This window comes from Lepus europaeus, chromosome 2 (genome assembly GCF_033115175.1).
Source record: "Lepus europaeus isolate LE1 chromosome 2, mLepTim1.pri, whole genome shotgun sequence".
Taxonomy (NCBI): domain Eukaryota; kingdom Metazoa; phylum Chordata; class Mammalia; order Lagomorpha; family Leporidae; genus Lepus; species Lepus europaeus.
In genome coordinates, this window is record NC_084828.1 from 79,065 (window position 1) to 213,464 (window position 134,400).

General features: G+C 46.2%; 2 protein-coding genes and 1 pseudogene across 3 annotated transcripts; 1 reads left to right on the forward strand and 2 right to left on the reverse strand.

Moving 5' to 3' along the window:
* Positions 1-36,242: 36,242 nt before the first annotated feature.
* On the reverse strand, positions 36,243-48,741 carry LOC133769004 (zinc finger protein 39-like). 2 transcript variants are annotated; one of them, XR_009867091.1, is made up of 5 exons: positions 48,549-48,741; positions 45,538-45,593; positions 39,223-39,349; positions 38,885-39,056; positions 36,243-37,834 (listed from the first exon to the last, which is right to left on the reverse strand). XR_009867091.1 is itself a non-coding variant. In XM_062204066.1 (5 exons), the coding sequence occupies exons 2-5, from the start codon at positions 45,583-45,585 to the stop codon at positions 37,779-37,781; spliced, it is 321 nt and encodes a 106-aa protein (XP_062060050.1). In that variant the 5' UTR covers positions 45,586-45,593; positions 48,549-48,741; the 3' UTR covers positions 36,243-37,778. The 2 variants fall into 2 exon arrangements, 1 of the variants encoding a protein (XP_062060050.1); XM_062204066.1 differs by having other exon boundaries at positions 38,885-38,974.
* A 1,130-nt stretch (positions 48,742-49,871) lies between these two features.
* LOC133777319 (heterogeneous nuclear ribonucleoprotein H-like) lies at positions 49,872-55,506 on the reverse strand (annotated as a pseudogene).
* Positions 55,507-59,714: 4,208 nt separating this feature from the next.
* LOC133777327 (aryl hydrocarbon receptor-like) lies at positions 59,715-116,753 on the forward strand. The gene is made up of 13 exons (XM_062216860.1): positions 59,715-59,773; positions 63,042-63,233; positions 65,630-65,642; positions 67,284-67,296; positions 73,336-73,424; positions 80,428-80,517; positions 80,895-81,021; positions 87,319-87,461; positions 88,035-88,234; positions 90,184-90,293; positions 90,441-90,582; positions 109,563-109,627; positions 116,653-116,753. Exons 1-13 carry the CDS (start codon positions 59,715-59,717, stop codon positions 116,751-116,753), a joined length of 1,344 nt encoding a protein of 447 aa, XP_062072844.1.
* Positions 116,754-134,400: the final 17,647 nt, after the last annotated feature.

A 134,400-nucleotide genomic window follows, 5' to 3' on the forward strand; every position in this document is an offset into this window, starting at 1 on the left:
CAGGTGGAGGATTAGCCTATTGAGCCGCGGTGCCGGCTAGCCCAAATCTTAAGAGAAACAAACCGTCAACCCAGAATACTGTAGCCTGCAAAGCTCGCATTTATGAATGAAGGTGAAATAAAGCACTTCCATAACAAACAGAAATTGAAAGAATTTGTCACCACCCATCCAGCTCTACAATTTGCTTAAGGATGTGCTACACACAGAAACGCAGAAACATGGTCATGGTTATAAAAGATCCAAATTAATAAAATCAGAGTTGAAAAAGCAAATGTTACAATGGGTACCACAGAAATGAAAAGAATCATCAGGAATTACTACAAACAGCTGTTTGCCAACAAATTGGAAAATCTAGAAAATAGGGATAAATTCCTGGATACATACAATCTACCAAAATTGAGTCGTGAAGACATAGGAAACCTAAAGAGACCAATAATCAAAATGGAGATTGAATCAGTAGTAAAGACCGTCCAAAGAAGCCCAGGACCAGATGGCTTCATTGCTGAATTCTGCCAAACTTTTAAAGAAGAGCTAATTCCATTTCTTCTCAAGTTATTCAAAAACAATTGAAAGGGAAGGAATCTTCCCAAACTCCTTCTATGAAGCCAGCATCACCTTAGTTCCATAAACAAGAAAAAGATACGTATAGACCAAAATCACTGATGAATGTACATTTAAAATCCTCAACCAAAAAATAGCTAATTGAATCCAACAACACATCAGAAAGATCACTCACCTGAACCAAGTGGGACTTATCCCTGGTATGCAAAATGGTTCAGCATTGACAAATCAATGTGATATATCACATTTAAAAACTGAAGAATAAAAACCATATGATTATCTCAATAGAAGCAGAAAAAGCATTTGATCAGATACAACCTTCTTTCATGATGAAAACCCTAAGCAAATTGGATATGGAAGGAACATTCCTCAACACAATCAAGGCAATATATGAGAAACCGACTTCCAGCATCCTATTGAATGGGGAAGAGTTGGAAGCATTTCCACTAAGATCTAAAACCAGACAAGGATGCCCACTCTCACCACTGCTGTTCAATATAGTCCTGGAAGTTTTCGCCAGAGCCACTAGGCAAGAAAAAGAAATCTAATGGGTACATATTGGGAAGAAAGAAGTCAAACTATCTCTATTTGCAGATGACATGGTTCTGTATCTAGGGGATCCAAAAGACTCCCACTAACAGACTATTGGAACTACAAAAGACTTTGGTAAAGTGGCAGGATATAAAATTAGCACACAAAATCAATAGCCTTTGTTACACAGACAATGCCATGGTTGAGAAAGAACTTATAGCATCAGTACCACTCACAATAGCTACAAAAATTAAATAACTTGGAATAAATTTAACGAAGGAGGTCAAAGATCTCTATGATGAAAATTACAAAACATTAAAGAAAGAAATAGAAGAATGCACAAAAGAGTAAAAAAAAATCTCCCATGGTCATGGATTGGAAGAATTGATATCATCAGAATGTCCATACTACTGAAAGCAATTACAGATTCAATATGATCTCCATCAAAATACCAATGACATTCTTCTCAGATAAAGAAAAAAACAATGCTAAAATTCATATGTAAACAAAAGAGACCCTGAATAGCTAAACAATCTTATGCAACAGAAACAAAGCTGGAGGCATCACACTACTAGATTTCAAGGTATACTACAAAGCAACTATAATTAAAACAGCCTGGTACTGGCATAAAAATAGACATGTAGATCAATGGAACTGAATAGAAACTCCAGAAATCAAACCATACATCTACAACCAATTCATCTTTGACAAGGGAGCTAAAATCAATCCCTGGAGCAAAGACAGTCTCTTCAACAAATGGTGCAGGAAAAAGTGGGTCTCTAAGTGCAGAAGCATGAAACAAGACTCCTACCTTACACCTTACACAAGAATCAACTCAAAATGGATCAAGGATCTAAACGCATGACCTAATATCATCAAATTACTAGAGGAGAACACTCAGGGAACTCTGCAAGACACTGGCTAGGCAAAGTTCATGAAAAAGACCCCAGAAGCACAGGCAATCAAAGCCAAAAGAGACAAATGGGATTACATCAAGCTGAGAAACTTCTGCACTGCAAAGAAAACACTCAGCAAAGAGAAGAGGTAGCTGACAAAATGGGAGGAAATATTTGCAAACTATGCAACTGATAAAGGATTAATATCTAAAATCTATAAAAAGCTCAAGAAACTCAGCCACCAACAACAAAACAAACAATCCAGGTAAGAAATGGACTTAAACATTTTTCAAAAGAAGAAATCCAAATACACAGCAGACACATGAAAAAATGCTCAGGATTACTAGCCATCAGAGAAATGCAAATGAAAACCACAATGAGGTTTTACCTCACCCCAGTTAGAATGGCTCTCATACAGAAATCAACAACCAATAAATGCTGGTGAAGATGAAGGAAAAAGGTACCATAATCCACTGTTGATGGGAATGTAAACCTGTATGTCTGTATCTATCTTCCAAATGCATCTACCATCAGGAATTTGGTGAGTGCATTTTATCTCAATAAATCTATAAGGTTAGTGTTGACTTATGCATCTATAAACAATTTTTTGAGGGGGTCGGCTCTGTGGCATAGTATATTGAGTCTCTGTGGTGCTGGCATCCCATGTGGGTGGTGGTTTGATTCCCGGATGCTCCACTTTCAATCCAGCACTCTGCTAATGCACTTGGGAAAGCAGCAGAAGATAGCCCAAGTGCTTGGGTCCCTGCACTCATGTGGGAGAGCCGGGGAGGTTCCTGGCTCCTGGTTGCCATTTAGGGAGTGAATCGGTGAATAAAAGATCTCTCTCTAACTCTGCCTCTTAAATAGATAAATACATCTTAAAAGAAGAATGTTTTGAAAACTATGTAACTAGCATAGTATGCACACAGCATCTAACACATCTTTGTTTTCTGCAACACTGCATTTAAGTTTTTCTGTGAAGAATATATACATTTAGATATAAACTTTAATGTATACTATCATATTACCTGAGGATTGGACTTCATTTTATATACCAATTCCTTACTATGGCAGTCCTCTGAAAATTTCTGTTCCTCTTTCTCTTACCACAGTGGAGAGAATTTCTATATACATGCTCAGAGGATAGCTGTTTGAGTTCTAAAAACAAGTGCATGTTCAATTTTACTCCCTACTGTCAGCAATTATTTTACCAATGGGAAAAAAAACAGTTGATATCACCACATTCTCTTGTTAAGGTACAGAGTCAGAAATAGTCTTGAAGTCTGCTTAATAATTATTGCATTGTAGCACCATATAAAACTTTCTCATCTTACACAGGGAATAATATTTGTAGATCTCAGATTTGTACATGGTAAAGTGCATTATTCTTCACAGAAAACTGTATAAGCCATGATACTCATGCCATAAAGAACCCTGTATATCCTTGATTGATGCCCCTACTTTCTGGATGAACTCATTGAATCCCAAGAGAAATAATCAGTGATTCTTCCTTGATTTGTTCATCTGTACTCAAGCAGAGTTTGCACAGAAAACACCCACTCAGCTCTAGCGGAGGGGTCAGAGCCCTGAGGGGAGTCAACAGACCAAGGTCTGAGCCTCACCTCTTTCCCTGAATGTGTAGATCATGTAACCTCTCTGTGCTAGCTTTCCTTCTCTGGAAGTTGGGGGAGAAAAACAGCCATCTTTAAAGGTGTATAGTACCTACAAGTGGAACTTAATAAATATTTGGCCATAGTACTATAATCAGAATTTGAATCATGGGTTGGGTGTTGTTAAGATGTCACTTGGGACATTTGAATCCCATATTGGAGTGCTTAGGTTCGAGTCTCAGCTCCACTTCAATTCCAGAGTCACTGCCACCCAAACTGGAGATGTGGACTGAGTTCCCATCTCCTGGTTTTGGCTGGCCCAGCCCTGGTTGTTACAGGAATTTGGGGAAATAACCAGCAAATGGGAATTCTCACTCTCTCTTGCACATGCCCTCTCTCTCTTTTGAAAAGAAAATAATTTGAACTATTATTGGAATTTATTCCAGGTTTATTAATGAAACATAATTCTATAATGATTTTAATGCTCTTTTGATTATATGAAAGGATTTCAAAAAGTGCATGGAAAATATATTCTGGAAAAACTGCATAAGTTCAAATATTTAAATTTATTTGAAAGGCACACACACAGATCTTCCATCCCCTGGTTTCTTCCTCAGATGGCTGTGACAGCCAGGTCTGGGCCAAGTCAAAGCCAAGAGTGAGGAACTCCATCCAGGTCTTCCACATGAGCACTTGGGTCACCATCTGCTGCCTTCCAAGGCACATTAGCAGAAAGCTGGATAGGAAGTAGAGTAGCTGGCACTCCAACATGGGACACCAGCATTGAAGCAGTGGCATAACATATGGCATCACAACACCAACTCAGATTTCAAAATGTTTTGCACCAGAACAAACTTACCTTTCTAAAAAAAGATTTATTTATTTATTTATTTGAAATTCAGTTATACAGAGAGAGAAGGAGAGGCGGAGAGAGAGAGAAAGAGAGGTCTTCCATCCGATGGTTCACTCCCCAAGTGGCTGCAAAGGCCAAAGCTGCACTGATCTGAAGCCAGGAGCCTGGAGCTTCTTCCAGGTCTCCCACTTGGGTACAAGGGCACAATGACTTGTGCCATCTTCTACTGCTTTCCCAGGCCATAGCAGAGAGCTGGATCAGAAGTGGAGTAGCTGGAACTCGAACTGGCGCTCATACGGGATTCCAGCACTGCAGGCAGTGGCTTTACCCACTACGCCACAGTGCCAGCCCCCTCTGTGAGCTTTTTAAAGTACCCTCATACAGCAGAGAAAACCGGTCTCTCATTTCAGGGCAACAAAGCATAGTACAGCTTGAAATACTAAAATGTGTCTCAGTCCATATAATAAGACTTATCTGCCCCTTCTCTTTTGGCTTCATTTTATTCAGGTTAACAAAAACTTCTGTAACAGTTTTTAAATGACTGAATGGTGTGGAAAATAATAGGACCCATAGAAAGCTTGTGAAATACACAGAGAAGGGTTTTTGTCTTATCTTTTGTCCTAAGGACATCCTCAAAATATGAAAGCACAGACAGGAAAGTTCTGCAGTGTGCAAACCATATTGACTATACCCTATTTTCTTGCAAACTCAATATTTAAAAGAGATTTTCATTTTTGTTGGAAACTCCATGCCAGAGGTACCACAGGCAATCAGAAATAAATAAAATTTGGTAATTTCCCTCCAAGTACTCAGTACTTGTATAGGGAGAAAAATAACATTTTTGCAGGGATGTGTTGAAAACCATTTCTTCAGATCCAAGATATTTATTTATTTTTTAAAGATTTATTTTATTTATTTGAAAGTCAGAGTTACACAGAGAGAAGGAGAGGCAGAGAGAGAGAGAGAGAGAAAGAGAGGTCTTCCATCCGATGGTTCACTCCCCAAGTGGCTGCAAAGACCAGAGCTGCACTGATATGAAGCCAGGAGCCTGGAGCTTCTTCCAGGTCTCCCACTTGGGTACAAGGGCCCAATGACTTGTGCCATCTTCTACTGCTTTCCCAGGCCATAACAGAGAGCTGGATTGGAAGTGGAGCACCAGGACTAGAACTGGCACCCAAATGGGATTCCAGCACTGCAGGCAGTGGCTTTACCTGCTAAGCCACAGTGCCAGCCCCCAGATCCTAGATATTTAAACTGAATGTTATAAAGATTAGTGTTATCACTAATAACAATAGTGGCACAGCAGGTAAAGCCACCAGTTGGCATGCCTGCTTCCCATATCAGATTGCCAGTTTGAATCCCTGATCCTCTGCTTCCAATCCAGCTTCCTGCTAATATCATGCAAAGAATCAGGTGATGGTACAAGTACCTGGGACCCTGCCACCCATATGGGAAACCTAGATGAAATTCTGGAATCCTGGCTTGGATCTGGCCTAGCCTTAGATATTATAGGCATTTTTTTAAAAAAAGATTTATTTATTTATTTATTTATTTATTTGAAAGGCAGAGTTACACAGAGGCAGAGAGAGAGAGAGAGAGAGAGGTCTTCCATCTGCTGGTTCACTCCCCAAATGGCTGCAACAACCAGAACTGGGCCAATCCAAAGCCAGGAGCTTCTTCCACATCTCCCATGTGGGTACAGGGGCCCAAGGACTTGGGCCATCTTCTTCTGCTTTACCAGGCCATAGCAGAGAGCTGGATTGGAAGAGGAGCAGCCAGGACTCCATAGAGAATGCCAGCGCCGCAGGTGAAGGCTTTACCCACCACAGCATCAGCTCCATTGTGGGCATTTTGGAAGTGACTCAATAGACAGGAGCTGTGTGTTTTCCCTCTCTCTCTCTGCCTTTGAATATTAAAATATTATTTTAAACATTATTGAATTAATATATAAAATATATTAAAATCAGTAAATTAATAATGAAAATATGAGAACAAGATCTATTTTGCCATTACTGTATAAATCCATCATATTTTAAATCACATATCTAGTACTGATAATCTATTTGATCCTAACACAATGAATTTTTAAATTTTAATTAATTTACTTGAAAGGTATGGGGGGAGAGAAATTCCATCTGCTGTTTCTTTCCCTAAATGCCCACAGGGCCAGGTCAAATCTGGGAACTCAATCCTTGTCTCCCATGTGGGCAGCAGAAACCCAACTACTTGAGCCATCATCACCGCCTGGCAGAGTCTGCACTGACAAGAAGCTAGAGTCAGGAGCCAGAGCCTGGATTGAACTCAGGTGCTCTTAGGTAGGACACGGTGTCTTCACCATGGGCTAAGTGCCTGCTCCTTCAGTGGAGTTATATCAGCTAGGAATCAACTCAGGTGACAATGAAGCTCAGGAGTACTAGACACTTGCTCCACACAAATGGAACACAGACTTCAGAATTACAAGTTGGTCTCTGGGGCTCATAAACCAACACTCTATTTGCCAAAGTTTGGTAAGTCTGACAGAAATTCACAAGTCTTAATGGTGCATCTATTGTACATCTTTTAACAGTATCCAGATCCCTGAGTATGAATTGAATCTGAGACTCTGAAATTAATTCTTCTTTTGAGATGGAGAAGGGCTACATTTCAGGAGTGGAAGAGAAAATGTCCAACTAAAATGAGGCTTAGGAACAGGGGCACGAGAGAGATCTTCGCTGAATTGGCATGAGCTCAGTCTGTGATTTCTGCCATCCTTCCTGGGGTTTATGCCTTAAGGAGCTCCCACTGGTCTTTGCTGGGCTTCCAGGACCTCAAATGGGATGATCACAGTGAACAGAAAGTGTCTTCTGGGAATAACAGGGAAATTATATGGCTGTATGGTTTGGTGAAGGAGAAGGCTGGCCAAATTCCATGTGCCTGGGGTCAGAATGTCTGATTGAGATCTAGTTTCACCCCATTCTATCTCATCATGTGGTACAGTTACATAAGACTACCCTAATCCTTTCCTCATCTATAAAATTATAATAATTATTTCTTGGTAATGATTGTTTAGATGACGTTAAACTACACAGTGCACATAGCTCAGAGTCTGTCACCTGAGAAACTTTGATAAAGGTTTATGCCTCATGGTTATAGTTATGTTATCATCTTCCTCCTCATCACCTTTATGATTACCCTGTAGTGCTTAAAGACAGTTTACAGGGACCCATTTCCTGCTCAGATGAGACAGATGCCTATGGGTTAGAACCAGGGTAGAAGAAAAGTAGAGCTCTGAATGAGAGTTTTCAGAGCCCCACAAGAATCAAGAATGTAAAGTAGAGGGGCTGGTGCTGTGGCATATCAGGTAAAGCTGCTACCTGCAGTGCTGGCATCCCATATTGGTGCCAGTTTGAGTCCCGGCTGCTCCACTTCTCTTCTATGGCCTGGGAGAGCAGTAGAAGATGGCACAAGTCCTTGGACCCCTGCACACATATGGGATTACCTGGAAGAAGCTCCTGTCTCCTGGCTTCAGATTGGTGCAGCTCCAGCCATGGCAGCCACTCAGGGACCGAACCAGCAGATGGAAGATCTCTCTCTCTCTCTCTTTCTCCCCCCACCCCGCCTCTCTTTCTTGTTCTGTGTAACTCTTTCAAATAGATAAATAAATCTTAGAAAAAAGAATGTAAAGTAGAACAGTGGTCATTAGACTCTAGAAAGTAGGGAGAAGGACACAGGAAAGAAAGCTATTGGGGGGTTGACACTGTGGTGTAGCAGGTTAAAGCCCCAGCCTGCGGTGCCAACATCCCATGAGGGTGCCGGATCAGGTCCTGGCTGCTCCATTTCAGATCCAGCTCTCTGCTGTGGCCTGAGAGGGCAGTGGAGGATGGCCCAAGTCCTTGGGCTCCTGCACCCACGTGAAAGACCTGGAAGAAGCTGCTGGCTCCCAGCTTCAGATCGGCTCAGCTCTGGCCATTGCGGTCATTTGGGGAGTGAACCAGCGGATGGAAGACCTCTCTCTCTCTCTCTCTCTCTCTCTCTGCCTATACTCTCTCTGTGTAACTCTGACTTTCAAATAAATAAAATAATTCTTTAAAAAAAAAAAGAAAGAAAGCTGTTGGACCCCTAGTGCCATAATATGGATGGGTAAGAGGAGCAAACTCTGGATGGTACAGCAAAGCGTTGTAACTGTAATTTATGGAGGGGGAGGTTTCAAGGTTCTCAAAATGAGAAATAATCAATTTTTAAGGAAATGGAAATTCTAATTACCCTTATTTGATCATAACACAATGCATACATTACTATATTATCATAAAGTGACCCATAAATGTATGATTATTATGTGTCAGAATGTTTTACTTTATTTAAAGAAGCTTCATACGTCTCCAGGCTAAATCTCTGCATTTGAGGGCCCTCCACTTTGGCTATTCCAGCTGTCTTGCTCTGACTGTTCCAACAGGCCCTCCTACATCCAATGCCTTCCTGGCACTCACCAGTCTGTGCTGCCTCTATGTTGAGGAATGACCAAGAAGTGATGATCCATCACCCTCTCCTGCCAGGTGAGTGAAGAAGAGTCAGGCTCTGTCCTCAAGGCTGGCAGGTGGAGTGTAGATAATGACTCTGGGAAGAGGAGATGGAAACAGATCTCCTGGACTGGGATTGGCAGAGTGAAGGGCTGGAGGGCACAGGCTGATTATCTGCAGTCAAATGTGTTGGAGACTCAATGCACAGAGCTCATAATTAGTCAAATTGGCCTGTGTTATCCCAGTCTCAGAGGACTTGTTAATGGCACTGGAGCATAGGAGAAATCAATGGGTAGGGTCTGGAACCTTTCACTTCTCAGAAGGGAATTCTCCATTTCTCCTCTTATGACATTCAAGTTTCATAGTTCTTATAAAAATCAGGCTCATTTTTAAATTTAAAAAATCAATATATGATTTAATGCCATAAATACAATCCAGCAAGACATGAAGAAGCAGGTAGCATGACACCTCCAAGAGAACACAACAATCCTCCAGAAATAGATCCTGAACTGAGGAAAATCTAGGAAATGCAGATACAGATTTCAAAATAATGATTATAAGTAAACTCAATGAGATATGAGAATACAGATAGATTAAAGAAATGAGGGAATTAATGAGTGAAATGAATGAAAATATAACTAATGAGATAGAAATCACGGAGCCAAGATGGTGGAATAGTGAGGGCATGCACCAATAGTCCGGGAAAAGATAGTTTAATAAAAGTGGAGTTACTGTAGCCTCAGGAAAAGACTCAGAAAAAAAAACTGCAGAGGAAACTCTTCCAGATCTAGTGGATGTGACACAGAGGACCTATAGGGAGAGCAAGGTCGCCCACTGCGGAGCCGCAGGAGCAGAGCCGTGAGAGCGGGGAGCTGCGGGAGCCCAGCCGCAGAATCTGCACGCCAGCGCAGGAAGGGGAGGTGAGACAAAAACCTCTAGGTGACCCGAGACATTGGCAGGGAAAGGCAGAACAAGGCCTGAGGTCCCACTGGGGAAAGTGCACCAGGCTGACTGGAGGAGAGAAAAAAATGAATAAGTAAGGGGAACCGGCAGGGACACTAGCCTCTCTCTCCACTCACCTTACAAAGCCGAGCAAGACAAAGATCAGGCACCATTTTATGTATGTAAAACAAACTCGGTAACCTTGGCAACCTGGTGAGAGACTGCGGAGAAATTTGAGACCTCACTGAGGGCTGAATAAACTCTTAGTGTGGTCCCAGGGGTAAGCACACAAATACCCACAGAGGCCAGATTTCATACATATACATCAACTACCCTCAATTCCACTCATCTGTGTGAAATTACTTCCCAACTGAGTCAAAAAAAAAAAAGAGAGAGAGAGAGAGAGAGAGTGAGCGAGTGAGCCAGAGAACAATCTGGGTGAGTCACCTTTGGCACACCCTTAACCCTGAAGAACCAAACACTCTCTGGCCACACCCATCATAGCCTCTAAGGATCCATCAAAAGCAGACAGTCCACTTAATCTAGAGTCATAGTATAACGAGAAAAAACACCACAGTGAAGGAATCAAAGAATATCTCCAATATTCCAAACAAACGTAGAAACCAAGATAACATGAGCAAGGAAGACACTATGATGCCCTAAAATGAAAAAAACACCCCAATTCAAGATTATGAAGATGATGAGATAGAAGAAATGCAAGAAGCGGATCTCAAAAAATTGATAAGATCATTAAGAAGCTCTCAAAAACAAATTCTTGAACTACAGAAATCCTTAATGGACAAGATAGAAAATCTCACACGCAAAAATGAAATATTAAGGAGGAATCAAAATGAAATGAAACAACTAGTAGAACAAGAAACTGTGATAGTGAGGAGAAACCATAATGAAATGAAGAATTCAATAGATCAAACGACAAACACATTAGAGAGCCTTAAAAACAGAGTGGGCGAAGCAGAAGAGAGAATATCAGACTTAGAAGACAGGGAATAGGAAAGGAAACAGTCAAACCAAAGAAAAGAAGAGGAAATTAGAAATCTAAAAAATATTGTCAGGAATCTACAGGATACTATTAAAAAACCTAACATTCAGGTCTAGGAGTTCCTGAAGGCATGGAGAGGGAGAAAGGATTAGAAGGCCTCGTCAGTGAGATACTAGCAGAAAATTTCCCAGGTTTGGAGAAGGACAGAGACATCCTAGTACAGGAAGCTCATAGAACCCCTAATAAACATGACCAAAAGAGATCCTCACCATGACACATTGTAATTAAACTTACCACAGTGAAACATAAAAGATCTTAAAATGTGCAAGAGAGAAACGTCAGATCACTCTCAGAGGATCTCCAATTAGACTCACAGCTGACTTCTCATCAGAAACCCTACAAGCTAGGAGGGAATGGCGAGATATAGCCCAGGTACTAAGAGAGAAAAACTGCCAGCCCAGAATATTATATCCTGCAAAGCTCTCATTTGTGAATGAAGGTGAAATTCAGACTTTTCATAGCAAACAGAAACTGAAAGAATTTGTTGCCACTCGTCCAGCCCTGCAAAAGATGCTTAAAGATGTGTTACATGCAGAAACACAGAAACACGGTCATCAGTATGAAAGAAGGCAAAGGAAGGAAACCTCACAGCAAAAGATCACAGGAAACAAAGCATATATTAGAAAATATCTTTGGCAAATGGTAGGGCAAAGTTACTACTTATCAATAGTCACATTAAACGTTAAAGGCCTGAACTGTCCAGTTAAAAGAAACCGACTGGGTGATTGGGTTAAAGAACAAAACCCATCTATTTGCTGCTTACAAGAAACACATCTTTCTAACAAAGATGCATACAGACGGAAAGTTAAAGGCTGGAAAAAGATATACCATGCCAACAGAAATGAAAAAAGAGTGGGCATAGCCATCTTAATATTGGACAACATAAACTTTAACACAAAAACTATTAGGAGAGACAAAGAGGGACACTATATAATGATTAAGGGATCCATTCAACAGAAAGATATAACGATTATCAATGTATATGCACCTAATTACAGGGCACCAGCTTATTTAAAAGACTTGTTAAGGGACTTAAAGGGAGACTTAGACCCCAATACAATAGTACTGGGGGACTTCAATACTCCACTCTCAGAGATAGACAGATCAACAGGACAGAAGATCAACAAGGAGACAGTAGATTTAAATGACACTATAGCCCAAATGGACCTAACAAATATCTACAGAACTTTTCATCCTACACAGAAAGCATTTACATTCTTCTTAGCAGTACATGGAACCTTCTCTAGGATTGACCACATACCAGGCCATAAAGCAAGTCTCAGCAAATTCAAAAGAATTAGAATCATACCATGCAGCTTCTCAGACCATAAAGGAATGAAGTTGGAAATTAGCAACTCAGGAATCCCTAGAGCATATGCAAACACATGGAGACTGAACAACATGCTCCTGAATGAACAATGGGTCATAGAAGAAATTAAAAGAGAAATCAAAAATTTTCTGGAAGTAAATGAGGATAACAGCACATCATACCAAAACCTATGGGGTACAGCAAAAGCAGTGCTAAGAGGAAAGTTTATATCAATAGGTGCCTACATCAAGAAATTGGAAAGGCACCAAATAGATGAGCTTTCAGTTCATATCAAGGATCTAGAAAATCGGCAGCAAACCATACCCAAAGCTAGTAGGAGAAGAGAAATAATTAAAATCAGAGAAGATATCAACAGGATTGAATCCAAAAAAACATTACAAAAAACCAGCCAAACAAGGAGCTGGTTTTTTGAAAAAATAAACAAAATTGACACCCCATTATCCCAACTAACTAAAGGAAACGTAACAACAGACACCACAGAAATAAAAAGAATCATCAGAAATTACTACAAGGACTTGTATGCCAGCAAACAGGGAAATCTATGAGAAATGGATAGATTCCTGGACACATACAACCTACCTAAATTGAACCAGGAAGACATAGAAAACCTAAACATACCCATAACTGAGACAGAAATTGAAACAGTAATAAAGGCCCTCCCAACAAAGAAAAGCCCAGGACCAGATGGATTCACTGCTGAATTCTACCAGACATTTAAAGAAGAACTAACTCCAATTCTTCTCAAACTATTCAGAACAATCGGAAAAGAGGGAATCCTCCCAAATTCTTTCTATGAAGCCAGCATCACCTTTTTTCTAAGACGGAAAAAGATGCAGCATTGAAAGAGAATTACAGACCAATATCCCTGATGAACATAGATGCAAAAATCCTCAATAAAATTCTGGCAAATAGAGTGCAACAACACATCAGAAATATCATCCACCCAGACCAAGTGGGATTTATCCCCGGTATGCAGGGATGGTTCAATGTTCGCAAAACAATCAATGTGATACACCACATTAACAGACTGCAGAAGAAAAACCATATGATTATCTCAATAGATGCACAGAAAGCATTTGATAAAATACAACACCCTTTCATGATGAAAACCCTAAGTAAACTGGGTATAGAAGGAACATTCCTCAATACAATCAAAGCAATTTATGAAAAACCCATGGCTAATATCCTACTGAATGGGGAAAAGTTGGAAGCATTTCCACTGAAATCTGGTACTAGACAGGGATGCCCACTCTCACCACTGCTATTCAATATAGTTCTGGAAGTCTTAGCCAGAGCTATTAGGCAAGAAAAAGAAATTAAAGGGGTACAAATTGGGAAGGAAGAACTCAAACTATCCCTCTTTGCAGATGATATGATTCTTTATTTAGGGGACCCAAAGAACTCTACTAAGAGACTATTGGAACTCATAGAAGAGTTTGGCAAAGTAGCAGGATATAAAATCAATGCACAAAAATCAACAGCCTTTGTATACACAGGCAATGCCAGGGCTGAGGAAGAACTTCTAAGATCAATCCCATTCACAATAGCTACAAAAACAATCAAATACCTTGGAATAAACTTAACCAAGGACATTAAAGATCTCTACGATGAAAATTACAAAACCTTAAAGAAAGAAATAGCAGAGGATACCAAAAAATGGAAAAATCTTCTATGCTCATGGATTGGAAGAATCTATATCATCAAAATGTCCATTCTCCCAAAAGCAATTTACAGATTCAATGCAATACCAATCAAAATACCAAAGACATTCTTCTCAAATCTGGAAAAAATGATGCTGAAATTCATATGGAGACACAGAAGACCTCGAATAGCCAAAGCAATCTTGTACAACAAAAACAAAGCCGGAGGCATCACAATACCAGATTTCCGGACATACTACAGGGCAGTTGTAATCAAAACAGCACGGTACTGGTACAGAAACAGATGGATAGACCAATGGAACAGAATAGAAACACCAGAAAGCAATCCAAACATCTACAGCCAACTTATATTTATCAAGGATCCAAAACCAATCCCGGGAGTAAGGACAGTCTATTCAATAAATGGTGCTGGGAAAATTGGATTTCCACATGCAGAATCATGAAGCAAGACCCATACCTTTCACCTTACACAAAAATTCACTCAACATGGATTAAAGACTTAAATCTATGACCCAACACCATCAAATTATTAGAGAGCATTGGAGAAACCCTGCAAGATATAGGTACAGGCAAAGACTTCTTGGAAAATACCCCAGAAGCACAGGCAGTCAAAGCCAAAATTAACTATTGGGATTGCATCAAATTGAGAAGTTTCTGTACTGCAAAAGAAACAGTCAGGAAAGTGAATAGGAAACCGACAGAATGGGAAAAATATTTGCAAACTATGCAACAGATAAAGGGTTGATAACAAGAATCTACAAAGAAATCAAGAAACTCCACAACAACAAAACAAACAACCCACTAAAGAGATGGGCCAAGGACCTCAATAAACATTTTTCCAAAGAGGAAATCCAAATGGCCAACAGACACATGACAAGATGTTCAAGATCACTAGCAATCAGGGAAATGCAAATCAAAACCACAATGAGGTTTCACCTCACCCCGGTTAGAATGGATCACGTTTAGAAATCTACCAACAATAGATGCTGGAGAGGATGTGGGGAGAAAGGGACACTAACGCACTGTTGGTGGGAATGCAAACTGGTTAAGCCACTATGGAAGTCAGTCTGGAGATTCCTCAGAAAACTGAATATAACCCTACCATTCAACCCAGCCATCCCACTCCTTGGAATTTACCCAAAGGAAATTAAATTGGAAAACAAAAAAAGCCATCTGCACATTAATGTTTATTGCAGCTCAATTCACAATAGCTAAGACCTGGAACCAACCTAAATGCCCATCAACAGTAGACTGGATAAAGAAATTATGGGACATGTACTCTATAGAATACTATACAGCAGTCAAAAACAATGAAATCCAGTCATTTGCAACAAGATGGAGGAATCTGGAAAACATCATGCTGAGTGAATTAAGCCAGTCCCAAAGAGACAAATATTTGTTTTCCCTGATTAGTGACAACTAACTGAGCACCAAAGGGGAAACCTGAGAAACAGTGACTTGATCAGCTCTTGTGCTGACTGTTGTTGTACAATGTAATACTTTATCCTTTTTAGTATTTTTTTGTTCTAGTAGTAGTGGTTGAACTCTGAGTGGGAAAAGAGAGGGAGGAGATGTACAATTTGGGACATGCTCAATCAGACTTGCCCAAAATGGTAGAATTAGAAACGCGCCAGGGAATTCCAATACAATCCCATCAAGGTGGCATGTACCAATGCCATCTCACTAGTCCAAGTGATCAATTTCAGTTCACAATTGATCACACTGATAGGTCTAAGAGTCAAAGGGATCACACAAACAAGACTAGTGTCTGCTAATACTAACTGATAGAATCAAAAAGGGAGAGAACTATCCAACATGGGAAGTGGGAGACACAGCAGACTCATAGAATGGCAGATGTCCTAAATAGCACTCTGGCCTCAGAATCAGCCCTTAAGGCATTTGGATCTGGCTGAAGAGCCCATGAGAGTATTTTAGGCATGGAAAGCCAAGACACTCTGGAAAAAAAAAAAAGAAGATCTAAATGAAAGATCTCAACGAGTGAGACCAGTGGAAAGAATGGGGCCATCAAAGAAGGAGGTACCTTTCTCTGAAGGGAGGAGAGAACTTCCACTTTGACTATGACACTGTCAGAATAAGATCGAAGTCGGCGAACCCTAAAGGCTTCCATAGCCTCGGCAACTCATGACTAGAGCCTAGGGAGATTACTGACACCATAAACAAGAGTGTCAAATGGTTAAATCAACATCAGGAGTCACTGTGTACTTTCATCTCATGTGGGATCTGTCTTTAATGTGTTGTCCAATGTGAAGTAATGCTATAACTAGTACTGAAACAGTATTTTTATACTTTGTGTTTCTGTGTGGGTGCAAACTGATGAAATCTTTACTTAGTATATACTGAATTGATCTTCTGTATATAAAGATAATTGAAAATGAAAAAAAACAACTTGGTGTTAAATTGGAAATTGCATAGAAAATCAATTTTTAAAAAAATATCATGTAGGATCTCTGTCCTTAATGTGCTGTACATTGTGATTTAATACTATAACTAGTACTCCAACAATATTTTTCACTTTGTGTTGCTATGTGAGGGCAAACTGTTGAAATCTTTACTTAATATATACTAAACTCATCTTCTGTACATAAAGAGAATTGAAAATGAATCTTGATGTGAATGGAAGGGGAGAGGGAGCGGGAAAGGGGAGGGTTGTGGGTGGGAGGGAAGTTATGGGGGGGAACCATTGTAATCCATAAGCTGTACTTTGGAAATTTATATTCATTAAATAAAAGCTTAAAAAAAAGAAATCATTAAGAAGAACCAAATAGAAATTATGGAGATGGATTTTTCAATTAGTGAAATAAAAAATACAATTGAGAGCTTTAACAGCAGAATAGACCGAGTAGAAGAAAGAATTTCTGACCTTCGGGATAAGACTTGAAATAACCGAATTAGACAAAAATAAATAGAAAAGAATTTAAAAGAATGAAGAAGGTCTACATGAAATATGGGATATCATTAAATGACCCAACATTCATATTATAGGTAATCCTAAAGGAGAAGAAAAGAAAAACTCATTGAGAACCTACTAAATGAAATAATAGCTGAAAATTTTCCAAGTCTTGAGAGACATGGACATCCAATACAAGAAGCTCAAAGGACTCCAAATAGACACAACAAAAAAGATCTTCTACAAGGCATATTATAGTCAAATTGCTAAAAATAAGAACAAAGAGAGAATCCTAAAAACAGTGAGATAAAAGCATCAAGTTACATATAAAGGAAAACCAATTACATTATCAGACTTCTCAGTGGAAACACAATAAGCCAGAAGATAATAGGATGATACATTCAAGGTCTTAAAAAACAAACAAACAAACAAAAAAAAAAACCTTCCAACCAAGAATACTATATCCAGCAATGTCATCCTTTAAAGGTAAAGGAGAAATAAGGTTTTCTTCCAAATAAGCAAAAACAGAGAATTCACCACCACCAGACCAGCTTCACAAGATATTCTGAAGGGGGTCCTACAATAGGAGTAAACATCACCAAATTCACTAACCAACAGGAAGAATCAGTATCCAATGAACAGAATGGCAGGTGTTAGTTGTTCTCTATCAATACTAGCATTGAATGTAAATGGATTAATTTCTCCAGCCAAAAGACTTAGGCTGGCCAAATGGATAAAACCAAGACCCAACTACATATTGCCTACAAGAAACTCACTTCACAAAAAAAGAAAGTGAAGGGCTGGAAAAAGATACAACAGGCAAATGGGAATAAAAATGAGCAGAAATAAATATCCTAAAATCAGACAAAACAGACTTTAAATTAAAAACTATAAAAAGAGATAAAGACATATTTTGATAATAGGTTTGATTCAGCAAGAAGACATAACAATCATAAATATATATGTACCCAACACAAGACCGCCCAGATATATACAGCAAATACTATTAGACCAAAAGAGAGAGAGATCCCAATACAATAATAGTGGGTGACTTCAACACCCCATTCTCATCAATGGGCAGATCATCCTGATAGAAAATTGATAAAGATTGGTTGGAATTGAAACATACTATTGAGAAAATGGACCTAAAGCTTACAGGACATTTCACCCAACACATTCTTTTTCATTAGCACATGGAACATTTTATAGGATAGACCATATATTAGGTTACAAATAAAGTCTCAGTAAATATAAAAAGATTGAAATAATACCATGTATCTTCTCAGGCCATAAAGGAATAAAACTAGAAATCAACAATCAAAAACAGAGAACACCCCAAAATACTTAGAAATTAAACTACATGCTACTGAATGATCAATGAGTCAGTGAAGAAATTTAAAAGAAAATGAAAAACCCTCATGCAATAAATGAAAATGAAAACACAATATAAAGAATGTGAAGATGAAGAGACTAATGAAATGCCTGAAAAGGGATTCAAAAACACAATCATAAGATTACTCAAAAACAATAAGAAGCAAATTCATGAACTAAAGAAATCCAAACATGGGATTCCAAGATGGCTGAATAGGGAAAAGACATGCTGATTCTGACCAGGGGAAGATAAGGAGAAAAGCAGAGAAGTGCTCCCCCACGAGAGAGCTGAAGAGAAGTTCGCCGCGAAAACCCTACAGAAGGAAGAGGAATGCCATGAAGCAGTGTGAAAAGCAGATGCACAGCAGTGAGCAGGGAAACCACACACGAGTTCTGCAGCTGGGGGCTGGAGGAGACAGCAGGTTCTAAGAGTGGATGAGAGCAGACTGTGGCCGTCGTGACTTTGGTGATCCTGCCTAAGGATAACCTTGCAACACCCTGATGTTGAGTTCAGCCTGGAGCCCAAGCGGGGGGCAGGGTACCCATCTAATCCAGTGAAGGAAAAGCACGTTTCTTTCTCCACATTCCCCCATGAGGGCACCCTGCAACCAGAGGGAAGACACCATCTTGACACCAGTAGAGGATGCGGTGGCTCTCACACTGTGACCAGGGGATTTTACTAGAGGGAAAAATTCACATTTCCCACTGACTTTCAGTCTGACTGGGAGGGTTGACAAGGACTGGGCACCTACTTAGCAAAGTCATGTGTGCTTTGGGATTAGAAACAAAATATATCTTTAAAGGAGAAATAGTCAGGCTAACTAAATTCATGACATTAATCTGTGGGGGCTACAAAATCCTGTGGGAATCCTGTGACTGCATGAGGGGGCATGGAGTGTAGCTGGGTCTCTGGGCAACTGCTGTGTCTGGAATCAGAGGCTCAGACTTCACTGAGTGTCTGGGGTGGGTCACTGCAGAGAGCTCTTAAGAATCCACTTAATTTTGAGGTCAGTGACTCAAGAACAAGAGTCTACTCTGCTGAGGAGCCATCCCAGAGTATCTTCACATCCTGGTTCCTCAGGCTGTAAGTGAAGGCGTTCAGCATGGGGGTGACCACAGTGCACATCACAGAGGAAGTTGAAATGCTCGGGGAAGATTGGGTTGAGCAAAACTGAGGTAGATCTCAAGTCTTGTTCCATAGAACAAGGAGACAACACAGAGGTGAGACCCACATGTGGAAAATGCTTTAAGGTTGCTTGTAGAGGAGGATATATCCATTATGAGGGAGACAACCCAAGAGTAAAAGAAGAGAAGCCCAGTGGTTGGAAACAAGCACATCGAGGCAGTTGCCACAAACAGGAAGATGTTATTGATGAGAGTATCCAAGCCAGCCACCTTGAGAAGCTGAGCCCGTTCAAAGAGGGGGGGAATTTCAGTGCCAATAGGGAAAGTCAGTCACATCATGAATAAAATGTGTACCAGGGTAAGCCAGAAAGTGTTGAGCCAAGACATCAGAACAAGGAGGCCACAGTGGTGGGGGCCCATGATGACTGTGTAGTTCAGTGGGAGGCTAATGGCCACAAATTGGCCATAGGCCATTGTGGTAATGAGTACATGCTCTGTTCCAACAAAAATCTTATAAAAATACAGCTGAGTGAAGAGATGTGTTTGCTGTGAGCCTGGATGTTCACCACTCTTTTGGGGATTGTACTAGATGTAAAATAGATGTCAAGTTGCACAGGAAGAAGTGCATGTGAATGTGGGGGCAGGAGTCCAAGCTGATGACCAGGATAATGAAAACTATGACCAGGTACACGGACAGGAGCAGTCCAAGGAGGAGGGGCTGTAGTGCAGGATCATCTAAGAGGCACAAAAGGAACAGATACTCCTGTGTGGTTCTCTGCCCCCATGTGGCTGGTGTGTCTGCTGAGAAGGAGACAAAAGCAATGTTCAGTCAACAGTGCATTGGCATCTCAGCCAGGAATCACTACAACATAACCTTTGAATGGATGTCCTCACCTTCTACAGAGTACTTCCAGTGGTAGTGATTCACACAACCAAGTGTCAGCCCATTTCCACAATTATGCGGATTTTTTAACTCACCAGACATTTCATTCTCTTTAACTGTGGTGGAATGAGAAGGCCATGCTGAGATGGCGCTGGCAAACCAGCATCAGTTACTCAGGAAATGGCAGTAGAACCCACCAAGCAAAGGAGCCTGCCTAGCAACAGGCAGTTATTCGTTACAGCATAAACTACCCCTTGCCCAAATTGGCTGCCTCAGCTATATAAGCTGCTGCACCAACTGAAATAAACAAGTCTGTGAGCTGTTCACCTCTAGCCTGCTTTCACCCAACTCCCAGTGTCTGTGTCGTGACTCCACACCTCTTGCCCCTACCGTGCTTCTCCTCTTAGAACAAATCCACAGCAACATTTAACTATACCCAAAGGTTCTAATTCTCCTGCTTAAATAGTCCACATACATAAACCAATTTATTTTTTGAACCTCCCCAAAATATTGAAGACATTTTATATCTTTCCCTTGATAATTCCCATATTGCTTTCATTCCAAGTTCTATAGTATCAAATCAGACATGAATTTTCAAATTAAAAAAATTGTTACTTGTCACTTGAAGCTTATAGTGATGTAACAGTTAACTCTCAGTATCTTAATTTTTTACTTCCTACAAATGTAGCTACTCTGTTGCCTATATTCCCACTAAACTAGGATATTTCTGCCTTTTACTTGTTAAACTTCTTAGTCTGTGAAGTATTAAGTCTTTTTATTGTAATGTAAGTTTACATTGTTATCTCAAAAACTAAAAAAAGAAAGAAAGAAAAGAAGATGGATGGAGGACTGAGGCTTCCAAGGTGGCAGAGTAGGAAAGGAGCTATTGCTCTAGTCTAGGAGAAGATAGTTTTAAAAAGTGGAGAGAGTGCAGTCTCAGGGAAGAGTTAGGGAGAAAATGGCAGAGGAAACTCTATTCATATTAGAGGGACACAGTGGACCTACATGGAGGGTGCAGATGCCCACAATTCAGGACCCCAGCAGCCAAGAGCCTACACACCAGCACTGGAGAGTGAGATGAGACCAAATTGCAGCAGCCCAAGCCACTGGCGATAAAGCTATAAAGGAAGAGCCTAGAGGGAACCTAGGAGCCCCATGGGGATAGTGTACCTGCCAAAGTAGAGTTGAAAAGAAAAAGGAGTGGCACGTTTCTCGCTCCCTGGTCACTATGCAATAGCGTCCTATAACAAGCTGATAGAGTGGGTGTCATTTTGAACATACATAACAGCTGCACCAGCTCGTGTCCATGTACAGCAGCCAGTGGAGATGAGACTCCTGACTCTGGTGGAGAGAACTAACAGAGGACTGGGTGCTCATGACTATGGGAGGCTTGTGTGCTGGGACTGTGAAAAAAATGAGGATGTGTGGGAGGGCTCACAGTGTGGCTGGGACTTTAGGCAGTCACTGTGGAAGACTCCACACTCTCAGGGCTCTCTGGTTACCTGGTAAGGGGCACTGGTCTCCATTGAGGAGAGAAGCTCAGCTGAGTAGAATAAACCTCTCCTCTGATAAAAAAAAAAAAAGAGGAGATTTACTGTGCCAAACCTGGGTTTCACCTTAGACATTCCCTTCAACGTGGAGAACTGAACAGAGTTACTTTGCCACACCCCTCATATGCCTCTAGATACTCACTGAAAGCAGACACTCCACTAATCTACAGAGGAATAATACAAAAATAAAAGTTGCCACAGCGAAAAAAAACAAAGAAACCAATGAGTATCTCCACAAATGCTGAATAACAAATGCACCAATTCAAGAAACAAGAATAAGGAAGACAACATCATGCTCCCAAAAGAATACAACACTTCAATACTAGATTGTGAAGGTGATGAGATTGAAGAAATATCCAACTTAGAAGACAAAGCACAGGAAAATATACAAACCAAAAACAAGAACAGGAAATAAAAAATATTGTTGGGAATCTATCAAATGACCCAACATACAGGTTTTAGAAGTTCCTGAAGGTGTGGAAATAGAGAAAGGATTAGAAGTGCTTTTATTGAAATAATAACAGAAAACTTCCAGAATTTGGAGAAAGAAAGGGACATCCAAGTAGAGGAAGCACATAGAACTCCTAATAGACACGACCAAAAAAGATCTCCACCATGGCATTTTGTAATCAAACTCACTACAGTAAAACATACAAAAAAGATTATAAAATATGTACAAGAGAAACACCAGATTACTTTCAGAGGATCTCCAATTAGACTCACAGCAGACTTCTCATCAGAAACCCTATAAGCTAGCAGAGAATGGCATGATATCTTCCAAGTATTAAGAGAAAACTGTCAACCCAGAAGACTATACCCTGCAAAGCTCGCATTTATGAATAAAAGTGAAATGCAGAGCTTCCATAACAAACAGAAATTGAAAGAATTTGTCACCACCCATCCAGCCCTAGAAAAGATGCTTAAGGATGTGCTGCACACAGAAACACAGAAACATGGTCACCACTACCATAGAAGGTAAAGGGAAGAAAATCTCCCAGTAAAAGCTAATGGAAATTCAATGTAAAAAAATAGGAATATTTATGGAAAAATTGAAGGGCAAAGTCATTACTCATCAATAGTCACCTAAAATGTAAATGGCCTCAACTCTCCAGTCAAAAGACACAGACTGGCTGAATAGATTAAGAAACAAAACCCATTTATTTGCTTCCTACAAGAAACACATCTCACCAACAAATATGCCCACAGGCTGAAAGTGAAAGGATGGAAAAAGATATTTCATGCCAGCAGAAACCAAATCAGAGCTGGTGCAGCCATCCTAATACCAGGCAGAATAGACTTTAACACAAAACTGTTAAAAGAGACAAAGAAAGGCACTATGTATTGACTAAAAAATCAATTCAACAGGAAGATGTGAATATTATAAACGCATATGCACCTAATTATAGGACACCTGGCTATTTAAAAGAAATGTTAAGGAATTTAAAGGGAGACACAGACTCAAATACAATAGTAATGGAGGACTTCAATATCCCACTTTCAGCAATTGACAGATTAACCAGACAGAATGTTAACAAGGAAACGACAGAGTTAACCAACACTATAGACCAAATAAACCTAACAGGTATCTACATAACTTTTCATCCTACAGTTGCAGAATACACATTCTACTCTCCAGTGCATGAAATTTCTCTAGGATTGACCACATACTAGGCCATAAGCAAGTCTCAGCAAATTGAAAAAATCAAAATCATACCATGCATCTTCTTGAACAATGGAGTGAAGCTGGAAATCAGCAACCCAGGAATCTCTACAACATATGCAAACACATGAAGATTGAACAACATGCTCCTGAATGAACAGTGAATCATAGAAGAAATCAAAAGAGAAATAAAAAAAATTTCTAGAAACAAATGAAAATGACAATACAACAAATCAAAACTTATAGAATACAGCAAAAGCAGTGTTAAGAGGAAATTTTACAGCAATTGGTGCATACATCAAGGAATTGGAAAGGCACCAAATAAATGAGTTTAGCAGTGAATCTCAAGGATCTTAGAGAAACAACAGCAAGCCAAACACAAAACTGGTAGGAGAGAAGAGATAGTTTAGAGAAGAAATCAACAAAATTGAAACAAAAAAATACAAAAGATCAGTAAAATGAAGAGCTGGTTTTTTGAAAAAATAAACAAAATTGACACACCATTGACCAAACTAACCAAAAAAGAAGACCCAAATCAACAAAATTAGAGATGAAAAAGGAAATGTAACAATAGACACCACAGAAATAAAAAGAATCATCAGAAATTACTACAAAGAGCTGTATGCCAACAAACTGGGAAACCCAGAGGAAATGGATAGATTCTTGGACACATACAAACTACCCAAGTTGAGCCATGAAGACACAGAAAACCTAAACAGATCCATAACTAGGAAAGAAATTGAATCAGCAATAAAGACCCTCCCAATACAGAAAAGCCCAGGACCAGATGGCTTCATTGCTAAATTATACCAGACCCTTAAAGAGGAATCAACTCCAATTCTCCTCTGTTATTCAAAACAATTGAAAGGGAGGAGATCCTCCCAAATTCTTTCTATGAAGCCAGCATCACCTTAATTCCTAAACCTGAAAAGGACGCAACAGAGAAAAAGAACTACACACCAATTTCCCTGATGAACATAGCCGCAAAAATCCTCAACAAACTTCTAACCAATTGAATCCACCCAGACCAAGTGGAATTTATCCCTGGTACGCAGGGATGGCCCAACATTCGCAAATCAATGTGATACACCATATAGCAAACTGAAGAATAAAAAACATATGATTATCTCAATAGATGCAGAGAAAGCATTTGATAAAATACAATACTCTTTCATGATGAAATATCTAAGCAAATTGAGTTTAGAAGAAACATTCCTCAACACAATCAAATCAATTTATGACAAACCCATGGCCAGCATCCTATTGAATGGGGAAAAATTGGAAGCATTCTTATTGAGATCCGGTACCAGGATCCGGTACCAAGGATGCCCACTCTCACTATTGCTATTCAATATAGTCCTAGAAATTTTAGCCATAACGATCAAGCAAGCAAAATAAATCAAAGGATTACAAATTGGGAAGGAGTAAATCAAACAACCTCTATTTGCAGATGACATGATTCTATATAGGGGGTCCAAAAGACTCCACCAAGAAGACTACTGGAACTTATAGAAGACTTTGGTAAAGTAGCAGGATATAAAATCAATACACAAACATCAACAGCCTTTGTATACACAGACAGTGCCAAGGCTGAGATTGAACTTCTTTTTCTTTTTTTTTAAGATTTATTTTTATTTTTTACTTGAAAGAGTTATGCAGAGAGAGGAGAGGCGAGAGAGAGAGAGAGAGAGAGAGAAAGAGAGAGAGAGAAGTCTTCCATCCGCTGCTTCACTCCCCAGTTGGCTGTAACAGCCAGAACTGTGCTAATCTGAAGCCAGGAGCCTCTTTCAGGTCTCCCACATGGGTGCAGGGGCCCAAGGGCTTGGGCCATCTTCTACTGCTTTCCCAGGCCATAGCAGAGAGCTGGATCGGAAGTGGAGCAGCTGGGATTAGAACCGGCGTCCATATGGGATGCCAGTGCTTCAGGCCAGGGCGTTAACCCACTGCACCACAGCGCTGGCCCCAAGATTGAACTTCTAAGATCAATCCCATTCACAATAGCTAAAAAAAATCACATACTTTGGAATAAATTTAACCAAGGATGTCAAAGATCTCTATGATGAGAATTGCAAAACATTAAAGAAAGAGAAGACAATACAAAATTGGAAAAATCTTCCATGTTCATGGATTGGAAGAATCAATATCATTAAAATGTCCATTCTTCTGCAAGCAATTTACAGATTCAATGCAATACCAATCAAAATTCTAAACACATTTTTTTCAGATATAGAAAGAATGATGTTGAAATTCATATGGAAACACAGGAAACCTTGAATAGCTAAAGCAATCTTATACAACATAAACAAAGCCATAGGCATCACAATACCCTGGGTTTGATCTTCACTGCATGCTCATAGTTTGTTGCTGAGGCTTATTTTGCTGTTGTGGAATTTGGATGCAATATTCCATACTCCTCCCACAGGGAGTCTCCTGGAAGATAACTGACAGGTAGATTATGAGCCAAAAAGCACTGGGGAAATGAAGTTAGGCTTCCCTGCTCAGAAGCTGATACAATTCTGCAAGGCAGCAAGCCCAGAAGTTGATATAAAGCTGCTATTTAATGACTTGGCTGCCTGTAAGCAAATTTAAGATCTTCAGACCCTCTGTGTGTACTCACCCACACTGCTCCAAGTCAAGGCAGATTTCCTTATGTGCTTGCCTGCTTGAATCTGCAAGTTGGCTCCACATTTGTTCTTTGGTTGTCTGAATCCAGACCTGGTCTTCCTGGAGCTGAGCTCCTGTGTTATGCCAGTTCACTCTCCAAATGTCCACAACATCCAGGGCTGGGACATGCCAAAGCCAAGAGTGAAGAACTCAATTTAGGTTTCCCATGTGGGTAGCAGGGCCCCACAACTTGAGCCATCACCTGCTGTCTCCCAAGGTGTGCATTAGCAGGAAAGTGGAATCAGAAGCAAAGTAGGGACACAAACCCAGGCACCCCAAAGGGCATCTTAACTGCCAGGTCAAGTGCCAGCCCTCTCCTTCCTTCCATTTTATTGTAGAGTTATTAGCTTTTTCTATTCCTTTTTTATGGCCGAATAATAGTCTTGTATGAGATGATGTCAAAAAGTTCTTAGAAAGTGTTATAAAAAACTATGCATAGATTTCAAAAATTTTTGGCAGCAAAATAAATGTCCTTTGACTTCATTCTTCCACGAGCTTTTTGAAGTACCCTTTTATGGATACACCACAAGTAGTGCACCTGCTCACCCACTGATGAACATTTGGGGAATGTCTATCTTTTGTCTATGGTGAATACTGGCTCTGTGGTTATGCATGTACATTTTGTGCACATTTGAGTGCAGCCTGCATTACATAACAATGTTCCAGCCATGAGAATGCAGATTACAACAGTGACCTCATAAGACCACACCACCTAGTGACATAGTAATCATCTTAGTCTGTGGAGGTACACACCATGATATCCACACAAATATCATTCTCATTAAGCTATGTATGACTTTGTTTTTAATTATTTGGGTAATATATCTAGATGTGGGAAAACTGGATCATAAGGTAATTGTGCATTAAATTTTTGATGAATTGATAAAATATTTTTCATAGTAGACATCATATTTCACACCCTAATATAGAGGTTCTAATGTCTTCACATCCTTTCTAATATTTTCCCTTTTCATAATCTCCAACTGGGTGTGAAGTGGTGCCTCATGTGCTTTTGATTTTCATTTCCCTAACTGGACATCTTTGCATGCACTTGTTGAAAATGTGTGGATATTCTAAGAAGAAATGCCATTTTAAGTTCTTGTTCATTCTTTAATTGTATATTTTGTACTTTTGTTTCTGTCCTATAAGAGTTATGTATATATTCTGGATATTTGACCATTATCAGATATATGTTTCAGAAATAGTTCCCCAACTCTACATTTTATTCCATTTTAAAAAGGATAAATTTTACTATCATTAAATGTACTCATCATGATATGTAATACATATCTTGAACTTATTTCTCCTGCTTAGATGAAATTTTGTGTTTTTTTAAACAAGACAGAGATATTCAAATTTATATCATCTTTAAAAAGAGTTATTTATTTGACATCCAGAGTTACAGAAAGAAGGAGGGAGGGAGAGAGGGAGGGAGGGAGGGAGAGAGAGAGAGAGAGAAAGGGAGAGAGAGAGAGAGGAAGAGAATCTTTCATCACCTGGTTCACTCCCAAGATGGTCACAACAGCCAGGGCTGGGCCAGGCTAAGTCAGGAGCCAGGAGCTTCTTCCAGGTCTCCCACATGGGTTCAGGAGCCCAAGCACTTGGGCCATCTTCTGCTGTTTCCCAGGCCATTATCAGGGAGTCACATAGGAAGTGGAGCAGCTGGACAAGAACCTGTGTCCATATGGGATACTCAAATTTCAGGTAGTGGCTTAACCCACTATACTACAATGCCAGCCACTCAAATTTATATCTTTTTGCAAGTTTGGAAGGTTTTTTTTTTTTTTTTTTTTTTTTTTTTTTGCTTTAAAAAAAAAAAAAAACCATGGTTATTACTGCTTTAGCTTTCTCTTTTCCACCAGGAGTTCTGAAGAATTCAATATACACATTTGTTCTTTTGATTTATATTATAAATCCTGTCTTTATTCTGTTTCATTAGTTTTTACTCCTTTAGCAGTATAGTATTTTTTATATTTTAAGGAATTTGTTAATACACTAGATTTTCAGGGTCACAGCAAATGCATGATAATTACAACACAATTCTCATGTTAATGTGGTTTTAATTCAAAGATTTCATGTAGTTCATAGATATAAGAATATGACATTTCCCTTCCTCCCTTCCACTGTTCCTGCCTTTCTTTCCTTCCTTCTGTTCTTTCTTAATTTTTGAGATAACATTTATATTTATATAATAATCAAAGTCTTGAAGCTCCACAAAATGAAGATCTCAACAATGACAAGTAAAAAGACCATATTCATAGGGAATATAGCAAGGGTTATAACCCTGCCTTACCGAGAATCAGCACACACATGGATCCTGCCCTCTCAGGAAGAAGCCCACAGGCAGACCACAGCCACCCAGGAAAAAGCATGAGCATAGGCCCAGCCTCCCAGAAAATAATACACAGTCAGACCAGCCTCCCAGGAAACACAAGCAGAGACCCTGGCCTTCCAGGAAATACCACACACATGAACCCCGGCCTCCCAGGAAACGTACACACAGAGATGCTGGCCTTCCAGGTAACAACACAGGCATGGACTCTGGCCTCCCAGGAAACAACACAGGCACACAGCCTGGAAACGCCACATGCATAGACTGTGGCCTCCAAGAAAAGAATATATACACAGACCCTGGTCTCCCAGGAAACTGCACACACAGTTCCTGGCCTCCAAGGAAACACCACATGCATAGACACAAGGACACATACAAGGTGCCCTGATCAAATCAGGGTCACTAACATTTCCATCTCCTCCTCATTACTTAATGTTTGGAAACTTTGTGCTTCTCTGTTAGTTATTTATAAGATAACTAAGATAGCCTCCTAGGAAACAGCACAAACAGGGACTATGGCCTCCCAGGTAACACCATGTGTGCAGTCCCTGGCCTCCCATTATACACACACATAACTCCCTGGCCTCCCAGGAAACAACACACACATATACTCTGGCCTCCCACATAACAGCACCTCCATATACCATGCCCTCTAAGTGCAGGATACAACACATGCACACATGCACAGTCTCTAGCCTCTCAGGAAACTTGAACCCTGGCCTCCCAGGATACAGCACATATAAAAAACCTGGACTCCCAGTACACAGCAGACACATGGGCCCTGACCTCCCATGAGCCCATGTACAGACCTGGCCTCAGAGGAAAAAACACGTGCTCAGACCCTGGCCTTCCAGGAAATCACACACACATAGACTGTGATCTCCCAGGATACAGCCTGCACATAAAACTGACCTCCCATGAATCAACACATATACAGACCTAGCTTCCCAGAAAACAGCAAACACACAAACTCTGGGCTCTCAGAAAATAGCACGTATACACACCCTGGTCTTCTAGGAAACAGCTCATGCATAGATCCTGATCTCCCAGGAAACAACTTATGCACAGACCCTGGTCTCCCAAGAAACAGCACATACATTGACCCTGGTCTCACAGGAAACAGTACATGCACAGACTCTGGTCTCCCAGGAAATGGCACATATACAGAATACAATATCCCAGGAAATATACTGGCCTCCCAGGTAACAGTACATGCAAGAACCCTGGCCTCACAGGAAGCAACACATGCATAGGCCCTGATCTCCCAGGAAACAGTACATGTGCAACCCTGGCCTTCCAGGAAACAATGCATATATAGAATCTGGCATTTCGGGAAACACACAGACACTGGCTTCCCAGGTAACAGCACCCTTCCAGACCTCACCCTCACAGGAACTAGCAAATTGCAGACAGTGGTCTTCCAGGAAACAATGCACCCAGCCCCTGGCCTCCCAGGAAACAGCACGTGAAGAGCACATACACACAGAATCTGGACTCCCAGAAAACAACAGTACATGCACAGACCCTGGTTTCCCCAATGAAACAACACACATAGATGCTGGTGTCCCAGTAAACATGTACAGACACTTAAACTTAACCCCTAACACTGATCCTAAACCTAACTGCTAACCCATAGCATTAGTCCTAATCTTTTTTTTTTTTAAACAGGCAGAGTTAGACAGAGAGAGAGAGAGAGAGAGAGAGAGAAAGGTCTTCCTTTCCTGTTGGTTCACCCCAAAATGGCCACTACGGCTGGCGCACTGTGCCAATCTGAAGCCAGGAACCAGGTGCTTCCTCCTGGTCTCTGATGCAGGCACAGGGCTCAAGCACTTGGGCCATCCTCCACTGCCTTCCCGGACCACAGCAGAGAGCTGGACTGGAAGAGGAGCAACCGGGACTAGAACCCGGGGTGCTGGCACTGCAGGTGGTGGATTAGCCAAGTGAGCCGTGGTGCCAGCCAGTCCTAATCTTAAGCATCACCTTACCCTACTCCTCAACCTACCCTAATTCTAAACCCTAAACCCTAGCCCTGGCACTAACCTTATCCTTAACCTTAGCCCCTAGGCCTATAACTAACCCTAATCCTATCAACCCTAATGACAACAATCCTAAAAACACTAAATCTAATCCTAAAACCTAAACTTAATCCTAAAACCTTAACCTTAATCCTAAAACTCTTATGCTAAATGTAACCACTAAATCTTTACTCTAAACTCTACTCCTAACCAGACCCCTACCACTATGACTAACCCTAACCCCTATTATTAACCCTAACCAGAGCACTACCTCTAACCCTACACCTACCACTAATACCTAACCCACACAACACTAACAACCCCAACCATAACCCTAACCACCCTAACCATAGAATTCTAGCCCTTGCCCTAAGCCTGACTCCTAACCCTAATTCTATCTCGAATCCTTAACCTTACCCCTAAACCTACCCCTAGTCCCATTCCTAATTCCAAACCCTAGCCTTAACTCCTAACCCTAAAAGCCCTAACCTCTAACCCTAAACTAACCCAAACATTAATGCTACCCTAGCCATTGCCCTTGCCTTGACCTTACCACTATCCTTAACACTAACTGTACCCCTAAATTTATCCTATTCCCTAACCCTAATCCTGAAGTGTAAACCCTAACCATAACAACCTTAATCCTAATTCCTAGTCCCAACCCTAAAACTACCCATAACTTTTGTTAATTATAGGCCTAGCTTGTAGCCCTACCTGAACCCCAAACCCAAACCCTAAAAAAGAAATACTAAAACACAACCTTAACCTTAACCCTAATGCTAACTCTATCCTAAACCTTAAACTCAGACCTCATTCTACCCTCATCCTACCCTTAATACTTATCCTAACCGTATACCTATCCCTACCCTTAAGTTTACCCACAGCCTACCCACAGCCCTGAAGTCTAAATCTTAACCCTTAACTCTAACCACACACTAAGCCTAGTACAATCCCTAAACCTAACCCCAATCCTAAAATCCTAACCATGAAACTCTAACCCTATCCTTAAAACTCTATAACCATAGCACTAATTCCAACACCTAGCCTTAACCCTAAACATACCTCTACCTCTAATCATATGTCTACTCCTAGCATAACCCAAAGTCAACCCAAACCCTAATCCTAACCCCTATCAATTTCTCCTAATACAACACCAACACCAGCCCCAGGCCCAGTTCTAACTCTAATGCTACCCTAACCCTTAACTCTCAATTGCCATCACCCAACCCAAAGACCACCCTAACCAAATCCCTAACTCTAAACCCTAACCACACTAAACAAAGCTCTAGCCCTGACCCTACCATAACCACTACCTCACTCCAACCCTGCCACTACCCCTAAGCTCACCCCAAGGTCCTGCCCCTAGTCCCAACCACACCAACCCCTAACCCAAACCCTAAAACCCCATAACTAATTCTAGCCAGTAACACTAAACCCTCAACACTTACCATATTCCCATCCCTATGCCTTAAGCCTACCCCTAACACTAACCCCACAATTAACCCTACGCATATTTCTAAGCTTAGCTCTAAGCCTAAAGCAAAACCTTAAGCCTAACTGTAACAATCCTAACCCTATCAAAAGTCTAGCCCTGGACAAACCTAACACCTAGCCATAGCCATAACCCTAACCCCTAAATCCAACCCTCATCCTTAAACCCTACACCTAAAACCTTAACCCTAACATTGACCCTAATTCCAAACCCCATTCCTAGACATAGCTGTAACACAAACACTAACTCTAATCCCTAGCTCTAACGTTTTAACCCTAACCTTGCTCCCAACCCTAACTCTACCTCCACCCTATTCCTAGCCATAGCCATAACCCTAAACCCTAGTCCTAACCCCAACCACACTAATGCTAAAACCCCAGCCCAAACCCTAAACCTAACCTAACCAAAACCCTAACCTCAGCCCCCCTTAGTCCTAAACCCTACACTCTAGTCCTAACCCTAACCCCAAGCTCTTTTTTTTTTCTTTCTTATTTTCTTTCTTTTTTTTTTTTTTTTGACAGGCAGAGTGGACAGTGAGAGAGAGAGAGAGAGAGAGAGAGAGAGAGAGAAAGGTCTTCCTTTTGCCGTTGGTTCACCCTCCATTGGCCGCCGTGGCTGACGCACTGCAGCCGACACACCGCGCTCATCCGAAGGCAGGAGCCAGGTGCTTCTCCTGGTCTCCCATGGGGTGCAGGGCCCAAGCACTTGGGCCATCCTCCACTGCACTCCCGGGCCACAGCAGAGAGCTGTCCTGGAAGAAGGGCAACCGGGACAGAATCCGGCGCCCCGACTGGGACTAGAACCTGGTGTGCTGGTGCCACAAGGCAGAGGATTAGCCTATTGAGCCATGGTGCCGGCCTAGCCCCAAGTTCTAACCCTAACACTAAGCCTAATTTCTAAACCCTAACCCTAAATTCTAACCATAACCCATGCCTTAATCCTAACCCCAATTGGTATCACTAGCCCCTAGCCCTTACCCTAAAACCCTAAACCTAAAACCTCAACCCTAACCCATACCTTAACCATAACTCTAATGCTATCCTAATGCTTAACCCTTGCACTCACCCTATCCCTAACACTAAACCTACCTCTAGCCTTAGTCGAAACCCAAAACTCTAACCATAGACACCCTAACTCTAGCCTTAGATATAGTCCTAACACCAGCCCCACCCCTACCCCGTTACCCCAACCCTACCATTAACACTGACTGTAACCCAGCCCCTAACCCTAACCCCAAACACAACTCTATCCCTAACCCTACCACTACCCCAACTTCCTTAACCCAGCCCTAGCTTCAGCCTAAGCCCCAAATCCCTAACCCTTACTCTAGCCTAACATAAGCTCTAATACTAACCCTGAAACCCCAAACCTAATTCTAACCCTTACCCTAACTAACCCTTAAAACTCAACCTTCACTCCCACACCATCCCTAAAACCACACCCCTAGCCCTAAAGCCAAACTGTAAGAACCCTAAACGTAACCTAAGCCTAGCCCTAAACACTAATCCTAATCATATCCCTAACCATAAATTCTAACCCTAATTTTAACCCTAGCCATTACTCTACCATTACCTGAACCCCTAATCCCAAACCTACCCTTAATCCAACCCTGATCCTAACTCCTAACCCTAAACTCAATTCCAATCCCAGCCCCCCACCTAACCCAATCCCCAGTCCTAACCACTAGCCTTAGTACTAACCCCCAGCCCTAACTCTAACCCAATCCTAGCCTCAACATTAATCATCCTAAAATTCAAACCCTAAAACCTAACCCCATCATAGCACTAAGCCTAAATGCCTAAATCCTAACCCTAAAATCCTAGTGGTAACCCAGTAGTAACCTTAACCCCTACCCTGACTACAATCCTAACTTCTCACCTTAACCCCACTAGTAAACTCAAAACTAAATCTAACCCCTAACCCTAACCCCTAACACTAGCCCTAACCCTTAATCTTAACCCAACCTTTAAACCTAACCCTCTAAAAACCCCTAACCTTCACCCTAAATCCTGACCTAAAAACCCTAATCCTACCCTGACGCTAAACCCTAACCCCAAACTTAGCCCTGATAAAACCCTCTCTCTACATCTCAAACCCTAATCCCAACCACTAAACCTTGACCCTTCACGCAATCCCTTACCCTACCCCAAAAAGCCTAAAATCCCAAGCCAAACCCTAACCCCAGTCCACTAACTCTAATGATAATCCCTACCCCTAACCCCAACTCTACACCTAATCCTAAATCTCACTGATACCCTACCCCTAAACCCCAGCCACAATGTTGGACCTCTCAGTTGCAGAGATGCCCACTTGCTCGGGAGGATGCCCAAAGATCCAGACTCCAGACCAGTTGATGCAAAAAGCACGAGGTTTTTATTGAACGTTTGCGCAAACGGGCCCCCACCTCAGGTAGTGAGGAGCCCTGAGCGGCAGTTTCACACAGGTTATATAGGCAACGAATTAGCATATTCCTAATGCGCATGCGTAGGATTGGTCAGTTCAGAGGGACCATTAGCATATGGGAGAATGCTGGCGAAGAATGCTGGTGGAGAGTGCTGGTGGAAAATGCAGAGGTGGCACGGGATTGGCTGGTTCGGAGGGACAATTAGCATACCGAAGAATGCTGAGGGAGGGTGCTGAGGTGTTACAGGATTGGCCGGTCGCAGTGACATCATAAGTGCGCGCCTAGAGACTCTCCGAAGGGGAGGGGCAGCTCTGCTCTGGGCACGCCCAGAGGTTTCCTGGAGGGGAGGGGCAGTTCTGCTCTGGGCGCGCCCAGAGGTTTCCTGGAGGGGAGGGGCAGTTCTGCTCTGGGCGTGCCTAGAGGTTCTCTGAAGGGGATTGACTTTTCCTTCCCAGAGAATGTCCTGCCCGCTAGACTCTGGGGAACATCTAACCTCTTAAGAAGCCCCTGATATTTGCCCAGGCCTAGTTTCTTGTCCCTCTCCCCCATAAGGGGTCCTTCAACAAGAACCATTACTTAACACCCTAATGCTAAAACTTTAAACCCTAGATCCTAAACCCTATACCCAGACCCTAATTTCACCCTAAAAACCTTAATCCTAACCTTGCCCCTGATCCCAGCCCTAAAACCGTATCCCTGAAACACGGACCATTTCCCTAAAACCTAACCCGAAAACCTGGCCCAAGTTCAGTCACTGTTGGTACTTGTACTTAATGAATTATGTACGTTCCCTACCTAGTCCCCAAGTCCTCTGCATGAGGTAATCTGCATTCAGTGCTAATTATTATGTTCTTTCCCCCAACCAATTCTTAACTCTATTTTCTACATCCCACTCCCCTATGATCATAGATTTGTCTATTCCTTTATCAATTTTCACTTTATAAAAGGTAAGGTCAGTTTCTGAGGTGCACATTCAGAATCGCATCATCATTGTGACACACTGATTCTTTTATCAGCATAGATTTTGCCCCATGTCTGAAAATCCTTTTTGCCTTAAAATCAACTGTTAGGAGTAAGTATGGTTATTTTGACTGGCTAACCAGAAACACACAAATAAATACCCTTCTACTCTGTATTTAAAGTCTGCCTATTATGATTATTGTTTGAAAGAGGGGGAATAGCCAAGGCCAAAGGGGCTATCCCCTAATGTGGTGGAACGAGAAGGCCATGCCAAGGCGGCCACTGGCAAGCGAGCGTCAGTTACTCAGGAATGGCTTTGAAACCCACCTGGCAACAGAGCCTGCCTGGCAACAGGCTGTGATTGGATGGCTTTGGAAACTGCCTGGCAACAGGCTGTGATTGGATGGATTTGAAACTGCCTAGCAACAGGTTGTGATTGGATGGCTTTGGAAACTGGCTGGCAATAGGCTGTGATTGGTTGGGGCACAGACCGCCCCTTGACCAGATCGGCTGACCTTGGCTATATAAGATGTTGTACCAACTGAAATAAACGAGTCTGCAGGCTGCTCACCTCAAGCCTGCTTTCACCTGACTCCCAGGGTCTGTGTGTTGACTCTGCACCTCTTGCCCCCACCACGCTGCTCCTCTCAGAAACGAATCCACTGAAACATTGTTGAGAAATCAATGGCAACACCCCAGGGGTAGCAAGGGTGACCTGCAGGCCTGTCCCCAGGGTGGCAGGTCAAAGAGCAGCTGCAGCTGAAGTGCCTGCCACTGTGTTTGCTGCCAGGTCACTTAGCAATGGTACCACCACCTGGAGGAAGTGTCCATCCAAGTGGATACCACTGAGATCTGAAGACAATCAAAATAAGAATTCAGGAAGGGGATTGTGGATGTGTAAACTAAAGTCAAACACCTTAAATAAAACGAAGGATCAAAATGAGGTGGCCTAACAAAAAAGATATCAAAGGGAATCTAAAGCTACCATAATATTCAAGATTATATTTTGTCTGCAAAAGGCTTAGTGAAATAAAAAAGGGAGTCACAAGTTGGGACTCAAGTTATAAACAAGAGTAACCCACCTCAACAGAGTGTAAGCAAAATAAAACACTGGCACAGTATCAGCCATGGGGAGACTACCCGGACTTTAAACCCCAGGACATTTCTCATAACCCCTCTTCACCCTAAGAACAGACTTATAGTAGTGTGGGCAGCTCCAGGCCCATATGAAAACAGGACTATGATGATCACAATCTCTGAGGTCACTGTATCCCCATCCTGGAAGAAACACTCATCACACAGCACTGCATGTGCAGGACACGACAGGCCCATGAGAGTCATGTGGTATTCAGGTGGTCACATAGGTGGCCTGTACCAGAATGTGACAAGGAAGGAAAAGGACACACAAAAAAATCTGTTCCAAATAATCTGATTGATGATTAAGATGTTATTTCAAACAGGCAGGTGTTACAGACTGAATGTTTATTTCCACAAATAAAAAAAGTGAAAGCAGAGCTCAGTGACATGATCCTACCCACAGAACAGGGAGGCTGAAAACATAGGCTGCATGTCAAGAGGTAGAATTTCCAGAACACATAGCCTGTCTCGGCCATCCAGGGCTAATTCCCCTGTGTGAGTTCCTCTACACTTGATGAAATGTGGGTCCTGGCAAAAGATCTTCCACAGTCATTATGTCCATAAGGTTTTTCCTCTGTGAGGACTGATGCCCATTGAGGTGAACTTGCAGCAATTCTCCATACTATGGACTCACCTGTGTGAGTCCTCTGATGTGTCCTGAAGTGTATCTGCATGCAAAAGACTTTTCCACATTCATTACATTCATAATGCCTTCCCCCCCTTTTGTGTTTTGATGCTTGATGACGTCTGTCTTTCAGTAAAGGCCTGTCCACAAATATTACACTCATAAGGCTTCTCCCCTGTGTGAGTTCTCTGATGTGCAATGAGATGTGACTTCCAGTAAAAGGGCTTTTGACAGCAACTACACACGTAAGCTTTTTCCCCTATGTGAGTTCGCTGATGGAAACTGAGGTCTCCCTTCCTGGTGAAGGTTCTTCCACATTCATCACATTTGTAAGGCTGTTCCCCTGGCTGTGTTCTCTGATGGAATGTGAGGCCTCCCTTCTTGGAGAAGGTTTTTCCACATTCATCACATTTATAAGGTTGTTCCTCTGTATGAGTTCTCTGATGGAAAGTGAGGTCTCCTTCCATGCAAACTCTTGGCACACTCATGACATTTTTCCCCTGTGTGAGATCTCCAATGTATGATGAAGGCTGATCTGTGGTGATAAGCTTTCCCACATTCAATACATTCATGCTTCTTTTCCTGTGTGTATATTCTCTTATGCAGTTGATGACATGGCCAGTGTCTAGGCCCCTGCCACCTACATAGGAGATCCACATGGAATTCCTGGCTCCTGGCTTCACCATGGCCCAGCCTTGGCTGCTGCAGGCATTTAGGCAGTGAAAGAGCAGATGGCAGATCGTGCTTTCTCTCTCTCTGTTGCTCTGCCTTTCAAACAGATGAAAATACACATTAAAAATTAATCAATTGCACCAGAAGGCTTTTGTTTTCTGTGCTGGAGTTTCAGTTGTCCTCTACTTTCACAGAAAACTGATTCTCCTATGCATTTCTTATGTCTTTGTTGTTTTAGAGTGATTTTGAAAAAGAGAAAGGGATAACGCTGACTCAACCTCCACTTCAAAATAAGTATGAGTCCTTCAACATGAAAGCACCGGTTCACTTGACCTCAGGACCCAGGATCTCCAGGCTTTCCTCCTCAGTACAGAAACACCCACTTTACTGCTCCTTTGCTAGCTCCGGCTTAGCTTCATGACTTCTGACGTCCTGGCAGACAAGACTTGCTCCTGGAACTCTTCTCTGTTTTATCAACCTCCCAGGAGTCCTCCTCTGCAAGTATGACTGTACCACCTTTAAGCTGCCAATTCTCAAATGTTTATTTCCAACAGTGATGTATACTATCTATTCTGGATTTTATATACCCTATAATTGCACAGCAAAATCTGCAGACTGTCATGTCTAACCCAAAGTAATGATCTTTCTATAAAACTATCTTCCCTGCAGACTCTTCCTAAAAGAACACAACCCATTTTTTCATTCTCTCATCTTGCTACCACATGTTTTGTTTTTTACTGTAAAGAGAATCAAACATATTTAAAAGATGACACATTGGTTTCACTACTATTGCCAACTACAAATAAAAAGAACAGTGCCTGTGAGCTGCCTAATTAACAAGCACTGAACTCCATAAATGCTTGAAGGAAAATGGTATAAAAATGAAGAAAAGGACAACTGAGGACTTAAGACAATAATCCAACCATGAAAAATCTAAGAAAATATTCAGTGGCAGCAAGAACAACAAAGATGGATGAACATATGACAGCCTTCCCTAGAAACTGCATAATACCCGTGCCCAATACACAAAACCAACTATCCTCAGAGCTGGGGCTTGGGAGGAAAATTGGCGAAAACAGCCCAACACAGCCAGTTTCTGCTTAGCTGCTCCTCTCCCAGCCTCCCGGCCCATTGTTACCGACTAACCTGGGAAGCTCTGTGTTGGGGATTCATCTGTCCATGGCTCTGCTCCTTGCTCCAATCTGCAGATCACCTCAGGTTTGGTGATGCAGAACCCTGTTAATGGGAAATATTGTAGGACTTTGCAAAGCTGCTCAGCCAGGTCCTCTGAAGAATGACAACAGCTTGGCTTCAGGAGCTGTGCAATGAAAGAAGCAATTTGAACCTTTCACTAGTGTTTATAATCACATTTTTCACAGGCTAGAATCTTACACCAAGATAACATTAAACCACATAAAAGGTTCTTTCCTTTGTCAAAGAAGAAGAAAGTACTCCACGGAGGAGTTACAAGGAATTTTGCTCACCTAGGGACAGCAGGCTTCTGTAGGTGTCCCGCATCACTTCCCTGTACAGGTTCCTGTGGGCATCATCCAGGACTTGCCACTCCTCCCAGGTGAAGTCCACAGTCACATCCTCAAATGACATCAACACCTGTAACAGCACATTTCTGCTCAACACATCAGCTCCGAGTCACAAAACAGGAAGGTGGGATACACAGTGGAGTCAGAACTCCAAACCAGGTACTTTGATATGGGATGCAGGCATCTTGATCACCAGGCCCAATGTCTGCCCTTCCATAAACCTCTGAAGCCCCTGGTATGTAAGTAATGATTACCTGTGCTATCTTTATATACATAACCTAAATACTGCTTACTAAGTCAAGGAATGTTTACCTCAGACACTTAAAATGGAAAAACAGAAGGGCAGTACTATATCTCAGGTACTATTCATTGCATTTGGTAAAGTACTATATGCAATCATTGAATAAAAAAGTAAGGCTGATTGCAAGCATAAAGACAAAAGGCATAGAAGCAGGCAATCAGCCTAGCAGTTAAACACTTGGCTTGCGTTTGATTTCTACCTCAGGCTCCTGACTCCCGCTTCCTGCTAGGAGACACTGGAAGGAGCAGTGCTGTCTCACTGAATTGAGTTCTGTCATCAACTTGGGAGATCTGCATTGTGTTCCATTCCTGCTTCTTGCCCTAGCCCAGCCCTGGCTGTTGCAGGTATTTGGGGAGCAAACCAGCAGATGGAAGTTCTGTCTCTCAAATAAATATTGGAGGAAGAAAAAAAGACAGTGAGAAAGGAAATAGGGAACTATGAGAAATTTGGGTTTATGTAGGGTCATAAAATCCATAGCATTTCTCATTTTTCTTTCATTGTTTAAGGTTGATAAGGTTGCATCTTCCAGAAAAATATGCTTTGGGAACCAAGAGTGGTAACATTCAACCCCACGGTGATTAACAAATGAAAGTTATAAAAATGAAAAACACTGTTAAAACCTTTAAATGGAAAAAGTTGGCTTTGTTTCAATTGCTTAGAAAGACCAAAAGGAAAAATAAAGAATGATGAGAATCACCCAGGTGCTTGGGCCCTGCACCCACATGGGAGACCAGGAGCACCTGGCTCCTGGCTTCGGATTGGCGCAGCGCTGGCCATGGCAGCCATTTGGGGCGTGAACCAACGGAAGGAAGACTTTTCTCTCTGTCTCTCTCTCTAACTCTGTCTGTCAAAAAAAAAAGAAAGAAAGAAAAAAGAAAAAACATGAAATTCATCTGTATGTCAAGGGAAAAATGAGGCTCTTTTGAAAAGTATGAAAAGATGTTCAAAATGTCAAAAAATAAGAAATACAAATTAAAATTAACCTGTTATACAGTCTTTCATCTAATAGATTTGTTTTGTGAAGCAACAGGCAAACATGATCATCCTAGTTGTTCTGTCCTCAAAATATACCCTTCATTGGACCCATCCTTACTGTATCTACTCTAACTGCTCTTTCACAAACCACCATAAACTATCACCTTATCTGATCGCACTAGTTTCTTAAACGGATTTCCAGCTTCAAACACACATACCATGCATGTCATACATCTTGTAGTTACATTTTATAAACCAAAAAATAGGGGAAGAAAGAAAGGAAAACAATCATATCAAGGCATACCACGATCACAGTGTCAAAAAAGAAAAACAAAAACAGAACAAACAGAAATCTGGATCAATACAGATGAACACTGGAAATAGTTAATCATGAGAGTAAAAAGATATTTTGCTCTTATCTTGAAACTCTTTAAAAAGTCATTGGCCATTTGAAGCAAGACAGTAACAATCTATTGTGTGGTTTATAAAATGTAGGTGTGGGGCGGCATGTGGTATAGCAAGTAAAGCTGCACCTGAAGTGCCAGCATCCCATATGGGCACTAGTTCAAGTCCTAGCTGCTCTACTTCCAATCTATCTCTCTGCTATAGCCTGGGAAAGCAGTAAGATAGCCCAGGTCCTTGGGCCCCTGTACCCACATGGAAGACCCAGAAGAAGCTTCAGATAGGTACAGCTCTGGCTGATGAGGCCATTTGGAGAGTGAACCAGCAGCTGGAAGACCTCTCTCTCTCTCTCTCTCTCTCTCTCTCTCTCTCTCTCTACCTCTCTCTGTAACTCTTTCAAATAAATAAAATAAATATTAAAAAACAAAGAAAAACTTGTTTCAGCCATTGTGGCCATCTGGGGAGTGAACCAGCAGTTGGAAGACCTCTCTCTCTGTAACTCTACCTGTCAAACAAATAAATAAAAAATCTTTAAAAAAAATAAGACTTAAATATCTGAAGCAATAATCCATAGTAGAGAAAATAAATTATGGATAAAGATATAAGCAATTAAGAGAAGACAAATTTTATAACAAACAAAAGTATCACAGTAATGACAAAATGTCTGGTCACTTGAATCCTCTAAAGAAAAACAATTATGAAATTTGAACAATATTTATAGCACAACCATCTGAGGACCTGGAGAACAATAGAATAAAAGGCAGCAACTGGATTAAAGGAACTCTTAAAGGACAAATTCACAGAAGCTGGTGGTGAGGCACAGTGAGCTAAGATGACACTTGCAATGCCAGCATTCCATACTGGAGCACCAGTTCAAGTCCTGACTGCTCCACTTCTGATCCAGCTCCCTGCTAAGGTGCCTTGGAAAGCAGTGGAGAATGGCCTAAGGGCTTGATCCCAAGTGGGAGACCCAGATGGAGCTCTGAGCTCCTGGCTTTGGCTTGGACCAGTTCTGGCCATTGCAGCCCTTTGGGGAATGAACCAATTCATGAAAGATCTCTTTCTCTCTGCCTTTCAAATAAATAAAACTTTTTTTAAAAAAAGAGAGAAAAACAAACACAAATTTTTGGCATTGTACTAAAGGACATTCTCCAGTCAGCACACAAGTAAAAGCTGTAGTTTCACTGGTTCAGGACATTAGAAGACAAAGTTCAAGGCTAAGAAGATAACCAGAAACTGGGGGTGGGGTGATAAGTCATGGAAAGGAGGAAGCAAAAGAATTTAAGACACTCAATTTGCATATAAAACGCACCAAAATTGTTGGGTGTTTACTTAACTACACATCAGGTCACAGAGAATTAAGATCAATAAAAGCTGCCACTGGAAGCTAAAGAATTGACTAATCATCACTGCAGGAATAATCTGGAATTTGAACCCAGCCACTGAACCTCCTTGTAGAACAAAAATCATTCTTCAGAGGAATAAAATAATATCCACACTCTGTAACACGTGATTTACGATATCTGGCCAGGATTCACAATCACTACACATGCAATAAAGAGGAAAATGTGACTCATACTCCAGAAAAAATCACTAGAAAGTCAACCTATACATTGTAGTAGACAAGGTGCCTAAGCTATCGTAAATATTTTCAGGTACTTAGAGAATGATATAAAAATAAATGTATAAGGCCCAAGCAAGACACATTAAGATGCCCATATCCCACATCACAATACCTGAGTTCCACACCTAGCTCTATCTCCTGACTCCAGCTTCCTACTAATGCTGCAAGAGAGTGGTGATGGCCCCAAGTTATTGGGTTCCTGCCACCCATGTGAGAGACCTGGAATATATATTCCAGACTCCTAGATTAACAACAGCTGGGAGTTGTTGCAGACATTCGGAGAGCGTCTTTGTTTTGTTTTGTTTTTTAAGATTTATTTTATTTATTTGAAAGACAAAGCTACAGAGAGGTAGAGACAGAGAAGAGAGGTCTTCCATCCACTGGTTCATTCTCCAGATGGCCTCAATGGCTGGAGCTGCGCTGATCCGAAGCCAGGAGCCAGAAGTCTCCCATGTGGGTGCAGGGGCCCAAGGACTTTGGCCATCTTCCACTGCCTTCCCAGGCCATAGCAGAGAGCTGGATCGGAAGAGGAGCAGCCAGGTCTTGAACCAGCACCCATATGGGATGCCTGCACTTCAGGCCAGAGCTTTAAACCACTGTGCCACAGCGCCAGCCCCCAGAGAGTGACTTTCAAATAAAATAAATAAATCTTTTTAAAAAATTAAATTAAAATAAAAATGGTCTTAAGTATCAATAGCTCTTCCTCCTTTATAATTGCTGAATGTAGCCATAAAAAGCATCAAGTTTTGTATTTTTCTTAAAGACAAAAGCAGAGAGAAGTTATTACCGGATCATTTTGTAGCATTCATTTATTAATTTATTTATTATTTATCTGAAAGTCAGAGTTACACAGAGAGAGAAGGAGAGGCAGAGAGAGGTCTTCCATCTGCTGGTTCACTCCCCAATTGGCCACAATGGCTGGAGTGCGCCCATCCGAAGCCAGGAGCCAGGAGCTTCTTTCAGGTCTCCCACACTGGTGCAGGGGCCCAAGGACTTGGGTCATCTTCTACTGCTTTCCCAGGCCATAGCAGCGAGCTAGATCAGAAGTGGATCAGCTGGGACTCGAACTGGCGCCCATATGCCAGCACTGAAGGAGGCGGGTTTACTAGCTATGCCACAGCACCAGCCCCCACCAAGATTTGACACCAGTTGAGAGTAAACATAAGAGGGAGGGAGGAGTCCAGGAGAAACCCCATTTTAGTAGTTTGGGCCAATGCTTCCTGGAAGGAATGCCATACATGACCATAAGTGAAAATTGAAGGATGTGATTTCCATTTTGGATTTACAGAGCTCTAAGTGCCTTTTGGACAGTTACAAGGAAGCACTAAAGAGGCAGTTGAATGGATGGTCTTAAAGCTAGGGAAGAGGTCCACATGGAGATAAACAGGAGTATCAGACCAGAGAGGGCAAAACCAGGCAAAACTGCAGAGTGGGAAGAACAGGAACACTTGGGATGAATCGTGTTAAAGAGAAGAAACATAGAGGAGTTCATGGAAAAAGAAAAGAAACCCTCAAGGACTAACAGAATTTCCAGAAGATCATGGACAGTAGTTACAAACAGAGCGGAAGAGTAAGTTAGGCAGACTAGATTATAATCAAAGCTACTAGCAAACTTTCAAGAATTTAATTAAGACTACACTGAAGAGATAAAAGCACAAATGAGCAATGGAAATATTTGCCTGAAAAAACAAAACAAAAAAAGACGTTGTACTTCTTGTGGCACCAACTGCACAGAGAAGCCGAAAGAAATGCACGGAAAATCATGACCTACAGTGGATTCTCTCTCCACACATCCCTGGTTCTATCTAAAAGCTATTCAGGACCAGACCATTTTAGCAATGCCACAAACACCACACTAACGGACTTGTGTTTTAGCACTAGATCATTGTTATTATTGCAGAATGCTGAATGTTTATTCCCAGGTTGATACTAAAACACTGTTCACAAGACTGGCACTGTGGTGGAGCAGGTAAAGCCACTGCCTGCAGTGCTGGCATCCCATATGGGCGCCAGTTCGAGTTCCAGCTACTCCACTTCTGATCCAGCTTTCTGCTATGGCTTGGGAAAGCAGTAGAAAATGGCCCAAGTCCTTAGACCCCTGCACCCACGTGGGAGACCTGAAGGAAGCTCCTGGCTCCTGGCTTCTGGCTTCGGATGGGTGCAGCTCTGGCCGTTGTGGCCAACCAGAGAGTGAACCAGCGGAAGAAGACCTCTCTCTCTCTCTCTCTCTGCCTCTCCTTCTCTCTCTGTGTAACTCTGACTTTCCAATAAATAAATAAATCCTAAAAAAAAAAAAAAAAACCACTGTTCACTACATCATTTATGTGACTATAGAGGCACAAATCCCATGAGAACTTAGCATGCTCTCCTCTTCAGATCAACTTCAATGATGCAGCAAATGTCTTTTTGCAATGATCAGAAATATCAGAGATCAATCTGTACTCAACTGAGATGACCCTAATGTCTCTCTCTCTCTTTTCTTATGATTTAGTTATTTATTCAAAAGGCAGAATCACAGGGATGGAGGAGAAAGAGATAGAGAGAATGCCCACCTGCTAATTCACTCTCCAAATGGCTGCAATGGCTAGGGCTGGACCAGGCCAAAGCCAGCAGCCTGGAACTCCATCAAGGTCTCCCACCAGGTGGCAAGAACTAAGTACTGGGGACATCTTCCATGGCTTTCCCAGGCTCTACAGCAGGAACCTGGACCAGAAGTGGAACAAGCAGGACCCAAACTGGCATTCACGTAGGATAGCAGCATTGGAGGCAGTGGCCTAACCCCTACACCACAATGCTGGCTCCAGTCCTAATGTCTTACAACTTGCCAGATTTATCTTGTTTATGTACATTTCTCTGATGCTGTATTTATTTTTACCTTTTCATTTTAAGTAATAAATCTTCACAAAGTTCCTACAATACAATATAAAACAAGCTGAGGCATAAACAAACAACTTACAGGAAATGTATTCATTTTCTTTGCTCTTGGAAACACAGAGGACTCCATAATTATACCTGGAAGAGAAGGTTAACAAAAGGAGTCATGAAAGAAATGGCCTTGAGACAGGAGGTAGCTAAGGTCCAAGGAAAACAAGAGTAAAAATAAAAGGCTACTGTAACAACTAAAATTGCTTGTTCTGCTGGTTTAAAAAAATGCCAGTTTGGAAAAGCTAGCTTAAGTGCGTGCACTGTGATACAACAGGTTAAGCCTCTGCCTGCAGCACTGGCATCCCGTTTGAACACCAGTTTGAGTCCTAAATGCTCCACTTTCTTCCTTTTTTTAATATTAATTTTGAAAGGCAGAGTTATAGAAAGGCAAAGGCAGAGAGAGAAAGAGATCTTCCATCTGCTGGTTCACTCCCTAAATGGCGACAACGACCAGAGCTGTGCTGATCTGAAGCCAGGAGCCAGGAGCTTCTTTCAGGTTTCCCACGCAGGTGCAGGGGCCCAAGGACTTGGGCCATCTTCCACTGCTTTCCCAGGCCATAGCAGAGAGCTGCATTGGATCTGGAGCAGCCAGGACTAGAACTGGCACCTCTATGGGATGCTGGTACTGCAGGTGGTAGCTTTACCCACTATGCCACAGCGCTGGCCCCAAGTACTCCACTTTCAATCCTGTTCCCTGCTAACGCACCTAGGAAAGCAGTGAAAGATGGCTGGAGTGCTTGGGCCCTGGCCTCCCATGCTGGAGACCCAGATGGAGTTCCAGGCTCCTGGCTTCAGCCTGGCCCAGCCCTGGCCATTGTGGCCATCTGGGGAATGAACCAGCAGTTGGAAGAGCTCTCTGTCTCCATAACTCTTCCTTTTGAATGAGTGAATGAATAGCTTGCTTAAAGACTACCTGCATGCATGTGATAAAGACTAACCCAGGCAGAGACCAGCTAAAGCTAATCTCGAGAAACTAACAATGCACTGTGTCAGAGACCTGCTCATAGGAGTCCTCAGTGATCTCTCTCAACCCAGGACAGCAGCATCCCTCCACCTAGGACTTCCTGGAGTCTTCCTGACAATGTCTCTCCACCCAAATTTTCTGGCCTGTCTCCATGGTAACGACTCTCCCTCCCCTCTCTAAAAAAACTGACTAAAAATTAACTGCCAAAATTAAACTCAAGGCCCAGAATTCTTCCCAGAGATCTATTTCTATAATTTTATGGAGTGTACTTTTGCTTTGTGGCCCCTGAACTCCTGAGCCCACTTCCACTCTCTTTATGAAGTATACTTCATTTGTTGTAATAAATCTTTGCTGCCTACACTGGTTGATGGTCTCCCACACCTGCAAATCCAGCTTGCTCCTAGATCTTACTGCACAAAGCAAGATAACGACGGAAACTAACAGAGGACAAGGAAAAGGCGCCCATATTGGGGAACATGGAGAAGCGACAGGAGGGAGCTCATTTAAAAAGCACTCATAATTGTACCTGGTGGAGGTTAAATGCCAGTTATCATTATTTGTTACTGATTTTGTAAAATAATTAGTGTTACTATGAAAAAATTTTAAGGATGATTGTTCAACTATATTGCTGTACATCAAAGGAAGAAACAGAATGCTGTCACTAAAATTAACCTAATAGAAAAACCCTTGGGTGATATTAACTATTTTCTTATTCATTCAGATGTACCACACAGGATTCTGTATTAGTGTTCCCACTAGAACATCGCTTGCTCTCATACACCAAGTGTGTCTCTTGTGACTCCAGGTTTGTTACCCACGGCTGTACAGGGAAAGGCTCCAGATCCAGGCTCTCAAGTCCTCTCCTGCAGCAGCCCTGCCTGGCTTTTGTATTTGCAGTGGCCATCCGTAGACTTGATGCGCAGTTTTGAACAGTACCTGCCCGCTGGAATTAGCCTGTTATCTTGTCAAGAAGCCAGGACTTGCCTGACAGGGACATGGGGCGCAGCGAGGGCCAGCACAAGCCACTGACCGGGAGTGAGGCCGTCTTCCAGAAACGAGACGGCCAACCTCTCGCTTGTGATCCTGGGCACCACTGGCCAGGCGCTGCCCAGACCAGCCCCGCCAACACCAGGCGCAGGCCAGCCGGCACGTGTGGAGACCGACAGACCAGAGGGGGCTGTCCACGAGGATGATGGGCGGGCGGGATGTCCACTAGGATGGCGGGCGGGCAGGATGTCCCGAGGATGACAGGCGGGCGGGATGTCCGCAAGGACGATGGGGGGGGGGGGGGGGGAACGTCCGCGAGGATGGCGGAGGGGGGGACTCCACGAAGATGGCGGAGGGGGGACATCCGCGAGGGTGATGGGCGGGCGGGATGTCCACGAGGATGGCGGGCGGGCGGGATGTCCACGAGGATGACAGGCGGGCGGGATGTCTGCGAGGACGGCGGGGTGGGATGTCCGCAAGGATGATGGGGGGGGGGGGGGGGAGACGTCCGTGAGGATGGCGGAGAGGGGGACGTCCACGAAGATGGCAGAGGGGGGACATCCGCGAGGATGATGGGCGGGCGGGATGTCCGCGAGGATGGGGGGGGGGGACGTCCACGAGGACGATGGGGGGGGGGGGAATGTCCCGAGGATGGTGGGGCGGGGGGATGTCCGCGAGGGTGATGGGCGGGCGGGATGTGCACGAGGACGATGGGGGGGGCACGTCTGCAAGGATAGCGGAGAGGGGGGACGTCCACGAGGATGATGGGCGGGCGGAATGTCCACGAGGACGATGGGGGGGGGGGGGAGACGGCTGCGAGGATAGCGAGGGGGGGGGACGTCCACGAAGATGGCAGAGGGGGGACGTCCGCGAGGATGACAGACGGGGAGGCAACCTTGGAAGCAGCCGGCGGCCGCACGTCACACTCCTGCCAGTTCCCACCCGCGGCCCTCCTGAGGGGGCCGCCCGGGTCTCACAGCTCCGGAGCGTCCCCCGACACGGCCATCAGCGGAGGCGCTACCGCAGCGGCCCCTTCCCTAGCCCCGACCCCAGTGGGCGTCCTCCCACGCCGCCGGGGCCAAAGCCCGCACCTGCACGTCAGCATCCGCCGCCAAGACCCCAGGACGTCTCTGCTCCCACCACGTGGGGCTCCCGCCGGCTCCCAGTCCTCCGACGTCCGCCGGGCCCCTCTTCCACTCCCGCACCAACCTCTACGAACACGGAGTAGAACCCCAGAGACCCGGGAACACCAGCAAACAGGAGTTCCGCGGGACAACTTCCGGGAGGAAGACAACAAGGTGGAAGGAGGCAGGGCGGCGCATGCGCAGAAAGAACTGGGAGGGCAGTCCCATGAGCCTGTGCGGTGATCTTCTGAGTCGAAACTACATTTCCCAAAAGTCCTTGCGCCCCCTCAGCCAGCAGGGAGCCGGATTTCCGAATTACCTGGGTAGCGGGAAGTAATGTCTACTGCGAGGTAAGTGTGTGGGATCCTGATTCTTCGCTGGACGCATTCGTATCTGGAAGAACAGTGCTGTTCGACTGTGGGTGGAGTACTTGATAACTGCCGCTAGCTTTATTTTCTTTTTCAGTTTTTATAATTATATTGCGGATATAAAAGCCCATGTCTACTTATTCATCAACATATATAACAAATCCTTACTTAGTTTCTGAGAGGTGAACTTGAACTTCATCCTCCCCTTGTTGGTTTCTGCAAAAAACAAAATCCGAAGGTCCACACGCGGGTTCCACGGAGCTCCTGCTGCTCATCGCCAAAGGAGAAGGGGAGGCTCCCGGGTTAGGGTTGCTGTGGGCTGGGTGGGAGCGTGGAGGGAGCTCATGACCTGGCCTTGCTTTTCTAATACAGAATGCAATCAAAGATTTAAATCAAAGCCTCACCAAGACCAAAATATTGATATTGTGTCTCAGATGTTTCCCCATTAACCCAGGGAAGAAAAAGCTTAAACTTACATGCCTTACAAGTTATTAAATGAAACTATGGTTAACAAACATGCCAAAGTTTTCACTTGTAATTCTAGATACAACTCCCATATTGAAGCTTTACCATAAAAAAAAAAAAAAGTTTTCAACATGTATCCAATGTTTAATGCAATGTAGTATAAGAGTGACAGTTAACATAATTCAATTGCTTTAACCTAAATATGCTTACTGCTTACAATGTAGCTAATCTGAGAAAAGCTGAAAATTGTTTAGCAGGTAGACAGTAAACTGCTGTTGTATCCCAGGTGACTCATGTTCAAAAATACTGAACCTTATGTCTTTAAAACAATCTTGATTTCCGCCTACAGAATAAGCACAAATCACAAACTTGTATTGCAAAAACTGTTCATCTCAAGTTGTATTTTTCTCTATAAAAAAGTTGGCCAACACTCAGCGATCAGGATCAATTATATTCATCATCCACCACTCATACTGGACATGACAGACACTCCTCCCATTCCATTTACGCCCACTGACACACAGCTTCCACTGTGTAGTTGCTGCTGTTCATGGCTCTAAGCTACTGAATACATGCACACTGCTCTGCTGTGCCCTCTGTAACCTCCACTCAGTTGCTGGCTGTCTAGGTCACCATAAGTGAACTGATTTGACAAGACCAGGTCTCCAGTATCATTTGACTACCGTAAGCACCACTACTTGCTCCTGCTGTAGAGTTCAGGAAGAGCTCTACACATTTGTGTTGCATTTTTGCTTTGTCTTTTTGACATAGCTGCCACAGCACCACCATGAGTTGCAAACTCAACATCTGCTTCACCAAGTTACTCTATCATTGGGACCAATTTTAATGTGAATTCTCACAGTGTTGAAAGGTAAGAAAAATTTAAGTCATCCTCAGTTGCTCTGTAAGGCAATCCCTGCATGTGTACACAGTACCCTGTTGTACTTTGGGAAGTAGAGCCACCAGCATCATATCCATGATCACACATTCCTGAAAAACAGGAACCAAAGTCTTCCAAATCTATCTGACCCAGATCCATAGTTAACATAGCTCTCATAATGATCATAGCCTCCATAGCCTACACCATAGCACCGCACCTCATCCTCTGAAAGCCATCTCTTCTGCTCATGTTGTTGTACCCTCTGCCAGCCCCACATCTGTCATGGGGACATATGGATATCCATGTAAGCTTTTGTGGTGGGCCACAGTGAGTTCTAACTTCAGCCCCATTGCTTTTAAAAGAACTTGATATACTGGGAATATATGCATTTTCTTTGATCTTGGAAACTACTTCAGTAGAGGTCTCTAGAGTTATATGTGCTTGTTTATCCTTATAGAAAGTATTCCAGGTAATGGGAAAGCCAAACCTGATGGAAAAGTACTTGAATTTAGTTAAACACTGGGATACTATGTGTTCAAGGTTATGAGTATATAGCATTTAGAAAAGACTATAAACAAGAAAATTTTGAATAAGATACCTAACTCATGGGGCTGTGGTTCAGTGGGTTAAACCACCCTCTGCATCACCAGCATCCTGTAAAAGCCCTGGTTCTGGTCTTGATTACTCCACTTCCAATCAAGCTCCCTGCTAATGCACCTGGGAAAGCAGCTGAAGATGGCCCAAGTATTTGGGCTCCTGCCAACCATGTGGGAGATCCAGATGAGGCTAGCTCTTGGCTCCTGGCTTCAACCTGGCCCAGCCCTGGCTGTTGCAACCATTTGAGGAGTGAACTAGTGAGTGGAAGACATTCTCTTTCTCTCTCTCTCTCTCTCTCTCTCTAACTCTTCCTTTCAAATAAATAAGTCTTTTTTGAAAAAAAGAATAGTTAACTATTTAAAACAATAAAAACACATGAAATCATCTGATTATATGGAACAACTTAAATACACCAAGAAAAGCCAGGGATAAAGAATTTAGGGACTGGTGTTGTGGTGCAGCAGTTTAAGCCATTTTAAGTTACTTGTGACACCAGCACCCCATATCAAAGTGCTGGTTCAAATCCTGGCTGCTTCATTTCTGATCCAGCTGCCTGATAATGAGCCTGGAGAGGCAGAAGACTGTTTGGGAGAACTGGATGGAGTTTGTAGCTCATGGCTTCTGTCTGACCCGAATCTGGCTGTAGTGGCCATTTGGGGATTGAACCCATGGATGGGAAATATGTCTCTGTCTCACTCTCTCTGCCTCTCAAATTAAAAAAAAAAAAGTCAATTCATCCTGTTATCCTAGGCTTCTAATATAAACATTTTTAGTGTCATGTCTTTTTTTAAAAAAGATTTATTTTATTTATTTGAAAGACAGAGTTATAGCGAAAGGTAGAGACAGAGAGAGAGGTCTTCCATCTGCTGGTTCACTCCCCAGATGGCTGTAATGGCCAGAGCTGTGCCGATCTGAAACCAGGAGCACGTGGGTGCAGGGGCCTATGGACCTGGGCCATCCTCCACTGCCATCCCAGGCCACAGCGGAGAGCTGGATTGGAAGAGGAGCAGCCAGGACTAGAACCGGCGCCCACATGGGATGCCAGTGCCTCAGGCCAGGGCATTAACCCGCTACGCCACAGCGCCGGCCCCTAATGTCATGTCTTAATAGACTCAGAACTCGAGTGGACTGTAAAGTTGAGGGGTAGGCACTGTGGTGCAGCAGATTAAGCCGCTGCTTAGGACCCCTGTATCCCATGTTGGAGTGCCTGGTGTGGGTCCTGGATACTCTGCTTCCTGAGGCTGGACCTGGGAGGCAGCAGATGATGACCCAAGTACGTGGGTTCCTGCCACTCATGTGGAAGACCTGGATGGAGTTCCTGGCTCCTGGCTTTGGCCTGGCCCGGCCTCAGCTGTTGCAGGTGTTTAAGGAATTTACCAGTGGATGTTGTGTGTGTGTGTGTGTGTATGTATGTCCTTCCCCCTACACCTCTCTGTCATTCTGCCTTTCAAATAAATAATTTTTTAAAGTTGAGGAAGACAATCACTAATTACACAGAAGCTGTAAAAACGAGAAACTATAGTCGAGGAGATGGTTAAAGAAAAAACAAATTTAAAGATTAAAAGATCAAAAGTTCTTTCAAAATTTTACTAACAGGAAATTTTCTTAAAAATTTATTTATTTATTTGAAAGGCAGAATTACACAGAGAGAGGAGAGGCAGAGAGAGAGAGAGAGAGAGAGAGAGAGAGAGAGAGAGGTCTTCCATCCGCTGGTTCACTCCCCAATTGGCCACAATGGCCAGATCTGTGCCGATCCAAAGCCAGGAGCCAGGAGCTTCCTCCAGTTCTATGCACACGGATGCAGGGGCCATCTTCTATTGCTTTCCCAGGGCATCGCAGAGAGCTACTTCAGAAGTGGAGAAGGCCGGTGCCGCGGCTCACTAGGCTAATCCTCCACCTGCGGCACTGGCACCCCGGGTTCTAGTCCCGGTTGGGGTGCCGGAGTCTGTCCCGGTTGCCCCTCTTCCAGTCCAGCTCTCTGCTGTGGCCCGAGAAGGCAGTGGAGGATGGCCCAGATGCTTGGGCCCTGCACCCGCATGGGAGACCAGGAAGAAGCACCTGGCTCCTGCCTTCAGATTGGCACAGTGCGCCGGCCGTAGTGGCCATTTGGGTGGGTGAACTACCAGAAAAGGAAGACCTTTCTGTCTGTCTCTCTCACTGTCTAACTCTGTGGTTAAAAAAAAAAAAAAAAGAAGAAGTGGAGCAGCTGGGACTTGAACTGGCACCCATATGGGATGCTGGCAGTGCAGGTAGTGTGGCTTTACCCACTATGCCACAGCACTGGCCCCACTAACAGAAATCTTGGGGACAGCATTGTGGTAAGGAGTTAGACCACCGACTGTAGCGCTGGCATCCCTTATGGACACTGGTTCGTGTACTGGCCGCTCCACTTCCAATCCAGCTCACTGCTAATACACTTGGGAAAGCAGCAGAGGATGGCCCAAGTCCTTGGACCTCTGCACCCACAGGAAGAAGCTCCTGGATCCTGGCTTCAGACCAGCCCAGCTCCGCCCATTACAGCTACTGGGGAGAGAACCAGCAGATGGAAGATTTCTCTGTCTTTCTCTCTCTCTCTCTCTCTCTCTAACTCTTTCAAATAATCTATTAAAAAAAAAAAAAACAAAAACCTTGGGGCCGGTGCTGTGGTGTGGCAGGTTAATGCCCTGGACTGAAGCACCGGCATCCCATATGGGCACCGGTTCTAGTCCTGGCTGCTCCTTTTCCCATCCAGCTCTCTGCTATGGCCTGGGAAAGCAGTAGAAGATGGCCCAAGTCCTTGGGCCCCTGCAACTGCGTGGGAGACCTGGAAGAAGCTCTGGTTCCTGGCTCCGGATCAGCACAGCTCCGGCGTCGTGGCCAATTGGGGAGTCAAACAGCGGGTGGAAGACAACTCTCTCTCTCTCTTTCTCTGCCTCTCCTCTCTCTGTGTAACTCTAACTTTCAAATAAATAAGTCTTAAAAAAAAAAAAAACCTTGTTGCTTTAACACAAAGGACCAAATACCAGCTTTATGTCAGTGTACTTTTGATATTATTGCTCAATTTTGAGAAAACAAATAATATTTTAAAAATTATACACAACTTTCTCACACACAAAAAAAAATTTTTTAGTAAGATTTATCCTTCTCAAATCTGTGACTCACTCAGATTATCTGTGAGTTACTTAAACAACTGCAGGGTTTTATGCCCTATCCTTTTCAGTTTAAGGTAATCCAGACATTCTCCTTTAGGACAAATGTTTTATTTCAAATGCCTTTATTTAATAAAAAATCTTTTTTTGTTAACAATTCTTACCAAAAATACATCCGCATGCTTCTGATAAGGGATAAGGCAGGTGGCTAGCTTGGTAGATCAGAGCTGGAGGTACCTGGAAGCCATCACCCCCACTCCATGTATAACCCTATCTGCCTGCTTGTCAAACAGCCCCCTTCCCAGGCTGTATCCTTCACCTGGGACCTGGGTGGGCAGACACCATGTAAATAGCCACTCCCTTTCTAACCCATAAAAGAGGCCGACAACTGGAAGACCTGTTACTCTGCGCTGACCAGGACTGGAGTAGGTGCTGAGCCCCCCCCCCCCCCCCACCTCTTCTCCACCTGTGCTCACATATGTGTTCACTTTCTCACATTCTGAATAAAATTTACTTTACATATGATAGCATCAAGAATTCGCTTTATTCAAGGCAAAGGTCTGGAATAAAAATTAAGCTGCACTTCCCCCACTTCATGTGGACTTGGGACAGTTGGGTGAGCAGGGATTACCACTTCATTAACTCCTTAAATCTTGCACAAATCTATATTCCCGACTTGATTTTTATCCTGGAAATCCTATAAATATTGTAAGAAACTTGGGATTGTGGCTCAGTACTCGGGAAGTGATTCCAGCTGAGCCCACTGACAAAATAAGCTGCTTCGATCCTCCACCATCTCTGGTGCCTGTCTGAACACAGAGAGTCTTCCCACCTCATTTCTCTAACACCCTCTTCAGCGTTTGGTCTCAGGAAGACTTTTATGGGACTGCCTTATAGATCTTCCTGTGGTCTCTGTGTCCTATGCAGTGAACCTGGTAGGTGGGAACATAAAGGTTAGCCTCTGGGTGAGAGAGGGGGCAAAGGAAAACAAAGCACCCCCAGAAAGGAATGGAGCAGCGTCAGAAGCAGCCTTGGAAGCTGCTACAAAGTCCTGCCCGTGCTCCTTGACTTTACTGGGGGCCCCAGCCTTTCCCCCAAGAAAATCACTCCAGGAGAATCCTCTGCCCAGCACCAAGTGGACCACCCAGTCTGATAACACTGGGCAATAAAACCTTGGCAAGAATTTTACCTATTTCACACCCAGCAAACTCTTTGTCCAGGAGAAGAAGGTGGGATGGGGTAGGAAAAATGACAGGAAGATCTGGACCCCCTCCCCTTATTAGCCCCAGTCTGAATACAGACCGCATGTTTAGCTCCTTTCTGAGACACCTGCTTGTTCTACCAGCTGCATTTCTCTCGGCTCTCGGTTCTTTGCTGAGATTCCTGATGGCGTCCTCATTTCCATCTAAAATTCCATCAGCACGGCCTTTAATGTCCACATTTACGTCAGCATTCTGCTTCTCTGCACCCTCACAACAGCTGCCCATGACTCGGCTTACAGCACTCTGGCCTTTCTCTACCCTGTTCCTGAAAACTCTTCCAGTCTTTTCCACTGAATAAATTCCAGTCTCCTCCCCATACTCGGGTGTAGTTAAGAATACCACTTCTGGTACCAATTTTTCTGTATTAGCTTTTTGTTACCTGCAGTACCAGCATCCCATATGGGTGCCGGTTCCAGTCCCAGCTGCTCCACTTCTGATCCAGCTCTCTGCTATGGCCTGGGAAAGCAGTAGAAGATGGCCCAAGTCCTTGGGCCCCTGCATCCGTGTGCATAGAACTGGAGGAAGCTCCTGGCTCCTGGCTTTGGATTGGCACAGCTCTGGCTGTTGTGGCCAATTGGGGAGTGAACCAGCGGAAGGAAGACCTCTCCCTCTGTCTCTCTCTGCCTCTGCTTCTCTTTCTGTGTAACTCTTTCAAATAAAAAAAAAAAACTTTTTTTGAAAAAAGTTTTAAAAATCTAGCAGCGAGAGTGGCCTTGTTTAGATTTATTATCCATCACAGAAATCAGAGACACAGAGGAAAAGACCGGTCTGAGGACAAAGCTCCACACCTCCTGCAAGACCAGACAGAGGCAGGAACTCCACCGGGCCTGCAGACCCAGAGACAACTTGATTGTGATGTGCCTTAGCGAGTGTTTTTTTTTTTTAAAGATTTATTTTATTTATTTGAAAGACAGAGTTGCAGAGAGAGATAGAGACAGAGAGAGAGAGGTCTTCCATTTGCTGGTTCACTCCCCAGATGGCCGCAACAGCTGGAGCTGCGCTGATCCGAAGCCAGAGGCCAGGAGCTTCTTCCAGGTCTCCCACATGGGTACAGGGACCCAAGGACCTGGGTCATCTTCCAGCAGAGAGCTGGGATACCATCGTTTCAGGCCAGGACTTCAACCCACGGCGCCACAGAGCCAGCCCCAGCGAGATCCTTTTGCAGTTGCATTTAATTTTGGTTCTTTGTGCTTCCCGAAGATGGGAATTTTTCGGCTATTATAATAAGTGAGTTCAACAGTGTCTCAAAATTAACACACAAAAATCAAGTTTAAAGCATCAACTTATGAATAAAGAAAAAGCTGTTCAAGTCATTACTTCTCAAAGTGAGAATAAAGAAACTGGCCAGTGGGGCAGAACAGTGCTTAGTGAGCCCACTGCTCTGGGGAACTGCTTAGCAGATGGACAGAGCAGACGCAGTCCTCAGTGCAGGCGGAAGAGTGGCCCTGAGCATCACACTCTGGTCCCCTGTGTGTTACATTACATGACACACACGGGACTGGGTTTGCCTTGTTAAAACAAGGACACTGTCAGGGACTTCCCAAGAGGTTCTGACCCAAGGAGAGGAGTCCAGGGAAAAGAAGGAGGCGCCTGTGAGGGACCTGAGTGGAGATGGGAGGAGTGGCACGGGCAGCCTCACGCAAGGTGCCCAGCACAGGTGGCCTCGAGGTGCCCAGCACGGCCCTGGCTGGTATCCATCAGGGAGACTGGGACCTGAGTCCCCCAGCCACAGGGAGCTGGATTCTGCCAACAACCTGAACTGGAAATGGGTTCTCACCTAGAGCCTGTAGACAGCAGCAGTATGGCCAACACCGGGCTTGTGACGCTTGGGACTGTGAGAAGAGTATTGTGTGTGGTTTCAGGCTGCCCAGTTGGTGGTAATTTGTTACAACAGTGATAGGAAACTACCACAAGAGTACTTCAAATTTTTTTTTTAAATCCATACACACTTGCACAGCAGCAAACAAAAAATATCACACATTCCACTACGGTACTGCCTTGGGCCCTGCATGCTTGCATGCGCACATGTAGGGCCCCTTCCTCAGCAAAAATTCCCTAGATGACGGCACTCATCACACATGACAGCCCCTCCTCCCATCCCGAGAGCACCCATCTTCCGGAAGGAGATGGACCCGTCAGATCCGCATGGGTCACTCTACAAGTTGAGAGTCTGAGGATGCCATGCACTTGCAACCTCTGCTCCAGGAAATAGAACTATCATAATCCAATCAAGGAGAGGAACCAGCAATCAGCGAAAAAAGAGAAGGGAGCCGATCACCGCCGCTCCCCAGCACTGGCGTGATGCCTGCCGAGGTTTCCTGGCTGGAACCAGGGTTCCGTTCCTCTGAACTCTGCATGGCTTCTGCCCTTGTCTCTGTGACTTTAACTCATGGCTTCTAGCCCAGCTTCCCCTCTGGCTCCAAGCCAAAGCAAAAAGCTGAAGCCACCCGACCCAGCCCACAACACTGCCCACCCCTAAGCCACATAGCAGTGAGGTTTGTGGCAGACATGGAGCAGACACAGGGGGAATAGAAACACTGACGACAGCAGGGAGAGCAACTCAGCATCCCCCCTCCCCACCTTTCTCCGTTTGGAGCCTGCCAGCCCCTCTCGCCAGGTCTCAGTGCGTGTGTACAACACTGCCGCTGCAGTCGCCCCACTGGGGACCACCAGCACTGTCTCCTTCTATGTTCTGCTACCTGCTGTCCAACCTCCCCGCTTCCCAGCCTCCAGTAATCACCCGGCTAAGCTTAGACGAGCCGGAACAGATGCTGGAGAGGACGGGGAGACAGGGAACCCTTACATACTGCTGGTGGGACAGAAAACCAGCACAACTGTCGGTGGGACGTGTGTGTGAGGGGACTAAGGAAAACACAGTTTGCTGGGAAGGAACTCCGGGAAGCGGCCCAGTGTTCTCCCCACAAAGTCCCGCCCACACCCCGGGAAACAAACAGGTGGTCCAGGCCTTCCCCCAGGAGAATCCTCTCTGCCAGGCACCAGCGGCCACTCTGATCGCATCGGGCAATAAAACCCCACGGCCTCCCCCAGGAAGCACCCTCGGGAAAGCGGGCTCCCCACTGATAACCCGAGCAGTGAAACCCGGGGAGGAGTTTCACCTAATTCACACTCAGCAGGCCCTCTGTCCAGGACAGGGAGGGAAGGAGAATTGGCGGCAAGCACTGGACCCATTCCCAAAGCCCCGTCCGAACACCTGCGCTCTGGGTTCCCCGAGCGCTCTCCCCATCAGACCGCGCACCCTTCCCTTCCCTGCGTGAAGGACCGAGCAGTCTCCCGCAGATTCCGTCCTGATGGACGCCCAGCCCCACGAACCCGGGCTGCTCTCTCTCAGGTCCGAGTTCTTTCCTGCGCCCAGCGCCCCGGGGCAGCCATCTCCGGTGACACAACCACCAGGTCCCCTTAAACACCACGCACGGATGCCCCCGAGGACCCGGCGGCCACGCTTCTGGGAGCGCAGGAGAAGGAAGCCGAGTCCGCCTGGGAGAGGGCCCCGCACTGCTCCGGGACGCGGCCGCGGGGACTGCAGGCGTTTTCAATTCTCAGAGAAAACCGTGAAGAACTTGGAGCTGCTGGGCTCGGGGATCGGGCGCCGGGGCGGGCGGGGGTCCCCAGCCCGGAGCAGAGCGGAGAGGGACCCCGGCCTGCTCCTGGGCTCGGACGGCGGCAGGGCGGCTCGCGGGGCCTCCGTGCCCTGTCCCCTCGGGTCGGAGAATCCACGTGCGTCCGGGCGACCGGGACTCGGCGTCTGAAACGAGTCCTCGGCGGTTTCGGCTGTGCGAACGCTGCGACGCCGGGAGAATAAAGGCGCCTCTCACACCCCGAGCCACGCCCGGGCCCGGGCGACCCGACCTCGGCGGCCCGGGTGAGCGGCAGCCTCCGCCGCCCGCACCCACGGAAGCCACCGCCAGCTCCGGTTCCGGCGCTAGACCCCCGCCCGAGGCGACCCCGGGCGCGAGGCGGGCACCGCCGGCGCCGTCGGCTGCTGGACGCGAAGCACCTCCCGGCGGCCGCGGGGTCCGCGGAGGCGCTGTGGTTCCGAGCCGGCCCAGGGGCGAGCGCCTACCGGGAAGGAGCCCCGCGCTGGGGTGAGGCGCGCGGGGCTGGGCCGGGGGCCCGGGGGAGGGGAGCTCGCAGGTCTCTGTCCCTGCAGGCGGAAGTGCGACACCGACCCCCGCGCCCCTCGCACGCCCGGGCCGGGAGGAGGTCGCCGCAGCCCCTCCGGGGGTCTGGGCAGGCGCAGGGGGCGGCGCCTCGGCGCGCGGGGATCCGGGCGGGGATCCTCTGGCCGCAGCCCCGCGTGTGGTCCGCTCCCGGCAGGCACCTCCGGGCGGGGCGGCGACCCCGCAGCCCTGGCCCACCAGCCCGCGTCCGCGCCCTTTGTGCTGCCGGCGGGGGAGGCGGCCGCTGCAGCCACCATGCTGCCCGCCGCGGGCAAGTACGCGGCGAGGAAGAGGAAGAAGCCGGTGCGGAGGAGGTACGCGCGCGGGGGTCCGGCGCGTGGCTGGGGCTGGGGGAGGTCCGTCAAGGCACCGGACGCGGAGTTCGCCCACAGGGTGGATTCGTCTTAAAGCCCCCGTCCGCCGGCGAACCGCTGCTGGGTATTGGGTTTTGGGTTTTGGGTGTGTGTGTGTGTGTGTGTTTAAACCTTGACCGTGAGTTCAAGGCCCCGTTCGGGCCCGGGTCGGCCCAGACGGAGGACCCAGGCGGAGCTCCTGGCGCCCGGACTGCGCTCCCTGCGGCTCGGGGCTGCCCCCCGGCTGTGCCGGCTTGGGCTGGACTGGGCTGCGGGGACTCGCGAGCGGGGTCCGGATCACGGGGTCGGGCTGGGCAGGGCTGCGGGGACATGGGAGCGGGGTCCGGATCCCGGGGTCGGGCTGGGCAGGGCTGCGGGGACATGGGAGCGGGGTCCGGATCCCGGGGTCGGGCTGGACTGGGCTGGGGAACTCGCGAGCTGGGGCCGGATCCCGGGGTCGGGCTGGGCAGGGCTGGGGAACTCGCGAGCTGGGGCCGGATCCCGGGGTCGGGCTGGGCAGGGCTGCGGGGACTCGCGAGCGGGCGCCAGATCCGGGGGTTTGTTCTGTCCGCTGCCCCCTGGGCTGCGACTGCGCCGCGGTTGCGGTTGACCTGGGGCCGCGGAGACCCCTCCCCGCAATCCCTGGGCGCGGCCGCGGGCCCTGGAAGCCGGGAGCCGATGGAGCGCGGGGTCTGCGGTGCGGGAGGAGGCCCGCGTCCGAGAGTGTGCTCATTTCGTTTGATTAGAAGCACGTAGTGCGAGGAGAGAGCCGCGACGCACAGAGCGGCGTCGCATCGTCCGGGGCGGGCGGCCCCGCCGCTGCAGGAGCTGCGGGGCGGCGCGGGTGCTGAGTTGTGCGTTTTACCCCGGTGTGGAGACGCGGTGAAACCCGCCGGCAGGCGGCGGATCCCAGAGCCGCGGCACCGGGAGAAGTGGCTTTTCCAGGCCGGAGGTGGGGAAGACGTTTGAGATCGGAGGTCGTTGGGGTGTCGGGCGTTCCGAGGGAGCTGCCTGCCTGTCTTGTAACCGGGATGTCCATGCGTTCTCAACCGGCGCTGGCGCAGGGCCCGGCCGCTTCACAGCGCACGGAGGTCGCCCGGGCGCGGCTCTGCGTGCGGCGGCCCTCAAGTCGGTCCCGGCTGCACACCTGTGTCCCCAGATCCCACGGTAGCCCTCCCCGCTGCACACCTGTGCCGCCAGCAGCCGTCTCCGCTACCAGACTCCACCCCGTCTTTGGGAAGCACTGGCTGCTCCCATTTCAGGACCCAGAGCTTGGGGGTGCTCGGCAGTCGTGCAGGTTTGCACACAGGCCACAGCCTGGGGTGTCGGGAGCCCAGCTCGAGCCAGCTGTGATGTCCGGGCAGTTCTGCTTGTTGGGGACCGAGCTGAGTGGTGAGTGGCCCGTTAGGAGTAGCTCCCGCGATAGGCACTCCCATTTGCTAAAGCTCTGCGTGGGTTCTCAGCGTCCCACCAGCTGTGCTGTTTTGTTTGATTCGAGTGGGCTTTTATGACTCAGATTCCCAGCTGAAGCAGAGAGGCTGGGCGATGAGAGCTCACCTGGCAGAGCCACACTTGCTTTGGACCCCAGCCCAGCCTTCCTTGTGGATGGTTGTCTGGAGGTAGTGGGAGGCGGGGGAGGCTGCTGGACACTGAGAGTGAGGGGAGTGAATGGAGCAGCGCAGTCCACAGCCCTGCCCACAGCTCGCCGGGCGCCTGCTTCCTCTGTGCCCGGCTGTGAAGCCCCACGGTGTGAATGTGGGGCCTTCTGCTGAGCTGGGTCGCTGAGGGCTGTAAACATGTGCATGGCGTTTTTGAAGGAATTCGGGCACTGGCTGCTCCTCTTCCAGTCCAGTTCTCTGCTGTGGCCCGGGAAGGCAGTGGAGGATGGCCCACCTGCTTGGGCCCTGCACCCACATGGGAGACCAGGAGGAAGCACCTGGCTCCTGGCTTTGGATCTGCGCAGCACACTGGTGGTAACAGCCATTGGGGGGGGGGGGTGAACCAATGGAAGGAAAACCTTTCTCTCTGCCTCTCTCTCACTGTCTAACTCTACCTGTAAAAAAAAAAAATCTGCTATGAAACAGGCCTGGGGGTGTGTATGGAGCTGAGTGTGCCTCTAGCACCCTCCACCAGTCAGCCCAGGGCACCCTGTTCACGGTGCTGTGGGAGCCAGGCACCTACCCTACCACTGCATGGGGTTGAGTCAGCCTCGCCTGAAAGCCACCACTCTGCCATCCCACTCTGAACTTGAACTTGAGTCCTGGTTCTCTGTAGCTCCTGACTTCCTTGCTGGAGTCCCGGCACTGGAAGCGGGAAGCTGGCAGCAGCCTCCTTGTGGCCCCGGCTCCCAGGTGCTTGGTGAGTGGCAGGGTGCTGGGTGCCCCCTCACTCCCTCAGGCAGCTCTCGGAGCTCTGGACAGCTGTCTCTGGCGTGGTCCCGTCTGTGGTTTTCCTGGGCAGTCAGGCAGAGAAAAGAGGAGGAGTTGTGTCACAGCTCTTTGCTTCCCGGGCCCTTCTGTACCCCTTGTGTGGGGTCCAAAGATGTCAAACTGGTTCTTGAAGTTCCTTTTCTTGGGTTCACAGCCTAGAGTGTTGCTGCCTAGCTGGAAGTGCTGTTTTCGTTTTTCGTTCATTTTCTTTTTTCTACTAGTATAAAAGGTGCACATGCATTGAGCACCTACTGTGTACCCACCAGAGTGATGTTTCCTGCACAGCATCCTTGAAGGCAAGGAACTTTCAGTGCCATTTATAAATGAGGCAGAAACTGCTTCATTCATGTTTCACCTCTGGAAAAATAAGTGGAGTAGAGCACTTGTCTTCCAAATATTCACTGTCCTAGATGTGCCCTGCTCTGTGTGCTGCACCCTGGAGGCAGAGGAGAGAAGTATCTTCAGCAGTGGCCACCCCTCCTCCTGGTCAGGGCAGGGCGCCAGCACCCAGTGGCTATTCTTTCGGTTGTCTGTGGGAAATGTGGAATTTGGGGAAGCCTGTAAGCATAAAGACAGAGGAGCAGCCTTGGGTGGATGGGTAAGGAGAGGCAGGGGGATGGGCATGGGTGTAAGGGAGCCTCCGAGGGCCCACAGGAGGCGCTTTCTGCACAGGCAGAACTGAGGCTGGACACCAGGGCTTGGGCTCACAGTGCCGGGCCAGTGTTGGAACCTGGGGGTGAGATAAGAGTGAAGTTGCAGAGGAAGGTGGGGCAGTGACCACCGTTCTCTTTCCCCCCAAGTCCTAAAGCACCATCTCTGGAGGGAGCCAGGTCCAATCCTTCCAAAAGGCACCGGGACCGGCTGAATCAGGAGCTGAACAAACTCACCAGCTTGCTGCCCTTCCCCGAGGACGTGTGCACCCGGCTGGACAAGCTGTCCATCCTCAGGCTGACCGTGGGCTACCTGAAGGTGAAGGGCTACCTCGCAGGTGAGTGGGGGCTGCAGCTTTGAAGCAGAGTGTCGGAGGCTCTGAGCAGAGTTCTGTTCCTGCGTCTCGGGCCACACAGTGGTGGCCCCGTGAGACGGAGCTGTGCAGTGGGATCTGCAGCCTGACAAAGTTTCCCAGAGGAGCTCCTGCTGCTAAAGCTCTGTGTGGAGCCACTGAGATGGGTTCTTCCAGCTGTGGTTTACCTGAAAACGTCTTTATTTTGCCCATTTTTTCCCTCAACATTGTATTATGAAAGATTTTAAGCATATAGAAAAGTTAAAAAAATTATAATGAGCAATCATATACCCACCAATTAGATTCTGCAAATAAAATTTTATTACACATTTGTTTTGTCATTTATCTAGCTAGCCAAATCTTCATTTTTAAAGGACTATTTTTTTTGCTGGATATAGAATTCTATGTTGATTACTTTTCTTTTAAAACTTTAGATATGTCTTCTTTTTTTAAAAAAGATTTATTTATTTATTTGAAAGTCAGAGTTACACAGAGAGAAGAGATGCAGAGAGAGAGAAAGAGAGAGCGAGAGCGAGAGCGAGAGAGAGAGAGAGAGGTCTTCTATCTGATGGTTTACTCCCCAGTTGGCCGTAACAGCCAGAGCTGTGCTGATCCAAAGCCAGGAGCCAGGAGCTTCTTCCGGGTCTCCCACGTGGGTGCAGGGGCCCAAGGACTTGGGTCATCTTCTACTGCTTTCCCAGGCTATAACAGAGAGCTGGATTGGAAGTGGAGCAACTAGGTCCTGAACTGGCGCCCATATGGGATGCTGGTACTTCAGGCCAGGGCGTTAACCCACTGCGCTACAGCGCCGGCCCCTAGATATGTCTTCTGTTACTTTCTGCTTTGCATTACTTTTGATGAAAAGGAGGTTATTCTTTCTTTTAAAAGATTTTTTTTTATTATTATTTATTTGAAAGACAGAGTTACAGTAAGAGGTAGAGCCAGAGACAGAGAGAGATCTTCCATTCGCTGGTTCACTCCCCAGATGGCTGCAACAGCCAGAGCTGGGCCGATCTGAAGCCAGGAGCTTCTTCCAGATCTCCCACATGGATGCAGGGACCCAAGAACTTGGGCCATCTTCTACTGCTTTCCCAGGCCATAGCAGATAGTTGGATTGGAAGTGGAGCAGCTGGGACTTGAATCGGCGCCCATATGGGATGCTAGTGCTGTAGGCGGGGGCTTTAACTCACTGCACCACAGTGCTGGCTCCAGGAAGGTTATTCTTATCATTTCTCCTGTGTGTGATACATCTTTTAATGTTTTCCTCTTTATCTTTGGCTTCCAGTAGTTTCTGTGTGATTTTATATGTACTTTTTTAATTTTAAGATTTATTTATTTATTTGAAAGGCAGAACTACAGAGAGAGAGAAAGAGAGAGTTGGAGTCTTCTATCCACTGGTTCACTCCCTAAATGGCTGCAACTGCCGGAGTTAGGCCAGTACGAAGTTAGGAGCCAGGAGCTTCTTCTGGGTCTCCCACGTGGGTGCAGGAGCCCAAGGACTTGGGCCATCCTCAGGTGTTTTCCCAGGCACATTAGCAGGGAGCAGGATCTGAAGTGGGGGAACTGGGACTTAAACCGGTGCCCGTGTGGGATGCCAGCACTGCAGACGGCTTGCACCAGCCCCTCTATGTACTTTCTGATGAGGTTCACAGATCCTCTTGAATGTAGATTTATATTCCTCATCAAACTTGATAAACTTTTGGCCAGTATTTCCCCAGTTATTTTACTTTGCTCTACATGGGGAACTCAGTTACAGTATTCTGTGCACTGGGTGCTGTCCTGCAGGTCCCCTGCCTACCTGGGCTCTCCCTTCTGCCTCCCTTCCATGCTATGCTTAGGGTGGTCCCCGCCGGCTTGTCCTGCAGGGATCCCACCCTTCCCTCTGCAAGTGTGCTTGTTGCTGTGCAGCTACCACCCATGTGTTTTTATTTTGGATATTCTGTTTTCAGATCCAGGGTTTCTCTTTGGTCATGTTTTACAGCCTGAGCTTTCAATTATGTGATCCATTTTACCCTAAGGATTAGGGTTGAGAGCTTGACTATCTAGTATGGTAGCTATTAGCCACATAGAGTTATTTAAATCTAAACTTATATAAATTAAAATCCAGTAGTTAGAACTTTAACTCCCTGGTCACACCAGTTGCATCTCCACGTGTGGCTGGCAGTGGCCACACTGGACAGCAGGTGCTGAAGATTTCCATGATCACAGGTCTCCGTCTTACCAAACCATCTCCTCTGTCAGTGGTTTTGTCTTTGCTGTGATGGGAAGAAAATATACTCCGGGCTTATGCAGGAGAGAGGCCGCTGCGCTGTTACCAATTCTTCCTTACACTGTCTTGAAAGAACTCTGGCAATGGGAAGCTGAAGCAGGAGTCAGAGGGCTGAGATTTCCCCACCACGTGGCCTTCCTCCATGGTCCTTGTTCTGGGGACGAGTAGATGTCAGTGTTTCGAGACTTAAAAAAGCAAACAGAGCCACTGCCAATAGGATTGGATTTGCGTGAGGATCACAGAAAGAGCCATATAATCACGAACAGATGATTGGATAAAGCAGATGTGGTTTAGGGATGCACTGGAGTGCATTTCTGCCACAAAAAGAGTGAAATCCTGACCTTTGCAGCAAACGGATGGAACCAGAGACCCCTGTGTTCCGTGAAAGACACGAAGACACATGACGCATTTCTCTCCGTGTAGAAATTAAAAACAACAGCAATCGTTTATATATAATATATATGCACACTTGATCCAGACTTAAAATAGTGATTACTAGAGGCTGGGAAGTGGAGGTCAGGGAATGGCTGGACAGTGGGCCCTGGAGCTCCGTGGGTGGACGCCAGGAGTCTGGTGCTTGGCAGACGGTGGCTCACGGCACTGTGTGAAGAACTGGGACAGGGGAATGGGCAGGTTGCAAGCACAAAGACAAGAAGAGGGCATGAGGAGGCCGAGTGCCGGGGTGGTTGGTTTATCTGTGTATGTGTTGAGAAGTTGACCATGCCCCCTAAATGTAGAAGTTTCACATGTGAACCCTAAACTAGAAAACAACTTTAAAGAAACTAAAATTTGACAAGGATGACCCTGAAAGTAACCTAAGATCACAAAACATTCCCCAAATACAGTGATAACTGTGGAAAGTGGCAACGACAGATCCAGCTGGGCTGGACGAGGCGGGGTGCCCAGCAGTGGTCAGACACATCTGAGCTGGGGTCAGAGGCTGTGGGGAGGAGAGGGAGGTGCGCTGATGAACAGGCCAAGGTTCCTCTCCTGGAGATGACAGAGTTCAGAACCACCCTGGGGTTGGGCCTGCACCACTCCAAACACACTGAGTGCTGGAGAGCTGACCTTGTGGGAATTCCACTCAGCTTTTAGACACACACTGGAAGTCTGCTTCCTCTTGACACCCTTGGAGGGGGCCCCAGAAAGTACCAGAGCCCAGGCTTGTGCCAGGGGGTGGGCTCAGCCCTGGGAGCTACACAGGCCCTTGGCTGCAGTGGCCAGCTGACTGGTCACCTTGGGCAGTGGAGCTGAAGATACACAGATGTGGGTGCAGCTGCTTCTCCTGGATTGAGATGGGCTTTCTCCAGGCAGCCACACGCTGCCGCTGTCACAGCCCTCACAGCACCTGCCAGGACCAGGCCCTGGCGAGCTCCTGATAGGGTCTAGTCCTGCCTCAGAGACAGAGCACTTGTTCCCCTGCACGAGCTGCTGCGGGGGTCCCCGAGCCTGTGCATTCCCTCCCCCATTGCCCACATAACACCCTTCATGACTCCGGACATCCAGCCCTCACTAGGCTCCAGGACCCAGTGTTTGAGTGCGAATGTGTTCCTCCAAGGCAGTGAAAAGGGCAGTGCTGGGCAGGGCATGGAGCCAGCAGAGAGCCCATGCCAAGACGGCTGGTCAGGCAGAGCACTGCCAGGCGGCACAGCGAGGAAGCAGCCCCTTGCCCAGACCTGCAGCACGGCCTCCACCTGGCCCCATGGCTGGTGCTTGGCAGACCCTGAGTGCAGCCTCACCCTGGGGTTCATGGAGTTGGTCCAGGGCCAGGGAGGCCCATTGGGTGACCTGTGTCCATGCCCTGCTCTACAGAGGGGGACACACACTCGCTCTCACTCACTGTTGGCTCCAGGCCAGGCCCTGTGACGCTGTTGTGGAGACTTCCCTGGGTCAGCTCCCCCAGGCTCCTGCACTTCTGTGACCTTCCCATCCATCAGACAGCTGCGCTGTCAACTTTTATATCTAAAAATCACAGCCCAGCTTTGCAAAGGAAAAGCCGGTGACCTGGGCCTGGGGAGAGGTGAGTGGACATCCTGGAGATGATGCACAGCCTGCCTGGGCCACGCCCTGTCCTGGGGTATGCCTGGGTTCAGGGGGCAGGAGGCTCTTCCCCCACAGCCACTGATGCTTTAACAAGGACCTGTGCTTTCTCGTGACTGACAAGTGTCAGAATCAAAGACTTAAACATAAACCCACAGGTTCTGATCATCTCTTTCACCCAAGCACAGCACCCCAGACAAGGTGTGAGCCATGCAGTGGCACCAGGGACTGTATCTCTGGCCCTTGCCTCTCAGTCACCAGGTGACGTCCCAGCTCCAGCTGTCGTGCTGTGCTCCGAGTAGGGGGAAGGAAACCAGGAGTGAGTGGTGATGCTGACGTCCAGCTGTCCCTGGCCTGTGTCCACTTACGTTCCATTGGCTGTCAGCCCTACATGGTTGTCTACTTCCAGGGAAGCCCAGGAAATGGAGTTTTTCTTTAAGGTAATATTTTCCTGTTCACCAATCAGAGGCTTTGTTGCCACGAACCTGCCTTTCAACATGACAGCAGTGGGACTGCTGTCCAAGCTCAGGAAAGGAAAGGAGGGGAGGAACTCTACAGCAGCAGTCACCTCCCCTTGCTTCCTCTAACCCAGACCCAGTAGCCTGGTCTCCCACTAACTAGAAATGAGCCCAGGCCATCTGCATTTCTCCTCAGTATGGCTGAGGTGGGAGGGTCTTACATGCAACCACTGGAAATAAATTATCTCTCTCTCTCTCTCTCTCTCTCTCTCTCTCTGATTTATGTATTTGAAAGGCAGAGCAAAAGACAGAGTAGGGGAGACAGAGAGAGAGATCTTCCATCTGCTGGTTCACTCCTCAAATGACTGCAACAGCCAGGTCTGGGCTAGGCTGAAGCCAGGAGACAGGAGTTCCATCCTGGTTTCCCACATGGGTGGCAGGGGCCCAAGCACTTGGGCCGTCTTCTGCTGCCTTCCCAGGTGCATTTGCAGGAAGCTGGATCAGAAGCAGTGTAGCTGAGACTTGAACCAGCCCTTCAGTGTGGGTGTGTGGGATGCTGGCATTGCAATGGGTGACTTAACCTCCTGCACCACAACACTGCCCCTCCCCCATCTCATCTCAGTGACCTAAGCATAAGAAAAGTACATTATCTCCCAGGGTGAGGCACTCTTGGAGCGACAGAGAGCCTGCCTCGCCCTGTCAGCAGCTCCCACCCAGGACTGCAGGAGCAGAAGGCCCCTAAGCTGGGTCTCTGCCAAAGAAGGAGCAGTTTTCCTGAAACCCCTGGAGCTTTCCCTTCATCTTTCCATCTGCACACATCGTCCAGGAGAGGCCCGCCGTGAGCATCCGTCACAGCCGGGGAGTCCTCTGTGGGAGGGGCAGGAAGGAAGAGCCCAGCTATGCTGCCTTCTCCTCTCCTTGAACAGAGTGATGCACACTTAGTGCTGAATCTCCCAATGCACAAAAGGAAAGAAACGAGGCTGTAACCCAGGGCCCCAGGGTGATCATGATAACTGCGTGTATCTGGCACCACTGTGTGCACACGTGCATTCTACAGGTTACCCCGGAATAAGGCTCAGGGCCTGGAGGCTGGTGGCTCTGCAGGGCTGCTTGGAACTGGCCAGGTGACCACAGGGGCTTCCAGTGCCTGCTGCAGGGACTCTGGTGCTCGAGACAGGAGGTTAGAAACTTCGCTTCTGGCTGGCACCGCAGCTCACTAGGCTAATCCTCTGCCTGCGGCGCTGGTACTCCAGGTTCTAGTCCCAGTTGGGGTGCTGGATTCTGTCCCGGTTGCTCCTCTTCCAGTCCAGCTGTCTGCTGTGGCCGGGAAGGCAGTGGAGGATGGCCCAAGTGCTTGGGCCCTACAGCTGCATGGGAGACCAGGAGGAGGCACCTGGCTCCTGGCTTCGGATCAGTGCAGCACGCGAGCCGCAGTGTGCCACTGTAGTGGCCATTTGTGGGGTGAACCAACGGAAGGAAGACCTTTCTCTCTGTCTCTCTCTCTCTCTCTCATTTACTCTGCCTGTCAAAAAAAAAAGAAAGAAAGAAAGAAAAGAAAAAAGAAAGAAACTTCGCTTCTGTCACGGGTGTCGGCAGTGATGCCGTGTGGCTTCTTTTTCAGGGTTGCACGGTTGAGCCTGAAGACTCAGGATTTCTTGAATCTGAACTATGGCACAACCAGCCTGTCAGTTGTTTCCCTCTCTTGACAGTTGATGGATTTTCTCCAGTTATCAAAAAAAATAGAAAGTTAGTGTCGGGCTTGTTTTGCAAAGCACAGCAGAGTGTGTGCTGAGCCACAGGGGCCCGGCTCCTGGATGCACTGGCTGCAGTTGGATGCAGGGAGCCCGCAGGCAGGAGGCCCTCTGTACTTTCTGGGTGCACATCAAACTCTGACAGTGTCACCAAAACCTTGCTGCCACTCCTCATGCCTTGAATTTTCTGAAGTAAATAAAATGTAAGAAAACTGAATGATTGTGACCATGATGAGAGCTTCCGAACAATGTCATCCCTTCATTTTTATAAAGTTCTTATTTTTAAATCACTTTATTTTCATGTCTTCATTTGCGATGAGCCTTTGTTTTGGTTTTAATTCGTCCAGAGCTGGAGGTCCACAGACACTGGAAGCATGGCACCGGTCTGGGCAGCAAGTCCCTCGAAGGCAGGGGCGTGGCTTGTTCATCATGGAAACTCCACCTCGGTGCTTGGCAGGTGTCTGCTGAGCACTGCAGAATTGCGTGGGCTTTCCAGACGCCTGGGCCCAGCCCTAATGTCATGCTCTGAAGAGAAACATCCTGGGTGTGAGGCTGCCATGGTGGGGAATTCCTTCCCCCGCCTGCTTCCTCTCCTGACAGCCAGGTAACCTGGAGCCACCCAAGGCCACCCCAGGCCAGGGCCCAGGACGTGGAGGCAGGAATGTCCGTGGGTTCCTCGGGACTCTGTGATGGCAAAGAGATGTTTTTATGTTACTCAGCAGTGAAACGGTTCATGGAGCTGTTCACACAGATCACCGTTCCCTGACTTCAGGCCACCTGTGCTGACTTTGGTGTCTGCCTGGACCAGCACAGGCAGCTCCAGCATCCCACAGGTTTCTTTCTAAGAATCAGACTGAGATCACCAGCCCTGAGTCAACAGATACACAATACACTGCCAACAGTGGCTCTGAGGTCAGAGGCGCAGGAGACGAGGCAGCCACCACTCAGCAGCTGCAGTGGGTGAGGCCGCTCTGAAGAGGTCTCCGAAGTTCCGAGCCGAGAGCACTGCACCTGCTGAGTTCCTGGCAGAGAACAAGAGTGTCCTGTTGGGAAACAGGGAGGAGGTAGGGAATGGAGGCTGTGGTTGGAGGGTCACTCGGAAGCCGCATAGCTCCCGCAGCAGACAGAGCCACCCAGAGCACGCCTCCCAGGCTCCTGTGCAGCCACACGGTCATGTGACAAGGTTCTGAGCAACAGGCTATAAGCAAAGGAGTCATGTGGCCCCACCCTCTCTTCCAGGATCCTCTTACCAGAATCAGAACTGGGTGGTGCCTTGAGGCCACGCTCAGGAGTGCAGAGTGACACAGAGCTGGGCACAGTGAACCTCCTACATGCCTTGATGCACAAGTCTGTCCTGGTGAGAGAGGACGAAAGGAAACTTATCCTGAAAGCCAGTGTTATTTTGAGAATTTTGGTTACACAAAACTAAACGGAATCAACTAATGGTCATGGTCAGGACTTAGGATTTTGTGCGTGATATAAGGCCATTGGAGAGGTGATTTTTTTTAAAGATTTATTTATTTGAAAGTCAAGAGTTACACAGAGAGAAGGAGAGGTAGAGAGAGAGAGGGAGAGAGAGGTCTTCCATCTGCTGGTTCACTCTCCAGTTGGCCACCACAGCTGGAGCTGTGCTGATCCGAAGCCAGGAGCCAGGAGCTTCTTCCAGTCTCCCACATGGGTGCAGGGGCCCAAGGACTTGGGCCATCTTCCACTGCTTTCCCAGGCCACAGCAGAGAGCTGGATCGGAAGTGGAGCAGCTGGGACTCGAACCAACGTCCATATGGGATGCTGGCACTGCAGGCGGTGGCTTTACCTGCTACACCACAGCATTGATCCCTCACTGTCCTCTTAGTCACTCTTCCTTTCAACTAAATAAACCAATCTTAAAAACAAAAACAGGGGCCAGCACTGTGGCGTAGCAGGTAAAGCCGTCGCCTGCAGTGCCAGCATCCATATGGGCCCCGGTTCCAGTCCCGGATGCTATACTTCTAATCCAGCTCTCTGCTTTGGCCTGGAAAAGCGGTAGAAGATGGCTCAAGTCCTTGGGCCACTGTACCTGCGTGGAAGACCTGGAGGAAGCTCCTGGCTCCCGGCTTCAGATCAGCACAGCTCTGGCTGTTGTTGCCAATTGGAGAGTGAACCAGTGGATAGAAGAAGACCTCTCTATCTCTCTCTCCTTCTCTAACTGTGTAACTCTGACTTTAAAATAAATAAATAAAAATAAATAAATCTTAAAACAACAAAAAATAAGAAGACAGTGAGACACAGAGAAAGAGATCTCTGTCCTCTGGCTCACTCCTCAAATGGGCCCAATAACCAGGGCCAAGCCAAAGCCAGGAGCCAGAACTACATCCAAAGTCTCCCACATGGGTAGCAGGAAACCAAATATTTGCACCATCATCCCACTGCCTCCCAAGCACATTAGCAGAAAGGTGGGTGGGAAGCACAAAGCCCCCAGGTCTGAGCTAGGAGTTCCGATGTGATCTGCAGACCCAATCAGTGGCTTAAGCCCACCGTGCCACAATGCCTGCCCGCACTGGAGAGTCCTGAGCATGATGTCACATGCTGTGGAATTTGACGTCATGCTCACTGCCCTGTGGAGCCCTGACTGTGTGGGGAGGACTGGCCAGCATTCGTTAGGGCTCAGACCAGGAGATTGGTGTGGAAGTGGTGACACAACAGTGCGCCTCTGGAACTGCTGTTTTCATCTCAGGTTGTGCCCTGTGCTTCTACCTGATCTACTAGGTAAGGGAGAAACGAAGTCCTGCACTAAGACACACTTTAATGGTGGTGACTGTGTGATGCTAAGGGAGCAGAAAGAGGCACAACTAAGGTTCCTCAGGAGAAATAATGGGCTTGTCAGGGGAAGCAGCAGCTGAAGGGAATGCCTTGCCTGAAGAGCAGCTGCAGTAAGAACCCCTCAGACGAAGGCTAAAATGGGACTCTTTCAGGTATGGCAGGTGTTCAATCAATGAACTCTTGGGGCTGGCACTGTGGTGCAGTGCGTTAAAGGCCTGGCCTGCAGCACCCACATCCCATATGAGTGCCAGTACAAGTCCCGGCAGCTCCACTTCTGATCCAGCTCTCTGCTATGGCCTGGGAAAGCAGTGGAAGATGGCCCAAGTCCTTGGGCCCCTGTACCTACATGGGAGACCTGGAAGAGGCTCCTGGCTCCCAGCTTCAGATCAGCTCATCTCTGGCCAATGTGGCCATTTGGGAAGTGAATCAGCGGATGGAAGACCTCTCTTTCCCTCTCCCTCCCTATCCTCTCCCTCTCCCTCTCCCTCTCCATCTCCTTCTTTCTCCCTCTCTTTCTCTCTGGCTCTACCTCTCTCTGTAACTCTGTCTTTCCAATAAATAAAATAAATCCTTTTAAAAAAAATAGTGAGCTCTTGCTGGAACTATCAAAAGAGTCCCTGAGGTACCAATAGGCAAAACCACACTTCCCAATCTGAAGCTGAAAACCAAGGTCCCCTGGATGCTCTTTTCCATCCCTGGGACACGGAACATGTTTTAATAACCTTTTTTTCTCTTTCTCAGACACCCTAAAGGACAGCAATGCAGACTGTTCAGCTGACCCACCCATAAACCCAGGAAGAAGTGCAAATAACTTTCCACAGATCAATGTAGATCTATTGTCTGAAGGTGACTTGCTTCTTCAGGTATTGTACAAAATTCACTGTCTAGTCCAGATCAGTGGACTAGAACCAGGCCTCAGTTTCAAAAAAAAAAAAAAGTTTTCATGTGACTTTTGTTGAATTTGTCTTTAATTAAGCACGTTGAATTTCTGGTTAAATATTCTATCTAATTTCCCACCCGATCTGGAGTTGTGAACCTCCAAAACGGTGAGCCAAGACAAACCTTCTTTTATAAGTGGGCTGTCTTTGGTATTTAGCTGTGGTGGTGAGAAGCTGACTGACACAAACCCGATCCTCATTGTGGCGGTATTGAGGTGAGGCCTCTGAGGACGTGGAACTGGCAGACCTGTAAAAGTCCGGGCGGTAACTCACTTGGGTCCACGTGCCCTTCTGCCCTCCACAGTGAGCAGTCACAGTGTTCATCCTCTCCAGGGGAGGAGCAACACGGCACCACCGTGGAAGCAGGGAGCAATGCTTAAATCTTCTGCTGCCTTGATCTTGTACCTCTCAGCCCCTTGAACTGAGAGAAATAAATTTCTACTATTTAAACATTACCTAGCCTAAGGTATTATACAGCAGTACAAGTGGACTAAGAAATATTTTTAGAAATATCTTCATAGCCACATTCTGACTGGTATTTGGTCAATCATTTGAGCACCACAGCCTAGCCAAGGTGACACATTAACCATCACAGTTTCATATTTGGTTACTTCTTAAATAGCAATCAATAGAAATTTGTTTTAGTTTCTAAAAAGCAAAACAAACAAAAAAACCAACTGGTTTTACTTGATTTAAAAAAATTGACTTCTCAGGGTCTTTCTACCTTTACCTCAAGGAAGCTATGCCTTCTGACTGTCCTTCCACCTCCACAGAACCCAGGCCTCAGTCTTTTGCTGGGTGATTTAATTTGCTGTCTGTCTTGGCTGGACTGTGAACTGCAGGGACAAGGCCATATCTTCTATGTGGATTGTCAGGGGAAAGCAATAGGGTGAAATCAAAGTTGGTTTTTGAAAACATAAACAAATTTGACAAACCTTTATCTGGACTTACCAAGTGGGGAGAGGAATAGAATATTTAAATTGCTAAAATTGGCAGTCGAAGAGAATAAAAGCCAATATTCTTTAAATGAAGAAGACATGGCCAGCACCGCAGCTCACTTGGTTAATCCTCCACCTGTGGCGCTGGTACCCCGGGTTCTAGCCCCGGTTGGGGCGTCGGGTTCTAGTCCCGCTTGCTCCTCTTCCAGTCCAGCTCTCTGCTGTTGCCCGGAAAGGCAGTGGAGGATGGCCCAAGTGCTTGGACCCTGCACCCACATGGGAGACCAGGAGGAAGCACCTGGCTCCTGGCTTTGGATCTGCACAGTGCGCTGGCCATAGCAGCCATTTGGGGGGTGAACCAATGGAAGGAAGACCTCTCTCTCTCTCTCTCTCTCTCTCTCTCTCACTGTCTAACTCTGCCTGTCAAAAAAAAAAAGAAAAAAAAATGAAGAAGACATGAGTCATACTTTTTTTTTTTTTTTTTTTTACAGGCAGAGTGGATAGTGAGAGAGAGAGACAGAGAGAAAGGTCTTCCTTTTTGGTGTTGGTTCACATTCCAATGGCCGCCGCAGCCGGCGCACTGCGCTGATCCGAAGCCAAGAGCCAGGTGCTTCTCCTGGTCTCCCATGGGGTGCAGGGCCCAAGCACTTGGGCCATCCTCCACTGCCTTCCCGGGCCATAGCAGAGAGCTGGCCTAGAAGAGGAGCAACCGGGATAGAATCCGGCGCCCCAACCGGGACTAGAACCCGGTGTGCCGGCGCCACAAGGCAGAGGATTAGCCTGTTAAGCCACAGCGCCGGCCGATTCATACTTTTCAAAAGTTACATCGAAGTGTCCAGCACAGGGTCAAACTTTCCAAGGAAACATTACATAATGAACAGTAAAAAGTAAGATACATGGAAAAGATCCGGAAATTACACCAAAACTAAAATTGTCAGATTACTACTTTGAACTAGTGATGTAAAGGAAAAGATAGCCATAGTAAGTAACAGAAATTTCTACAGAGAAATAAAAACCATTAAAAAGGATAGAGAACCAAATGGAAGTTCTAGAATTAAAGAGTGTAGTACTAAAAAGAAAAATGACATGATGGGCTTCATGGTAAATTAGATTCAGTAGAAAAGAAATCATTGAACTTGAAGACAAGTCAGTAGCAACCATCCAAAATGAATCACAAAGAGAAAAATGATAAAATAGTCTCAGTGATCTGTGGTATATTGCCAAGAAATCCAATATACATGCAGCTGGAATCACAAAAGGAATGGAGAGAGAGATTGAGCAGAAAAAACTATCAATAAATAATTGTGGAAATTTTTCCAACTTTGATAGAAAATGTAAGTTCATTGGTCCATAAAGCACAGTTAACGTAAAGTAGCATAAATATGAAGGATAATGAACTATCGCACTCAGATTTTATTTTTCAGTTCTAGAATTTCCATTTTTTTCTCTCTGAAAACCAGGATAATGGATAAATAATTTATGGTGTTTGTGTAGTGGACTCAACAATAAAAAGGCATGAATCACTGATAGATGCAACAAGATACACATGCCTTAAAGACCATACTCTGAGTTAGAGGCCGGACACACAAGTCTGTTCTGGGTTCCCTCATATGGACTTTTAGGACAGGCAAAACTAACCTATAGCGATAGCCTCATCAGGCATGGAGAGAGGTAGAGATTATTGAGAAGGGTCTTGTGGAACTTTTGGGGACCGTGGAAGATGTCTGCATTTGCCAGGAATTCATCATCCTCTATACTTAGGATTTGTGTTTTTCTATGCATATAAATTGCACCTCAGTTTAAAAACCATTATTATATACAGATTGGTACCATTTAGAACAACTCCCAAGAAGAAGTAGAATGTTCAGAAGTTTTTTGTTTTCTTTCTATAAGTCTTTAAATCAAGGAGGATTTTGATGGCTTTTAAAATTATTTATTGATTTGAGAGAGAGAGAGAGAGAGAGAGAGAGAGAGAGAGAGAGAGAGAGAGAGAAGTCTTCCATCTGCTGGTTCACTCCCCAAATGTCCGCAGCAGCCAGCCCTGGGACAGGCCAAAGTCAGGAGCCAGGAAATTCATCTGGGTCTTCTATGTGGGTAAAGGACTTGGGCTGTCTTCTACTGCTTTTCCAGGTGCATTAGCAGGAAAGTGGAGCACCAGGACTCAAGTCAGCACTTATAGGGGATGCCGGTGGCTTAATGCACTGTGCCACAACACCAGCCCCACTTTGCTGGCTTTTATGTCTGTATCCTATAAGGCGTGATTGAGGTATTTGTTTTACCAAAAATTTCTTTTGATTTACTTGGAAAATGTCTGAAGTTATTTTTTTTTTAAATTTATTTGACAGAGTTAGCAAGTGAGAGAGAGAGAGACAGAGAAAAAGGTCCTCCTTCCATTGGTTCACCCCATAAATGGCCACTACGGCCGGAACTATGCCCATCCAAAGCCAGGAGCCAGGTGCTTCCTCCTGGTCTCACATGTGGGTGCAGGGGCCCGAGCACTCGGGCCATCCTCCACTGCCTTCCTGGGCCACAGCAGAGAGCTGGACTGGAAGAGGAGCAAGCGGGACTAGAACCCGGCGCCATACGGGATGCTAGCGCCCCAGGTGGAGGATTAACCAAGTGAGCCACGGTGCTAGCCCTCTGAAGTTATTTTTAAATACCAGCTTTATAATCTGCATTATTCTTATACCTCCTAGGTAAAAATGGATTAATTTTTAAAATTTTCCTTCTCCAGGTGCTAGGAATAATAGAGTAGAATTGAGACACATTTCCTTGTTGTTTGTAATGGTCTAAGCTAGTGGGATGGGATCTGCTGTGCCAGTGGGCACAAGGGTTGAGCCTGGAGAGTCCTCCTGTTAACCAGAGGTGAGGCAGGGCCATTGACCCAGATGAAAAGGGATAATAAGGGGTGGTGGGAGTTCTTTGAAGTTCTGTTCTGACTGAATTTTATTCTCAGTGAAATGGTGAGCAAGATTGAGTGTAAGGGGAGGAGAGGAAGTGTTGGTGGCTTGAGGAGAGTGAAGAAGGTGTGAATTAGTCATCCAACAGAATGGGAGAGTGGGTGCACTAGGGAAACATAAAGAATTCAAGGTTGCAGCAGAGCCGTTTGAGGTTCATGGTGGTAAAAACAAAACTGGAACAGTCTTGTTCATCTGGGAGCAGGCAGGCATAGTTGGATTCAGTTATGTTTGTAATTTTCTCAACTGAGTTCAAAGAATCAAGAGAACACAGGATTTGAGGATGTATGAAGAAGACTCATTACAATGCCTGATGTCATTATATGATAGGACTATAACAGCAGTACCATCACTGATCCTGCTGCTGCTGCCGCTGCTGTGACCATCATTAGTATCAGGAGAGTGACTGTATTAGTCAGACTTTCATTGCTACAACCAAAATATCTGAGGAAATTCTTAGGAAGGAAGAAGGCTTACTTTTGCTTACAGTGTTGGAGGTTCACAGTCCAAGATCAGGCAGACCATTAGTCTGGTGTCTGATGAGAGCAGAACAAAATCAAGGTGTGGATCACATGGAAAGTCAGGAAGCAGAGAGAACAGCTGGGCCAAACATGGCTTTAACAACCAACCCTCTCCTGGAAGCCACCTTCCGAGGGCAGCTCCCAGTGACCTAAGGACCTCACATGAGGCCCAGTTCTCAGAAACCATAATGGGATCGAGCCTCCACCCTTAATCCATAAACCATTAACTTCAGACCTTGGGGACCAAGAGCCCAACACGTAGGTCTTTAGAGGATACTCAGACTTTTATACAAACCAGAAGAGTGACCATCACGAGTCACAGCTGAGGAACACAAGAACCATAGCCTCCTTTGGTTTTCTGTATCTTAACATTTTAAACCTCATTTCTAGGTAGAAACACAATTCTGCCAATCCATGAGTCCCCACTGTGCCCCACACGAGCCTGCCCCACCTCAGCCCTGCACTGTGCCTCGCACAAACCTGCCCCTACCTCAGCCCTGCACTGTGCATTACAGGAGCCTGCCCCAACCTCAGCCCTGCACTGTGCCCTACACGAGCTGCCCCCACCTCAGCCCTGCACTGTGCCTTACAGGAGCCTGCCCCAACCTCAGCCCTGCACTGTGCCCCACACGAGCTGCCCCTACCTCATCCCTGCACTGCACCCCACACGAACCTGCCCCTACCTCAGCGCTGCACTGTGCCCGACATGAGTCTACCCCTGCCTCAGCCCTGCACTATGCTCCACACTAGCCTGCCCCACCTCAGCCCTGCACTGTGCCCCACATGATTCTGCTCCTACCTCAGCCCTGCAATGTGCCCCACACAAACCTGCCCCTACCTCAGTGCTACACTGTGCCCCACATGAGTCTGCCCCTGCCTCAGCCCTGCACTGTGCCCCACACGAGCCTGCCCCACCTCAACCCTGCACTGTGCCCACACGAGCCTGCCCCTACCTCAGCCCTGCACTGCGCCCCACATGATTCTGCTCCTACCTCAGCCCTGCACTGCGCCCCACACAAACCTGCCCCTACTTCAGCCCTGCACTGTGCCCCACACGAGTCTGCCCCTACCTCAGCCTTGCATTGCGCCCCACACGAGCCTGCCCCACCTCAGCCCTGCACTGTGCCCACACGATCCTGCCCCTACCTCAGTCCTGCACTGCGCCCCACATGAGCCTGTCCCTACCTCAGCCCTGCACTGCGCCCCACACAAACCTGCCCCAACCTCAGCCTTGCACTGTGCCCCATACGAGTCTGCCCCTACCTCAGCCTTGCACTGCACCCCACACGAGCCTGCCCCTACCTCAGCCCTGCACTGTGCCCCACACGAGCCTGCCCCTACCTCAGCCCTGCACTGCGCCCCACACGAGCCTGCCCCTACCTCAGCCCTGCACTGCGCCCCACACGAGCCTGCCCCTACCTCAACCCTGCACTGTGCCCACACGAACCTGCCCCTACCTCAGCCCTGCACTGCGCCCCACACGAGCCTGCCCCTACCTCAGCCCTGCACTGCGCCCCACACGAGCCTGCCCCTACCTCAGCGCTGCACTGCGCCCCACACGAGCCTGCCCCTACCTCAACCCTGCACTGTGCCCACACGAGCCTGCCCCACCTCAGCCCTGCACTGTGCCCCACACGAGCCTGCCCCTACCTCAGCCTTGCACTGCGCCCCACACGAGCCTGCCCTTACCTCAGCCCTGCACTGCGCCCCACACGAGCCTGCCTCTACCTCAGCCCTGCACTGCGCCCCACACGAGCCTGCCCCTACCTCAACCCTGCACTGTGCCCCACACGAGCCTGCCCCTACCTCAGCCCTGCACTGTGCCCCACACGAGCCTGCCCCTACCTCAGCCCTGCACTGCGCCCCACACGAGCCTGCCCCTACCTCTTGGAGGCCAGGGCTGTGTTTATGTCTGTGGACCTCAGGCTCAGACACTCACTGAGTCAGTAAGCAAGCATAGATAGGAAAATTTTATTGGAAATGGGGGCAGGGGAACAGGGCTCAGGAGCTGTAAAGCACAGGGACCTTTGTCCTGAAAGGACTATAAAAAGCATTTCCAATGGAAACCTTAAAATTAAACTTCTCACAGATCCGGGGCTGACGGGCGGTCCTGGTGCAGGGTGCCCTGAGAAGAGCAGAGACAACGCGGATCCTTTTCCTCTGGATTGTAGCATCTCCAGCTGTCTGGTCTTCTCTCCGGGAAGAGGGGAGCTGAGGGTGCAGACGGCCGTCTGTCACTGCTGTTCAGGTTACAGGGCTCAGGACTGACCCAAGTTGCAGCAAGCTGGAGTTGACCTGCTCAGCTGCCTGGGGCAGAGGCTCTCTCTCTACAGAGCTGGTGTGAGCTCTGGGAAACCAGACCAGCTGGGGATCTGTGTGGGGGCACTCACACTAAAAGCAGGCGCTGTGGATGCCTCAGCCTGGACCCCGGCCCTCAGGAGCTCCACAGACCTGGAGCTGCAGGCAAGTTCGTGGGCAGGTCTCACTGACGCCCTTCTCTGCCTCTCCCCAGGCCCTCAATGGCTTCCTCATGGCAGTGACTGAAGACGGCTGTGTCTTCTACGTCTCCCCCACAGTCCAGGACTACCTGGGGTTTCACCAAGTGAGTCATCTTTGTTGCTTCAGGGGCTGCCGTGAGCCATGTGGGGTCTTCTCTGGGGCTGTCACAGAAGAGCTGGGTCTCACCTCAGTGCCTGCGCACACACTCTGTGTGACTGATGCAAAGCTTCCCCCGGCTCTGAGAGCAGACAACAAGGCTGCCCAGGCCCCACGCGGAGGGAGCAGGGGCAGCTGCCTCTCTTTAGTGCAGCAGGCTCCTAGGCTGGAGAGGGACTGGGCACAGGAGGCCAGGAGGCCTGATCACCAGAATAGAGGTCAGAGGAGCTGGACTGGCCAAGACATGTAAGATGAATGGGCCACACTAGCCTCTGGAGGGCAGGAAGCAGCCTGGAGTAAGACACAGTCCCTTGGTCTTTGCAGTCAGACATCATCTATCAGAGTGTGTATGAGCTGATCCACAAGGAAGACAGAGCCGTGTTCCAGAGCCAGTTCCGCTGGCATCCAGACCCAGCACCTGTCAGCAGAGCGGCGGAGCAGGACACCAGCGGTAAGTCGCCAATGCTCGGAGGGGAAAGGGTGGAACATGGAATCAATCCTGTGTGTGTGTGTGTTTCGACCTTCACAGTCCATGACGAGGAAATTAGGCCTGGCAGTGAGGCTTTCTCCGTTCAAATGTCTGCTCCAGTAAGCACTAAGGGAGCACTCTTGGCTTCCAAGCCTGTGAGGGGAAGGCAGGAGGACTGTGCGTCAGGATCAGGTAGTACCTGCTGGCACAGGGCTCCTGTCTTAGAACCCTCTCGTGTCTCTGACCTCATCTGACCACCCTCATGTGGCACGAATTTCTGTTGTTTTTACTACCAGTAGGATGCAGGGATCTTTGAGCGTCTTATTCACTGATAATCTCCAGTGGCCAGGACAGTACCTGAGAGACAATGAGCACGCAGTAAATATTAGTGTCTTGAATGAATGAATGAATGAATGAATGAGCAGATGACAAGACTGAGATTTCCCTGGTGGATCCAGCTGGTGAGTGGAAGGACTCTCACCGGAGGAGAGACCTTGCTGCTCACGTGGAGGCGTTCCCAACCACATCTGCCTAGCTGGTGAGTGCACGAGAGGGGTGCTCATCGTGGGCTGGGCAACTGTTGCTGTGTGGCTGCTGAGTAACCAGAGACAAAGGGCAGTCTGTCATTTTCAGGTAAATGCCACTGTGTAAGCCCAGATACAGGTCCCTCTCCAAGGATTTAGAGTCCGTTTAATGCACCCACAAAGATGTGGGGAAAGGCTCTTCTCTGTTTTGTTGTAATGATAAGAAAAGAGTGAAATACTCCACAAATAGAGGTTTGAGCTAGAAAAATGCAGCTATGTGCCAATATTGACACACTAATGATATTTTTTTTAGTAGGAAGCCTAAAATATTAAATAAAAATAAACTTACAAGACCAACTGTAAGAGTTGGTTGTGTAACTTCTCAGACTTTTAGTTCTGACCAACTTTGGCTGCACGATGATTTTAGCCATCTTTTTCCAAACCTGCTTTCTTTCCAGACAGCCAGCCATGACTTGACCTCAGTCAGCTGCCATCCCAGCTGGGTAATGTCACTTCTCGGGAGATGTCTCTCTGCTTCCCTGTCCTTTCCCGTCAGATTATCAGCCCCTTGAAGTGAGGAGCTTTCTCAGCACTGAGCTTTGCTCCTCTGTTCTCACCCTGGCCCTGCTGACTGGCCAGGCACCAGAGGAGAAGCAGCAGAGGTCACAGTCCAGCCTGAGCTGTGGCCCTGTGTGGGGCTCTGCTGAGAAACAAGCCTCAGAGTGGGTGGGGACCTTTCTAAAGCTCCCAGGTAGTCCCAGGCCAAGACACAATGTCAGCAAAGCAGATCCTCAACTGTCACCTGGTCCTGCACTGTTTGCCCCTAACCCGGTGGTTCCTTACATTTATTCATTTCTTTTATTTTTAATTTTTTTGACAGGCAGAGTGGACAGTGAGAGAGAGAGACAGAGAGAAAGGTCTTCCTTTGCTGTTGGTTCACCCTCTAATGCCACCGCGGCCGGTGCGCTGCAGCCGGTGCACCGCGCTGATCCGAAGCCAGGAGCCAGGTGCTTCTCCTGGTCTCCCATGGGGTGCAGGGCCCAAGCACTTGGGCCATCCTCCACTGCCTTCCCGGGCCACAGCAGAGAGCTGGCCTGGAAGAGGGGCAACCGGGACAGAATCTGGCGCCCCGACCGGGACTAGAACCCGGTGTGCTGGTGCCGCAAGGCGGAGGATTAGCCTATTGAGCTGCAGCTTCTTTCTTAAAGAAGCTAGTGACTCCCTAGTTTAATTGTATTTTATACACAAATCTAAACTATTTGAGAATACCTTAAAAATGGTCAATGGTAATGCTATGTAGATTTTTTGCTTAATATGTTGGATAGCTATGCACTAATATTTCTTGGCATTTGTTCAAAATGCCAATAACATTCAAAATCATCTCACTTTGGGTTGGTGTTGTGGCACAGTGAGTTAAGCTGCCACATGTGGTGCTGGTATCCCATATCAGAGCACCAGTTTGAGTCCCGGCTGCTCTGCTCCTATCCAGCTTCCTGCTAATGTGCCTAGAGGAAGTGGCAGAAGATAGACAAGTACCCCTGTCACCTACATGAGAAATCCTGATGGAGTTCTAGGCTCCTGGGTTAGATTTGGCCCAACCCTACCTGTTGTGGTCATTTGGGGAGTGAACCAGCAGAAAGAAGATCTTCCTCTGTCTTTGTCTCTGCCTCTCCCTGTCACTATGCTTTTCAAACAAATAATTAAAAATGAATCTTTAAAATAAATTGGGGCTGGCGCTGTGGCATAGTGGGTAAAGCCTCCATGTGCAATCCAACGTCCCGTATTTGCCAGTTTGAGTCCTGGCTGCTCCACTTCTGATCCAGCTCTCTGCTATGGCTTGGGGAATCAGTGGAAGATAGCCCATGTCCTTGGGCTCCTGCGCCCATGTGGGAGACCTGGAAGAAGCTCCTGGCTCCTAGCTTTGGACTGGCCCAACTCCAGCCATTGTGGCCAACTGGGGAGTGAACATGTGGATGGAAGATCTTGCTCCCTCTCTCTGCCTCTACCTCTCTGTAACTCTGCCTTTCAAATAAATAAAGAAGATAAAAAATTACCTCACTTTATTTATAGCATGATGGAAGATGGAATAATACCATCCAAAAGAATTTTTAGTGTACTTCTATCACTTTTATTTATGCCTTGTGTATATGGAAGGTATGAATAACATTCTTTGGTGTAGTGTGTCCTGTAGTGAATTTAAAATGCACCATTATAACCCTTACTTTCACTTTCTTGGAATTTTCTGTATTTTTTCTCAATCCTCAAATAAAATATTGATTGGAAATGCCATGCTCATTTAGAAAGATATCCTAAATTTTAAGCCATAGTCACGATATCTATATGTGTGAATGTCACAGTGAACAATAGACTTTAAAAAAAAAAGATTTTATTTATTTGAAAGACAGAGTTGCAGAGAGAAGTAGAGACAGATAGAGTGGTCTTCCATCTGCTGGTTCACTCCCCAGATGGCTGCAATGGCTGGAGCTGCGCTGATCTGAAGCCAGGAATCAGGAGCTTCCTCCTAGTCTCCAACGTGGGTGCAGGGGCCCAAGGACTTGGGCCATCTCCTACTGCTACCCCAGGCCATAGCAGAGAGCTGGATCAGAAGCTGAGCAGCTGGGACTAGAACCAGCACCCATATGGGATGCCTACGCTGCAAGCCACAGCTTTAACCTGCTGCACCACAGCACCGGCCCCGAGCAATAGACTTTTGTGTGCTTTATGAAACTGGCAAGTTGAAATTAATTATGCCCTGTTGTCCATAACAATGTAAACTCTAAAATATCGTTTAAAATTTCATGGTTTTTAATTCTTGTATACATTTATACTTCCACAAAAGCAGAACCCATGACATTATCTGCTTACATATTTATAAATACATGACAATTTTCTTCAAAATGTAAGTAAAATCTTAACAACAGTGCTATAAATATGCCAGGAAATGTCTAAATATCACCCTACCTAAACCATTCAAGTTGATGTTTGCTTTATACATGAGTGTAGATGATATGTTCTAACAGTTATGGAGGGTGTGTGCCAGCCACTGTACTGGAGGCTGTATTAAATGAGATTAAGGAACGGCAGTAGAACTTGTAAATTCATACTTGGATTAAGCCCTTTTCTTCATTCTTCCCTTTAAAACTTATAGGGTTGCTAAATTATTCCAAACCTGACTCCCATTTTAGTCTTCCAAAGAATTTAAGTCTAGACGAATCAGATTTTCATGTGACACATAGGAAGCCATTTGGCATAAGCATTATGATTTGTCAGGTTGAGAATAGAGCAAAATAGAACATAATTGGCTTTTGCACCTTTAGACATATTAATGAAACATGGATAACACTTTATTTTTAACCCAAGATTTAGCTTTCTTCCTACTACTGTCTGAGAGGACTTTTCTGCAAATTCCTGGTGTGGGAAAGGAAGGAGATTGAACCAGGACCCCAAGAAATGGGAGAACAGCATTCACCACAAAAGTGCTTTCTTCTGGGAGACCATCTGGTCACCTCTCTGTGTATGGTTTTCTTTCCCTGCCAATGTGACATTATACACCCACTGTAGAAAGCGAGAATGAGAAAATCGTCATTTCCACCCAACTTAGTTCAGTTCAGTCTTCCATTTAATTGGTGTCTGCTGAGCACCCAGTATGTTCTTTTTAAAAAAAATATTTATTTATTTGAAAGGCAGAGCTACAGAGTGGCAGAGGTGGGTTGGGGGGTGTCTTCCATCCACTGATTCACTCCCCCATATGGTTGCAACAGTCGGAGCTGCACCAATCTGAAGCCAAAAGCCAGGAGCTTCTTCCAGGTGTACCACGCAGGTGTAGGGGCCCAAGGACTTGGGCCATCTTCCACTGCTTTTCCAGGCCATAGCAGAGAGCTGGATCAGAAGTGGAGCAGCCAGGTCTCGAACTGGCACCCATGTGGGATGCTGGCACTGCAGGCGGCGGCTTTACTCACTACACCAAAGCACCAGCCCTGAGCACCCATTATGTTCTAGGGATAGAGTATTGAGCAAAGGAGACAAAATTCTTATTTGATAGTTCCTAAATTTTACTGGTGTAAGAGGCCCTCCCCCAAAGGAATAAATATGTAATAAGTCTGGTGGGGTATAGCTCCAAGAAGAAACCAAAATTAAGTAAGAAGAGAAAAAAAATATAGGGTGGGCATGCTACCATTTAAAGAGGTATGGATGGTGCAGGTGCTGTGGCATAGTGCACAGCCGACAACCTGCAGCATCCCATGTGGGCACCAGTTCAAGTGCCAGCTGCTCCACTTCCAATTCAGCTCTCTGCTAATCTACCTGAGAAAGCAGAGGAAGATAACCCAAGTGCTAAGCTGAACAGTTTGAATGTCAAGTAGCTTGAGTTAGCCATTCCACAGTGTACACATATTACAATATAGCTTTTACTTATCAGTTGCAGCATAATGAGGTATGGATAAATGGAGGAAGGCAATGCAGGCAGAAGAACAGCAGGGTGCATAGGCCTGAGGCAGAAGCACATTGATCCTAGCTGAGGAATAGCAATGGGGAACGGCAGAGAGAATGAAGGCAAGGCTGGTAAGAGATTGCAAGATTGTGGGGGTGCAGGCAGCAGGTAAGTTTTACAGGTCACTGTAAAACTTTTGTGGTAGGAAGTCATTGGAGATAAAATGAAAAAAAATGCCATGATTTGACTTTTTAAAAAAAGATTTATTTATTTATTTATTTATTTATTTCAAAGGCAGAGTTACCAGGGGTGGGGGGAAGATACAGAGAGAGAAAGAGAGAGAGATCTTTCATCCGCTGGGCCACTGCCAAATGGCTGCAATGGCTGGAGCTGGGCTGATTCGAAGCCAGAAACCAGGAGGTTCTTCTGGGTCTCCCACATGAGAGCACTGGGCCATTTTCTACTGATTTCCCAGGCACATTAGCAGGGAGCTGGATCGGAAGTGGAGCAGCTGGGTATTGAACTGGCATTCCAATATGGGGTGATGGTGTCACAAGCAGCAGCACTGTGCCACAATGATGGCCCCTATATACACACACACATACATATATATATGTGTATATATGGTTTTTTAATTCTCATAACAACCTTGTGAAATCAAGTGAGAAAACAGAGCCCCACAGAGAGTTTAAATAACTTGACCACAGTGTCCCACAAGTGAGTCTGCAGTCTGGGTCCAGGTTTGTCAGTATTTTGCTCATTTAATAACAGGTAAAGTGGCCAGAACAACAGAGGTACAGATAATAAGAGAGCTCCAAGGTATATTTTCAGCAGTAGAATCAATAGGTGTATTGATGGATGGATGAACAGTCATGTGTTGCTGACAGGGATATGTTCTAAGAATGTTAGGTGCTCTCATCATGGTGCAAACAGCACACAGTGTACTCACACACAGCTTCGAGGTGTAGATCATTTACTCATTGTGTGAGACCGTTGCCAACATAACTCGGCATGCTGTTGTACAGTAAGCTCTAAGTGACAGCACACAACTCTTGCTGTGCATCATTTTTATCTTGATCCTCATGGCACCATGAAGGCAGGCAGGCCGGCCTGTTGGCAGCATTTCATGAATTAGAAAGCCAGCCTATGTGAGCCTAAGTGACTGATCAAGGTCGTCCTGCCAGTGAAGGACAAAGTTCACTTAGAGACAGGGCTTACAACCCTGCATTTTCTCCACCCACCAGTGGCTCCCAGAGCTGTAGACATTTCCGCCCTGTAAGGTAATGGTTCTGGTGACGTCTCCTCAGTCTGTCTTTGTCCTTCCAGCTTTCCCTGGACCGAGGTTTCTCCCACCTGCCGGCACCCCCACTGACAACGTGCAGCATCCTCCCCTGGAGAACTCCTCCTGTCTGGAGAGAAGCTTTGTCTGCCGATTCCGTTGCCTTCTGGACAGTTCTTCTGGGTTTCTGGTAATCACACAGCCTTTACAGGGGCAGGGATTTCCTGAACTAGGTATGACTCTGCTCAGGATTGGGCTAGGCCTCCTCACCACCATTGGAAAGATCTTCAGGCCTTCAGCTCACTGCCATTCCAGAGGATTGGCCTGTTGAAGACAAGAGTTGTCTTTTGAATCTTCTTCTGCCTACTTAAGACTTGGAATATGTTTACTTGAGATTTATTACACCTGTTACTTCTGATTCAGCCATAACTAGGAGTCCTTGGTGAACTGAGGATGTTAACATCTATCTTCTTCACCGTCACCTGAAGCTCAACTAATGCTATGCTTTGCAGGTCTATGGGAAGGGCTATGTAGGTTAGGGCCCAATAAAGGGCTAAGATGCCATGCAGAATGACCAGGGCAGAACAGAAGAGTGAGGCGGCTCGAAGTTTGTGCATACTTGTGCTGCAGAGTGGGAGAGGGGGAGAATTCAACCGTAGACTGGGCACCACTTAATTGCATAAGGGAGAAGTTGTATCTAAGGTTTTAACTACTTAACATCCTCTTTTCTCTGTTGATTATGTTTGGGGTCTTCTTTTTCCAGGAACTGAATTTTCAGGGCCATCTTAAATTCCTCCCTGGGCAGAACAAGTCAGAGAATGACGTCCTCTCGTTTCCTCAGCTCACCCTGTTTGCTGTTGCAACACCTCATCAGCCTCTCACCATCCTGGAGCTCCAAAATAAACCATTTCTTTTCCAAACAAAACACAAATTGGATTTCACACCTATAGCCTGTGATTCCAGGTATACCCCTTTGACCAGACACCCTGACTCCTAGGGACACATTAGTGCTCCAAGACTAGTTTTGGCTTGAATCCTGAGCCTAGGACCAAAGGCAAGACAAGAACAGTTGGCCAATACTGTCCAGATGGGCTGTGTGAAATGAGCAGGAAATACACTGTTTATAGGTGCAATATACCAAAATTTCCAAGTCAGATATAGTGTTTGGGAGAGAGTGTGATGCAGATGGCAAATCCTAGGAATTACTTGTCTCCCTTTTGGAGACTTCCACTAACATCCTAGTGAAGCCCCACAAAGTCCCAATATGAAGAAATGTCTGAACCCCCCCTTTTTAAAAAATATTTATTTATGTATTTGAAAAGCAGAGTTACAGAGAGGCAGAGAGACACAGAGAAATACACACACACACACAGAGGTCTTCCACCCACTGGTTCACTCCCCAAATGGCTACAATGGCTAGAGCTGAGCAAATCTGAAGCCAGGAGCCAGGAGCTTCTTCCAGGTATCTCACATGGGTGTAGGGGCCTAAAGACTTGGGCCATCTTCTACTGCTTTCCCAGGCCATTAACAGTGAGCTGGATCAGAAGTGGAGCAGCCAGGACTCAAACCAGTGCCCATATGGAATGCCCTCACTGCAGGTAGCAGCTTTACCTGCTATGCCACAGCACTGGCCCCCTGACCCCACTTATTTCCAAACTTATCTAGCAGTAAAACCTTTCATGGAGGAAACATAAATTAACATGTTACAGTATCAATGTTTTGTTTTTTAAGATTTATTTATTTTTATTTGAAAGGCAGAGTTACAGAGAGGCAGAGGCAGAGAGAGAAGAAGAGTGAGTCTTCTATCCCCTGGTTCACTCCCCAAAAGGCTGCAACAGCTGGAGCTGCATAGATCCAAAGCCAGGAGCCTGGAGCCGGGGGTTCAGGGGCCCAAGGACTTGGGCCATCTTCCACTGCTTTCCCAGGCCATAGCAGAGAGCTGGATCAGAAGTGGAATAGCCAGGATTCTAACCGGCGCCCATATTGATTGCCGGCACTGCAGGCGGCAGCTTTACCCTCCTATGCTACAACACCAACCCCAGTATCAGTGTTTCTTAGTCTAGAAAATACCAGTTTAATAGCAAGTGATCCAATATACTGGTTTTTTTTTTTTTAAGATTTATTTTATTTATTTGAAAGAGTTACGGGGGGGGGGGGGGTGTTCCATCTGTTAGTTCAGTCCCCAATTGGCCACTACGCCTGGAGCTGTGCTGATCTGAAGCCAGGAGCTTCTTCTGGGTCTCCCATGTGGGTGCAGGGGCCCAAGGACTTGGGCCATCTTCTACTGCTATCCCATGCAATAGCAGCAGAGAGCTGGATTGGAAGAGGAGCAGCCAGGTCTTGAACCAGCACCCATATGGGATGCCAGTGCTTCAGGCCAGGGCGTTAACCCGCTGCGCCACAGCGCCGGCCCCTAATATACTGTTATTTGAATGGCTTTTGAGGTTCACCTTTTCCCGTAAGAGACTGTTCCTTCCTGTGTTTGGGAGAACTGGGATCCTGTGACAAAAGGTGCTCTCTCACAAGCACAATTTTGTATCGCGTTTCAGACTGTCTATACCCCAGGGGAAAACTCCGGTTCTACAGTACAAGCAAAGAAACACAGGCTAAAGGCCGAGTTTCAAACTATGACTCCATGTATGGCATCAGTGACGGGGTGCTCAGGGTGGTGTCCCCTGAGTATCTTGTCCCAGCCTTGCTCGTGTGAGAGCGGCGCTTTCTAGACCTGGAGTGGCCAGAGGAGGCACACGAGTCCAGAACAGCACCCGATGGATGGGCTCAGGGGTCAAAGTCCTGCTTCAGGGATGACCCTGAGGCAGGGTCCTGACTGTGGGGGTGGGGCGGGGCGCCTCCCTTCTGCGGATTTTCTGCTGTGGCGTTAAAGGATACGGTGTGGTGTGTCGTCTACGCAGAGGAAAGGTGATCCTGGGCTACACGGAGAGCGAGCTCTGCAGGAATGGGTCGGGCTACCAGTTCATCCACGCCGCGGACATGATGTACTGCGCGGAGAACCACGTGCGGAGTGAGTTCAGGAGGCACCCTGGGCCCCCACAGCCCCCGGGGGGCGAGGAGGGCTCACTTCACAGAGCCCCTCGGGTTCTCACCTCCCCGCCCGCCTCCCCACCCTGGCCCCCGCTGAGGGCGGCCCCGCCCCGCCCTGTCTCCACAGTGATGAGAACCGGCGAGAGCGGCCTCACGGTGTTCAGGCTGCTCACCAAGCGCGCCGGCTGGCTGTGGGTGCAATCCAACGCGCGCCTCGTGTTCCGCGGCGGCCAGCCAGACTGCATCGTGGCCCGTCAGCGGGCGCTGACGTAAGTAAGGGGCCCTGTCCTGAGCAAGGCCCGGATGAGGCCCTGACGTGAGGGCGGGGCCGTGTCCTGATCAAGGCCCGGATCAGGCCCTGACATAAGTGAGGGAGGGGCCGTGTCCTGATCAAGGCCCGGATGAGGCCCTGACATAAGTGAGGGAGGGGCCGTGTCCTGAACAAGGCCCGGATGAGGCCCTGACGTGAGGGAGGGGCCGTGTCCTGATCAAGGCCCGGATGAAGCCCTGACCTGAGGGTTCCGGTCCTGAGGAGGGCGCTGGCGCAGGTGAGGCCCTGACGTGAGGGAGGGGCCCTGTCCTGAGCAAGGCCCGGATGAGGCCCTGACATAAGTGAGGGCGGGGCCCTGTCCTGAGCAAGGCCCGGATGAGGCCCTGACATAAGTGAGGGAGGGGCCGTGTCCTGAACAAGGCCCGGATGAGGCCCTGACATAAGTGAGGGAGGGGCCGTGTCCTGATCAAGGCCCGGATGAAGCCCTGACCTGAGGGTTCCGGTCCTGAGGAGGGCGCTGGCGCAGGTGAGGCCCTGACGTGAGGGAGGGGCCGTGTCCTGAGCAAGGCCCGGATGAGGCCCTGACATAAGTGAGGGAGGGGCCGTGTCCTGAACAAGGCCCGGATCAGGCCCTGACATAAGTGAGGGAGGGGCCCTGTCCTGAGCAAGGCCCGGATGAAGCCCTGACATAAGTGAGGGAGGGGCCGTGTCCTGAACAAGGCCCGGATCAGGCCCTGATGTGAGGGAGGGGCCGTGTCCTGAACAAGGCCCGGATGAGGCCCTGACATAAGTGAGGGAGGGAGGGGCCGTGTCCTGAGCAAGGCCCGGATGAAGCCCTGACATAAGTGAGGGAGGGGCCGTGTCCTGAACAAGGCCCGGATCAGGCCCTGATGTGAGGGAGGGGCCGTGTCCTGAACAAGGCCCGGATCAGGCCCTGACCTGAGGGGCCCGGTCCTGAGGAGGGCGCTGTCACAGGTGAGGCCCTGAGGTGCGGGCGATGGGCTGAAAGGCCCCCGCGGGGAGAACCCTGCCTGATTGAGGGGTCCAGGTAAGTGAGGGGCGATGGGAAGCAGGGTCGGCGTCTCCGTTGGGGACGCAAGGAGACCGTGTGCTCGAGGTGTCACCAGGTAGTCGGCCTCCCGCGGGCAGAAGTCGCTCAGAGGAACGTTTATTCACGTGTGAAGACAGAGGAGACTGGGGAAGCTGTGGTTCCTACAGACGCCGCTCCCCGAGAAGCAGTTTGCTGGGAGGAGGTGTCTAGGCCGCAGAGAGGGAGCAGCGCGGCCTTTCCTGCGGGCACCGTGCGTGTTGCTCAGGTTGTGTTCCGGGTTTCAGTCGATCCCAGCAGCTCAAGGGAGTACACCAGTTCAGCTTCTCTGTGCATGCGGCTGAGCCCTCATCTTACTGAATCCTACACTCTTGTTCACACCCCACACTGCTGGGTGAAGCCGCCAGCTCAGGAGTCCCTGCAGGTCCAGCAGGCCTGAGTGAGGGCCTCCTCTCCAGCCGTGAGTCCCCAAGCCCCACTTTCTCTGACTGTGGAGTAGGGAGTTCTCCTTCAGGGACCATTGTGAGGGGTGAGGAACCAGACCAACTGAGTCAGCCTTTTCCATACTTGGCCCGCAGAGTCCAGGAGGTTAAGTCTTGCACGAGAGCCTGCACATGGCCTTAGTTTTCTGTGTGCAGGCCTCGGGTCTCTGCTTTGTGCTTAGTCCAAGCATGCGCACACACACCGTGTCTTCCCCACAGTGAGCTTTGCTTCTGCAACCCCAGATGGGAATCCTCTCAGCTTCCTGGCTCACTGATTCTCATCCTCATTGTAGAAAATTGTCAGGCCTGGACCTAAGTAGCTGTTAGCATTGAGGCCCTGGATACCAATTGTGGGAAATTTGTTATTCTGTCCAGAATTCAGTTACTGAATCTAGACTCTTCCATCAACCATATTCAGAAGAAGTTACTGTCTTCCATTGCTTTCTGCAGAAATCTGGCTGTGTGTCTCTCCTAAGGGATGGCATTCCTTCAGCCCATCTTCTTCATTTGCTCACATATTCCTGCTGTGAATTTGTGCCATGTGGCCTTTTGGGAAAGGGAATCAAAATGTCACTCTGTAGGCTTTTCCCAGTACCTCTGTTTTGCCTTGCAAAAATGAAAGTGCTCTCCTGTCTCTTCCTGGGTAACACAGGGCACTGACCATTTACTTCCAGAATCAGGATTTCCTGTTTAACCTTTCATGCCCTCTTCCTTAACAATCCGTAACATACTTTGAAAACTGAAGCAGGTAGATAAATGGCAACCTGCTTTTTACCTTGTTCTTTTTACCTTGCCCAGCTCTCATATGAATCTGTGGCATGCCTGTATTAAGTGGACAGTCAGGATTGGAGACTGAGGGTATGACAAACCCAGAAAAGTTATCTGGCCCAGCTCTCATTTAGTGCCATGCTCTGAACAGTGACTAGAATGCCCAAATATGCCACACATAAAATCAGCCTTTAATCTTGCTGAGTAATATCTAGATCATGGAAAAATTACAGAACTGTGTCAGATAACTTGGATTCTGTATATGATTCCACCTGGCTTTAGAAAAGCACCTTATAATAGCCTCAGTTTACTGCCTTTCAAAAATGTGAGGGCTTTAATATTCAGTTTCTTCTTATCAGTTCTACTATTATGTGGACTTATTAAGCAAGAGATCCAGAAATGAGTGGGTTTTTTTGGGTAATGTTTGTTTAATTGAGTGTAAAAGTAATAATGGCTATTATAGAAAATTTGCAAAATAAAAAGATTGCAACAGCAAATTATTTATTTATGTTAAAGATTTATTTATTTATTTATTTATTTGAGAGGCAGAGAAAGAGAGAGAGAAATCCTCCACCACTGGTTCACTTCCCAGGTGGCTTCAATGGCTGGAGCTGGGCCAATCTGAAGACAAGAGCCAGGAGCTTTTTCTGGGTCTCCCACATGAGTGTATGGGCCTAATGACTTGGGCCATCTTCTACTGCTTTCCCAGGCCATAACAGAGAGCTGAATTGGAAATGAAGCAGCTGGGATTTGAACCAGCACCCATATGGTATGCTGGCTCTGCAGGTGGTGGCTTTACCTGCTATGCCACAGCACCACCCCCTACAGCAGCAAAATAAAAACCAGCTATTTTCCTAAACTCAGAGAAAATTATCAAAATATTGTTATATTTCCTTCTAGTATGTTTTGAAGCATTTAAATTTTATACTTGTAATTATATAAGCTTTTATATCTTGCTTTTTCCACATAATAAATTAGAGCATTTTCACATTATCAAAAGTATCCATAAATATCTTTATGACTGCTCCTATATTTATATGCTGTGGCCTTTGATTACATATTGAAACGTGGGGAGTTTTTCCCCACTGTTACGAAGACATTGAGATGAACAGATACTTTTATATATAAGTATTTGGCCACTATCCTGATTTCATTAGATAAAGTATCAACAATAGATTTTTAGATGAAAGGATTAAAATATTTCAAAGTTCTTTGATACTATAGTCATACTGTTCTCCAGAAAGGTTGTACCAAGTTTTCTCTGGTCAGAATTAACACAAAACAAACTAGCACTGATTTGTCCCAACACTAGATAGGGCAAAGAAGTTGTCAAGAAACAGACCTAGGTAACTGTATTGAAAATTAGTCACTAAATTAAAGAGGTATTTCAAGTCCATGAGGATAGAACAAGGCAATAAATGAGACTAGGATAACAGATTAGCCATTTGGAAGGTGAAGAAAGTTAAATCTCCACCTTATACCTTTTATTATGAAAACATATCCAGATATAGTGTTCTTTTTGTTAAATTTCCATGGAACAGTCCCGCCACTGGCAATGGTAGTTACTCTGCATTATCCATTTCATAAGTAACAGCTATAACAATGTAACTAAAACTTCTAGACAAAATATTATTTTTTCAAAAAGATGCCTTGGAGAGTTGAAGCTTGATAGAAAGAAATATCACTGGGAGAAGTTCATGGTTTTTACTTCTTTTGGTTTAAGAGTAGTCTACACTTGGTATTGGGTAGCTAAAAACTCAGATACAAAACTGATAGTCTTAATGACTCAGGAATCAGCAGGCAGAGATTGGAGTGACTGCACTAGCAATGAAATGAAGAAGTGAAAGCTAGAAAGGAGAAATATAGAGAAAATGAAACCTCAAATTTCTGTGGATTAACTCAGTCCAAATTTCTGTTGACCCCTGACCCATGTATGCATAGGACTTCAATTAGACAATAAAAGACAAAACCAAATAGAGATTTCAGTAGTTGCCACCACAAGGGGAACATAGTTCACATTTTCAGTGCGGTCAGGTAAATAAAACAAAATCAGAATCTTTGGAGTAATGTAATAGAGTACAAAATCTACAGTGTAGGAGGCACCGTGGCTCACTTGGTTAATCCTCCACCTGCGGTGTCAGCATCCCATATGGGCACGGGTTCTAGTCCCAGTTGCTCCTCTTCCATTCCAGCTCTCTGCTGTGGCCCGGGAGGGCAGTGGAGGATGGCCCAAGTGCTTGGGCCCCTGCACCCGCATGGGAGACTAGGAAGAAGCACCTGGCTCCTGGCTTTGGATCGGCACAGCACTGGCTGTAGCAGCCACTTGGGGAATGAACCAACAGAATTGAAGACCTTTTTCGCTCTCTCTCACTGTCTATAACTCTACCTGTCAAATTAAAAAAAAAAAATCTACAGTGTATCATCAGAATGTTCAATGTAAAATCCAAAAATAATTGACATATGAAGAAGCAGGAAAGAATGTCTCAAAAGAAGAGGAAATCATTGGAGGCAACCCTAGGATGACCCAGATATTAGATAAGAATATAAACTATTACAATTATACTCCTAAAGGAAAATATACTTGTTATGAGTGAAAAGATAAATCTCAGCAGAAAAACAAACTAAAGAGACTTGGAACAATATTTAAAATAATTTATTGGTGTACTAAACAGTAGATTAGAGATAACAGAAGAGGTTTTGATCTTGAAGAAAGATCTGTAGAATTATGTAATCTGGAGAAAAAAGTATTATAAAAATTAACAACTTAAAGGATCTGTGCGACAAAATTAAAAGCTCTAATATGGAAGTAAAGAGTGTCCAAGAGGGAGGGAGAGAGAGAAACAGGAAAAAAAAAAAAGCTTGAAGAAATAATGGCCAGAAACTTCCCCAATTTAGTGAAAATTATGACTACTGATTTGAAACCCTGAGTAAATCTCAAGCAGAATAAATGCAAAGAAAACTATACCAAAGCACATCTAAGATTGTTGAATACCAAAAAAAGAGATAACTTTGAAAGCAACCAAAGAAAAATGTACATTACAAATAGAGAACACTGATTCCAGGTGTTTTGGACTTCTCAGAAATAAGGATGATCAGAAGACATTTGAACAGTATCTTTAAAGTGCTTTTTTAAAATCTCTGAATTTGTAACCAGTGAATTGTACCCATCAAATAAAAACATATCCATGGAAAAAGCTAAGAACTTGTTGCTCGTAAAGCTGCACCGTAATAAATGCTAAGAGAAACTGGTCTGGCTGAAAGAAAATGAGACTGGTGAAACACTGAACCTTGAGATAGGAATGCAGAGTTTGGGAAATGGTAAACATGGGTAAATATAAGTAATTATTTTCTCCTTTCTTTAAAATACATGTGACTGCATAAAAAAATAAAATAGCATTGTGGCACTTACAGCATTTGTGAGTGACTATAGATGACAATTCAAGCATAAATAACAGGTGCTGACACTGTAACCAGGTGCATATGTTTTAAGGAAGGTGTCACAGCACTAATTTTAAGTAGACAGTGAAAGGTTAATAGTGAAAACTAGTTCCTAGAGCAAGATTTAAAATTTATTACCAAGATACAGATAAAAGGTAGATAAATTAAGAATTAATTTCTTTTTTTAAAAATCATCTATCTAGAGAGGAAAGAGGATTGATAGAACATCACCAAGAAAGGGAAAAAAAAACAGAAAATGAACAGAAAACGAATAAAAATGAACAGAAAACAAATAGTAAAATAGAAAATCTAACTCTACTATATATTAACAGTAATACCATTAACTGTTAATGGACAAAACATTCCAATTAAAAGATCCAGAATACCAGAATGAATTTAAAAACATGATTCAAGGAGTTCCAAGATGGCAGAGTAGGAAGGGAGCTTACTGCTCTACCCAAGAGAAGATAGTTTAAAAGAAGTGGACAGAGTACAGCCTCAGGGAAGAGTTAGTCAGAAAACAGCAGAGGAGGGTCATGGTGGACCTATGTGGAGGGCATGGATGCCCACAACTCAGGACTCCAGCATCCGAGAGCCTACGCACCAGTGTTGGAAAGTGAGGTGAGACCAGACTGCAGCAGCCCAGCCATTGGTGCTAAGGCTGCAGGAAGAGCCTAGAGGGAAACTGGCTTGGAGTCCCATGGGGGATAGTGTACCTGCCAAACTAGAGGAGGAAAGAAAAAAGAGGGACATGTTTCTCCCTGATCACTTTACAACAGTGTCCTGTAACAAGCCCATAGAGCAGGCGCCATTTTGGACATACATAACAGCTGCATCAGCTCATGTCCAAGCCCAGCAACCAGCTGAGTGGGGACTCCTAATTCTGGTGGGGAGAACTAACAGGGACCTGGGAGCTCATGACTATGGGAGGCTTCTGTGCCAGGACTATGAAAAAACTGAGGCTGTGTGAGAGGACTCATGGTGTGGCTGGGACTTTGGGAAGTCACTGTGGGAGACTCCACATGCTCAGGGCTTCTTGGTTACCTGGTGAGGGACATAGCTATGGAATCTGAACTTACACTGAAGACTTTAAGATCCTTTGTGTGGTTCTTGGGGCAGAGCAGATGAATATTATACCTACTGGAGCTAGTGCTCAGGCACTGGTCTCTCTCCTTTTTTTTTTTTTAACTTTTATTTAATGGCCGGCGCCGTGGCTTAACAGGCTAATCCTCCGCCTTGCGGCACCGGCACACCAGGTTCTAGTCCCGGTCGGGGTGCCAGATTCTATCCCCGTTGCCCCTCTTCCAGGCCAGCTCTCTGCTATGGCTCGGGAGTGCAGTGGAGGATGGCCCAAGTGCTTGGGCCCTGCACCCGCATGGGAGACCAGGAGAAGCACCTGGCTCCTGCCTTCGGATCAGTGAGATGTGCCGACCGCAGCAGCCATTGGAGGGTGAACCAATGACAAAAAGGAAGACCTTTCTCTCTGTCTCTCTCTCTCTCACTATCCACTCTGCCTGTCAAAAAAAAAAAAAAACTTTTATTTAACAAATATAAATTTCCAAAGCACTGCTTATGGATGACAATGGCTTTTTCTGCCCCAAAACCTCCCTCCCACCCGCAACCCTCCAACTCCCACTCCTCCCATTCCATTCACATCGATTCATTTTTAATTCTTTATATACAGAAGATCAATTTAGTATATATTAAGTAAAGATTTCAACAGTTTGCACCCACACAGAAACACAAAGTATAAAGTACTGTTAGAGTACTAGTTATAGCATTAATTCACATTGTACAACACATTAAGGACAGAGATCCTACATAAGGAGTAAGTGCACAGTGACTCCTGTTGTTGACTTAACAAATTGACACTTTTGTTTATGGTGTCAGTAATCACCCTAGGATCTTGTCATGAGTTGCCAAGGCTGTGGAAGCCTTTTGAGTTTGCTGACTCCGATCTTATTTAGACAAGGTCATAGTCAAAGTGGAAGTTCTCTCCTCCCTTCAGAAAGGTACCTCCTTCTTTGATGGCCCCGTTCTTTCCACTGGGATCTCGCTCGCAGAGATCTTTCATTTAGGTGTTTTGTTTTTTTTTTTTTTTTTTTTTTTTTTTTTTTTTTTTTTTTTACCACAGTGTCTTGGCTTTCCATGCCTAAAATACTCTTATGGGCTCTTTAGCCAGATCTGAATGCCTTAAGGGCTGATTTTGAGGCCAGAGTGCTGTTTAGGACATCTGCCATTCTATGAGTCTGCTGTATATGCCGCTTCCCATGTAGGATCATTTTCTCCTTTTTAATTCTATCAGTTAGTATTAGCAGACACTAGTCTTGTTTATGTGATCCCTTTGACTCTTAATCTTATCATTATGATCAATTGTGAACTGAAATCGATCACTTGGACTAGTGAGATGGCATTGGTACATGCCACCTTGATGGGATTGTATTGGAATCCCCTTGCACGTTTCTAACTCTGCCATTTTGGGCAAGTCAGATTGAGCATGTCCCAAATTGTACATCTCCTCCTTCTCTTATTCCCACTCTTATATTTAACAGGGATAACTTTTCAGTTAAATTTAAACACTTAAGAATAATTGTGTGTTAATTACAGAGTTCAACCAATAGTGTTAAGTAGAACAAAAAAATACTATAAGGGATAAAGTACTAAGTTGTTCATCAACATTCAGGACAAGGGCTGATCAAGTCACTGTTTCTCATAGTGTCCATTTAACTTCAACAGGTTTCCTTTTTGGTGCTCAGTCAGTTGTCACCGATCAGGGAGAACATATGATAGTTGTCCCTCTGGGACTGGCTTATTTCACACAGCATGATGTGTTCCAGATTCCTCCATTTTGTTGCAAATGACCAGTTTAATTTTTTTTTTACTGCTGAATAGTATTCTATAGAGTACAAGTCCTATAATTTCTTATCCAGTCTACTGTTGATGGGCATTTAGGTTGATTCCAGGTCTTAGCTATTGTGAATTGAGCTGCAATACACATTAAGGTGCAGATGGCTTTTTTTGTTTTCCAATTTAATTTCCTTTGGGTAAATTCCAAGGAGTGGGATGGCTGAGTTGTATGGTAGGGTTATATTCAGGTTTCTGAGGAACGTCCAAACTGACTTCCATAGTGGCTTTACCAGTTTGAATTCCCACCAACAGTGGGTTAGTGTCCCTTTCTCCCCACATCCTTGCCAGCATCTGTTGTTGGTAGATTTCTGAATGTGAGCCATTCTAACCGGAGTGAGGTGAAACCTCATTGTGGTTTTGATTTGCATTTCCCTGATTGCTAGTGATCCTGAACATTTTTTCATGTGTTTGTAGGCCATTTGGATTTCCTCTTTTGAAAAATGTCTATTGAGGTCCTTGGCCCATCTCTTAAGTGGGTTGTTTGTTTTGTTGTTGTGGAGTTTCTTGATCTCTTTGTAGATTCTGGTTGTTAATCCTTTATCTGTTGCATAGTTTGCAAATATTTTTTCCCATTCTATTGGTTGCCTCTTAACTTTCCTGACTGTTTCTTTTGCAGTACAGAAACTTCTCAATTTGATGCAATCCCAATTGTTAATTTTGGCCTTGACTGCCTGTGTCTCCGGGTTCTTTTCCAAGAAGTCTTTGCCTGTGCCTATATCTCTCAGGGTTTCTCCAATGTTCTCTAATAATTTGATGGTGTCAGGTCATAGATTTAGATCTTTAATCCATGTTGAGTGGATTTTTGTGTAAGGTGTAAGTTAGGGGTCTTGCTTCATGCTTCTGCACATGGAAATCCAGTTTTCCCAGCACCATGTATTGAATAGACTGTCCTTGCTCCAGGAATTGGTTTTAGATCCTTGATCAAGTATAAGTTGGCTGTAGATGTTTGGATTGCTTTCTGGTGTTTCTATTCTGTTCCATTGGTCTATCCATCTGTTTCTGTACCAGTACCATGCTGTTTTGATTACAACTGCCCTGTAGTATGTCCTGAAATCTGGTATTGTGATGCCTCCAGCTTTGTTTTATTTGTACAAGATTGCTTTAGCTATTTGAGGTCTCCTGTGTCTTCATATGAATTTCACACTGGTGCTCAGCTGAGCAGAATAAACTTCCCTTCTGATTAAAAAAAAAAACAGGAAATTTACTGTGCTGAACCTGGGTGTGTCAACTGAGACATGTCCTTCACCCTGGATAACTGAACAGAGCTCTCTGGCCACACTCACTACAAGTCTCTATATATGCACTGAAAGCAGGCCCTCCGTCTATCTACAGAGTCATAGTACAAAGATAAAACTTGCCACAGCAAAAAAAAAAAAAAAAAAAAAGGAAACCAACAAATATCTCCTCAAATGCCAAACAACAAACACCAATTCAAGAAACAAGACTAAGGAAGACAATATGATGCCCTAAAAGAACACAACACTTCAATACTAGATTGTGAAGATGATGAGAAAGGAGAAATGCAAGAAATGGAATTCAAAAAATTGATCATAAAATTACATAGAAGTAATCAGAAGCAAACACATGAACTACTGAAATCCATACAGGATATGAATGAAAATTGCTCCCATGAAATTGAGATCTTAAAGAGAAATCCAAATGAAATGAAGAATTCAATAGAACAGATAAAAAATGCAGGAAAGCCTTCACAACAGAATCAGTGAAGCAGAGAAAGAATATTGGACTTAGAAGACAAAGCACAGGAAACTATTCAGTCAAATAAAAAATAACAAGAAATTAGAAAACTAAAAAACTGCTGGGAATCTGCAAGATATTATCAAATGACCCAACATGTGGGTTCTAGGAGTTCCTGAAGTTATGGAAAGAGAGAAAGGATTAGAAGGCCTTTTTATTGAAATAATAACAGGAAACTTCCCTAATTTGAAGAAACAAAGGGACATCCAAGTACAGGAGCACATAGAACCCCTAATAGACATGACCAGAAAAGATCTTTACCGCGACACATTGTAATCAAACTCACCACAATAAAACACAAAGAAAAGATTTTAAAATGTGCATGAGAGAGACGCCAGACAACTTTCAGAGGATCTCCAATTAGACTCAAAGCAGACTTCTCATCAGAAACCCTACAGGCTAGGGAAGAATGGAAGATATATTCCAAGTCTTAAGAGAAAAATCTGTCGGGGCTGGCGCTATGGCGTAGCGGGTAAAGGCGCTGCCTGCAGTGCCAGCATCCCATATGGGCACTGATTCGAGTCCCAACTGCTCCACTTCCAATCCAGCTCTCTGCTATGGCTTGAGAAAGCAATGAAAGATGGCCCAAGTCCTTGGGCCCCTATACCCATGTGGGAGATCAGGAAGAAGCCACTGGCTCCTGGCTTTGGATCAGCACATCTCCAGCATTGTGGGAATTGGGGAGTGAATCAGAGGATGGAAGACTTCTGTCTCTCTCTGCTCTATTTTTTTAAGATTTATTTATTTATTTGAAAGAGTTACACAGAGAGAGGAGAGGCAGAGAAACAAGCAGAAATTGAAAGAATTTGTCACCATCCATTCAGCCCTACAAAAGAAGCTTAAGGATGTGCTGCACACAGAAACATGGTCATCACTACAAAAGAAGTTAAAGGAAGAAGATCTCTCAGTAAAAGTTCAAAGAAAGTTCAAAGTAAAAAATAGGAATATTTTTGGAAAAATGGCAGGGCAAACTTGTTACTTATCAATAGTCACCTTGAATGTAAATGGCCTAAACTCTAGAGTTAAAAGATACAGACTGGCTAAATGGATTAAAAAAGAAAACCCATCTATTTTCTGCCTAAAAGAAGCACATCTCACCAGCAAAGATGCACACAGACTGTAAGATAATGGATGGAAAAAGATATTCCATGTCATCAGAAACCAAAAAAGAGCTGGGGTAGCCATTCTAATGTCAGATAAAATATACTTTAACACAAAAACTGTTAAAAGAGACAAAGAAAGGCACCATGTAATGATTAAGGAATCAATTCCACAGGAAGATGTGACTATTATAAATGTATATCACCTAATTACATGGCACCTGGCAATTTAAATGACATGTTAAGGTATCTAAAGGAAGACATAGACTCCAGTACAATAGTAATGGGGGACTTTAATATCCTACTTTTAGCACTGGACAGATCAACCAGATAGAAAATCAGCAAGGAAATAGAGATAATTGACACTGTAGATCACATGGACCTAATAAATATCTGCAGAACTTTTCATCCTACAGTTGCAGAATATATATTCTTCTCAGCAGTGCATGGAACTTTCTCTAGGATTGACCACAAACTAGACCATAAAGCAAGTCTTAGCAAATTAAAAAACAAAAAAAAACCAAAATCATACCATGCATCTTCTCAGACCACAATGGAGTGAAGCTGGAAATCAGCAAACAAGGAATTTCTAGAACATATGCAAACACATGGAGACTGAACAGTGTGCTCCTGAATGAACAGTGGGTTATAGAAGAAATCAAAAAATATCTGGAAACAAATGAAGATGACAACACAACATATCAACACCTATGGAATATAGCAAAAGCAGTGTTGAGTAAAGTTTATAGCATTATTGCCTATATCAAGAAAATGGAAAGGCACCAAAAAAATTAGCCATCAATACATCTCAAGGATCTAGAAAAACAACAGCAAACCAAACCCAAAACTAGTAGGAGAGAAGAAATAATTAAGATTAGAGAAGAAATCAACAAAATGGAATAAAAAAATACAAAAGATCAGCAAAATGAAGAGCTGTTTTTTGAAAAAATCAACAAAAGTGGCACACCACTGGCTCAACTAACCAATAAAAGAGAGAGAAGACCGAAACCATTAAAATTAGAGATGAAAAAGGAAATGTAGCCAGCGCCACGGCTCACTAGGCTAATCCTCTGCCTTGCGGTGCCGGCACACCGGGTTCTGTCCCGGTTGCCCTTCTTCCAATCCAGCTCTCTGCTATGGCCAGGGAGTGCAGTGGAGGATGGCCCAAGTCCTTGGGCCCTGCACCCCATGGGAGACCAGGAGAAGCACCTGGCTCCTGCCATCAGATCAGCGTGGTGTGCCGGTCGCAGCGTGCCAGCTGCGGCAGCCATTGGAGGGTGAACCAATGGCAAAAAGAAAGACCTTTCTCTCTGTCTCTCTCTCTCTCTCTCACTATCCACTCTGCCTGTCAAAAAAGAAAAAAGGAAAAGGAAATGTAACAACAGACACCAAAGAAAGAAAAAGAATCATCAGAATCATCAGAAATTACTACAAAGAGCTTTATGCCAACAAATGGAAACCTAGAAGAAGTGGATAGATTCATGGACACATACAGCCTACTTAAGTTGAGCCATAAAGACATAGGAGACCTAAACTGATGGAAATTAAATCAGTAATAAAGGCTCTCCCCACAAAGAAAAGCCCATGCCTGGATTGTTTCATTGCTGAATTCTACCAGACATTCAAATAACAACTAACTCCAATTCTTCTCAAGTTATTCAAAACAATTGAAATGGAGGGGATCCTTCCAAATTATTTCTATGAAGCCAGCAACACCTTAATTCCTAAATCTGAAAAAGATGCAACAAAGAAAATTACAGACCAATTTCCCTGATGAACATAGATGCAAAAATCCTCAACAAAACTCTAGCCAATCGAATCCAACAACACATCATTAAGATCATCCACCCAGACTAAGTGGGATTTATCCCTGGTATGCAGGGATGGTTCAACATGCATGAATCAATCAGTGTGATACATCACATTAACAAACTGCAGAACAAAAACCATATGGTTATCTCAATAGATGCAGTGAAAGCATTTGGTAAAACACAACACCTTTTCATAATGAAAACTCTAAACAAATTGGGTAAAGAGGGAACATTCCTCAATATAATCAAAGAAATTTATGAAAAACCCATGGCCAGCATCATATTGAATGGGGAAAAGTTGAAAGCATTCCCATTGAGATCCGATATTAGACAGGGCTGCCCACTCTTACCATTGCTATTCAATATAGTCTTGGAAGTTAGCCAGAGCTATTAGGCAAGAAAAGGAATTCAAAGGGATACAAATTGGGAAGGAGGAAGTCAGACTATCTCTATTTGCAGATGACATGATTCTATATATAGGGGATCCAAAAGACTCCACTAAGAAATTATTAGAACACATAGAAGAGTTTGGTAAAGTAGCAGGATATAAAGTCAGTACACAAAAATCAATAGCCTTTGTATATGCAAACAATGCCAAGGCTGAGATTGAGCTTATAAGATCAATACCATTCACAATAGCTACAAAAAATCAAATACCTTGGAATAAACTTAACCTAGAATGTCAAAGATCTCTACTATGAGAATTACAAAACATTAAAAAAAAGAAATAGAACAAGATACAAAAAAATGGAAAAATCTTCCATGTTCATGGATTGGAAGAATTAGTATCATCAAAATGTCCATTCTTCTGAAAGCAATTTATGGATTCAATGAGATACAATCAAAATACCGAATACATCCTTCTCAAATATAGAAAAAATGATTCTAAAATGCATATGGTAACACAGGAGATCTTGAATAGCTAAAGCCATCTTGTACAACAAAAACAAAGCTGGAGGCATCACAATACCAGATTTCAAGACATACTACCAGGCAGTTATAATCAAAACAGCCTGGTGCTGATACAAAAATAGATTGATAGACCAATGGAATAGAAACACAAGGAATCAATCCAAACATCTACAACCAATTTGCATTTGACCAAGGAGCTAAAACCAACCTCTGGAGCAAGGACAGTCGCTTCAACAAATAGTGTTGGGATAACTGGATATCCACATGCAGGACTATAAAGCAAGAACCATACCTTATACCTTACACAAAAATCTACTCAAAATGGATTAAAGATCTAAATCTATGACCCGACACCATCAAATTATTAGAGGACATCGTAGAAACCCTGCAAGATATTGGCACAGGCAAAGACTTTTTGGAAAAGACCCCAGAGGCACACACAGGCAGCCAAAGCCAAAATTAACAAATGGGATTATATCAAATTGAGAAGTATCTGTATAGCAAAAGAAGCACTCAATGAAATTGAAGAGGCAGCCGATAGAATGGGAGAAATTATTTGCAAACTATGCAGTTGATACAGGGTTAATAACCAGAATATACAGAGATCAAGAAACTCCACAACAACAAAACAAACAACCCAGTTAAGAGAGGGACCAAGGACTTAAACAGACATTTTTCTCTTTTTTTAAATTTTTTTATTTGACAGATAGAGTTAGTGAGAGTGAGAGACAGAGAGAAAGGTCTTCCCTCCTTTAGTTCACCCCCCAAATGGCCCTATGGCCGGAGCTATGCCGATCCAAAGGCAGGAGCCAGGTGCTTCCTCCTGGTCTCTTCCTGCACCTGGTCATGCAGGTGCAGGGGCCCAAGCACTTGGGCCATCCTCCACTGCCTTCCTGGGCCACAGCAGAGAGCTGGACTGGGAGAGGAGCAACTGGGACTAGAACCCGGTGCCCACATGGGATGCCAGTGCCACAGGCAGAGGATTAACCAAGTGAGCCATGGCACCGGCAACCAGACTTTTTTTTTTTTTTTTGACATGCAGAGTTAGACAGAGAGAGACAGAGAGAGAGAGAGTTATAGACAGAGAAAGACAGAAAGGTCTTCCTTCTGTTGGTTCACTCCCCTAATGGCTGATATGGCCGGCGCTCTGCTGATCCGAAGCCAGGAGCTGGGTGCTTCCTCCCAGTCTCCCATGCAGTTGCAGGGGCCCAAACGCTTGGGTCATCCTCCACTGCCCTCCTGGGCCACAGCAGAGAGCTGGACTGGAAGAGGAGCAACTGGGACTAGTACCCAATGCCCCAACCGGGACTAGAACCCAGGGTGCTGGCACCGCAGGCAGAGAATTAGCCAATTGAGCCATGGTGCCAGCCCCCAGACATTTTTCAAAAGAGGAAATCCAAATGGTCAACAGACACATGAAAAAATGTTCAGGATCACTAGCTGTCAGGGAATGGCAAATCAAAACCACAATTAAGTTTTACCTCACCCCATTTAGAATGGCTTTCATACAGAAATCAACAAACAACAAATACTGGAGAGGATGTGGGGAAAAAGGTACCTTAATCCACTGTTGGTGGGAATGTAAACTGGAAAAACCACTATGGAAAGAAAGATAGTATGGAGATATCTCAAAAACCTGAATATAGACCTACGTTTTGACCCAGCTATCCCATTCCTAGGAATTTAACCAAAGGAAATGGTATCAGTAAACAAAAGGGTTAACTGTACCTCCACGTTTATTGCAGCTCAATTCACAATAGCTGAGACATGGAATCAACCTAAATGCCCATTAACTGAAAACTGAATAAAGAAATTATGGGAAATGTACACTATGGAATACTACACAGCTGTAAAAAAAAAGGAAATGCAGTCATTTGCAACAAAAATGGATGAAACTGGAAACACCATACTTAGGGAAATAAGCGTGGCTGAAAGGGACAAATATCATATGTTCTCCCTGATCTGTGAGCAACTAAAATGAAATCTGTGTGAGTAAAATTGACACTTTGAAAAGGGATGATTTGAGCTGCCCTTGTCTTAACTGTCAAGGAACAGTTTTTGTTTTTTTGTTTTTTGTTTTTCTTTATACTATTTGTTGAACTCAATGTCAATTGAAAATAGATCTCAGGGGTCGGCGCCATGGCGTAGTGGGTAAAGCCGCTGCCTGCAGTTCCGGCATCCCATATGGGTGCCAGTTCTAGTCCCAGCTGCTCCACTTCTGATCCAGCTCTCTGCTGTGGCCTAGGAAAGCAGTGGAGGATGGCCCAAGTCTTTGGGCCCCTGCACCTGTGTGGGAGACCTGGAAGAAGCTCCTGGCTCCTAACTTCAGATCAGCGCAGCTCTGACCATTGCGACCAATTGGGGAGTGAACCAGTGGATGGAAGACCTCTCTTTCTGCATCTCCTTCTCTCTCTATGTAACTCTGAATTTCAAGTAAAAAATAAATCTTTGAAAAAACAGAAAAAATACATCTTAGTAAAAAATAAGAGTGGGAATAAAAGAGGGTGGAGGAAGTTTGTAACTGTAAAGCTGTGTAGTTCTGCATACTTTCCTACAGATTACTTCTAAGGGTACAGTTTAAAAGCTTGTCATAGGACTCTTAAATCTCATTAAGCGTGGCAGTAAAAATGCCATCTTAATTGTTAAAGTGATCATATTATGTGTTAAAGTGAATATATAGATAGTAATAAGTGGTAAAGTGATCATATAAATAGGATCAAGTGTGTGGTAATAATAATAGTATTATAAAGGAGAGAATATTCCAACATAGGGAGCAGTCCACACAGCAGACTCATAGATTGACAATCATTTTAAGTAACACTCTGACCTCAGAATCAGCCCTTAAGGCTTCCTGGTCTGGCTGAAAATCCAGTGAGAGCATTTCAGGCATGGAAAGCCAAGATAATGTGGCAAAAAATGTTCTACATGAAAGATCTCTGTGAGAAAGTGGAAAGAATTGGAAAGAAGGGGCCATCAAAGAAGGATGTACTTTGTTCTAAAGGGAGGAGAGAACTTCTACTTTGCTTATGGCCTTGTCCAAATACTGAAGGAGTTCATGGACTCAAAAGGCTTCCATAGCCTAGGCAACTCATGTCAAGAGCCTCAGGTGGTCACTGACGTCATACATAAGAGTGTTAATTATTCAATTAGCAACAGGAGTCACTGTGCACTAACTCCCCATGCAGGACCTCTGTCCTCAATGAGTTGTTTTATGAGAGGTAACTGTAAAACTAGTTCTCAGTTTTTTTGGTGTGTGTGTGTGTGCATGCACACAAATTGTTGAAATCTTAGTATAGAGTTGGTCTTCTGCTTACAAAGTTAATTAAAAATGAATCTTAATGGAGAATGGGACTGGCAGGGGTAGAAGGAGGAGGAGGAGGGGTGAGAGTGTGGATGAAAGGGCAGATATGGTGGGAATAATAACTATATTCCTAAAGTTGTACTTTTGAAATTTGTATTCGTTTAAAAATAAATTTTAAAAATGTTAAAAATGATTCAAACAAATACCTTCTATAAGAAGCATACTTTTAAATGACACAAATAGTTTGAAAGTAATTAGATGTGAAATAGATATGTAATCAAACAGTAAGGACAGAGTGGCTGTGTTAATAGAAGACACATAGACTTAAAGACAACGGATGGCCAGAGATAATCTGGTGAGGGTGAGGGTTAAGGTTGGCGTTAGGGTTGGAGTTGGAGTTGGAATTAAGGTGAGGGTTAGGGTTGGAGTTGAGGTTGGGGTGAGGGTTGGAGTAGGGGTTAGGATGAGCATTGTTGTTGGGTTTGGGGTAAGGGAGAGGGTTGGGGTTATGGTGGGGTTAATGTTAGGGTGAGGGTTGGATTTGGGGTGAGGGTTGGGGTTAGGGTTAGAGTGAAGGTTGGCAATGGAGTGAGGGTGAGGGTTGAGGTTAGGTTGGGGTGAGGGTTGGGGTTGGGTTGGGGTGAGGGTAAGGGTTGGGGTGAGCGTGAGGATTGGGGTTAGGGTTGGGGTTGGGGTTGGAGTCAATATTACGGTTAGAATGAGGGTTGGGGTTGTGGTTGGAGTTAATGTTAGGGTTAGGGTAAGGGTTGGAGTTGGGTGGAAGGTGAAGATTAGGGTCAGGGTTAGGGTGAGGGTTGGGGTTGGGTGGAGGGTGAGGGTTAGGGTTATGGTTACAGTTAGAGTCTCTCCAGGGATAGGGTTTCCCATGCCCACACCATCCTAATCAGCTTCTGCCTGACACCTTATTTTACTTCAGTCTTTTTTCCTTTGTGGAGCTCTAAGTCCAAGTGAGGTTAGGGCAGTAAAGGAAGCTTCTTTCCTTGCTGGACATGGTGTCAGTGACTGTCAGGACAGCCTGATAATGGCCGTGTCCTGTGGGTAAATTGTAAAGGGGAGAAGGATGGAGAAATTATTCCCCCAGTAACAAATGGTTGATTGCTTATATCATTTCTAATGACTTATTCTTTGTAAAGTAAAAGATGTTTAGGGAATTTCTACATGGATTTTTGGACTGTTTCTCCCACGAATAAGCAGTTTTATCTGAGACTATTTCAGAACCCCAAATTAAAAAGTATTGAGCAAGAATTTGTACTCCAAAAAAGGCAAGAGAAAAGCAAGTTCAATAACAGGATTTTATTTTTCTTTCTTGGCTAGAAAAGCCAGAACGAGTGGTGTGCTGCTCCGGTTCACTTGTTCAGCCCCTGGATAAACAGAAGACCCCCTTTCCACTTGGGTAGCCATTCACAGATATGGTCTTGTGTTTCCTTAACCACAGGAACTCAGAGGGAGAGGAGCACCTGCACACGCGGACCCTGCGGCTGCCATTCACCTTCATCACAGGTGAGGCCATCCTGTATGAGAGCAGTCTCCCAAATGCCCTGACTGCCCTCCCAGCCAGGAGGAGGACTAGGGCAAGGAAGTGTTCGCCAACTGTCCAGGTGTGTCCAGGCTCTCTCCTTGGAGCCACGACGGAGCAAGACGAATCCATGCACTTGTCCTGCATTAACCAAGCTCCTCAAAGCTCATCCTTGGAGAGGCAGGGGTCTGATGGCAGACATGAGGACAAGGAAGCCAAAGTGGAGGAAGAGGGCAGCTCCCTCCTGACCCTCATCGATACCCTGCTTGGGAAGGACAGGGAAGAACAGCCTGACCTCTGCTCTACCCTCCAGCACCTGGGGGTCACCGACTTCAACCAGCATTTGTGGGAAGAAAACCTTCTCAGAGCTGACTTGGATCCTGCAGGGACCAGTCTGGGGTGGGGCTGCCTCAAGGAGAAGGAAGCCCTTTTTCATGACCCTGGGAATGTGAGCCCGCCACCACCAACCAGCATGTCTTCGCAGACCCTGAAGCCCCCATTTTCTCAGAGTTCAGGCCAGCTAGCCACAGAAGTGACTCCAACACAGAATCTGGCCACAGTGCCCAATTCTGTTCAAGCACTTCCCCATCATTCTGTCACCACTGGTCCCACTCACCCTGGCCCCACAATCCAGAGGCCCCTCCAGAGTCCTCCTCAGTGGGGGCCTTGGCATAGCCAGGCAGCACCTGTAACCATCAGGGTATGCCAGAAATCAACAATATGTGACAGCTCACTGCCTGAGACCTGTAGCCCCAGACAGATGGCCCAGGTGCTTCAGCCAAGCTGCATACCTTCACTCTCTTCAGGAGAAAATGTCCATGGTCACCTGGCTCAGACAGGCCCTGGTGTTCTGGATTTTTACAAAGAATCTATTCCCTGGATTGCACCCCACACTAGTCAATGTCAGGAGCCCTTGAGCACTTCAGACCTCACCTGTATCAGACCATGTGGCATCCACTCCTTGGACAGCATTTGGGATTGCCCTATCCAAGTCCCTCCAGATATGGTCCCTATGGAAATGGCAGCAGGGCAGAACCAACCTGATCCTTTCAGCCACCTGAGGGTGGTCAGCCCGTGCCTTCCAAGGGCTGAGCTAGATAGTGGCTCTCCTCCCAGTGGGTATAGGAATCAGCCCCTATCTGTGCACACAGCAGCAGAGGAGACAACAGGAAGTCAGGAGTACCCACCCCATTCCCTGGGGATGAGGCAGCTTCCCAGGGCCCCTGCCTGTCCTTCTCAGGCACAACCACATGGACCCTCAGCTACACAGGGATTCTATAGTCCAAGACCTGGCCCTGCCACCAAGCAGCAGCAGTGGGTGCAGGTAGAACTGACCCAGGAGCTCTGTGGGCAGGTGAGTAAAGGGGTTACAGATGTCCAGCTCCCACCTGGCTGCCTGAGAGACTCCACTGCCCAAGCCCCTCAGCCAATTCCCTTCCCCTCCCCTGACTCCAACAGTGGCTCTCCCAACACAGGTGGTGGCTGTCACAGTGCCCAGCAGAGCCTGTATGACAGACCAAAGATAGGCCATGGGGGCCACCAGTCTGACCCTGCCCTCCCAGCCCTACCCAGCCATTCATATCCATGCAGGGCATCCAACTCCATGTAGGTGCTGGCAGGTGGAGTTCCAGAGCCCTCAGGGAGGAATGTTCCACCACACCAACCAAGTGCATAGCTGCCAACAAATCTGGATATGTCAGGGCCTCTGCCCAGCCTGCCAGTGTAGGAAAGGATGATGGAGCTGGCCAGCTAGACCTGGGCTTAAGTAAGTGCTGTGGGGCTCCAACAGGGACACGTGGAGGGAATGCAGCAGATCACTGTCACTGCTGGTCTCCTGAAGCCAGGGATTCCTGCTAGGAGGAGTCTGGTCATGACCTGATAGACTCAGCAGCTACCCTCTCCCACATTATTGCCTACTGGGCCTTAACTGAGCCATTTTGACACCTCTGTGTAATTTAGCTCAGCTTTGGGCCCCCAGAGCTTTAATCTGTCATAGGAATGTGAATTCAGCATCCATTTCTACCCCTTCCAACCCTGCCCTGCCTCGCCTCATCTTGCATCACCACTTCTTCTGCCTTAGCAGCTTCCTGAGTAAGCACTTCTCATTGACCAGGTGCTATCAGGGCTCAAGTTCCCCCATACACGTGAAGTCTTCAGGCAACCCCGACTGTCTCCCTTAAATGCAGCTTTTGGTGGAAATCACAGAATCCCCTGCCACCTACAGAGTTCTGGATGAAGTAGGTTTTCATATGGCAGGGATGCCCTCAGAGCTAAGCAGGAATGCAGGGCTGTTTTCCTGAATCCCCCTAACAGTGCCCCCCATGCTGGTAGCCATGTTCTGAGGCCTGTCGCACACTGCTGGGTTTTTGCCCCTTTACTGTTATCTTCCAGCCTGGAGATCCATGCATTCCTCACCCCAATGCTTTGTTTTCCATCTACTACAAGACTGTACGTTCAAAAGACCTGTTAGACTTAACTGAAACCAAAGTAAATAGATTCCTAATTGAATTCCTCAAAATTTCTTTTAAAGAAAAGATTTATTTATTTGTTTGAAAGACAGAGTAACAGAGCAAGAGAGGGAGAGACAGAGAAATCTTCTATCCACTGGTTCACTCCCCAAATGGCCACAACAACTGATTGAGGCTGGGCCAGGCCGAAGCCAGGACCATCCAGATCTCCCATGTGAGTACAGGGACCCAAGTACTTGGGCCATCTTCCACTGATTTCCCAGGTGCATTAGCAGGGAGCTGGATCAAAAGTGGAGGAGTTGAGACTCAAACAGTGCCCTCACAGGGTGCCAGACTCACAGGCAGTGGCTTAACATGCTATGCCACACTAGCCTCATAAAGCTTCCCAAAATTTCATCTTTTATCAGCAAGTATCAATGTTAGAGTCTTTGAACTATCCCTTTTCCTCTCCTTTGGGTAATTATGGTCTCAATGTTTTCCATAACAGCAGTGTTACCAAAACAAAGTGCACAGCACCATGGCACTCAGTTACAGACCCACAAGGAAAGATACTTTCATCCAGATTCTGACTTAGGAAGAGTGTCATGTTTTACACCCATGTCTGTGGAGGTGCTTTGAGGCCTTAACTGCTGTCAGTTTCCCTCAGAATTGAAGTATCTTAAGCTTTAAGGTTTCTGGGTAAATATTTAACCTTCTTCTAAGTGTATAGTTACATTTATGTGAAAGTGTAATCACTAGATCCCAAATATATGCTTTTCAACTTCTTTTAACTCAGTGCACTTTATGCTCAAGGAGAAATAATCAGAATGATCTTTTCTTTAAAAACAATGAGATCATAGGAAAGTGACATAAGGAGCATAACACCATCCACACGTTCTCATGTCCACCTGGAAGGGGTCCCGGAAACATGTCATTTGGCAGCCACATGTTCAGACTCATACTGAGGCTCCACACCAGACAGTTATGGGTGCATGAGGCCTCCTGTTCACAATGAAGATCACCCAGATGCCCAGGGCAGAGGTCACTGGACACGTTGATTCTTACACCACAGTGAGATGCTGATGGATGCAGGAGAAGGGGTGAGTGGTCCTTTGGGGCTCATCTTCAGCCAGTATCCAATCTGAGAAAAAGGCAGAGGGATGTTGTTGCTTGGAGGATCCAGAAAATAGTATGCCCTTGAGAAATGGTACATGGGGCCTCAGTCTCACAGTAGCGTGAAAGAAAAGAGGTTGGTGAAGTTCTGAGAACCACCGTCAGCCACCTTATGTAAAGGACTCAGAATCGGCTTTCAGCCCCACTTCCTTCCTAACATGACAGAACCGGGAACTCTGTTTAGGAGCTAAAATGGACTCTGGATGCCATCAAGTATGGCATGGAGACAGGCAAGACCTGTTGACTGGGCCCACCTCACCCACTCAAGAGTATCACCAAAGCCAGGCACATAGGAGATGCATAGTGAGTATTTGTTCTATGTGTGAATGAGCAAATAAATGAATAAGGAAGCCACAGAATTAATGCACAGAAGACAGAAGGATTTGCCCAGTGCAGACCCCAGCTGGAGGACTCTTCCAATGCCCTCTTTCCACTTGCTGGAAATTGCTGACCTGTGCATTGTGGAGAAGAAAACCATTTGTGCTCATCTTTCAGCAGAATCCAAGATCTGTTGGTTGGTGATGTTTTTTATGAGTGGAAGTCTGCCACCTTGGACCCTTAAGCCCAAAATGCTGAGACATCTGAAGCCATATAGTGTGACAAAGAGGAGTGAAAGACAAAATGTTCATCAACAAATGCTTTAGTTTCTCTCAGACCAAGAAGTGCAGCCTTCCATGGCAGAGTGGAGTGAGACCCTCTAGCCTCATGCAGAAGCTGAACATGGGAGTGCTTTTTATGTCTTTCTGTGCCCTCCTCTGTGTCCAAAGAAAAGTGTTTACTGACATGAATAGTGCATGTGCCTGAACACCCTGAAGCCAGTCGATGTGAAGAGCTTTCCTTCTATGGTATTTTCTGGTCACAAACTGTCTAAAACTGCTCAAGTGCTTGTATGTGAAGGGCACATGCATTACATGCTTGTAACAATATGCACATCACATTTCTCCATGTTACTTGGTTATCCCTGTTAAACACTGATAATCAACACACAATCCACAGAACATGTCTGATGTTTCATATTGCAGAATAGCAAATCACCTTCAAAATTAGTAGATTAAAGCAACACTTACTGTTTGTTCATGATTCTACAATATGGACTGGAATCAGCTGGGTGGTTCTTCTGCTGGGCTTATGTGGTCATTCATGTGGCTGCAACCATTTGACAATTCAGCTGGGGCTGGGTATGGCTTCACTAGCATGTCTAGCAATTTGATGGTGTCAGCCGGGTTCCTCAGTTCCTCTCCTGTGGCCTCTCCAACAGGAGACCCAGGATCTTTTTATGGTGACATGCTCTGAGAAGGAAAGCTGTGGTATGCAGCTGCTTAGCAAGCCTCTGGACAGGTAACCCCCACTGGTCATCCCAAGTCACTTGCCCAAGACCAAATTCAAAGTCTAGGGCAGTACACAGGAATGTAAATAAGGCAGGTGGACTTCATTGAGACCCATTAACAGGTGTACCCGACCAGCAATGCAGTTAGGAGCAGTCATCTCCAGCCATCAGATGAGTTGGTGTCTCAAACCCATTTGAGCATGGATTGTTTGGAACTCACCCCAGGTAATGTCTTACAGGCACAAGCCTACAAGAGTCTATTTAACACACCTTGTGGCTGTGCTGTTCCTCCAATTCAGGAACCAGGAGGAGAACAAGAAAGGGAGAGAGGCTCTGTCCTGTGTTTCGCTGTGGCTGAGCTTGGGCACAGATCTCTGTGCACACACCCCAGCACCTCTACCCCTTTCTTTCTTCAGAGCACAAGGCCCCTCCCATTGCCCCAACCAGTGCCAGAACCTTGCTCAGTCTCCTCACTCCCCTATTGACATCTGGGTAAGAAGTCAGGAGGCAAAAGGACACTAGGTGGGTGTCAAAGTTTATGAAGTGCACAAAGGTATGAAAGGCTGTGGGCCCTCAGCCTTTCCCAAAATGCTTACATGTTTAAGAGGGTATTGATTCATTGACATTATTCCCAGGCCCTTTCCAAAACAAAACTGAATGGGAGTCTGTCTTGTGATGCAGAAGACACTGACTATAACCCAGCTTCCTTGAGAGATTCTGCTTCTCCCAGGCTCTCATTTTAGTGGTCTGCTGTATATGGCCTGGATGGGTCCTGCAAGACCCCAGCCCTTGTGGCAGCCAATAGTCTACAGGCCACTGCACCCAGAGTCAGGCTCCTTCCAACCTCAGGACCTGAGAGATTACTTGCAGGTCACTCAGAGTTCATGGTCCATGAAAATGCCCTACATGCCCTATGTAATTTGCTTGGATGTGGAGATTCTTATGGCCAAAACCCAGGTGGACAACCCCCTGGCCACTGGCAGTGCTCATCCCCATGTCCTTCACTCCTCAACAACCCTATGAGATGGATGAAGAAGACTCACTTTGATGAAACCAAGGCCAGGCCCATGGAGCTGGTCTTCATACCTCTTCTCAAACACTGCCCCTTAGAACCAATTCTGCTCTCGGGGTATGAGGAATGAGTTACTTGGCCCAGGCAGACTTCCCGAGGGTGGGTGCTGTGACAGAGTGGCCTTAGTGGGCCTGCTGCTGGGCAGGGATCCCTGGATCTCTGCCTACCATTCCCTAAGGTTACCTCTGGCCAGGGTACTGAAGACCTTGGGAAAAGTGACAGACAGCCACATTCTGGGTTAACCAGGGTGTCAGGCCTTGGGCAGAGCAGACTTACGCCAGATCTGTCCCCTGCCAGTCCTTCAACTTCTCTCTCCTCAGAGGTGAGCCTCAACCTTTGCCATTAGCCGGGTGATGGCTTCACCATGCCCAGGACTGTGGAGATGATGTGGATATTCTGTTTTCTTGAGCCACCTGATGACTCTCTGAAGGAGGTACATTATTGTCTTCAATTTACAAGTGGGAAAACTGAGGTAGGGTGAGGTGGAGCCACTCACTGAAGGCAGAGCCCAGACTTCAGTCAGGAAGTCCGGAGCACTCAGGAGCTTGAGGTGCCAGTCCTGGGGTCATCAGGAGAGGGGTCTAAGACGCTTGGGGTTGTTGAGAGGTGTGTGATGAATCTGAAAAAGCTGGCTTTGGGGGACCTTGGAGATTCTCTGCCAAGAAAGGAGAGGGGCCGAAGCAGAGGACCTGGACAGAGTGGGTTATTATGAGGGACGTGGAGAGTGGGGCTCAGCCCTGCACATGGAGGGGACTCCAAATGGCCACGGAGATGAGCCCTAAGCTGGAGGAGCCCATGCTGTGGAGCCAGGCAAGGTGGAAGGCAGTGGTCTCTGGACAGCAGGCAGTGGGCAGTTTCTTTCTCTCTGACATCACTGTAGTTCCCAAGTGATCTAGAGAAGCATGTCTGATTGCATAATGGGAAATTTTTGACTTAAGGTAAAAATCATAAAGTAGTTCTCCACCAACACACAAATGTTCTCCTTTCTAGATGCTGAATTCTCCAACAGCCTCTGCCTCACACTAGGACAACCTTCTGGGCCCAGCAGCCTGTACTTGTGTGCTTTTGGCAAAGGAGGTTTCACTCGATGAGAATTGCTGAACACCCCTGCTGCTCCCCGCTAAGCTCCATGACTCAAATTTTGTTGCTCCATTCAAGGGAATTCTGGTGATGAAAATGGAATCTGAAAGAGGTCCAATAACCTTGTCCGTTTTTATGGCTCTGTTGTGTGTATTCTGTGAGACCAACTCCCTCTGCTTGTACATAAAATGACACTCTTGTTACTCAGCAGGTGACGTGGAGAAGCTGTTGAGAAGAAAACTGTGGTGGGCTATCTAAACTGTTTACAAGGCATGCCTTTCAAAAGTTAAAGAGGTTCTTCCAGTTTTCCTTACAGATCTGCATGTCTACTTAGAATAGTGTCTTTAAAGATTCAGATTTATTAATTTGAGTCACAGGTATTTTTTGCTGTCAACCAAAAGTCCATTGAGTGCAGTGGGGGCCACTGTGTTTGAACCACTCTGTAGGCGCCAGGTTTGCCCGGCTACAGAGTCACCCTGTCTCTACCGCCTCCTGAAAATCACTATTTTCATTAGTTTCAGGTTTATATAGTTGTAGATTTTTCCTTTAAAAAACAAACAACAACATAGTAATGCTACTATATTTTCTTTTCTTACTTCCACAAAAAGTAACACAGTTATATACTCTCTTGCACCTGAGCCTCCTCCTGCCGAAACCCCTGCAAATAACAAAGGAGATGCTTGCAATAATAGGCCCAGAACTCCTCTAGAAAACAGAATCCCTAAAACACCAGAAGCAAATTGGACTTTGATTGAGGGCAGAAACCCCAGCCCAAGCGGGATCTGGGCCAGAACAAAAGGTGGGATAGCCCATGTTGACTGGAGCCAGTCAAGTGGGAGATGGAAGTCGGAGCCCATGACAGGGGACTCAGTAGTAGGAGCAGATACATACCTTATACTCCATACTACTCACACCACACACACACACACACACACATGTGTACACATACCCACACCAAACCACACACGTGCACACACATGCCATATGCACATACCACACATGCACACACTCACACCACCCCATATTCCTACAGCATACATCACACCACGTACAGATACATCACACCACAATCACGTATTCTACAACACACACACACACACAGGCTTGAAAACATATCCAGCATGTGGTTCTGGAGAGAGTTCAATGAGCTTGTGCATAGCAACAAAGCCTTTTGGCACTAGTATGATCACATCTAGGAAATCACCTCTTTTATAACCAGGCTGCCACCATCTGTCATGTACAATTTTGTTTTTCAAACAATTATGTTTGTTTGATATTTGGCTAGAGGAAAATATAGACATATACACATAAATATATAAGTAGCTGATTGTTTCAGAAAAGTGTTTGCTACTTTCTTATCTTGCCTATGAAATTAATTTTACTATTTTAAAAAGATTTATTCATTTATTTGAAAGGCAGAGTTACAGAGAGGCAGAGGCAGAGAGAGAGAGAGAGAGAGAGGTCTTCCAACTGCTGGTTCACTCCCCAAATGGACGCAACAGCTGGAACTGGGCTGATCTGAAGCCAAAAGCCTGGAGCTTCTTCCAGGTCTCCATGTGGGTGCAGGGACCCAAGCATTTGGGCCATCTTCCATTGCTTTTCCAGGCCATAACAGAGAGCTGGATCAGAAGTGGAGCACCCAGGACTCAAACCGGCGCCATGCCGGCACTGCAGGTGGCAGCTTCACCCGCTATGCCACAGTGATGGCCCCAGTTTTACTTTTTTTTGGGGGGGGGAGGGGGGGACAGGCAGAGTGGACAGTGAGAGAGAGACAGAGAGAAAGGTCTTCCTTTGCCGTTGGTTCATCCTCCAATGGCGGCCATGGCCGGCGCGCTGCAGCCAGCGCACCGCGCTGATCCAAAGCCAGGAGCCAGGTGCTTCTCCCGGTCTCCCATGGGGTGCAGGGCCCAAGCACTTGGGTCATCCTCCACTGCACTCCCGGGCCACAGCAGAGAGCTGGCCTGGAAGAGGAGCAACCGGGACAGAATCCAGCGCCCCAACCAGGACTAGAACCTGGGGTGCCAGCGCCACAGGCAGAGGATTAGCCTATTGAGCCGCGGCGCTGGCCCGTTTTACTTTTTAAAGTTTGGTTTATAAGGCCGGCGACATGGCTCAATAGGCTAATCCTCCACCTGCAGCGCAGGCACACCAGGTTCTAGTCCCGGTCGGGGCGCTGGATTCTTTCCCGGTTGCCCCTCTTCCAGGCCAGCTCTCTGCTGTGGCCCGGGAAGGCAGTGGAGGATGGCCCAAGTGCTTGGGCCCTGCACCCACATGGGAGACCAGGAGAAGCACCTGGCTCCTGGCTTCGGATCAGCGTGGTGCGCCGGCTGCAGTGCACCAGCCGTAGTGGCCATTGGAGGGTGAACCAACAGCAAAGGAAGACCTTTCTCTCTGTCTCTCTCTCACTGTCCACTCTGCCTGTCAAAAAATAAAAATAAAAAATAAATAAATAACGTTTGGTTTATAAGTTTAGTGATGAGAAACAAAAACAGAAGATGGAAAGGGCTGTTCTGATTACTAAGGAAATTACTGAACTAGTATTCTGACAAAACATGTTGTAAAGATAAAGCAAATTGAAGTGGCAGGGTGGGCAAAAAGTGGCTTCAAGCAAAGTCATTGTGTCAGTTAGCTTTTGCTGCACAACAAACTTCTCCAGACAGAATGGTTTAGAGCAGTGATCATTTACCCTCCCAGGACTCTGTCCAGAAATTCTGACTGGGCTACCTGAGATTCCTCAGTTGCTCCTGTCACTTCCGTGTTCACAGTTGGCTGGCGCTCAGCTGTGGGGCTGGCAGACTAAGGCTGAAAAGTAATCAGCCCCAGTGCCTGAAACCCTACGTAATCTCAATGAAACATCTTCGGGGGGATTATCCTAAATTATCTGAGTGGGCCCTAAGCACAATCACAAGTGTCCTTACAAGCAGGAGGCAGAGGGAGTCTTCAGACAGAACAGAGGAGAATGCACCGTGGGAAGAGGGCAGAAAAAGGCTGGAAGACACTGCACCATCCATGAAGACGGAGCAGGGAGCTAAGAGCTGAGGAAGCCAACTCTGGAACCTGGAAAGGGCAAGGAAGCAAATCCTCGCCTAAAGCCTTGGGAGGGAGCACAACTCCTAGGGCGTTGCTTTCAGTGAGTTCTGAGCTCTATACCCATAGAAGAATAATTTCTGTTGTTTTAAGCCACACAGTGTGCAGTAATTTGCTAAAGCAGCCACTGGAAATGAGTACATGGTCTAGGATGACCTCGCTCTACGACCAGCAGTTGGTGCTGTCCACTGGGCCATGTGTATCCAGCAAACTGGGCTGGATTTGTGCACAGAATAGTGGTCAGAAGACCCCAAGAGCAGCAGGAATAACCAAGCACCAGTGAACAAGCACTCTTCAAGATTCTGCTTGCTTCACATTTGCTGATGTCCCACTGGCCAAAGAAATCATATAGTGGATCCCAGAACTGACTGGTGAGGAAAAACAGATTTCACTTTTTGAAGGAAAGAGCAGAAATGCCCACTGCAAATGAAGTATTTAGGGGAATGAGAGATATTTTTAAAAATTTTGAAATCTCCAGTGCCTCCAGAGTTTCTATCTGCTTCTTGGAATGATTTTCAAATTCCAGCATTTTCCATCATAACTGAGATTTCTTCCAGGAAAACTCGTATCTACTTATCTTGTCTGGCACTCCAGACACCTAGAGATTGACTCTGGTCATCTCTTCACTCACAGCCTGTCAGAGTCAGCTTACATCTTGCTACCTCTGATCCTATGGTTGATTCACCGCCCTGTAGCCAGAGCAGTCTTTTAAAAACATAGGCTGGATCTTGCTGGCTGTCCCACTCTGCATATGTGATGTCCACCAGAACTGCTTTCAGGTGCTTCAGCTCAGTCTGTAGTGTCTTGCCTGAGTTTGGCCCTGCCCACCTCTCCCCATGGCCCCTGTTCCCCAGGCAGGCTTCAGTACTGTCCCCAGCTTTGTGACCATCCCCACCCCAATGCCAGAATTCTGCTGGCAGGTTCCAGGCTTACCATGAAGAATTTGGACTTCCCAGCCTCTACAAATGTAAGAGCCAAACCCTTAAACTAAGTCCACTCCCCCTCTGTTTTGCTTGCTGTAACTGATTACCACATATTAATCTATAAGGAATAAAGATTCATTGAGCTCACAGTTCTGAGGGTTTGCACATCCAAGATCAGGCAGCCACATCTCTATGGACCCTTCTTGCTAGTGGTACCTCTGCAGAGTGCTAAGGTGGTATAGGGTGTCACAGGGTGAAACAGGGCTAGCTCACCACCTTGTGTCTCTTCCACTTCTTATAAAGTCACGAATGCAATCGCCAGGGACCTACCCTCATTCCCGCATGTAGTGCTACTTCCTCCCAAGGATCCACCTCCAATACCATTAAAATAAGACCTTGTAGATTAAGCCTAACATGAGTTTTGGAGGGGAGAAACAACTAGACCACAGCACACACACAACAAGCTCACAAATGTGTGTACACATATGCACATACACACTATTTCTCTGGAGAAGTTGAAAAAGACATTACTTTTTTATTATTATTATTTGACAAGTAGTGGTATAGACAGTGAGAGAGAGAGAGACAGAGAAAAAGGTCCTCCTTCCATTGGTTCACCCCCCAAATGGCCGCTATGGCCAGAAATGCGCTGATCTGAAGCCAGGAGCCAGGTGCTTCCTCCCAGTCTCCCATGTGGGTGCAGGGGTTCAAGCACTTGGGCCATCCTCCACTGCCCTCCTGGGTCACAGCAGAGAGCTGCACTGGAAGAGGAGCAACCGGGACTAGAATTGGCGCCCACATGGGATGCTGGAGCCGCTGGCAGAGGGTTAACCAAGTGAGCCACGGTGCCGGCTCCCAAAAGACATTACTTTTAAAGGATATTTTAGTGAGCAATTTTAAACAAATTTCTACTTCCAATATATGAAAAAGGTGCCACAGAACATCAAGTTACCAAAAATAATATTTATAATGCTGAGGCTATTTGCTGCCATATTGTGTCTTCTGTGTTCAGACTTAACTTGATGAATTTTAGGGATGTACTTTTGTTTTCGGATGGAAAAGATACTAAATTATTGTGGATTGTGGCTGTGTTTTCCTGTGTATTTATTTTAGTAGAAGTCATTTAATATTGATTTTATCCCAGTACATTAAAATAAATGCAGGGGTTGGTGTTGTGGCACAGTGAATTAACCCACAGCTTGCAATGCTGACATCCCATATTGGAGTGCTGGCTGGAGTCCCAGCTACACTGCTTCAAATAAAGCTTCCTGCTGATGCACCTTGGAAGGCAGCAGAAGATGGCCCAAGTACTCAGGTCTCTGCCACCCAGAGACCCAGATATGTGGAAGACCCAGATAGAGTTCCTGGCTCCTGGCTGCAGCCTGACCCAGATATGCTGTTATGGCCATTTGGGGAATGAACCAGTAGATGAAAGATCTTTTTCTCTCGCTCATAAATAAGTAAATATCTATTTTTTTTAAAAAAAAAAGATTTATTTTATTTGAAAGGGACAATACAGAGAGGGAGGAGAGAGAAGGGTCTCCCATCCACTGGTTCACTCCCCAAATGGCAGCAACAGTCAGAGCTGGGCTAGGTGGAAGCCAGGAGCCAGGAGCTTCTTCTGGGTCTCCCATGTAGATGTAGGGGCCCAAGCATTTGGACAGTCCTCCCCTGCTTTCCCAGGCACATTAACAGGGGGAGCTGGATTGGAAGTGGAACAGCCAGGACTTGAACCAGAGCCCATATGGAATATTGGCACTGCAGGCAGCAGCTTAACCAGCTACACCACAACTCCGGCCCTGGCGGCTCACTTGGCTAATCCTCTGCCTACAACGCCAGCACCCTAGGTTCTAGTCCCGGTTGGGGCGCCAGATTCTGTCCCAGTTGCTCCTCTTCAATCCAGCTCTCTGCTGTGGCCCGGGAGTGCAGTGGAGGATGGCCCAGGTCCTTGGGCCCTGTACCCGCATGGGAGACTGGGAGGAAGCGCCTGGCTCCTGGCTTCAGATAGGTGCAGTACGCCAGCCACAGTGCGCTGGCTGTAGCGGCCATTTTGGGGGTGAACCAACGGAAAAGGAAGACTTTTCTCTCTGTCTCTCTCTCTCTCACTGTCTAACTGCTTGTCAAAAAAAAAAAAAGATAAAATAAAAAAACTAGAAGATTTTTAAAAATGCATTTGTTCTGGGTAGAAATTCACTCGCCCTGCATTTTTTTTTTTTTTTTTTTTTTTTTTTTTTTTACTTTTTAGCTTATAACACATTTCCTCATCTGTAAAATTGGCAGTAATAATACCTGCTTCAAGAGGTCTCAGAGTCTGGCCCCAAAAAGCAATAAGTGGTAGTGGTCATCATCAGTATCATGTCACCATCATCATCACCACCATTTAATCCACTTTTCTGTGCATCTATGCAGAGTACCTTTGAGAGTGAAATTCCATTTGGTTTTTTAATACAGAGACTCAGTGCGTAGCCACACCTGCAGCTCCTGCGCCTGTGGCCAGTCATCTCGGAGAGACATCACTCACTCTTTGTGGAGGCCCCAGCTCCTCCAGCATTGCTCACAGCCCTCTGGGTCTGTGCAGTAGAGCAGAACAGCTCGAGTGAGGGTTGTGCATTAGGGAGAATGTGGAGGCGGAGAGGAAGTCCTCCAGAGCCTGCCCATCCCCACCTCTTTTCCAGCCCACAGGACACTCGCTATTAACACGGCCCAGTCACCATCTGTCACTCCAGTGCCTGTCACAGCATGTGGTCTGTCTGGTGCCTGACCAGAGCTGGGTGACCTTGGAGAAGCCTCTAACCAGTTCAAGCTCCGTTCATTAACCTGTGAATGAGAAGTGATGTGACGCAGGCTCATGAGTCTCCACACCGTGCGTGTGACAGGCCTGCTTCCAGCCAGGGGCTTGGCCAAAGGATGAACTCAACACGTCTCTTGCCTCGCAGACGCCTGAGCACTTCCATGTACTTGAACCACACACCTGTGATGTGGAAGGGGAGGGGCAGTGCCTCACACACAAGGAAATGTCCTCTGAGCCTGGTGGGGGCGGGGTATTGGTTTTCATAGCAAAGTGCAGCAGCTCCCGATGACTATCCACCAGACTGCAAAGCTGACAGGCATCCCATCACAGTGTCATGGTTTTTAAATTTCTGTTTATTTGGGAGGCAGAGAGAGACAAAGACACAGACAGAGACATATAGATAGAGAAAGAGCAAGCCCCATCGATCAATTCACTTCCCAAATGTTTGCAATGGGCAAGTCTGGGCCAAACCATAACTGGAAGCCAGGAACTCCAGTCAGGTCTCCCACGTAAGTAGGAGGGACTTGAGGCATCACTGCTGCTTCCCAGGGTCTGAACTGGCCGGAATCTAGAGTCAGGAGCCAGAACCAGGACTTGAACGTAGGCATTCTGTTGTGAGACGTGGGCATCTTAGCCACTAGGCCAGGTACCTGCCCCAGGGCCAGTATTTCTTGCATGAATAACATGTAGCCTATTTCTAAGGAATAAACCTCACAATTTACTATGTAAGGAATATATTCTAATATGAGTAAATAAATGGACACATTAAGTACCAAAAAGCCCACTTGACTTTCAGCTTGCAGCAAACCCCTCCAGGCACATTCTCTGATGCACTGCACTGTCTCACAGCCTCCCAGTCTCCCCTCAGGGCCAGCCTCTGGGGTTTGTGCCCTGCATCAAGTCCAGGGACCACGTGGCCTTAGCACTGGTTCTACCTTGTGATTTGCTCATTTCCTGCCAAATCAGAGAGCTGCATCTTGTCACCTGAGTTGTCATGATCACAAAAACTCATGCAGTGCTGGTCAGATGGCTGGACACAAGGACACAGTGGCAATCCCCAGTGGGCTTTTCCGAACACTGGGTCATCACAGGGACCGCAGAGACCGGCAGGCAGGCGTCAGTGCTGTCCTTACAGCCTCAGAAGGGGGAAGGGCAGCCTCAAGCAGTTTGTGCCTAGTTGCCCCAGTCTTCACTGGACAGAGTCTGGTGGCCTCCTCTGCCTCCCCTCCCACACACCAGTCCCCACACCCGTCCTCATCCAGGAGGGGGTGGCTGCCCACAGGCCTCCATCCTCCCTCAGTAATGAACTTGTTCTTTGCCTACAGCAAGGGGAAGGATAAAAGCCCTCCTCAGGGCCTTGGCCACACTCTGCCCATCATGGGCTTGCCAAGGACCCAGACCCTCCCCATCGGGGCACAAGTGCTGGAGGTGGACAGAGGGCTGATGACCAAGCAAGACATCTGTGTGCTTCTGGCTGTCCTGGAGGCTGGCCTTTAGGGCCACTGTCAGCAGACTCCGTGTGCTCCAGCAGGAACCAGCAGGCAGAGGCACCTGGCCAGTTCCCTCCTCCAGGAGGCTCCATGTCTGCTCCTCACAGGGCCCTGTGGCAGGGTCCAAGGTGCATGCTGGGTCCAGCCCCTCCCCCCAGGCTCCCACCAGCCTCTGGTCAATGCCCAGGTATCGGCCTCAGGCTGGGGAGAGTCTAAGTACCCCAGGCCACATTTATTTCATAGGGAGGAAATGAACCCTGGGGCAGAAGAGCCCCTACCACTGGACTTTGGGTCTCCAGGACGAGGGTCCTGAGAGACAGGCCCAGCAGGTGGGGACACACTTGTTCTGGAAGTGTGTAGGCCAGAGCTCCTCAGAGCAGCTCCACCGCTCAGCCTCACCAAGGCACATGCAGAGGGTAATCTTTCTCAGGCAGGGACACCGGGTCAGAGACTATAGCTTCAGTCCTGCCACAACCCATAAAGAGGCAATGGAGGAGCAGGCCATGAAGCAGGAAGAGGGTCTGAGGGAGGAGGCAGTTGTGAGTAGGAGGAGGTGAGGAGGAGGAGGAATTTGAGGGTGGAAGAGGCTGTGAGGGAAGAGGAGGCAGTGAGGACGAGGTGAGGAGGTGAGGAGGAAGAGGTGAGGAAGAGGAGGTGAGGAGGAGGAGGAGGTGAGGGTGTGAGGAGGAGGTGAGGAGGAGGAGGTGAGGATGTGAGGCTTCTATGAGGGCAGAAGAAGCTGTGCCTCCTTTCTGGGAGGAGTCGCAGGGAGGAAGTGAGTGTTCCACACCCCCCGACCCCCACCCCTCCCTAACCTGCTCCTGGTGAGGAGCTGGGCCATCATCACTTTGCATCCTCAGTTCCCTGTAGAACTTCCAGAAGGGCTCAGTCCCAGAAGCACTTATGGGTCCCAGCAGCTCTCGAGCCAGCAGTGGCCATGGTGCAGGATGACAGCTGCAATTTTACACAAAGCTGGACCATGATCTGCTGACCTCCAGGCCCCATCTCCAGTCCAGGTCAGGATCCACTTCCGTCAGGCAGAGAACCCCCGACTCCCGCTGACTTCACAGGGGTCATGCAGTGGGAAGTGACCTCTCTACCTAAAGGAGGTGGCCTGCGGGGCCCCAGATCCCCAACGATGGACAGAGCCTCCAGTAGACAGTCATCTGGCTATGACTCTGTCCCTCAGCACTGTCCATCTGTCCTGCTGTGGGGAAGGGAGTTTGCACTTGGTGCTGTGTGGAGGGCAACTCTGGCGAGGAAGACCCAGCCCACTCTCAGGGCTCAGATGTATGTTAAGTGTGGAGTTACAGGTCCCCCACCCTGGGCCCAAGGCCTCATGATGGGGGGAGGTGGTCAAGGGATGGAGATGCCCCTGCCCAGTGGACTCTGCCGGAACCAAGGCGGGAGGCAGGAAACCTGCTGTCGCTGCCGCCGACACTTTGAAGAAGTTGCTCTTGGTTGCCCTGCAGAGGGATGATGGTGGCGGCAGCAGCCATGCTGTCTGGGATTTTAACCAAGCTCTCGTGGCTGCACACGCATTAGCAGACTCCCTGCTGTGCAAAAAGGCCGTTGATGCGGTTGACAGCTGAATTCCGGAGCAAGAGGTCTGGAGTGCACCGTCTGGACCCCCCAGGGCCCCTGGAGGTGCGTCTGTGTGTGTGGAGAGCCAGTCAAGTGCATCTCGATGAAGCCTTCCTGTCACAATATTGAGATTGCTCTGTGGCCTCTGGGGTCTGACGCTCCAGCTGTCAACTTGAGGATGTAAAGGACTCAGTGGCACAGAAACACTCCCCAGGGGCAGGGAGGAGGGGGCTGCCCTAGCCCTGCACTGGCTGCGGCCAGCAAGCAGCCCCCAGAGCCAGGGATGGCAGCAGCGCCTCTGCCGGGGGTCCCCAGGACAAGAGCTGGCTTCTCCCATTTCCTGGGTTATGATTTGAGACGTTCACTGCAGATTTGGTTTTTAAAGACATCATGACTAAAGAATATTAGAAATGTACAAGAAACACCACTTTGTGTGGACTGCAGACTGAAGCCTGGAACCGGCCTGCCCAGGAGGAGCCAGTTCACACTTGTGTGTATGTGCACACAGTCACACTGACATTCCTGTGTTCTCACCACACTCACACACACTCACTCCAGCCGTCACAAGAACCTGCCCAGACAGCCCTCCAAGGCTTGCCCAGAGGAAACCGCTTCCTCTTTCATCAAAATCTGTCCTGAGAACCTGCAGTTCCTGATGGCATCGCCCCCTAAGGAAGAAGGCAAGAAGCAAGGGGCCGAGAGTGGGGCGTGCGGAGCCCAGGCCACCACAAACATTTCTTGTTGGCCTGTTCGAACTGTTCAAACACAGGTGTTTCGAATCAGTCATTGAAAACAACAAATCCATGTAAGCGTCTGGGCCACTGGTGCTTACAAAGATGAGCGGTGAGTACAAAGTTACATCTGTACCTTTTTTCTTTTTTTAAAAAAATATCTATTTATGGGGCCTGCACTGTGGCTTAACGGGTTAAGCTGCTGCCTGCAATGCTAACATCTCATATGGGTGCTGATTCAAGTCCTAGCTATTCCACTTGATCCAGGTCCCTGCTAATGCTCCTGGGAAAGCAGTGGAGAACAGCCCAATTCCGTGGCCCCTGCACCCATGTGGGAGACCTGAATGAAGCGCCTGGCTCCTGCTTCGACCTGGCCATTGCATCTGGGGAGTGAACCAGCAGATGGAAGACCTCCATCCCTCCCTCTATTTCTCTATAACTCTGATTTTTATTTTTTAAATTTTTTTATTTGACAGGTAGCGTTATAGACAGTGAGAGAGAGAGACAGAGAGAAAGGTCTTCCTTCCGTTGGTTCACTCCCCAAATGGCCGTTACGGCCAGCGCTGTGCCGATCTGAAGCCAGGAGCCAGGTGCTTCTTCCTGGTCTTCCATGCGGGTGCAGGAGCCCAAACACTTGGGCCATCCTCCACTGCCCTTTCGGGCCACAGCAGAGAGCTGGACTGGAAGAGGGGCAGCCGGGACTAGAACCTGGCGCCCATATGGGATGCTGGTGCTGCAGGCGGAGGATTAACCTAGTGAGCCACGGCGCCGGCCCCTATAACTCTGCTTTTTAAATAATTTTTTTAAAAAGAGATTAGTTTATTCATTTTGAGAGAGAGAAAACACTCCATTCGCTCACTCCCCAGGTGATGGCAACAGCTAGGCCAAAGCCAGGAGCCAAGAGCTTCATTCGGGTCTCCCATGTGGATGGCAGGGGCCCAAACACTTGGGCCATCTTCTGCTTTTCTAAGGCACATTAGCAGTGGATTGGGAGTGGAGCCACCGGGACACAAGCGGGCACCCTTGTGGGATGCTGGCACCACAGGAGGTGGCGGCTTTACTGCGATGCCATAACACCAGCCCCACATCCGTACTTTGACTCCCAACTCATCCCCTGAGCAGGGGCCGAGGGGGCCTGCCAGGCTCTTGCCACAGCAAGAGGATGCCAGAGGCAGGACTCAGAGCAGTGAACCCCTGTTCCCACTCGTGGCTGGAGAGGGGTCGGTTGTAAGAAGGAACCAGCTCGCGCTTAGCTTTTGTCCGTCGTTCTGTCATTTTCTCAAGCCCGCCTGCTGGAGCTGAGAACTGATTTCTCCTTTGGTGTGAGTTTTCTTCTGACCGTGAGTTTGATCTGTTCTTGAAGTTTCTTCAGGTGAAAATGACATCAGCAAGTTGAGACCTTTCTTCTTTTCTAATATAGATTAATTTTTATTGTGCTAAAAGGAACAGAACATAAAACTTATCATTTTAACTATTTTCAGTGTATAGCTCCACAATTTTAAGTACTTAACATAAACTTCTGTCCAATTTTATTGTGGTAAAATACACATAAGGAAACTGGCCATCTTACCCACGTTGAGGTGTGTGGCCCAGCGGCACTAAGTATACCCACATGATTGTGAACCATCTCAGTGAGTGTGGTGGTGAATTCTGAGTGTCGCCCCGCTGGACTGGGGTGCCCAGATGGAACCTCAGTGAGGTGTTCCCAGGAAAGACCAGCACGAGTCAGTGAGCTCCGTAAGCAGACAGCTTCCCCAGCTGTTGAGAGCCTGTGTAGAACAGAAGGCAGAGGAACAAGGAATCCACCCATCTTGCTTCCCACCTTCTTTCCCCTCACCTTCTATGGCCCTCAGGCTGGGACTTACACTGTGGGCACCCCTGGTTGCCTGGCGTTCTGACCTGGGCTGAATCCCACCCAGCTTATCCGGGTCTCCAACTTGCAGAGGGAGGATCATGGGACATCCTGGCCCCCATGACTGGTGATCCAATTCCTCACCGTAAACCCACTGGCTCTGTTTCTCTGGAGGGCCCCGACTAACACAACCATGCATCTCCGGGACTCACTTCACCTGGCAAAGCTGAGACATGCCCTTCCCCCCAACCTGCAGTCCTGGCAGTCACCATGTGCTTTCATTCTCTAGGATTTGATTCTTCAAGGACCTCATGAAAGTGAAACCACATGATATTTGTCTTTTTTGTGACTGGCTTATTTCACTTGGCATAATGTCCTCAAGATTTATCCATGTCAGAAGTTTCTTCTTCTTCTTCTTCTTCTTCTTCTTCTTCTTCTTCTTCTCCTTCTCCTTCTCCTTCTCCTTCTCCTTCTCCTTCTCCTTCTCCTTCTCCTTCTCCTTCTCCTTCTCCTTCTCCTTCTTCTTCTTCTTCTGTTTATTTATTTATTTGAAAGGCAGAGAGAGAGAGACAGAGAGACAGAGATAGAGATCTTCTGTCCTCTGGCTTAATCCCAAAATGGCTGCAACAGTTGGGGCTGAGTGAGGCTGAAGCCAGGAGCCAGAAACTCCGCTGGAGTCTCCCGCATGGGTGGCAGGAACGTAAGTATCTGGTCATCACCCTCCACTGCTTCCCAAGCACATCAGCAGGGAGCTGGACCAGAAACAGAATAGCCAGGACTCAGGTACTCCAATACGGGATGTGGGCGTCCCAAGCGGCAGCTTAACCTGCTGCACCACAACGCCCACCACAAATTCCTTTTATAAAGAAGGCTGAATGTGGTCCAGCGCGGTGGTGTAGTAAGCTAGTCCTCCACCTGTGGCGCCGGCATCCATCTGGGCACAGGTTCGTGTCCTGGCTGCTCCTCTTCAGATCCAGTTCTCTGCTTAAGGCCTGGGAGAGCAGTGAAAGATGGCCCAGATGCTTGGACCCCTGCACCCACGTGGGAGATCCGAAGTAAGCTCCTGGCTTCAAATCGGCCAAACTCCAGCCATTGTGGCTATTTGAGGAGTGAACCAGCTGATGGGAGATTTCTTTCTCTCTGTCTCTCCCTCTCTCTTTCTGTAACTCTTACTCTTAAATAAATAAATAAATAAATAAATAAAATCTTTAAAATTTAAAAAAAAAAGGCTGAATAATGGGGGCTGGCACTGTGGTGTAGCAGGATAAGCCTCCATCTGCAGTGCCAGCCTCCCACACAGGCACCATTTTGAGTTTTGGCTGCTCCATTTCCAATCCAGCTCCCTGTTAATGTGCCTGGGAAAGCAGCAGAGGATGGTCCAGGTGCTTGGGTCCCTGCACCCACGTGAGAAACCTGGAAGAAGCTCCTGGTTCCTGGCTTCAGCCTGGCCCAACCCTGGCTGTTGAGGCCATTTGGGGAATGAACCAACAGATGGAAGATTCTCTGTCTCTCTCTTTCTCTGCCTGTCTCCCCTCTCTTACTCTGCCTTTCAAATAAATAAAATAAATCTTTAAAAATAAAAAGGCTGAATGATACTGTATTATATTGTATTGTATGTATTGTATTGTATTGTATGTATTGTATGCATACACCAGCCACTAGGGTTGAAATATTGTTACTAGGTGCCTGTGTATACACATTTCTTTAGACCATGATTTCTTTTCTTTTGAAAACAGACCCAGAAGTAGAGTTGCTGGATCATAAGAAAACCTATTTTTAATATTTTGAGAAATGGCTATACTGATTTCTACAGTGGATACACCATTTTACATTCCCAACACCAGTGTACCAGGGCTCCAATTTCTCCACATCCTCACCGATACCTGTTATTTTCTATTTTTGTTTTGCTCTGTTTCTTATTGCAGCTAACTTAACAGGTATGAGGCAACCTTTCATTATTGTTCTGTAGATTTAATTTGCATTTCTCTGGTTGTTAGAGATATTGAACATCTCTTCATGTGCTTATTCATCATTTTTATGTCTTCTGTGGAGAAATGTTTATTCAATTCTTTGCCCATTTTTTGCATCAAGTTATTGTTGAGTTTAAGGAGTTGTCTGTATACAAAGGGTCTTCAAAAAGTTCATGGAAATCCATATTATGAAAATGAAATGCATGGATTTCAAAATATTTGTAATAAAATAAACTTATATTTTAATCTCACTTTCCACAAACTTTTTGAAAACCCTCATATTCAGAATATTAATCTTATTCCTAATAGAGGATTTGCAAATATTTTCTTCCATTGTATGAGATTCCTTGTATCCATTAATGTACTTTTCTTAATTTTCAGGAAGTTAAATTTGTTCCTTTCACTGTCAATTCCTGTGGCGTCTTCTCCAAGAAACTATTGTCAAATCAAATGTTGTGAACTTTAGTCCTATATTTTCTTCTAGAAGTTTTACAGTTCTAGGTGTTACACTTAAGTCTTTGAATCATTTATAGTTAGTTTTTGTATATGATGTATATATGGATGTCCAGTTTCTCTAACACCATTTGTTCAGACTATTGTTTCCCCCTGGGAAACCCTTATCAAAAATAATTTTATCATATATGTGAGGTCTGTTTCTTGGATCTCCATTGTATTATGTTAGTCTGTATGTCTATCTGTATGCCAACACCACACTGTTTTTGGTTAGTGTAGCTTTATAGTAAATGCTGAAATCAAACACTTTGTTCTTTCCCTGCACTGCCTTGGCTATTCAGGGTTCCTTAAGGTTCCACAGGAATTTTAGGATGGGTTTTTCTATTTCTGAAAATAATGTCATTGAGGGGACTGGCACTGTGGCACTGCAGGTAAAGCCACCGCCTGCAGTGCTGGCATCCCATATGGGTGCCAGTTCAAGTCCTGGCTGCTCCACTTCCGATCCAGCTCTCTGCTATCGCCTGGGAAAGCAGTAGAAGATGGCCCAAGTCCTCGGGCCCCTACACTCTCATGGGAAACCCGGAAGGAGCTCCTGGCTCCTGACTTCAGATTGGCTCAGTTCCAGCCATTGTAGCTATCTTGGGAGTGAACCAGCAGATGGAAGACCTTTCTCTCTCTCCCTCTGCCTCTCTGTAACTCTTCCTTTCAAACAAATAAATAGAATTTTTTTTAAAAAAAAAGATGAATGTTTTTTCTTTCATTCTGTTAATGTGGTGTATGACGTTAATTTTCATATGTTGAACCATCTTTAAAGTCAGAATCAACAGTAATATCTCCACTTTCATTCCTGATTTCAGTAATCTGAGTCTCCCCTAATTTTTTCTCTTAATCCATCTAGCTGGTTTGTCAGTTTTGTTGATCTTTTCAAAGAACCAACCTTTTCCCTGTTGCTTTTCTATTCTGTTTGTTCTAATTTTTCTTATTTCCTTCCTTCTGCTGGCTCAGGCTTCAGTTTCCTCTTTCTCTAGTCGCCTAAGTTGTAAAGTTAGGCTGTTGGTTAAGATCTTCCTTGTTTTTAGTGTGTTTGCAGCCAGGAATTTCCCCTTTTGCATTGATTCTGTTATATTTTGTAAGTTTTGGGTATGGTGTATTTTCATTTTTATTCTTCTTGAAGTATTTTTTTTTCTAATATTCTTTGAGCCATTGGTTGCTTAAGAATGTTACGTAGTTTCCAGATGTTTGTAAAATTTTCAGTTTTCCTTGTTGATTTCTAATTTCATGCCATTGTGGTCCAAGATGTTTTGTGATATCTATTTTTAAAATATATTAAAACTTAATTTGTGATCTAACAGATGGTCTAGCCTAGAAAAGGTCCCTTGTGCACTTGATTATCTGCTGATAATCTTATTGAAGATCCTTTTTATGTGATGAGCCACTCTCCCTTGCTGCTTTTGTAATTCTGTATCTTGTGCTTTCGGCAGTGACTCAGTGTGAATTCTTTTGATTTTTATCATACTTGGAGTTCTCTGAGCTTCCTGAATATTTATATTTGTGCCTTTCATTATCTTTGGAGGAGTTTTTGATCATTATTTCTTCAACTGTTCTCTATGTACTTTTATCTCATGTCTGGAACTCCTACAATGTTCATGTTGGCCCCTGTGATTGTATCCCATGGGTCCCTTAGGATCTGTTCACATTTTTTAATTGTTTTTCTTTCTGTTCTTCAGAATCAGTATACTATTTCTGTCGTTGTTGGTTATAGCATTCTGTATGTGTCTATTAGACCTAATTTGTTTATTGTGTTGCTCAAGTCCTCTGTTTCTATTTATCCTCAATCTTGTTTGTCTATCCTTTATTTATTTGAAAGAGAGAGAGCGAGAGCGAGAGAAGACTCCTATGTGCTGGTTCACTCCCCAAATGGCTACAAAGGCTGGGCTGGGCTAATCCAAAGCCAGGAGCCTGGAGCTTCTTCCAGATCTCCCAAGCAGGTACAGGAGCCCAAGGACTTTACTGCCGTCCTTTACTGCTTACCCAGGCCATAGCAGAGAGCTGGACTGGAAGCCGGATTGGAGCCGGGACTTGAACAGGCGTCCATTTGGGATGCCCACACTGCAGGCGGTGGTTTTACCCACTATGCCACAGCACCGTCCACTTGTAACCTTTGTTGATTTAAAGTCTTTTTCTACTGATGCTAGAATATCTACTCTGCTCTACTTTGGTTGCTCTTTGCATGGAATATCTTTGACTCTACTTTCACTTGCCACTTACCTGTTGTGGACAGCACATAGTTGGGTCATTTTCTTTTTTCATAAAATTTGCCAATCTCCATCATTTAATTGGAGAATTTAACTCATTTACTTGTAAATTATTGATAAGGATGACTGCTGTAATTTCCTTCTTTCTGTATTCAACTCAGCATTTTGTTCCTCATTTCCTTAGTTACTGTGTTCTTTTGTGTTTTGTTGCTCTTTTGTAGTGAAACAGATTCTTTTCTCATTTCCTTCTGTGCATTATTCTTTAACCACTACCTTTGTGGTTACCACAGGGATTAATTTTAACATCATAAAGTTCTAACAATCTTTGCTTTAAACATCTCCATCCCACCCCTCTCAGTTATTGCTGTTGCAAAATTGTATCTATATACATGTCCAAAAACATGGATAAATATTTTATGCATTATTACTTTATGTAAAAAGATTATAGGGTTATACATCAGTTACATTAACTTTTATAACTTATTATGTATTACCTTTACTAAGATCTTAATATGGCTTCAA

Excerpts from the sequence above, each read along its gene's own strand:
- LOC133769004 (XM_062204066.1), bottom strand. The coding sequence starts at position 45,585 with ATGGAGTCCTCTGTGTTTCCAAGAGCAAAGAAAATGAATACATTTCCT. Across the intron at positions 39,350-45,537 it reads AGAAAATGAATACATTTCCT|GTGTTGATGTCATTTGAGGA; the intron begins GTAAGTTGTTTG and ends GTGCTGTTACAG. Across the intron at positions 38,975-39,222 it reads CAGAAGCCTGCTGTCCCTAG|GGTTCTGCATCACCAAACCT; the intron begins GTGAGCAAAATT and ends TCCCATTAACAG.
- LOC133777327 (XM_062216860.1), top strand. The coding sequence starts at position 59,715 with ATGCTGCCCGCCGCGGGCAAGTACGCGGCGAGGAAGAGGAAGAAGCCG. Across the intron at positions 73,425-80,427 it reads AAGGTGACTTGCTTCTTCAG|GCCCTCAATGGCTTCCTCAT; the intron begins GTATTGTACAAA and ends GCCTCTCCCCAG. Across the intron at positions 87,462-88,034 it reads ACAGTTCTTCTGGGTTTCTG|GAACTGAATTTTCAGGGCCA; the intron begins GTAATCACACAG and ends TTCTTTTTCCAG.